The sequence below is a fragment of the Cinclus cinclus genome, chromosome 1, assembly GCF_963662255.1.
Source record: "Cinclus cinclus chromosome 1, bCinCin1.1, whole genome shotgun sequence".
NCBI lineage: Eukaryota > Metazoa > Chordata > Aves > Passeriformes > Cinclidae > Cinclus > Cinclus cinclus.
The window spans coordinates 106,654,435-106,776,024 of NC_085046.1; the positions used below are offsets into that span (position 1 = coordinate 106,654,435).

The 121,590-nt window shown below is 42.1% G+C and overlaps 1 protein-coding gene across 1 annotated transcript; it reads left to right on the forward strand.

Moving 5' to 3' along the window:
• The first annotated feature begins 19,422 nt into the window (after positions 1–19,422).
• On the forward strand, positions 19,423–91,524 carry TAF4B (TATA-box binding protein associated factor 4b). Its single transcript, XM_062501286.1, has 15 exons — positions 19,423–19,672; positions 37,343–37,491; positions 38,213–38,320; positions 42,470–42,637; positions 42,743–42,865; positions 44,949–45,038; positions 48,175–48,753; positions 53,611–53,746; positions 54,333–54,438; positions 59,438–59,607; positions 62,357–62,487; positions 66,900–67,025; positions 67,978–68,034; positions 80,313–80,429; positions 91,360–91,524. The coding sequence occupies exons 1-15, from the start codon at positions 19,423–19,425 to the stop codon at positions 91,522–91,524; spliced, it is 2,475 nt and encodes an 824-aa protein (XP_062357270.1).
• The last annotated feature ends 30,066 nt before the right edge of the window (positions 91,525–121,590 follow it).

Here is a 121,590-nt window from a genome sequence, read left to right on the forward strand (position 1 = left end):
CAGAACAACTGGACCGAGAGCCGACTCTGAGCCTCTTCGAAAGTGATCCTCCCCCACACAACCTTACCACACGCCTTTCTTGGCTACCCCCCTTCCCTCCGCTGCGTTGGTACGTTCCGGCTCGACGCGCCTCGTAGCAAGGAAGTGGTACGGCCGGCTGGGGGAGGTGTGGCAGCCCCGTGGCGTGAACGTTGCAGGGGACACGCTCGGGCTGTACCGAGCGGCAGTTTCTACTCCCCCCTCTGCCCAGCGCCGCAGTTGGTTGCACCCAGGCAGGCCGCTCTGGCGGCAGCGCGGGACGGGACGGGACGGGACGGGACGGGACGGGACGGGACGGGACGGGACGGGACGGGACGGGACGGGACGGGACGGGACGGGACGGGACGGGACGGGACGGGACGGGACGGGACGGGACGGGACGGGACATGCTGAAGGGAGGCGCTGGGGGTTCGAGGCCGTGTGGTTTGGGGTCTGGAGCATCCCCCACGAGGAGAGACTGGGGGAACTGACCCTGTTAGTCCAGAGAAGAGACGATTCATTAATGAATGTAAACATCTCAAAGGAGGGTGCCAAGAGAGTACTACCCAGCGACAGGACAAGGAGCAGTGGCCATAAACTAAAACACAAGAAGTTTCCATTTCAACATGAGGAAGGACTTTTTTTGTATGGAGGGTGGCAGAGCACTGGAACAGGGGCTGGGGGCAGCTTTCCCCCATGAGTTGGGCGGCTGCAGGTTCCCTGCCCTGAGAGTGAAACGGAGCAAGAAGCTCGGCTGCAACATGAAAGATAAACTGCAGACGCTGAAAGTGCTGAAACCAGCCTTGATTTCTTTCAGTGCAGAATCTCGGCGTTGCCGAACAGCCTCATGAACCAGTTTGCAAAGTCTTGAAGACAGTTTTTGGAAGAATGAAGAGTTGCAACGGGCTGTTGGTACAGGGACATTCCAAGTCCCCAGCCAAAACGTTTTAAACCTGCTTTTTCCGGGGCACATCCCTCGCTCAGCCTGTGGGCATTCCAGCGCCACGCTGCAGGCTGTGGGTACAGAATTCCTTGCCTTTAGCCGACTGGTGGCTGCTCTCGCAGCTGGCCGAGGTGTGTGTGCTTCGGGGGCTGGCAGGACACTGGCTACCCGGTGGCAGGATACCACAGCCCGCGACACGGGACGACAATCTCCATCCTTACTTGGCTTGCTGTGTTTCTCGGCTGTTGGCCCTGGCTCTTCCACTCCAGCCCTAAGCCGGCCCCTTTGGTCACAGCACACATTTGTCAGTGGCATCCAAGGCCACCCCGTGGCTGTGCAGCTGCTTCCCAACTGGCATGCTGTCTCCTCAGACGGGGTCTAAGCTGGCTCCTGTCCCTAGCCCCATGACGATTACTCGTGCTGGCTCCGCTGTCCGAGGATGTGCTGCGACTGCCCATCACCCCCTGCCTCTTTCCCTTGACAACCAATTCCCGGGCTGCTGGCTCCAAGCTGTTGCACCATTCCTGCAGCATCCCGCTCCCCAGGGGCTCGCCACCTGTGCCTGATGCTGCTCTCTGTTACCAGAATGACGCTTCTTCTGCCCTGTCTCTTCAGATTATACAGGACCCGAAATTGGTGTGATGCTAATCTGGCTTGCTTTTCTCCAGGAAATACCTGTGGCTCAATGCTTGCTCTGTAGGTTATGATAAGATGGAGCAATGCCAGCGTATCCATTACTTCGTGTTTCTAACCATTTCACTCATCACTGTGGTCCACTTTTTTTTTTACTATTTTGGACCATTTTTTTCTGTCTGCTGCACACTTTGTCATCATCATCATCAATCATCATCATAGTCACTACTACAATATTTGTAGGACACACAAAAAAAAATATTTGAAGAAACCACACTTTTCTAGCGTTGATATGCTTCATGGTGATCTGTGGTTGTTATTACATTGTCTTGGTACGAACTCGGAGAGTAACTGTTGTGGTACCTTGTGTGTTCAAATTGGTACATTTTTTAGTTACTACAAACAGAAACAAAGAACCCTGCAAATGAAGAATGCATGATGACCATGGCCAAATCAGTGTGTAATCAGAACCAACCATCTTCTACCCAGGTAGTAACAGAATTATGACGAGTTTTATTGTTTTTGGTTTTTTGGGTTTTTTTTTTTTTTGTTTGTTTGGTTGGTTGGTTTTTTTTTAGCATATACTTGTCTCTGGAGAACTGGTGAGGTATCAGAAAGTGTCCTAAGGCTGCAGGCATAGCAAATGTGTTCCCATGAAATACACCAAACGCTGGGAATGCCGCAAAATGTTTTTCCATAAGTGTTACTTCCAGATATCATGCTCTGGTTACCTGACCCCTGTATATAAAGTATTTTACACTGGGATGTCTTAGTGATCACAATGTTTGAGACAACGTGGGTTAGTTGCCAGCCACATAAACACTGCTCTTAGGATCTGAATGTTGCTTTTTGTTCTTCCACACATTCAGGTTGGCTTTTGAGGAAAAAAAAAAAAACAGGTTTGTGAGATGCCACAGGTGAAAAACCTTAAAATGATAAGAGTAATCTCCCATTTTATTTCCCCAAATGGTCCAAACTAAATATGTAGATTTTTTAGTACATTCCTATTTCCATGCAAGACACAGGAGAACAGTGTTTGAAATTCAACTCTGTCAGTTTCTAGAGGGAAGATATAAAATCATTCATTCATAGTCATTAAAAACTATCTCCTTTGCCTCATTTTGTCTGAGGATTTTTTTTTTCTTTGCCATTTGTGATGTGTTTTTTCATTCATGTGTTTAACATTTTGGACTTACACACTCATAAATCACAACAGATCTAAAGAAACACTGAAAAAAACGAGTCTGATTTTTTTACCATGCAAAGGAAAATTCACATTCAAAATCAACATTTAAATAATGGCACAGATGCATACAAGCAGGGAAATAGATAGCTACAATGGAAATGTGCCACATGTCTCAGAACACATAACCACAACAGGGTGTCTCTTTTATGACTTCCTTAATGCACTGCGATATGCCTAGATATCAAAGGACATATGGTATATTTTCCCTTTAATTGCACATTTCTTTGCTCTTGTGAGTTACTCACAACCTTAACATTATTTAATTTTAATTTAGATGCATAAATCTCAGTCATCGCCAAGCGTTTCAAAAGCAAATATGTTTCAATGAGATCTTGCTTCCACCTCTATTCCAGCTTTTGTCAGTGTAGTCTTTCTTTTTTGTTGATGAGCATTTGAGTATGTTATATTTTTTGGAGAGGGAAGAATTCAGACAGAGGAGGATCAGTCCTTTTCTGAAAGACTTTTTCTTACGTTTCTGACTCATATTTCTTGCTAACAAGTTGTTTTCTGCCACTGGTGTTATCTGAATTTCCACAGAGTCATGGACATTTCCATCCACAAGAAGGAAAAGACAGAATGCTGATTCATTAACATTTTCAAATGTACATTTAAAACTTTAACAATTTAAACGTAGTATTTATGAAGCTGTATATGCAAGAAAGGGATAGCAAAAAAATTCATGGTTGTACCACTTGCTTAAAAACCTTCATGACTACAAGTCTGGGTATGAAAGTTAAGAATCCTTCCTATGAGTCAGGTGTTTCTTAGACATAGCTTTTAGCATCTTTTTTGGTGAGAGCACCTAATTTTGTGTACTCATTCCAACTGACAGCAACCCACCCACTTTCTTTGCTATAGTAAGGATGATAGCTCAGGATCTACTGCTAATAGATAGGACAGTAGTGAATTTGAGCCTCTTTTTCAGGGTAGACTATGTTTTCAACTTGAAATTTTTTAAAAAAGTTATATTTATGTGTTTATGCTGGTGTTTTATAACATCATCAATACCATCAGGTAACAGAGCAGATCCCAAGGAAGAAGGGTCTTTTGGTAGATGAAAAAGGAAGGTGGCAAAAGGAAAAAATGCCATTTTTAGTGTAGTATTTCTTTACCAACTGAACGCTGTGATCTCATAACGTTTTTGGGATTTTCTGCATGCCCAGTCTCCATGTTAATTCATCTTGTGGCAAAATAAACCTTGCACCTGAAGGTCTGTCTATGTAAATGGTTGATGTTCAAATTCTGTTTATTTAAAACCCAGCAACTTGTTATCAAAATACACAAGAGTATCAGAATGGCTTTTAGGCTAAATGGTGTTTTTTCTTTCCCAAAAGGGATTATGCTAACAGAATAAATTTGTCTTTAATTTATTCTCCCAGCTTCTTGCCTGTTGTTTTCTGTTTGGTTGGGGTTTTCTTTGGTTTTTTGGGGGGGTTGTTTGTTTGTTTGTTTGTTTGTTTTTTCAGAATTTTGTAATTTCTATTCTGCCTTGGCTGTTGTATGGAATAGTAATAAAAAGTGGCACCTGAAATGCAAGCCTGTATATTCCAGTATAAAATGAAGTACTCAAACAGCAGTGCATGCTACAAGGATATTGGTGACTCTGCCACATTCCAGAGGGGTAATAGCAAACCCAGAAAAAATCATTGGTATGCTAAATTTTTATTCTACTACCTGTCATTTTAGTCTGCAAATATAAATATTTATAATAAAGAAGCTGACAGTAGGTTCAGCAGTTTGCACTAATGGGAGTAAGTGTAATATCTGCAGTGAGAAAATCTTTCCATGTCCCAATTTTATTCTTCAGAAGGGAATCTCCAGCTACTAGGAACAAATGCTATAAATAAAAAATAGCAGAACATATAGTCTTAAGCATCCCTAGAGTTGAAAATTCCTCAAGTATTCTTAGAGGTTAATATTTTATTTTAGGGCACAGAAGCAAAGTGCTACAGTTCACTAACTTCTTCACTTTTTGAATGCTGAAAGCAAGGCAGGAAAAACAAACATGAGAAGGGGCTGCCAAGCCATGCTGAAGAAAAGGCAGCAATGATCTTGATGATCATTGAACTTTCATATCTGGTAAAAGACAACACATTTGCAGTGGAGAGTCATAGTGTTCTGGGAACTCTCACTTCTGCATCTTTGGCATCATCTGCATCATCTCCAGCATCTGCCTTCTGAAAACTGGTGATCATGAAGGACGGAGGAGCTGACTGAACAACCAGAGGGCAGTACTTCCGCCTTGTCACAATTCCAATCAACTTCCTGAGGGGAAACAGAAAGTGCAAATTATGTAAAATGTGATTTCCTTTCAGAGAGTCTGATCCTATGAGGTAGAGAAGACCTCCCTCATTCTGCTGGCAGTGCTCTTTCCAGTGCCATCCAAGATGCTCTTGTCCTTTATGGTAAGGGCATGTTGTTGGCTTACAACCAACCACCTTGTCCACCAGGACTCTCAGGTACTTTCTGCAAGGTCATCCCTCAGCATGAGCTGGTGCATGGGGTTGGTTCTCCCCAGACAGAGGTCTTTGCTCTCCCCTTTGTTGAATTTCATATGGTTCATGTCTGACTATTTCTTCAATCCACTGAGGTCATCCAAGAGCGATGGTGTATCAACAGCTCTCACTCTTGGGACATCTGTGAACTTGCTGAGGGTCCAATTCCCTGCTATCATCCAGGTCAGTAATGAAGAAGTTCAACAGCATTGGCTCCAGCAGCGACTCTTGAGATGTATCACTGTTGACTGGTCCCCAGCTGGACTCCATGCTGGTGATCCCAACGCCGTGAGACTGATGGTTCAGCTAATGTTCAGTGCACCTCACAGTACACTTGTTTAGTCTGTACTTCATCAGCTTGTCTATGAGACTGTTGTGGGAGATAATGTCTAAAGACTTAACTAAAACTGAGACTATTAAAATACACCTCTCTGCTCAGATAGTATTTCTGTATTATTCCTCTAGATTGCCTGTCCTTGCTTCCACCTCTGGTATGCTGCATTTTTATGTTTGGGTTTTGTCAGGAGCTCCTTGCTCACGTTCATCCATGCAGACTCCTTGCATCTATGCAGTGTGTTTCTTTTCAAGAAGGAGCAAAAAAGGAGAAGAAGGAAGATGTTTTGTGTGAGTACAGTCTGTATGAAGAGGGTCCCAAGGCAGAGAAGACGCTTTTTCTGCTGTGAAAAACAGGAGAAAACATAAAAAATAGTAACTATGTTGATTTCTAGTGTTTATTTTAGGGATGTAGAAATGCTTTTTACCACTCTCTTTTTCTTTTATTCAGCATAAAATTTTAAAGCATGCCTCTCATACAAAAAGATACCTTTAAAAAGTGTTATCCCATAATTGCAATATATACTTTTCCAAGTAAAATAGCAATATATCTTACTAATAAGTCAGTCTGAAAATCAAGCTGAGTTTGCTCTTGGTATCAGTAAGAAAATTTTAAGTTAAAAGACTAACTAGAAGCCTTGCTGATGGGAATGTGGGCCATAATAATATTTATGCCTCTTTTATGTTGATTCTGTAGGAATTTTTTTCCCCTAGACTTCAACCTTATTATTAAATACTACTGGTTTTTGAGTAATGACAAAATGTGGTTTTGTGTAATACTCTAAATACACTCACAGTCTAGCTATTAGTGTATATATATATTTTTAGGGAATAAGGTATTATCACTCAAATAAATTCATTACACCATTTTCTAAATGCTCTGTTCCTTCTTAGTTATTCCAAGTGGGCCTTTGATTCTGCCATCCATGATGCATCATTTTACCCTGTTGATTTAGCTAGTGATAACAATTTAGTTTGGAATAATTATCTTTTGTAGGATTCAATGTTTATGTATTTTTTGAAAATACTAAGCATAGATTTTATGTGTCTTTATACTTGTCTTTCTCAGAATTCCTCATAGTACTTGGTCAGCATCAACTTGGAAAGTTGCTTAGATACTGTCAAGGAAAATAAATTATAACCCAAGAATAAAGAATTGAAGTAACTTTACTCTCTGGAGAAAGGAAACAAAAAAAATTGAATTAATCAGAAATTATGACAAAGAGAGACAAGTGGAAGAGAAAGTGGTCTGGTGAGGAGAAGCAGATTAAACTTTCTATGTTTATTGATACTTATTGGCTTAGACCTTATTTTTCTAAGCAATGTAAAGAATTGTAAGGCTAGAAAAAAGGACAAAGTTTTTAGTGGACTGACAATGTAACACAAAATTGTCTATGAAAACTTTTTGCTGCTCTATTTTTAAATTGAAGTTTTATGAGCTCTAAAACAAGTAGAATTGATGGCTAGATTGTATGTACCTATTGGTTTCGTCTTTTGAAATGACCAAAAGTTTTATATTAGAAGTATGAAATCATAGCCTGTTATTCTTCTTCAATGACCAAAATATCAGATTATGTCTTTTAAAATAATATACTGTTTTCTATGTTTATGCATGTAATATTTTACCCTGAGTGTACTTTATATAAAATAGTCACAGAAATTGTAAAGTTTGATGTTGGCTGTGATACACCAAAGCTCTTGTCTTAGGTGAACAATAAGAAAAATATTCATCATCAGAAAGTTGTGTGAAAAAGGGATGAGTTTTGTATATAGTGTACTAAAAGAGCTTTTCTTTCTTGAGTGCTGGATAAGAAGATACATTTCTGCAAGGAAAGGACTATGGTCCTATAAGCCCTCTTTTACATCAATTCATTAGTGTTTGTAGGACAGCACTTTTGAGAAAGACCGACTAAGCAAGGGAGGGGTTTCTTTGCTGTATTTCAATCATGCTTGAGATGTTCAGCTCAAAATCCTTGTTTATTTATCACTGATCGTATAATTCATTTAATTTCTTCAGTCCATCGTCATATCTGACACAGTGCTGGTCAGTTTTTTTTTTTTCATTTATTTGCATCTTCTAAGAAAAAGGTTTTATGAGGGGAAGTGCTGAGTTTCAAACAACTAAGAAAGCAACAAAGTTCTTATTTGCTCTTGGGATGTTGAATAACATTCATTCAGTTAGTATCTTTCAGAAATTTTAAAAGCAGCACTTGTCAGCTTGCTTGTTGTCTTTTTCTTTCTTTCTTTCTCTTTCTTTCTTTCTTTCTTTCTTTCTTTCTTTCTTTCTTTCTTTCTTTCTTTCTTTCTTTCTTTCTTTCTTTCTTTCTTTCTTTCTTTCTTTTCTTTCTTTCTTTCTTTCTTTCTTTCTTTCTTTCTTTCTTTCTTTCTTTCTTTCTTTCTTTTCTTTCTTTCTTTTTTCCTCTCCTCTCCTCGCCTCTCCTCGCCTCTCCTCTCCTCTCCTCTCCTCTCCTCTCCTCTCCTCTCCTCTCCTCTCCTCTCCTCTCCTCTCCTCTCCTCTCCTCTCCTCTCCTCTCCTCTCCTCTCCTCTCCTCTCCTCTCCTCTCCTCTCCTCTCAACTATAAAAGGAGCTTCTAATAAATCTCTGTAGTGCACCTGCCTTCAAAACATCCCCACCAAAATATTTATGAAAGCAGTGACATTGTTTAAGTTGCAGTCTAGTATTACCTTACAGCTAAATAAACCTCACAGCGAGCTGTTACCAAAATTCATGTTTTTCCTTCAGTCCCTTTTAGGATCACGTTCCCACTCTGTCTCCTGTGCCATCACTTTTACTTGTCTGATCATGTAGTGAGATGTTTAAGGAAGCTAAATTGGCAGAAAAACAATTACCTTTCTTTAAAAGTGGTTTTCTGCCTGATCAGTTTCATAGACTGGGAGCAGACAAGTTTCAATATCAAAGCAAGGGAAGATGATTCTCTGGGAAGAAGAGTGGAGCAGCTTTACCCTTCTTTGTCAGCAGTTAACTTTTAGAAGGTTGCAGCCATGACCGCACCTACAGAGAGTGAATATACTGAGAATCCTACACATTGATCTGTGCTGACTTGTTATCTGCCTGGGCTCTCATATTTGTAACCACTTTATTTCTTTTCTACTTGGTTATAAGCCCTTTGTCCAAGCCCTGCCTATTTGTACGGTATTTGTAAACCACAAGTTTTGAAACTTCAAAACCTTTTACTGTGATGTTTACCATGCCTTAGAATTTTTCCTTCCTAACAGGTGTCAGACATTATTATTATTTCTAATTTGAGGAGGATGACACAGCCTCCAGATAACTGTTTGCCAATGTCCTTCTGAGAAGACTTATTATTACAACATCTCCTCTGCATAACATAAATAAATATTTGGGATAAGAAAAATTTATCCTTACTTAACAGGATGGAATTTGAGGGCTGGATACAGCTGTGTTGGGTATATGAAAACAAAAATGCTACCAAGCTTCAAGAGGAAAGAACTGTGAGGAGGATGTATGCACTGGTTGATTGCACCTGTTTGGCTTTTGCAGGTATTGTTACCAGTTAATGCAATTGTAATTGCATATTACAATATGTTGCCTTGCACATATAAGGTACTTAGGAGACTTTATGAAGATTGAAGGTATGAAGATAATTGAATAACTATGAATTTATGAAAAATATCATGAAGATGGACACTATGGTTTGGGAGACTGGTACTATTACATGAAGGCTTCTACACAACCATTTTGAATATGGCCAAGGGATTCTTATGGAGCCAGTGGGAATAATTTTGATTTTGCAAAATTAGTAAATTAGTGGTACTTTTTTTTTTAATCATCTTTTAAGTGTCTGTTTGCATCTCATTATTAGGAACAAGCCACTTGGATAGTAGAAGTTGCTCATCACCAATTCAAATGGCACTAGGCACACTGAAAGGGACAATAAAAGCTAATCTACAGATAAAATTAATCAAAACAAATGAGGATGATATTGGAAATATTTCTGGAGAGTTGGAACACAACTTTGGGCTTAAATCTCTGCTGCTGTCCTCCTCTCCTGCCCTAGATGCTGCCTCTTGACAAGTCCATCTCATAAAGGAGATGCCTCTTCCAAACATACAAGCCAGCACTTTAGAACATTTGCCTCCACAACGAATATTTTTCTTCAGATGGGGACCGAATGAAGGCAAAACTGCAGGAACCTCAGCAGATGGTTAGCAGAACTGCCTACAACATACATATCATCCCCCTGTACAGTCCCATGGGATCCCAAAACCAACTGGTCATTGCTACCTGGCCCCCTTTGGAAACAGAATGTTTTCACTGGCCTTAATGAAAGCAGGTGAATTTGTGGAAGAATGGGAGAATAAAAAACTACACCAGAGACTGAATAATTTACTAGGAAATTGGGAAACAAGAAACTTACTCAACAGGCTTTACCATCAGGAAAGTTGTAATGTGGAGCTGTGCTTTGAATTTTCTGCACTATCTTGTAATGAAGAAGAAAAATGATATACCTCAGTAGCCCTCTCTTCTTACACACTATTATGCTGCTGGCAGCCCCCATTTCCTGGTACTGTGGTTGGTGGGAGTGGTACAGTACCAAAACCATGATATGTGGTAGGGAAGAAGGTGCTTTTCATATGTGTTTTTGGATTTAAATCCATATTTAATTATGCAAATTAAATTTCTGTAAACTTACAAACTGTTATGGCCTGAAACTTTTTTTACTTAAAATTGCTATTTCTCAGAATAAAGTTACTTCTGCATGCAGTCATGAATTTGTCTGTTTTCACCTACATTGTTTTCTCAGCAGTTTCTGACTTTTGAAAAAATTGCAATGGTTTCCTCCTTCTTGAATAATAATTTATTCTTAGTTAATGAAGGACTTCTTGTGATAACTTTATCATTGTGATTATGCAGACCTGACTGCTGGTGCCACAATAGTGATTTAAAGCACCACAGACCTCAAGAGTCATCTTGAGGTCTAGTCACAGTAGAATACATCACACACTGTGTTGCAGCTTTAATAGATAAGTGGTTTGACACTTCTAGGTTTCTGCTTAGAAGTGTCAGATGATAGCAAGTATCATGAAGAGGTGTGGAAGTTGGTTGAGGAAATCCTCTAGCTAAAGAAACAGTCACACCTGACAGCAGCTGGTGTTGTCCATACTTTGTACTCAGTCCATCAAGTATTTACCACTATAATCCAGTAGAGTAATTTAATTGCTGAATTTGTGCTTAGTGGATTCTGAAAATTCTTACAGTTGCCTGAGCTGATGGGTTGCCTCTTCACTAGTGAAGAAATCTGCTGAAGACCACATTTTGTCCTCGAGACCATGTTCAACCAGAGTCTCCTTATCTCCACAATGGACCAGCTGTGCCCTGGCTACAGGTTCCCAGTATGTGCCAGAGCATGCCCCTGATGACCTTTCTGTTCTGGCATAGGTATAGCTAAGGCATCTGGTAGCTGCTGCACTGGATTTGCTTCCCCAGTGCACAACTGGAGTGGTGTTCACCTTCACTGCTCAGCTTTGGTTAGTTTCTTTGGTAACACTTAGTAGGAGAAGAGGAGGGAGGAAAATAGAGTGCATCAGCACATTTTGCAATTGATTCCATGCTTTGGAAGCAATTATGAGTATGGTTATGAGTGAATTAGGGCAATTTTTCTGTAGAATTAAAACTCCCCCAGACCTGTAAGAGCATGTGTGTTGGTGAAGGCAAAATCAGGTATCACAATGGCTTTGAGGCAAAGGATTGAAGGACATTGGGATCCTTTAAAGTCTTAACACTAATTTTTTGTATGTTCTGTGTGTTTTATGAATTTCTCTGCTTTTTTCCGCCAATGACATAAAAAATTTCAAAGTTGAATTGGGATTATCACTTCTATATTGACTTATCTTTGTTTCTAAGTGGCTAGTTTTATTACATAAGTACTTCTCATTACTGTGTTGATACTGTAAATGCTAGTTTAATCAATTTGATATTTTTGCCAACTTTCTTTAACCTCTTAATGCTGTTGATGGTTTGATGTAGTTGCTAGGACTGGTAAGTAAGTACACACTTTGCGTTGTCTCTAAGAACATTGGTGGGGAAAGTTGCTTTTTGATAATTTGCTAGGTAATAGCCATTCTTGCTATCTCCGTCAAAATTCCTTTTGCTTTTGATTTAAATGCCAGTGAAACTGGAAAAAGTTTGGATTTCCATTTAAGAGAAACCTGTGCATGCCCTTTGTTTCTTCTCTGATGTAAAGATGTACCAAACGTTGGCAGTTCTTTCAAATAGAGTTTCTTGGCTGTTTTTGCAAAAAACCCTCCCTAATTCACCACGGCATTCCTAAAATGCTGAATATAGATCTACATGGGTTATTAAATCCCAGCTTACTCAGAATGCTTCTACTATGGCAGAATTTGAGTTCCTTCAACTATTGCTCTCAGGATTGTGTTAAAGGATTGAAGTTCTTGTGCTTTCCATAGTTGTTGATCAGAAGAGGTTTTGGCAAACAAGAGCTGCCAGAGAATAAAGAAAGAGATGTGGCATAAAAATAGTTGAGAACTGCTGCTCTCATGTATTTATGTCCCTAGATATCCTAAGATGAAGTACTGCAACACTAGCAGAGTCTAACTATAAGTTGCAAGGGGAAATGGTTGACCTGGTAGACAGCAAAGTTGTGCACTGCATGTGGTACAGTGACTGTGAGGGAATAGCTTTGCAAAATGTGTGTGAGTCTTTATAAATCAATTTAAGCAGGTAAGTTCATGTGTGTTGTGGTGAGATTTGCAACTTCCTTTCTGTCATCTGCTATTAGTAGCAATTTTAAAACTGGGCAAGAGTTTTTGGAACAGAAATACCCCAAAGTTGCTCCAGGAGCTCAAAGGACACCATCAAATTAGCTAGGAAGTCATCCAGTACTAAGTGCATGCTAAAAGCTTTAAGAAAAGCCTGGGCCTCTTCCCTTTATGAAAATTCAAAATACTTGGTAAATATACTTGTTTTAATTATTTCATTTCATACTACACTGTGAAATCTGGTGGAAAAAACATTGAACTTGCTATAATAAGGAGAAACCAGCCATCCCAGGTATGTATTAGTGACTCTATAGGAAAAAATTATATAAATGGTATGCAAAATCTTCTCATGAAAATTATTCCAGGTGACACCTGTGCATTCAATTTGATATATGAAATCTCCCCTAACATCTGGTGGTACAATGTTAGGTGACTTTTGTGGTGTCTCTGTAGATTGATAGTGCTGGGAGCTATAATAATTGCTGCTGATTTATAATAGTGTAAGACACTGTTGGGAACATTTCATGCAGGAAGCAATGTAGGAAGGTGTATGGCAACATGCTACTTGTGTGGGTTGTATAAGACATTACCATTGTCTTTGAAAATGATGAAAATAATAGCACTGTTTTATCCCGTAGTGATGCCGTGTTTCTGACATGTTTTGTGGTCCCTTCGTAGATTAATAGCTTCTATCACAAGTGGAAGAAACAGGCCTTATAGTACATATAAAAATTTGCATTAAAAATATTATCAGAATGCAGTATTCTCATTTTTCCTAACAGTCACTGTGATGCTACCTCTACAAAGGAAGGTTAAAGGAAGGGAATCTTTCCTCTCTGCTCAGCACTGGTGAGGCCACACCTGGAATGCTGTGTTCAGTTCTGGGCTCCCCAGTACAAGAGAGACTTGTATGTACTGGACAGTGTCCAGCAAAGGGCCCCAAGGATGATGAAAGGACTGGAGCATCTCATCTATGAGGAAAGGTTGAGAGCGTTGGGACTGCCCAGCCTGGAGAAGAGAAGGCTCAGGGAGATAAAGTCAATGTCTATAAATACCTGACAGGAGGGTGAAAAGAGCACAGCACCAGTGGTGTTCAGTGACAAGAACGAGGTAATGGGCTCAAACTGAAACACAGGAAGTTATGTTCAACATCAAGATTTTTTTGTTTTGTTTTTTACAATGAGGGTGATGGAGCACCAGAGGGTATTGCCTGTCTCTAGGTATTCAGCTTGAATAACAAATTTTAATGAGTGTGTACTTTGAAATTCAGTACGCATTTCCTCTCTCTCAGTATGATAGTACAGTAAGGGACTGTGACTTGGATGTTTTGGAAACAGCACAGAAAGAACAGGGGAGGGAACAATATGTAAATGCATTTTCCCAAATGTTTAAATCGGGCAAACAATTTGCTTTGCATTAATGCTTTTGAAATTAGATTAATTTTTCAGTTTTAATATTTGTTCAAAGTTTAAAATAACTCTCTTTCCCCTTTCATATATGAGAACAGTATGAAGGAAGAAAGAGGGAAAAAAATCTCAATCTTTTAACTAATGACCAATTGAAAAAAGAAGAAAATCCAGATATTCTTTCCAGGCAGTTTTTGATCAAGTAAACCAGTTTCTCTGAATTATCCATGGAATGAAAAAAAGGAGACAAGACTGCAATTCCAGGTTCAGAAATCATTAGTTTCCTATGCTTTTATCCTCTTTGTGTATTAAGGGCAGACAACCAGCAGTTCAGCTAAAAAACATGCACCTGCTTAATCTAAGACAATATGCAAGCATAAGGAGGTGGAAATTTAACACACCACTCCAGCACCAGTTCTATACAGTTGATACTTGTGAGGATAAAGGAAAAATAGATTGGAACATCACAGTTGGAAATCTGTGGCAATAATAATTTTGTTTTACTCAGATTTTTAATGCAAAAGATACTGACATGCAAGTTACAGAAGCAGAGAAGGGAAAAATATCTGTCACAGAACAATTATGACAGAATAATGTTTTTTAAGCTCTAAGAGGCAGTAATTGTCCACAGTGCACAGAGTTGCTGAATGAACTTGTTTCTATCTAAGCTGAGTTTTGTGGTTTTCCTGAAACATGATGGAGCTAGAGTTGTGCTACTTCCAATATTCTTGAGCTGTGTAAAAAGAGGCACTTTTTTCCCCCTCATACATATCTTTGCCACAAAAAATTACTGATATGTTTTCCAGAAGCTGATGATTGGCCTGGGTTACTGGCAGTACAGGATATGTAAAATCTGTCAGAACCTCTTTTTCTCTACTTTTTAATTATATTTTTTGCAAATAGGCTAATTACTACTCAGTGGTACTGAGAGTCCAGTAAAGATCTTGTTTGTGTTCTGTTTCATTTACTAAGTGTTGCAATACTGTACATTTTTCATGAGAAATATCAATAAATAAAATAGCAATGTCACTTTACATAATGCAATTTTATTATAGGCCACTGCAGCTTCAGTGACAAAACTCCTTTTAGTGAGTGGTATCCAGTATAACTTCACAGTACAGTTCTGTAATTCTTAACATATTAAGTCTGAGATCAATTGGTTTTATTTTGTGTTCTGTTGAGAATATATTTGTGCCCAATTGCTGAGCTTTAGCACTGTGGATCTCTTTTGTAGACACACTTTTACTGTACCTTTTTTCTGTTACTGTATATTTTCAGCTACTAATGGCTATTGCTCATGCCCATTCCTCCCTTCTTTCTTCCTTTGTTCACTTAGTTTTCTGATCTATCTTTCTCACTTAGAGCCAAGCTTGTGAGGTGTGTGTGCTTTCCAGACCTTCCCACCTCACCAGGTCACTTCCAGCTGAATCTAGAAGGTGGCCAAGAAGGCCAATGGCATCCTGGCCTGTATCAGCAACAGTGTGGCCAGCAGGACCAGGGCAGTGATTGCCCCCATGTACTCAGCACTGCAGAGGCTGCACCTCAAATCCTGTGTTCAGTGCTGGACCCCTCATGACAAGAAGGACATAGAGGTGCGGGAGCATGTCCAGGAAAGGGCAATAGAGCTGGGGAAGGGTCTGGAGCACAAGTTGTCTGGGAAAGGGCTATGGGAGTTTGGGGTGTATAGCTGGGAGGAGGCTGAGGGATGCCCTTATCACTCTCTACAACCACCTGAAAGGAGAATGTAGCAGGTGGGAGTTGGTCTCTTCTCCCAAGTAACAAGTGATGGGACAAGTGGAAATGGCCTCAGATTATACCAGGAGAAGTTTAGAACGGAAATTAAGAAAAATTTCTTCACTGAAAGGGCTGCTGAGCATTGGCACAGGCTGCCCAGGGAAGTGGTTGTCACAATCCCTGAGGTATTGAAACAATGTGTGTGTGGTACTGAGGGACAAGGTTTAGTGATGGATTTGGCAGTGCAGGGTAGTGGTTGGACTTGATGATCTTGGTGGTCTTCTCCAACATAAACGTTTCTATGATTCTGTGATGTAGCTTGGGGTTCCTCAAATCAGCTGGCACTGCAGTTGCACAGCCAGACAGGAATTCCTCTCCTGGGACTTCACATGACTCACTGTTAGCTCTCTTGCTATTAGTAGCTCAGTATAGTCAACCAAGCTTTATGTTACATAGCAGCATAAAAGTATATGTCCAGTTGTTTCATTACACCTTCCTGTTGTACTTTTAAATGTTTTATAAGGTTTTAAAGCTGCAGGGTATTGTACCTCATGGAAGAAAGACTTTGACTTATGCAAATACCTATATACATTGTGACCTGAATATCCATAAGAAAGAAGCATCTCCATAAAAAGATGATCAGTCAAGACAGAAAAAATAGGGTGGACTGTGTCTCTGACTATAAACAAACAAACAAAAAAATCTACTGAAATTGCAACCAAAATGCAGGTGTGTTTGCTGCTGATATTGAATAGCTATCTGTGATTTTGTGTTTTATTTGGTTGTTTTCATTACTAAATAGATACGCATTTACAACTTTGATTCCTATTACTTTAGTGTTTTTGCTCATGTATTCTATTCCTGTATTTCCAACTAAGAGAATATAAAATTTTGTTAAAAGGTTCATGGACAGATTAAAAACCCTTGAAGCATACTGGACAGATTTTATAGGATTATAGGAAGCTGAAACCACCATTGTATGTGAAACTGCCTTCAGACCTAAGGACTTAAAAGGGTTTGTCTTTGGAAGAGTTAAGGCCTGATGCGTGGACAGAAATTTTGGAGGGCAAGTGGTTTTATGGAGGGTGGTTTGTGATTTAAATATTGAAAGCCTCCAGAAAGCTTAGAACAGCACAGACTGATTCAATGCACACTGTGAAAGTCTCGGGTGTTGGAAACTTGTTATGCAAAGCAAACTACGGGCAGTATGTATCTAACCTAATAGCTCCTGAAAAGGAAATCTGAGCTGCTGCTTGCTGTAATGCTTTCCTGTGCCTGGAAGGTAAAGAAGGGACTTCTATATGAATGTCAGATGTGCCCATTCATGGGTTATTTGAAGCAGTAGAACAGGTCAGTTTGCCAAGGCCAGGTATTCATGGAAGGAAAAGTTACACAGTTAGATACATCTTCACCTGACTTTGAAAATCAATTACCATATTTAACAGTATCCCCCAAACAAAGTCTCAGGGTAAAAAAGAGTGGAGACAAGAATGGTGACTTAATGATGACTTGGGTTTTGGTTTATTTTGATGGTGGCATTTGCCCAAGAAACTAGAGATTTTTAAAAACCCCAAAACTCCAGGTAATGACAGAAGTAACTTCCTTACATGTGCTTGAACCTCTTCCATTATGAAAATAGCTTTCAAGTTCCAGATTCTTTGTTCCTTTTTATTCTGAATTATTTTTGTATTTCCCTTAACCTTGCTAATAAAGTGTGTACTGGGCCTCTATGTTAACACATTTCCCAGTGTGGGAAAAGGACTCTTCCTTTTATTTCCTGTGCAGTTTCATACAATGATGAGTGCCTCTGTTTTGTTTGGAGAAGACACTTATGGCACTTTAACTGTTTAATTTTTTTAAAGATATGCATATTTCTATATCTTCTGGGTATGTTTTTTTCCCTCTTTATTGTGCTATGCCTTTTCTTGTAATGCATTTCATATTGATTCCTTCACTTCTTCGTGTATTTCTTTCTCTCACTATGCTGTATTTTATGCTTCCCATTTTCATACACTGCTGTGCTTCACAACTTCTTCAAGACAACTTGTGTTGTCTTTAGCTGTTTCTTTTTACCTCTTTCAGATATGCTTTCACTCCTGAGCATTTGCATGGAGGCCTCAGAGATCCCCTCTAAAGTTCAGATAGCTGCAAGAAGATAAAAACTTGGCTCTAAGTAAGAAGCCAACTCCATTCTTCCTGAAGCCCAAGAATAAACATGATACCTTGCTTTGCATCCTCGTCCCTTCTGCCATCAGTCACTGCTGGTCTTTGCTGAAACTGGAGCATCCCTCTCTCCTGGTCTCTGTGCATCCTTTGGCATGTAGGAGGTAACTCACTGTACCCTGGTTGTTACTTTATATGTGTAACACAGACTTATATGCATAAGAAGCAATGTAATTTGGTCAGACTTGACAGAGCCGTAAAAGGTGCACAGGATGCTCCCTTCTGTGTTACCCCCTCTTCACTTTCACCATCTTCTTAGCTTGCTCTGACACTTGGAAACTGTCTGTAATCACTGCTGCTGCCACCTCTGAGTTTTTGGGCTGATTTGTTCTGGAACAGAATAGGCATGGCAAGAGGTAAGCAATTTCTCTTCTCTGTTTCTATTGCTGCTGACAGCAATAGAAAGCACTAACACTGTGGAATCAAGCGAAGTTGTTACTCTAAATGGCCAAAGAGAGGAGTGTTTCTCTGTCTTGTCTACATTTCTATCTGGAAAACATAGTTGCAAGGGAAGTTTAATACAAAAGTAGGTTTTTTTCTCCTAATATTTTTGGACTTTCAGCTTTTTGTACCACTTTAGTGAACCATGCAACACGCCTTGGATTTTGTAATTGCTTGCGTTGTGCTTTATATGGGTAGTTATAAGCAATACTCCTTAAATTATATTCATAAAATAAAGCACGTGCATCAGCATACTTCAGAACGTATTGAAATTTAAGCCGTACTTGGCTATGATACACAACGACCTCAAAGCAGAATTATTGAAGGTCATGCTGAATTCCCTATCAGACCTGCAAAAACCTTCCATTATATTCTGAAATTTGTTTTTAGAGCTGCGTTGTGTGTGTTCTGCCAGGATCACAGTTGCTTTACAAGGGGGACCGAGTTCCACGTCCTCCCTCAGCCTTTCTTCAAGTCGAGCTCGGGGCACGAAGGTCAAACGGGACAACTCTGTTCCCTTCATCCTTACAGGTCCGTGCTGCTCTCGCCGTCTCGGCCTGTCAGCAAGCTCCCACCAAGGCACGACGAACTCGCACTTGCCGGAGCTGCCGTGGTTTCGAGCGGAAGCCCCAAGGGCACCTGCAGCCCAGGTACAGCCGGGGCTGGTGTGGCGCAGGTAGGCGGGCCGGAGCTGGCACGGCGGGAGGAGCAGCTCCACGGCTCCGCTGTGGTCACCCACGCCTCACCCCCATCGCGGGGCTCCGGGCGCGTCCCTCTCCTCTCGCCCGCCCGTCCGCACTCTCTCCGCTGCCACCAACTTCAGCGCGGCACAGGCGCTGCCGCCCGCACGGCTCCGCAGACGCGGGCGGCCTCAAAGGGGCGGCGGGGCCCGGCCGGGCGCCGCCGCAGTAGGACGCGCTGCCGGCGTTGGACCGCCCTTCTTCCCTCCTCCCTTCCCTTCCCCTCCCCTCCTCTCCCTCCCTCCCGCCGCCGGCAGGGGAGGCCGGGCCGGCCGGGCCCACGTGCGCGGCGCCCGGGAGCCGGAGGAGCGGTGCTGCCATGTGTTTCCGCGGGCGAGCCGCCGGCCGGGGCACCGCCTGAGCGCCCCTCGCCAGCGATGCTGCGGGGCGCCGCGGGGCTCTGCGCGACGCGGCCGCCCCCTGTCCCCTCGCCGCCGCCTCCTCCTCCATGAGCACCTCGGCGGCCCCCGTCAGGCTGATGCCCGGCGGGCACCCGGAGCAGGCGGCCGCCTCCGCCCCAGCCGCGGGCTCGGCGCCCGAGCGGGGCGGCCCCGCCGCCGCCGCCGTGCCCGGCGGCCCCGCGCCCGCGGGGGCCCCGCTGGTGCGGGGGGCCGCTCCCGGGGTCCCGCGGCCGGTGGCGCCCAAGGGGCCGCCCACGGCCACCCTCCAGTTGCCGGCCAACTTGCAGCTTCCCCCAGGTGAGTGAGCCCTCCCGGGCTGCCCCAGCTGCGGGCACGTCCCGTGTCGCGGCTTACCCGGCGTGTCGCGGTCGTCGCTGCCAGGGGAGCGGCGGGCAGGACGGAGCCCCGCCGCGCTGCCCTTGCTGCTGGAGACGAGCCGTGGCGGTGGTGATGGTAGTGGCGGTGTGTGTTTCGGGCTGGTTGTCTGCCCCAAACTTCTGGGAACCGGCGTGTGCGTGTGCTTTGCAGGGCATTGGCAGTGTGACCGGGTTCAGTCGGGTAGCGCTGGGGTTGCTTACAGCCCGTCTGAAGGATGGATCTGGAAGTCTCTGGATAAACGCAACTTATTTTGCTGGATAGCACGAAGGGCAGGAGAAGTAACCAGAAACTCAGCAGCCAACTTACCCTTATATGTGACTTGAAAAAGAGTCCTCGTAGGCTTTAGTGGAACTTGAATGAAGGAGTATCTCGGGGAGGGGAGCGAGCGTGGGCTGGCGGCTGCAGAGCGACTCCGTGACTTGGGGAGCGGCTCCGGCTGCCCCCCCTCCCCTCCGACCGGGCGGTCCCGCGGGAATTCTTGTCGCTGGCACAACCAGGCCGATGCGACTGTTCATGGAGCAAAATACTGCCGTGCCTAAGGAGGGCAGAGTTGAAAGTTAGCTACGTGTTGCTTCTTGAAACGCTTTTTGGTTTCTTTTTTTTCTATAAACCCTCTGTGGAAAACGTAAGGGTTAGGAGAGATACCACCCTTACCGATGTGCTTCCTATAGCAGCAGCGAAAATACTAACGTGGGAGTTGCACAGTGCTGATACAGACATCTTAATGCTTTGGATAGCAGCAGAGGATTAACCAGGGCTTCCACCTGCACCTTCTCTTAAGCAGAGAAAGGTGCTGTTGGTTCTGAGCATCCCAGTTCTCTCTGTTGGGCTGTATTTAAATGTTTTTGTGGTTTTGGTTTTTTTTTTGAAGTGACTTTGCTTCCACTGGTTTTGGTCTTGCTCTGTTAAGACCTCAAGATTTGTAATGACTTTATTGCCATTTGATGCTATAATTATTTCCTGCCAGGACAGTTCTGTTGGTGGAGCATCTGTTGCAATTACTTTCAGGTTGGATGTTGCCGAAAAGGATGACTGGCTTTACAGTAATCCCTGTGCTGGTAGTGCATATTTGCTTTTTTTCCTTCTTTCCTCTTTTATTTTTTCGATCCCAATGTCTTTATCACAGACATGCACCTCCCAAGAAAATATATAATGCTAATTAAAAAAAGTCTTTAGTCAGTGAGTTTCACTGTGGATTTCCCAGCACTCATGATGCTGTAATGTCTGGGTAGTCAGCAGTCAAGGATGAGTATAAATCATTGCCAACTTTCCTCTGAAATGAACCATGATGGAAATATATTAACTTCTTGGAGCAGGGCTTCCCAGGTATTCAGGTTTTGTATCTAATACTTTTGCTGTCTGGAATGTATTGACATTCAATTAAACACCTTTCTGTGAAGGTGGATGTGCATGCAAGTTGTCTGTGATTTGGGAACTGCAAGTTAGCAAAACTTAAGGATTTTTTATAGTGGCTTAAGCTTGACTGCATCCAGGTATACTGTTGAATGTCATCTGACTTGTATTGTGGTAGGAGGCAGATGTCACAGAAGTAGTATTACCCCTCAGTTGCATCAGCTTGTTTTCCTTGTTCCTTGGACAATGCAGCCTTTGTATCAGAAGTTCAGAGGTGCTGGTACTCTGCAGCATTGTAAATTAAAATAACTGTATGGACTTCAGTGCTTCAAAAGAAACTCTGACATTGTCAGATTTCAAATGGATCAATGTTTCAGGGAAACTTGTCTATGTAATTGTTGAAAGGTTATAGAAGAATGCATTCCAGCTTGAAAAAGTGTTAGTGTTTTACCTCTGTCTTCTAGGTGGATTCAATTTTTAATTAATAATAAAAAATGCAAGATAAATAGCATTATTGCTTCAAGTGTTAGCAGCATTAAAAAAAGAAAGTGGGAAAAACCACCAAATTCCTAGGCTTGAAAAGTTTTTATTTCAAAGAAACTGCCAAATCTACCCATACAGGATAAAATACAGAAGGGAGAATGCACTTAGGTATACAGTCATGGCATTCAGCTTTTGTGGCACCTGTCAAGAAAAATGCATGCAGAAAAGCATCCCTCCCTTGAGTTTCAAAGGAAAATATTTGAGGTGGCTTTTTCTGAGGATGGCTACGCAGCGCTGCCCTTCCTGGTCTCGCTGAGTTACTCATGAACTGCTTTGTGGCCCGGGGTGGGCACTGCTTCCAAAGCGCTGCAGTCTGTGGAAGGAAGCGCCAGTGGAGCCGTGTTTGCCTCTGTGACTTGGAGGGCAATGGGGGCCCATGGAAATCTGGGATTTGGGCACTTCTTTCTCTTCCATCTCCCCATTTCCTCTTGCTCAGAATAAAGCCAGGAGTTGGGAACAGCAGTTGACTAGACAGTGACTGACTCCTCATGTCTCTTGAGCACAGATTGCCCATTTGCCAAGTTCCTCTTTTTTTTTTATCTGGTTGCCCAGGAAAGATCACTGAGCTTTACAAGTTCTCTTGGTCTTGAAGGACTCAGACTTGCTCATGAGTAACAAGGGTTTTTCATCACCTTCCTGTGATTTCCTCTGCAAAGTGCTGGTTTTCAGTGGAGCAGCTCACTGTCAGAGCAGTGCTGCTGGTACCCAAAACCATCCTCCTGCACCAGTCCATCCCTGGCTGACCACCACTGACAGCTTTAGCATGCAGCAGGACTCCAGCTGGTCTGACTTCAGGGTTTGGGTTTGGTCATCTTGTGCATACCATCAGCTCTTAGACTGAATGGTTGGGCTGTGTCTTCCCAAATGAAGGGAATTTTTTCTAGCAAAGGGACCTTTCCTCAGCTGCCCTCTTTGTTGACAAGAACAAGGCTAGCAACATTTCAGAAAGCTTTGCACGTAGCAGTCTGGGTCTGCAGAGAGTGGCGTGGTGAGTGCTGTGCTGCCTCAGTCCTGAGCTTCGTGTGGCCTGTGCTGATGCGTACAAACCTGCAAAAGTCTCATGTCATGGACCATCTGCTTAACAAGAAATTGTGTCCTTGGTTAACCTGAGCTTAATGGGGGGGAGAAATGGATGGACTGTGCTATTAAACAGGAGGAAATAATTGGGAAGGGGAAGGAGGAACAAGGGCCGTGACAAATGTCTGTAGTTCACCTTAGTGTCTTTGGGCCCCACACTGCTTTGGAGAAGTGGAGGGTAAAAAGAGAGCATAAAAACAACAAAAAGAATGTTGTTTCTTGGTTTTGTTTACTTTTCTTGAACTGAGATTTTTGTCGCTTCTGTCTCTCCTTGGCCCTGGAATGCTCGTTACAAGCAGGTATTGAAAGGACAATTAGTAGATAACTCTGCTTCTCTGCTGATGGGATGAAAAATGACAGAACTGAATCAGATGCCAGGGATCCTCCATTGTTACCTTCAATCTGCTTAGAGCAGGAAAACTTGAAAACCTCACCTCATGCCACTGCTGCTGGCTACAGGGCTGTGGCAGCAGCTGCCATCACACTCCACTGTAGCATTGGCTGCCTCTGGTGTGTGTATTTCTGTTTCATGTTTTCCATTACTGCTAACACCAGTGGGCCTGAGCCCAAGAGAAGTTGCCCTGCATGTGCTGTAATTTCACTAGTAGTGTGGTGCAAGGCATGGTCTTCGTGTAAGGTTTCCTTTGCACCTGACTTAAGAGGGGAACAGCAGCAAGTACAGCTTCTTGGTTTCTGTTTGCAGCTCAGTTGTCTTTGCTTGGATGTTTTGCCTTGGCTGTGGCAGGTTTTCCACTGCCTGCCTGCAGCTTATCTAGGCTGACAGTCGGTAACTTCAGAAAGCACAGCCACTGTTTGTGTCAGGTGGCTGGGCTGTGTGGCATAAAGCAGGCAGGCAGCATGGGTGGGTGGGAAGGAGAGAACCAGCGTGGGGATTCCAAAACTGCAGTGGGGTGGTATGGAGCCTGGTCTTGTCAAGTTTCTCTTTAATTATCAGCAAAACCTAAGGTAGGTAACCTGAAGAGGTAAGGGCTGATAAACATCTGGATGCTGCTGCCTTCTGCTTTCGAAGTTGACCTAATACATCCTGTGCAGAGTGCTGTGAATTGCCCTCGTCATGTTATAGTTGGTGTTTTTCAGTGGTAAAGCCATATGAGGAATTCAGTATTTTCATATTTGTATCTGGTCCCTTGCTTTAGAATAGGAGAAAACGCTGATTTTAAAATACTTCCTAATTTATATTATGTTTGAGTAGGAGTAGGCTATCTAAACATTTCTTGTTTCAACAGGCAGAAAACCATAGAAATTCCTTTAAAGTATGCAGTTTCTGGATGTTGATAATCACATGAAGTCTGAGCGCAGTACTTGTGCTTAGACCAGTAGGGGCTCAATAATCACTGCCTGTAGCTTTTTGTATCCCAATAACATTCTCTCTGCAGAGAATCCATTCCCAGAAACCTGCTAAAAAGTTCTCTCTTCACATTAGGCGACATTGATCAACTTTTTTTTTTCCCTGAGGAAGGATGAATAAAGCTTTAGTGGGCTTGAAAAACTAAGTCAAATTTAGATAATAGTGAGGAAATAGCTTGTGTTGTAACTAGTTGAAATTTCAGCTGCCATGTAGGACTTGATTTTGCTTTCAGGACTGACTGTATCTAGCAAAATAATGCCTTCATATGGTTAAATGCACAGCCATGTGGGAATTAAGATTTAAATCTTGGCAGAAGATGTGAAGCTAATGTCTAGATTTATGGTTTTCCAACACATAGAAAAAAAAATGCATTCTGAATACTGAAGCACAGAAATATGATGTTCAGTAAAATTAATGTTAAATGCTGTTCAGATTTTACTGTCAGTTGGAGTGGATTGCAAAGAATTACAGCTACACTGTGGTGAATAGTAAACTTTTTTTAATCCTTAGAAGAAAGAGAATATGAGCCCGACTTGTGTTGCTTTTGCAATATTTAAAGCACCTTTCAGCTTGTAGCAGTAAAAATAGCATGGTCCACACACAGGTGACAGCTGGAAGAAACAATAATTATGTTTCAGTATTCTTTTTCCCAAAGATGCTGATAAAATCTAGGTAAGCTCATGTGTTGTTATTTTGAGTAGTTACCATAGCAGCCTTTTAAATCATTTTAGAGACCCAAGTATATGTTATGCTACATGATTGGAATCTATGCTGTGCCTGGTGGGTAGGATTGTATTTACAGATATATGTGTATATGAGTTTTGATGCAAATTGCCATCAGAAACTTTGATAGTTTCTGATAACTATCAAAGATGAATAATTAGTACTGCCCTAACCATTTAGACAAAAACAAAAGGCAAATACTTTTTTCAGAGTTCTCTTTTATGAAGTGACTTCTCTGCAAACTAATGATGTCAGGATAAAAGCACGTATGATTTGCAAAATGGAAAAGATCAGCATAGATGTTTTTAAGTGCCTCACTATTCAAATTGTCGGGATTAAGGTCTGTTCAGCCATCTGGATCACCTCTAGAACAAAGTTCACTAACAGATCTTTTCCACCAGTGTCTTGAGGAAATAGTCTCTGATTGCAACTGAAGTGGGGCAAAAATGGCAATAGATGGAAGATCCTTGTTTGCTAATGTTGCAAATCTAGGGTCTGTTAAAGCTGGAGAACTGGTGAAGCTCCGTGATCTTACTGTGCTGTAAGATCAGTCCGATGATATGGTAGCACTTAATTTTCATAGCTTGTGTTTGCAGACCTCTTCCAGTGCACACTTTCAGTTTGGTGGAGGCAAAGGAGATTCTTTCGTTAGTACTGGCTGTTCCTAGGAGCCTGGGAAATCAGAGTTCCTTGGGTGGATGTCCAGGCTGGATTAACAGCTGGGTGGAACAGCATGCCCTGGTTGGCACAGCACCTGAAGACTTTCCCTGGCACCTTGCCCAGTGTCAGTTGCCTCCAAGCCCCAGTGAAGCCAAGTCCAGCTGACTGATGGGTGGTGCATTAACAGGCAGTCTCAGTGGGCCACACAGTGCTCTGTGTTCAAGGGGGTTAGAGCCGTCAGAACACCTTTATACATGGCTCACATACTAAGCACTTGACAAATATCACACAGTTCTGGTGACAATTTCCACAATATCTGTGTATACAGAAGTTGATGATTCCCGTGAAAGTTTTGCTGTCCTCTGGAATAATTTTTGTTTGTTCCATTACACTTAGAGCAAGGTGGTGATCAGTGTTAAAATTCAGTGTTGATCCCTTGTTTGCAAGTGAAAAGCCATCCAGCTGAGGAGTGAATTTGCACTTTTAGAAGAAATTAAGTGGAATTCAACTTTCTTCTGGTCCGCAAGTGAGCAATGAAGAAACGAGTCCCATTGTCAAATTAATCTGAATTAACTGACTTGATTCTTGTCATATTTAAGGGAGACAGAGATTTAAAGAGGACTGATCTTGTCCTTTCTTAGAACACCAAGACATCAATGATGTTTTCAGCAACTCCTGTTTTAAAGTTAAGATTTGTGGTGCACATTTCAGCTTTGGATTTCTCTGTAGCATCTTACAGAATGGCTGTTCCAGAGATGGCAATTGCAGGGTGTTGGCATACTTTCTGGTCCTTAGAAAGCCGTGTGCTGTATATATATGGCTGCAGTGTGCCAAGAATATAACATACTATTTGAAGAATTTCACTCCAGTGAATACTACGAGTATACAAGAGGATGTGGTTTAGAGACTCAGTACTTCTTTCAGTGCAGTAGGAATTGTCTTGAGAGTAAGGAAGTGTCACTTTGCTCCTTTGAGGTACTATTTCACTGCCATCAGCTGAGAGCCCAGCAAATATTTGAAGTTCTTGGATGAGGAAATTTGTGTCCCGGAGAATGCTCAAGTCAGATCATCTTAGTTCTAGACAATCTTAGAACTGTCTGATGACTCAGACAGAAAGCACCCAAGCCTCAGGGTGCAGAGTTGCAAACCGCAAAGATGCGATGGGGAAATGCTGATGGGAAATGATCCCAGTTGCTGAAAGGCGTGGCCCAAGGACAGGAGCTGGATGTTAACACAGTATCAAATAAGGCTCTGCCTTGTGGTACACAGCATTGCCTGGGCATCCCCAGTGCACAATAAAAACCTCTTGGGATTCAAGTGTAATAAATAACTCTGAATCTAGATAGAAAGGGTAATGCCATCTTGTAACTATGCCCAGATGACCTATTGGTTGTTTACGTTCCCTCCCAGTACCAATGCAACATCCTGATTTTCTTTAGATATGGACATATAGTCCATAGACATATATTTAGATACAGTGGCATGGACATCTGTTGCTTGTTATTAAAAAAAAAAAAAAAGGTTGACTGCCCTTGTAACTGGTACAATTGCTTAAGAGTTCCACTATAACTGTAAAATTATGTGAATATAAATGTATTCTCAAGGAAAGAAGCTCAACCGTATGTGCAGTTTAGACCTCTTAACTCTGAAATGTGAGCCTATATTCTGTGAAAAGGCATCAGAAAATGTGAAAACTGTGGGGGCCCAGTTGCTAGACTGTTAAACAGATACCCATCTGAGCACCAAAATATATTGATGAGCAGCTAGTCTCCAAAAGCTTGGCTAAGACTTGCTGGTTGAGCAGTGTGTGAAACTTGGCTTCAGATTTTTGCAGTTTAACACCTTGTATCTAGTTCCTGGAGAAAGGGAGGGAGAGGGGACTTTGAGAAAGATGTGTGGTGTCCATTATTCCAATAGGATATCAGAGTCTGCTCCATGCCGCCTAGAAGAGGGATCATCCCTTTCCTGGCTCCATGTGCTTGGAAAGCCTGTGTCTGTACTGAGTGTCTCAGGAGCTGGTGCCTGCTGTTAGCACAGAAAGGTGCTTAGCCAGAGAAAGGTTGGAGTTATTGGAGGCAGCAGCCTTTGCTGGGACTGTAAACCCCTTGAGCTGTTAGTGTGTACATGGTGGTGGTTTAAAACACTGCTCACAGCAACCCACACAGTCTGGGAAACAATGCTGGTGGGACTGTGCTGTCAGCTGCACAGTGATGCCTGTGAGGAAAGCTGGTCACTGGCTTAGAGAAGGTGAGATGTCAGACATCAGCCTTGGAAGTTGTAGGCCAGAGTCTACATGGATCTGCAGTGCAGTTTGTGCAGTTGGCAAAGATGTCATCAACATTTCTTTAAAGAGCTTACAGGTAGAACGTTGTGTTGTATTTTATACAGACTGTGTTCTGTTGCAGCATGAAAGAATATGGGGATGATGCCCTTTGAATTTTTCTCCTGACATGAAAATTAATGATTTCCGTATCCATGGGCAAAACAAGGTGTCTTTCATTGGAATTCAAAATCTGTCATTTCATTGTGATTCTGCAATATCTACATGCTAGTCACTGGTCCTGAGCCATTGCTATAAAGACCCATTAGTTTAGAAGCTTCCCTGGAACAAAGGGAAAGAGCACAGAGGGTGATTTCTGAGATACATAATTATTTAGTTTGTGAAACAAAACGTGAATGGAATTAATTGGTTGAGGGCCTGGATGTGTGGTGAGTGATTCTGGTTGCTGCAATAGCAGTGCTTGATTGCAGCAATTGGGCATTGCTGAATTCTTACATCAGCTAGAATCGACTTCTAAAGGTTGGCATGATTTGTTGTATGGAGTAAAATGTTTTATGGGGGTAGTGTAGATGCTGAACCACTTTTCTTGACCCCATACAGTGTAGATGAGCCCTCTGCCCTGCTTATCTGGGAAATATGAGAACAATCACAAGAAAATGAAAAGCGTAGAACAGGCAATATGTATGACTTCACAAAAGTTCTGTTGTCTGGAGTCAGTTTAATTTTAAAATAGAAGGTAAAGATTGTTATTGGGAGCCTGTGGTGAGGTAACCTGCTGTAGACTCTAGATCATTGTTGTAGCTTCATTCTTAGAATAGTGAAAAGCACTGCTAGATGTTGCCTCCAAATTGGACTGTTGTCTTTGTTTCTTCACTACAGAAATTTGCAGTAGACATCTAGGAAAACTCAAGTAGCAAGTGAGGTTCATAGGGAGTAAGAAGTTCTCCTGCATGTACTACAGACCATACTTCATATGAGAACATTACAGCCCCATCATATTAAAAGGATTGTATAAATCACGTAGAAGTTAAGCTACTGCCTTTCACAGTATTTCATAAACACTTTGTGCCTCTTTAGCACTATTCTTCAGCTAACCTACGGCATAATGCGCCTTGATACAATCACTGCTGGAACAGTCTGGTCTCTAATAATGTCCTTTTTTGGTCTGTCTTACTCAGTCCTGTAATGTATTTTTTAAAACTTTTAAGTGACCTGTTCTGTGGGGCTCTATAAATGGAATTGAAGAGGAAAAAAACAGGCTTTTTTTCCTTAAGGATGGATTCTGAGGGAAAAACTGTATTCAAAACTGTTGTATGGATCAGTAGTGTTTGGTGTTTTATTTTTCAAATTTTGAATGATCCTAAATAGTTCTAAATAGTCAAAGACACTTGAAGCCAGTATCCATTTTTAATTGCCACTTAGTTTCCTATTAAAACATCCCCTTTAAAGCTTGGTCTTAGCTTGAAATAACTGCCTTAAAAACTATCACTTTGTTTTGAGTAGCTCAGTGAAAGAATGGGATTTGTTTAGGAGCAGAGAGTTCTGACACATTACTGTTGTTTTAAAACATTTTTGTTGTTCAGTTACTGATTTGAGATTTGGAAGTCCCCATTTAGCCTTGTTTTTATAGTTGGGTTAAAGCATACTTTACTAAGATTGGCAACATATCTGATGCAGGTACTCCTTGTTTTGAAATAAGCTAAATTTACCCTTCTTTGAATGCAGCTTTTGTGACTTGTTTTCTCTTAAATGAGTTTGGTCTCACTGTGGTTGGTCTTTGCTTGTATTTTATTTTAGGAGCAAAAGTTTTCATTTCCTCATGTTATTCCCTAGCCAGCATTTCCCAAGAGCTGTTTGGTTGAGCAGTTGGGTTAGAAGCTTGTAATCACAGTGGTGGCTTAACTTGACAACCTCAGCATAAGGTGTATTTCCACTGGAGCAAAAATGCCAACTGGTTCATCTCAGGAAATTCCTGGGTGAAGTTCTCCTTCAGAAATGGTCTCAGCCTTGCCTTACGTGGTGGAAGTTACCCTTATGGTAGGATGCTTTTAGCATACATTGGTGTTCAGTGCTGTTGGATGAAGCCCAGAGCTTCAGTTGGCAGTGCACATTTTACGTTTACAACATTGTGGTTTCCTTAACACTATTCCCTGAAATACAGTGAAGCCCATGCAGGTGGCATAACATACAGTGGCATAAACAGATCTCTGCCGTTATCCCACAGCTTGTTGCTCATGTCTCCAGTGAGGGTTTTGGTGCTTTCTAGTTAAAATACAGAGGTACCTGGAAGCTGCTCCTCCTGCTAACCTGTGCTTCTTGGTTCCTGGGTTGGGTGCTAAACCAAGTTCAGAATAAGCTGGGTTTCCTTCACTGATGGTGTTGGGACAGTGAAAATTTGTAGCAGAGGGATCTCAAATTTGCAAAATGAAATGAAATTTCATTGTAAAGCCTCTGATTTTGCATTGCTCACAGTGCTGGCATGTCAAGGTAGTGGCTGATCTGGGTGGTGGCTGCTGGAACTTTGCAGGACTGTTGTCAGGAGAAAGCAGGGCACTGGGTGTAGATCTCAATGAGACCTCTTCAAGGTAAGAAGGTATAGAGTCGCTCCTTCTGTGTAGCTTTGGAGGAAACCAGGTTGGGTTTTAGTTGTCAGATGCTTCCCTCCAGCCCTTTTCACAGGGTTGCAGCTGAAGAAAGGTGAGCAGAGAACAAATAGCAGAAGTAGCTGATTGTGTTTGAACTGCCTTCTCTGCCAGTGTAGGAAAACCAAATAACTTTCCAGAGTATGTTTTGGCAGGACAGGCAGAATTTCTAAAGACAGAAGTCTCAATTCATTGCAAAAAATGTTTTTTTTTTTTTGATCTGCATGAGACGTCTGAGTCCTCCAGTGAAGCATGTAAGAAATAATCCCTGATGGTAACTGGTCACTATGGTTTGGAAATAGGAGCAGCTTTGTAGCTAGCCCCGAAGAGATTGCACCTTGCTCTTACTATCAAAGCACATGAATAGTGAGAAAGTCGTTCCTGTTCTCTGAAACAGCTCCAGTAAAACTATCAGAGTGTTCTTGGAAGTGCAGCCCAGAAGAGGGCTATCTCTGGTGTTGTGAGGATGGTTAATTGCTTTTCATTTACTACCATTGGTGCTGATATTTTGTTCAGATTGCCAATACCTTTTCTGCTTTTAATTGCAGTGCTGAGAGATGTTAGCTGAAACTTCGTGCTTCAGCTGTTCAGAGGTCCTGTGTTGTTTCCAGCGTTGTCCGTCCTTCGCCCCATTTTCTTGTTGGAGTTGCAGTGACTACAAGACATGATCTGCTTTCACATTTATTTTGTTAGTATTTGCCTTCTAGTGAATATCAGAACAGCTCTTGATAAGAAGTACTATCTTCCCTCCTCCAGCAAGAGAAGAATGTGAATTCTTGCACTTACCATTATTTCTCATGGCAGCATCTTGGAAGCTGCACTAGTCTGTTTACCTGACCTGTCTATTGAGACCCTCAAGATTACCATCACCTGCTGTTCCCTCATTTCACACTTGTGCAGCTGTAGAAAGTATGTGAGATGTCAGGCACTGGTTTTGAGACCCGTGGAACCTCTTCTTCTGGCATAAGGGACCTCCTGTGCTGCCTCTTGGAGTCTGTGCTAACACCAGAAAAAATTTTGTCCCAACCCCTTACACAGTTTTTTAGGTCTGCTCCACCAGTTTTTGAAAGGTTCAAATCTCTTCTAAGTGGTAATAATATCATACAGTAGCTGACATTGCTAATAAGCCTTGTAAACCTGTTCTATTTAACATTCAGAGATGAGGGGAGATTGACTTGAATGACAACCCTGATACGTCCCCCAAGAAATAAGAATTCTGCCCCAAAGCCTGACCCTGCCCCAAAAACTAAAAATACTGCCCCTAAGCCTGACCGTGCCCCAAAAGTTAAGGACACTGCCCCTGAGCCTGACCCTGCCCCGAAGGTTAAGGATGTTGCCCCTAAGCCTGACTCTGCCCCAAAGCCCACCTCAAAGAGGAACCACCCAGAGTTGGTGGGGTTTCTAGTGAAGGAAATGGGCCAGATGCTGAAAGAGTACCTTTCCCCAGCTCTTAAAAAACTCTCCCCCTGCCTTAAAAAGAAAGACCCTGATGGTGCAGCAGTGGAACCCAAAAATGTTACATCTCTCCAGGTTCCAGTTGAACTGCAAAGGCACTCACAGCCAACAGCAGTTGCCCCCGTGAAAACTAAAAAGTGTAAAGTGAAAATTTTGGTCTTGCCAATGAAAAGGAGCAAAAACAAGTGACCCAGGTTGATGAAGCTCCACCATACAACCAACTGCCAGCAGATGAAACTCGCTACGCTCTTTTCACTGACGGTTCCTGTCGCATCGTAAGAATGAACCCGAAGTAGAAAGCAGCCGTATGAAGCCCCACACAAGTTGCACAAGCTACCAAAGAAGCAGGTGGATCAAGTCAACTTGCTGAACTCAAAGCCGTTCAGCTGGCCCTAGACATTACTGAAAAAGAAAAGTGGCCAAAGCTTTAACTTTACACTAATTCATGAATGGTAGCCAATGCTCTGTGGGGTTGGCTGGAAAACTGAAAAAAAGTTAACTGGCAATGTAGAAGAAAACCAGTCTGGGCTGCTGATGAGTGGAAAGACACTGCCACTCAGGTAGAGAAGCTACCCGTAAAAGTCAGTCATGTAAATTCCCATGTCCCCAAAAGTCGGGCTAATGAGAAGCACCAACACAATGAGCAAGTAGATCAGACTGCAAGGATAGAAGTGACAGATAGACTTAGACTGGGAACACAAGGGAGAGTTGTTCCTGGCTCGATAGGCCCATAATGCCTCAAGTCATCAAGGCAAAGATGCTACCTATAAGTGGGCACGAGACTGAAGAGTAGATCTAACCATGGACAGTATTTCCCAGGTTATCCATGACTGTGAGACGTGTGCTGCTATCAAGCAAGACAAGCAAGTAAATCCCCTCTGGTATGGAGGGAGGTGGTCCAAATATAAGTATGGGGAGGCCTGGCAGATTGACTACATCACACTGCCTCAGACGTGCCAAGGCAAGCGCTATGTGCTGACCATGGTGGAAGCCACCACTGGATGGTTGGAGACCTACCCTGTGCCTCACGCCACTGCCTGCAACACCATCCTGGGCCTGGAAGAACAAGTCCTTTGGAGACATGGTACCCCTGAGAGAATTGAGTCAGACCATGGGACTCATTTCAAGAACAGCCTCATAAGCACCTGGGCCAGAGAACACGGCATCGAGTGGGTGTACCACATTCCTTATCACGCACCAGCGGCTGGGAAAGTGGAACGGTGCAATGGGCTGCTTAAAACCACCTTGAAGGCACTGGGTGGGGGGACTTTCAAAAACTGGGAGATTAATCTACCAAAGGCCACATGGTTAGTGAACACCCGAGGTTCCACTAATCGAGCAGGCCCTGACCAGTCTGAGCCCTTGAGAACACCAGATGGGGACAAGATTCCAGTGGTGCATATGAGAGGTATGCTAGGAAAAACTGTTTGGGTGAACCCTGCCTCCAGCAAAGACAATCCCAATTCGCGGGGTGGTTTTTGCTCAAGGACCAGATGTACCTGGTGGATCATGCAAAGGGATGGAAAGACCCGATGCATACCCCAAGGAGACCTTGTTTTAGGGTGAACTACCTATGATACTGTGCCTGTATCTCTAACTACATGTATGTCTATAATTTGAAGATTTTAATTTGATGTAGCATGATGGTAGGGGAAAATTCAGGGTGGATAATGTTGAGGGTTGGTTCTTTCCCTTTTCTCTCTGTGGAATTTTCCCCATTGTCATTCTAAGATACCTGTTGACTGGGCCCTGGTGACAAGGGGGAGGAGAGAGAAGAGGGAAACCCCGCGAGATTCCAAACATCTAGAAGAGGAAACGGAAGGCTGGGCCTCGCCCCATTTTCCCCTGCGGAGTTGGGACGAGAAGGACGATCGCCCCCTCTGTCCCATCCCTGCCATCCCAGCGCCGGGATCCATCCTCACTGCTGTCAGACCCTGCCCTGCTGCCTTCTCACTGTAACCTGCCACCATCCAGCACTCTGCTGAGCACCAGGACCCACACCGTGAGTGGAGAGCTCTCTCTCCATCTTTCTCTCCCCCTGGGACAGCTCTGCCATCACCCCCAGCCCTCCTGCGGCTCTGCGGGACCCGCCCGCCCCCAGCACCGGGAACTGCAGCTCAGGGAAAAGGTGCCTGCAGCCAAAAAACACTGGGACTGAGTTACTGTTCTGTTTGTGGGTAATTTCATAGCTGTTGTTGTTCTTGTTTGTCTTGTTAGATATACTAGTAAAGAACTGTTATTCCTACCCCTGTATCTTTGCCTAAAAGCTCCCTTAATTTCAAAATCATAATAATTTGTAAGAAGGAAGGATCACATTTTTCAGTTCAAAAGGAAGCGTCTGCTTTTCTTAGCAAACACCTGTCTTTCAAACTAGGACAGTGTTATTGGCTGCAGTATGGGGTTATTGCTTTTGTTTCCAGGCAGAAAGGGAGTATCAAAGTTGTGAAAAACTGTAATTAAATAGTGGCAAGCAGAGGTAAAAAAAATAAGTGCTGTTCTCAACAGCTTTCAAAGTATTTCAGGCAATTTATGTGTCAGTTTACTGTCCCTCTGTGACATTAGTTTCTAACTGCCCAGAACTGCCTCTTGTGCTTGGACAAGATGTGGCTCTTCAGTGTGTGGAAGTGTAGCTCTAACAGCTGTTTGCCCTCAGCTGTATCTGTGCTAGCATCAGGAATCAGTAGCATTAAGCCTACAGAAGCAGGAGTTAGTAGATTACCATAATACTGGTTTGGAGTTAGAATTTTGCCGGTATCGCAAAGAGCTGTTGCCATGAGAAGGTTACCATGCTTTATTAAAAATTCTCCCAAATGGAACAAAGATAGGGAAATTGTTTGTTTCAAGGGGAGCAATGTCTTACTCTAACTGATATTCAAGTAGCAGGCATTATCATAATTGAATGTTGCAATCAAGGCTATGACCCCTGGAGTGGCCTTAGGTAACAACTTCTGTGGATGCTCTCACCAAGTTATTTTACAGTGTTCTGATCCAGTATGGATATCCTTGTGTTGCCTAATCCTGTTGCCTGGGGGAAAGTTGCTTTATATTTTGGGTTGCATCCTTTTTGGGGTCATCGCTATCCTGCTCAAATGTAAAGGGGCTACTTTGACTTGTTAGTACTCGTGGTAGTTGTGTTTTGTTTACCTTTTCTTTTTTGGAGATGTAAATGAATTTACATATGAACTGTATTGTATTTGCGTAAACTTTCTAGCTCTGTCACTCTTGAGGTAATTTCCTGTCAAGCAAGTAGATTGTATTGGCAGCTCACACTTTTCAGGTGACTGGAGGATGGGGTGCTTTTCCAGCAGAGTCTCCATCTCTGGTGAATGCCAACTGAAAATGCAGAATGCAGTTCAAAACCAGTGCCAGCCCTGTAATCAGGTTGACTGGTATCAGTGTGGTTTCCCAAATGCAGAAGTAGAAAATGCAGTTCTGGTAATTTGACTTAACAGACAAATGTAATGAGTAGTGACAAAATATCCAAGCACATGAAAACTAATTCTTAATGCATTCCAAAACTCTAAAGGAATGAAATTAAAAGTTTAAATGTGCCTTCTCAAAGAGTAGAGCTGGCAGTGACATTTTAACCAGGCTTATAAAAGAAAAGCCTAAAATCTCCTGTAGTAACACTTCTGCCATTCTGAATGGAGATCTAGAGAAGAGAGAAATGCTATTGCTAGCAAAATGTGGTCAGCTTTCTCTCTTTCAGTGAAATCTGCAAGAGTATGTGGTGTGAACAAGGAAAAAAATGCCCTTTTTCTGGCTGATGATAAATTGTTTGCCATGAATCACTGTCTAAATAAGATGGCATGAGAAGAAAATGAGAAATCTAATATGTTTTCTATAATTCCGGTTATTCATTGATTAAATTAAATGATCCATCTGTACCTAAATATGATTACAGTCAAGTCATCAGTGGAGGAGGAGAAAGCTGAGTTGTCAGATGGAGTTAACAGTGTTTTTCTGAATATGCAACTGCCTTGTGCATCTGCCCCATGTAGTAAAAGCTGCTTGAGAAAGGAGGGGATCATGTAGATGCTGCTCTTGCAGTTCTCAGTTTGTGCCTGCAATGTAAGTGGCAATATGTCGATGTTACAGAATTTTATACCAGGTTTTGTGTTGTCTTGCAATATCCTCTTATGCTTTTAGATGTGGAGGATGAAAAGCTGTTTCTAAGCATGTGGTTATAGCTTGATTGTTTTTTAAAAAAACCCAAAACATACCCAACAAAACCCAGCTCCTGGAGCTTGTGGCTTTTTCTGTTGTATGCGTTTTAACTCAGACAGAAGCAGTGTTTTAGGCTGTATTGTATGGTGGTATTTTGACAGCTTTCTGACTAACCAAGTAGTAAAAAGATTTTCATTGCAGTCTTGTTTTACACTAGGAAAGGTCATAAGTGTGCAAGAAGATCTTGATTTCAGATATTGAATAACTTGCAAGAAAGTTTAATGCAGTCCTCAGCTAGTATTATTTACCTAGGTGGATTTTCCTGTACCTCCTCCTTCCTTCCATTTGAAAGGTCTGTGTTAAGTGAGGGTGTTTGAGGATGGTGTTTTCAGTGGTGGGCTTTGCAGCAGCTGTTGTTGGAGGCAAAGGACGTGAGACACCACAAATGTAGGGTCCTCTGCAGCTCCCTTGAAGGATCTGAGTGGTACAGACCAGGTATCCTGCTGGTATTTTGTATTTGTGATTGTTTTTAATCCTCTGAATTTTTCAGAGATTAGCACTTACTGGGAGGAGGGAGGAGGCTTTGGTAGCTGAATGGTTTTACCCCCCACCTTTCTTTTTTGCTTTTAATTCTTTCCCACTGGAATCCCCTTATTTGGCTTCAGACTGCTTCAATAAAACCATGGGGTTTAATGCTTTTGGACACACCCTTGACAGAGGAACAACTTCAAATATCTCAGTGACCTTGATTTTCATGGCCCTCTTGATTGGGGGGATGGTCCTGACACAGGTAGGTGAGCTCATACTAATCAAGCTTCCGTTCCCACTGCAGTTTTTCTCTAATCTGTGTTTTTACCTCTAAGCATGTGCCTAAATGTTTAGATGCTGAAGAGGCAGCCAAGTGTTTATGGCGGTGATGAATTTTGCAGGTTGGAGAAGGTTGAAGATCTGCTTAAAATTAGTGTTAAAGCAGTCTCAGAGTGTGTGTATATTTTGTGTGTCTGTCCTTTTGATGTTCAGAATATCTTTTTTACTCAAATGGTGAACTGCTTTGCAATTTGCATCTTGTATGAACACAATGTTTCAATGTGGCCAGTGATTAAGTTTTTCTCTTGAATTTAGGAATTCTTTTCTGTCATAGGATGCATAGTAAAGCAAATGTGCACTTAATTCTTATTTCTTGGCATCTGTTCCTAGGAGTAAAAACCTCAATATTACATTATCAGTATGGTCTAGTTATTTCTTCCACAGAAATATAGGAAAGCCATAATATAACTTAATTTCTGACAGTCAGAATGTGTTTTTTTTTTTTCCAACAGGAGCTGTTCTTATCAGAAGCAGTAATGGCCACCTAATGCTGGTATCTCAACAAGCAGTAGCACCAGCACAGAACCAGACACGAAATAACACAAGTGTGAGACCATCTGTGCCAACCAGCACACCTGCAGTCAGAATATGTACTGTGCAGGTAATTTCTCTCGTAACTTTAGTTGGACATAGTTGTATGTTACATAGTTATAACAGGGTTTGCAAATAAGTTGTGGAGGGTTAGATAAGCATTTGAACCCTTTCTGAACATCACTATAAACATGACTGTGTGCTTTGCTCTCTTGCTTGGGAAAAATCCTGTGAGCTGTTACATATGGTAAAAGTTAAATTAGTGAACTCCTCTCCGATAGTGGTGATGTAAACCATTTTAAGAAAAAAAAATGCCAACCAAAACTGCTTAAATGGTTACTGCTACTATCTAAAACCTTGTGATCCTCTGTTGGCATATTTCCCTGAAGCCGAGTAAAACTGAGGACCTTTCCCACGTTCCTAGGATGTTCCTCCTCCCCTGAACTCTGCTGGCTTTTTGCTTCCATCTCTTGTAGTGTGGTCAGTGCGCAAGAGTAAGGAGGTACATAAAAGTAACAATTTACATATTTCTTCAACCATTTTATTCTGATTATGCATTTTCTCTAAATGTCTCTCTATCTGTTGTTGAATATTAAACTGGTAGACAAAGAGCTTTGTTGAGCAGTGTTTAAACTATATGGACTGTGTGAATGATTCCTGTATTGCTGCTGTAAGAGGATATGTCTTGGTTTGTATCTGACCCCAACTTCAGTGTTTGTTTTGTCATTGACTTGTCTGACAACTGTTCTCTGCCCATGTGTAATTATTTTTTATTTTCATTTTTTTCAAAGAATTCTGGCACACAGTTAGTAAAGAAAATAGCAGCTGCTCCTGTGAAAACGTTATGTCAAACAACAAGTGCTGTGGTTTCTACTGTTCAGACACCTGCTGTAATACAGGTACTTTGCAAGCTTTATAGTGTGGTTGAATAAGTGACAGAAAGAACTGGAGAAAATAAGGATTTATTCTTGTTATTTCTAACTGTAATCTGGTTTTCAGTAAGCTTGGTAATCTTTGTCCTCATAACAAATTATTTCCCACATCTGTTATTTTTTTAATGTATAATTTAATTAGGCTTCTGTCAGTGTGTGTCAGATAATCTTATCTCACTACAGTAGAAAGCACATGAACAATGAATAAAATAAATAGTTCAGAGAGCCATTTCCAGTTCTCTTGTATGCTGTGATAGAGCTCCTTCAGTCTCTTGCAAAATTTTTTCTGGGAGATGTGCTCCTGTTGAGGTACCTGATTCCTTAGTGGGGAAAAAGGTATAACTGAGATGATGTTGAGGGGAAAGTCAGCTGTCTGCACCAATCAAGCTGTTTTTCATGTGTATGATTTTCTCCCTCTCATTATAAACTGAAGGAAGGTCATAGCTGAAGACCTGCTCTCTAATTGAGTGTGGCAGATGGGTTCCACAGGTACAGCTGTAAATAGGCAGTGGTTAAAAATGCCTCATTATTTTTAGGTAGCATTTTTAGGTCTTATTTCCTACGTCTTATTTTGCTTTTTCTAGAGAAAAATGTTGTAGTCCTCTTCTGAAGAGACTTTTATCACCTGCAGAGTATGAGATTTTTCCTCTGTATTGTTCATCCTCTGTTCTTTGGGACCAGGCTTCTAGGTAGCATATGGAGTGAAAAGAAATCTACATTTTTCTGCAGATAATATGTTCTGTTCTCATAATCTGGGGGGAAAATTGTGAAGAAGTCAGGCTTGTATGTATATTTTGTCACAAGAGTTTGAAGGAGACTGAGCTGTAGCAGTTGACAAAACACTCAGTAAATGAGCAGGATCAGTCCTTCGAAAAAACATGCTTGGATGTATGTTCTTGACCCTGAAGGATTGAGGGATGTGTTTGCTGGCAGTGATAACAGTCTGACTAACAAGTTCATCCTTCTGCTGTTCTTCTGTATCAGCAACTGAACACTACTCACACTCTGTGCTCTTTTTTCACTTCTCTCTTACTACAGATGGATAATATTGGGGCTAAAGTGGAAAACCTAGAGGCCTCTCTTAATATGTTTCCTATTTTCCTTAGAATGGAAACAGTGTGTGCTTTATGTGTAAATACAGTAAAGGATATTCCTTACTTTTATTTCGGAATACTGGCTTGCAAACCCTGTATTTGTGATCTCTACAGAGATCCACAGTCATCTACTATACTACCCTTGCACTGGGGAAAAGAGATGAAGGTCATCCATCATCTGATGGGTGAAGTTGTATGCATCCTCACACTCTCATGTGGATAAACATAGAGATTCATCATGCTATTAACTTCTCTTTATTTTACTTACATCTGCCCCTGGCTTGGTTTTTCTGTACTTTAATTCTGTTTTGATGTAGTCTATTGAGCTTTTGTTCCTCTGAGATATTTAAAGACATAGACATGGAGTATTTTTTGTAAGTTGTTTTTTTCCCCCAGTGTAGAAAGTGGAACACTTGTAATGAACTGTAGGGCTGGGTTTAAACAGCAGGAATTATGACTCTAGGAAAAATGAAAATATTTTAATTTTTTAATCTTCTAAAAGATTTTAATGTTTTGTGGCTTCCTTGAAGCCCCTCTGTTTTGCAGAGGATTGCAAAGCCCTATGTACGAGCTCCTTGGACAATGTAAGTAGATGCAGGGTGGATACATCTTCCATCACATGGTCATGTTTCTCCTCACCCTGGGGTGGACAAGAGGAGTGTTGAAAAGAGTCAGTGCAAAAAGTTGATGGAACCATCTGGGAAGATGGCAGAGCCCTTGAGTCTGATTTTCTTGGCAGCAATTCATCCATCAGTCTTAAAATAACTTCCTGATCTTATTCTCGACAATTTCTTGAGGTGACAGGAGAGGACTGTTGGTGTGGAAGTATGATGTCATCACAGAAAGTGGTGGAGAGTGGAGAGCAAATAATTGTTGGCATGGTTGTGCACCTTAAATCTTGTGTGAAATACAGCTTGGAACACTCTCTGCAAAACTCTGTAGGTACTGACTGCAGGATAATTCTCATCAACAAAAATATTTCCCTTTTTTGACCTTCCTGAATGTTTAAGATCTGAGGTTAGACAAAATTACCTGCACATTGTTATTTTTTACCTGTTTCCCAGATGGGGTAACGAAGCTGCAAAGTGTCTAATTAGCATCATGCTGGGGCACTTTCATTTAGATGCAGAGCACTTCTTCTCTGGAAATGACTTCAAAATATGCAGGACAAATGCCATTTTTTTATGGTGGCTGTTTCTCTGTTGTTCAAAGTGAGAATGAGAATTGTCAGTAGCGAAGAAGGTTGACAGCAGATGACAGAAGTTAATTCCCATATATTCATTTTCCTGGGAAAAGGGTCCAGCAGACTTCCTGTTGTTTCCTCCCTCAGCTGATAAAATGCTGTTCTAGTCTTGATGTGTAAGCATGCTGGAATTTGCAAGAGATCAGCTCCTGTTTTCGACTTTTAAAAGCCCAGGGCATTGCAACTTGGCAGATCTGCACTGTGTCCCCTTCCTTCTTCCTCCTGCCCATCTGTTTCTGGGATTCTTGTGCCCAGTTTGCCTCCCTGTGGTCTTAGAGCTGTTGAGCCTCATCCTTGGAAAAGGCAGTGGTGGTGGCAAAGATCCTGCAGAGAGCTATTAAAGTGTTACCAACAGCGGGAGCCTAAGCTAGAAAGCTTTTTGGTAGCTGCCTGCTGATTTCATGTCAAGCCGGCAGCAACTTGGGGAGGGGAGGACACCCACCCAGAAAAAAAGAATTTAAATATATGACAAAAGCATTATGGTTTTGCTTTAGCTTTAAGTGTTTTTTTATTAGTTTTCCCTATCCTGAAAGACTGCTGTTCTACATGATGTCTGTCCCACTTTTGATGAGTTTTTTTTTTTATCCATGGTAGGGTAAGTTAGACTCCTGTCTAACTGTCTTATGATTGATAAAATTAGCAAGTATTAGTGCCTGTTCAACTAAGATGGGATGCTTAAATACGTTAGGAGTCAGTGGTAGCCATTATGTTGTACAGATCTGAACCTAGAATTTAGACTACAAAAGCAGACTTTCCCTTCCTCTTCACAGGCTTGGAGAAAGATGACTCCTAACTTGAGGTTTCAGATGTTAACCTGGAACTCTACCTGTGGGTTCCCTCTGGCTTTTCAGTTTTTAAATTGAGAAATCAGAAGTAGTGTTTTTTTGCATGGGCAGAGTCTTTTGTTCATATTGTATTCTGTTGTAGCAAATGAACTGTGTTGGTTTTCTGTGTATGGTTTGTTTGTTTGTTCTCTTTAGAATCCAAAGTAGAAATACTTCAGTTTACTGGGTTTTAGATTTAGCCTAGTTTGCAAAGAAGGGAGGTATTTTTTCCTAAACCTTAATTACTCTCCTGTTGCTGGAGCTTCTGAATGTGTTGGTAAATTATAATGAGCTTTTAAAAAGAGGTCTCAAAATAACTGAGTTTTGTAAGGGTTTCTGTCAGGGCCAAGGAGAAGGAGATCCAAATTGCTGCCCACAGGGAAAAGGCAGGAAGAACTTGTCCATTTGCTGAGCTGGCTGCTTCTGCTGGCACTTGAATCCTTTCAAAGTGGACCTGATATCTTTTGCCTACTCTGTGTGTGATAGGAAAAGCAGGGGGTATTGCAATTGGGAGAGGAGTTTCAGGGCAAGACTGGAAGATAAATAATCCCTTATGGTTCTGCTTGTCTTCAGACCAATGTCACCTGGCTTAGCATTGTCCAAAATCTATTAGACTGTAGGAGCCTGGCAAAGTTAATATATTGGTTTCTTCAAGACAACTTTACCTTTCTCTCTTCCTTCAAAGTCGTTGTCGTGATTTGGTCTGGATGTGCCTTTGTAATTTCTTTCCCACACCCCTGATTTGTAAATTAGAATTGTGGCTGTGGCTGTCACTTACTGTATTAAATAGAGCCTCACAAAACAAATTAATCTAAACTCTGAAAACCAAGAGAAAAATTGTTTCTTTGTGTTTCAAATAGCAGTGTGGAGGGAGGTTGCTACCTTATATGCTAGCAGAATCCAGTATGTTTGTCACGTTGCTCCTTGGTTAAAAAGTGTTAATTTTTCTCTTCAGCCAGCAGCTGCAACAGCTAGTGTTACTACAGTTACTGCTGTAAAGCCTTTGAGTACTGGAACACCTGTAAAACTTCCAGTTACAGGACCACCTGCACAAGCTATCTCCCAAAAGGCAGTCTCTGTGAAAGCAGAGGGCACAACAGTAGCACAGACCAGCGCTTCTACAGTAAGGAAAAAAAAGTTTTTAATTAAAAATTAACATTCTGTATGTTCATCAGAGGTTGAAGAGACAGTGCAACATCTAACAGTCTTCTCTTTACTTCTGCACTAGGAGATGCTAGAGAATGTGAAGAAATGCAAGAATTTTCTTGCTACGCTAATAAAATTGGCGTCTAATGGACCTCAAGCCCCTGAGATGGGGCAGAATGTGAAGAATCTGGTGCAAAATCTACTGGTGAGACTTTTTTTTTCAAAACAAAGTCTGCATCATTTGTGTATATTTTTGACATTTACTTTATCATAGTTTTGTTCCTGTTATTTTGTAGTTTGTTTTTTTCTTAACAACTCAAGAGTTGGATTTTTGGCTGAGTACATCTGACCCTCATTAAGTCTTACATTATAAATCTTATTTTAACTGAATCCCATGCTGTGTTATTTCCCCCCCCCCCCCCCCCCCCTTACATTTCTGTTTCATTTTATGCACACAGGTAACTGATAGCAGGAGGAGCTGGCAGTGTTAACACAACTTCTGGGTCTTTTTATTTCATGTTGTGGTACTTTTGAGTCCTCAGTAGCAAGAATCTGATGTGGAGCTTGCAGTGCAGTGCTGAGTCCATACTACTGCTTTACTCCAAGACAGAACTGAGCAGTGGAACAAGAATGACATTATCAATAGCTTAAAACAGTAGGATGGAGCAGACAACGTGGTGGCTGCCAACCTCTCTTTCTTTGCAGGTGGCTTCCGTATGGTGCTACATGCTGTATCCCAGCACAGCTGGGTTTTCCTGGTAACGATTTCTCCTGCCACTTCTTGTCATGGCATTTGACCGCTGCTGCTGTGTTGTTGTTCCACCATAGCAGAAGGCTGTGTGCTGGTGGAGGGAGGTGGCTTTGCTAGGGGTACCAAAGGGCTTTTCAGTCTAGGAAGGTGTGATGTGGACAGGTGTAATTTCAGAGAACAGATTGTTTCAGGATGCAGCCTTGCAGAAATTTGATTCCTTAGCCTCTGTCCCTGCTGGACTGTACACCTTCCTTCTGTGGGAAAAATAGAGTTGTTCCTTCTTGTGCTTACACTACCTTTTTTTTTTTTTTCTTTTTTTTAAGGGCAGTTAAGAGACATTAAAACATTGTTAACTGCACACTTGGTTGCTTTTTGTAGTAGTTTAGAAATCTGCCATTCAATATATGCATTATTTAAATGCAAAATAAAGTGACTCTTTTGTGTGTATGAGAGAAATGAGTAAATTGCAGCTGAGCAGCAAGATGGTCATTAAGGCAGAGTTTCATGAAGTGGGTGTCAAGCACCCTGTATGCAGTGAGCCTCTGTATGCCAAACTACTTGCATTTGTATCAGTGAGACCTAGGTGACCCATGTCTGCATCTCAGTGAGATCTAACAGGCAACAAATCAAGTGGCTAAATGGGAGAGCTGCTGGATGCTCTACTTGTCTGCAAATACACAGTCTTTAAAATCCCTGTTCTGGTTATATAGCAACTTGGAACAGTTGCTCTAGAGGTGAATGTGTGTGAGAGGAGTAATTTCTCAGCATTGAGCAGAAATGGAGATTGGTGCTGCTCTTTGTGTATCTATATCTTCTTGGAGGAGGTAATGTTCTTGATGACTCTGGGAGGGTGAGGAAGGGCAGCAGTGTCTGCTGCTTAGCCCTGTGTGCAAGTAAGGGATCTCAGAAGTTTGCTGCAGTTTTCTAACCCTCCCAACCTCTTGAGTCAGGTGTTTGTGTTGCGACAGGGTGGAAAGTATTAAGAAAGGAAACAGTACTCTGCAATTCAGAGAACTGTTACCATGGAGGTATGCAGAAATGTTTTGATTGCTTTTGAAAGACTCTGCTAAGTGTTCTATTATGCTGTGTATGCGTTAGTCTAGAATTGTCTTACAAAAACTGCTAACTTGTCATTAGTCTTAGTGCCTCTAAGTTTATTTTTGTGCAGACAAACTGGAAGAAGTACTAGTAGTTGATTTAAAATACATCCACATAACAATAAGATACACAAAAGGATCAGTGCTGTTTATAAACTTTTTTCTATCCATTCATTTCAGTGACTGGGTATGAAAATCTATTCCTAAGTGCCTGTAACTGAAGAAAGCATAAACAACTTGAGTAATACTATATGAACAGTATTCTATTCTAACTCCCCTGTTTTTTCTTTTTTAAATAAGGCAGAAAAAAAGCATTTGAGTACTGAAATTGAACAATGCTATGATAATACAAGTTTCTGTGACCTTTTGATACATCTTGGGGGAAAAAAGTGGGGTGGATTAAATTATAACTTACTAATGAAATTATATTTTCCTCTTAGGAAGCAAAAATTGAACCAGAAGAATTTACAAAAAAGCTATACATAGAGCTTAAGTCATCTCCACAACCGTATTTAGTTCCTTTTCTCAAGGTAAGTGTCTGATTATGGATATGTAGTATTTAAAGAGGGAAGGGAGGAGGACCAGAAAAGAAAAGAGTTGGGGCATTCAAATATGTATTTGTTCATGTCAGTTGAAGAATGGTGCTTAGCATACCTCTGTGTGACTGTTGTGCTTGGAAAGACAGTTCTTGAGAGGAAAAGGACGTTTTGAGGAGTAATTTGTGCTGTGTTCCTGATGTTGTAAAGTAATTGCCCTGTAAGTGTTAGTGGAGAGTAGTGTTTTGGAAGCTGTGCATCTGTCTACAGTAGAGCAGCTATGTTAAGATGACTGACCTCTTACTTTCTCATCAAAATTGTAGCAATTCTGAGCTCTAACTCAGAAACTGACAACAGTGGCAATGCACATCTTATGCCATATTAAAGATCAAAGAATCTGCATAAAGCTATTCACCTTCTGCTGGTTTATGTTTAGCTGGAGGCAGAAAAAAATCTCTACCCCTTTCTCCAAAAAGGGTATGACAAAACTACTTCACCTTAGGAAAAGAATCCCAGGAACTCTACTTCCATTCAAGCAAATAATCATATAAAGGAAAAAATGCTTCCTTGAGACTTTTAATTATATGATAGAATGGTATTAACAAAATAAAAACTGATTATACAGCAAGCATTAAATGTCAGTGAAAACATGGAAAGCTATGTGAAATTAGTAAATTTGAATGTACACCATACTCCTAGGCTTGTTAGATCTATATATTCGTTATAGGCATGATGGAGAATAAAGGAAGAATAATTAAGTGGTAAAGCTGGGACAGAGTTCTTCTGGAGTTTGCCCTTTTCCTTGTACTTAACAGGCCATATAATAATGCATGTGGTAATGTTGATATTGCTCTAGATGGCTGGTGTTAATATGTTCAAATGTGAGATAAATTTTTTTCTTACAGTGGCAACTTTTAAATGCTTTTCCAGCAGGTTTGCCATGAGTCTGAAAGACTGCAATCATCTCTGCAGGACCTTAAGCTGAGATGGGAGATTCAGATTTGATATTAGAAAAAAAATTCACTGTTAGGATGGTCAGGCATTGGAATATGTTGCCCAGGGAGGTGGAGCAGTCACCATCCCTGGTGGTGTTTAATAGGATCTGGATCTGGTGCTGGATGATGAGATTTAGTGGTTTAGGGGATACAGTGGTAGAGCTGGGCTGATGGTTGGACTTGATGATACTAAAGGTATTAGGTCTCCTCCAACCTTGATGATTCTGTGATACATAAAATTTTCCAATTGGTGATTTATTACCTGTTTAATTTCCTGGAGGCTTCTTAAATGCCCATGCAAAAGCCAGAAGAATAAACAGCTCTGAGAATGGGTTTTCTGCATCCAGTGTGGCTGAAGGAGGACCAGGCTGTGAGTACAGGGTCAGTATGACTGGCACTCACAGAAGTGCTCGGCTGTTACAAGAAGCCATCCAAGGATGTGAAGAGCTGCTACAGTTGATGCAGAGAACGCAGGGCAGTTCTGCAGGGGTTAAGTTGGGTTGGTTCATCAGTGTGGATCAGACCCTGACCTGTTGCAGCAGAGCCCTTGTGTGTTTCTTCTGCAGTGCACTGCCAGGTACTGGCACCATCTAGGCTTCTCTGATTTGGGCAGTGTTCATACCACATAATCCTTGGCATGATGCTCTCTCCCTGTTGCATGCTATATTAACAAAGATATACTGTGACTTCAGAAGTGTTGTTCAGAGTTAGCTGACTTTGCGATGTTGCCAATCCTTTAAAACATCTTGCACCCAGCTTGCCTTTTCCTGAAACCCTGTAAGGATGTGTGGTTGATACACACAATTAGGTTGATCTGTAACTCTTGCAGCTGTGACAGGACTGAGTGCCAAATGGAGGATGACTTCAGGAGCACTTCTCTAAGGTGCTAAGAGGATCAGTGCTGGCCTTGCTTGTGGGGAAAATGTTTGCAACTTGAGTCTGGAAAGAAATGTGATACGGCTTTTTGCCAATCCACTTTTAGCTAGTGAAGTGGAATTTTAGGGAGGACTCTCTGGAGTCAGCTCTTATCTTTGAGCTGCAGGTTTTTGATGAAGTTGTGCATGTGTTTTGTTTTGTCTGTTCCAAGAGGTGGAAAAAGTACAGTGGCTTTGGCTGTGAAGCCTGCTTGATTTTCAAGTCTGCCGAGTGCTTTTGGTACATAAAATGCATCAGGAGCTAAGTAGCTTTTTAAAAGACAAAGAAGTGAATGTTAAAAAGCAGATGGGCTGCAGAAGGTCCAGTTGTACAAACAATATGATTACTTGGCACACTAGCACATGAGACATGCACCTTTTGCATGCAATCCAAAGCAGCAGCACTGCGTTAGGAGCTCTTACAAACTTTAGCAACTGTTAAGAGAGGAGGAAAAAATACAAGGGTTTTCAAGAATATACAGGTAGCTACAGAACTGTTTTCCCCTGGTTCAGAGCCATAGCAGGTTATAAACAGTGAAGGAGAAAAATCTATAGAGAGTTTGAAGATTATTCTGTCCATTAACCTTCTCAAACACAGCTGTAGTAAAAATGACATGTTGCCAGATTCCTTTACTTTTGTTCTCCTGTTGCAGAGAAGTAGCTGGCTGAAGTTGTGTTGCTGCAGCTTTACAGTCATTATTAAGGTGGTATCCCCCCCTAGTGTAGATACAGCTGTATTGGTATAGAAGTGTTCTTGTCTTCAGAGCTTGTTTCTGACTTTATTGGATAATTTGTAGCTCCCTGTCAAGCTCCATGAAATAAACACAGCTGTTCCAATATAGCAGGGTGTTTTGGAAAAACAAAATTCTTTGAGGTAATAAAGCAGTTAAAATCATCTTGCTCTGAAACATAAATTCCAAATTGAAAAATCTAAACAGAAGAACAAAGTTATATGCAAGTTTCCCCATAGATGGCATTTACTGTGTGTAGTGCAGCTGTGATGACCTTTGCTCAGCTGGTGTTGGTGTTTCTTGTCATCTTCACTAAACAGGATTGTCATCAATTTAAGTGTGCCTGAAGTTTAGCAAAACTTGCTTGCCATTTATTGTCTCGTGAAAAATTTAATTGGAAAATGAGGAAGAGGATTAAGTTACAAATGTATTATTATTGTGGAAAGCTCTGCTGCTACTACATCCAGTGTTTTTTTCATTTTTCTTTTAGAAAAGCATGCTTGCCTTGCGGCAGCTAATGCCTAATCCTCAGAGCTTTATCCAGCAGTGTTTGGAGCAGCCAGCTTCAACCCAAGAAGTGTTTTCAACTTGTACCTCTGCAGTACCAGCTCCTTTGACAGGAGCGGCAACCTCGGCTGTATCAACAACTGTTCTTCCAGTAGTAAAACCCGTGCCTGCCTCTGTAGCACCCTCAGCCCCTCTAGTTGTCACGCCACTCCTTGCCAGCACGTCGGCAGCAGGTTCTCTGCAGGCTGTGAAGGCCATTCCTGCCCCTGCAGCGGTGACAGCATCGCTGGCGCCCGCAGCTCCCGTCCTCACGGCGAGCGCGCTGTCGTCCGGGCTGACCGCTGTCCAACCCAGCAAGCCAGCGCTCGCCTCTGCAGTGCCACTGCCCTCTCTGCAGTCTGCCAAGACGGTGCTGGTCTCTACAGTGGCATCTTCAGCAACAACCCCTCTCCAGCCTCTGAAGCCAGTCGTTGGAACCCCAGTTGGTGTTAAAATCTCGCAGCCCAGCTCTGTCGTGGCACAGTCAGCGGGTGCTCAGCAGGTGGTTAAAGTGAAACAGCTGGTAAGATGGATTCTCTGCTTCTCTGCAACTAACCAGGCTCCTCTATTTTGACTCTTGCCGTTTAGTAAAGAGGATACCAATTTGGACCTCTGGTTTTTTTTCTGTTTTTTTCTTTTAATGTATGAAGCTAGTCTGTCTTGGGTTCATCAGTTATGTCTGTCATAGTTCAGAAAGACTGTGCCTTTGCTGGAAAGGCGAATGTAAAGTCAAGCTGTCAGCTTGGTCTCTTGCAAGATATGTTGACCATTTCACCAAACTGAACATCTATCCTAAGAAACAAGGGGATATGAGCTCTAACCCCCACTACACACAGCCAGGCTAGGTTGGCACCTCGAAGAAAAGGTAGGAAATGCAAATGTCAGAAACAGAAACTGCTGATGGGATACTTACATTAATTGTTCTTGGATGCCCTGTTAGGTCTGTGCCTCAGCCAACCACCAGGGATGCTGATCTGTCTACCCTGGTAGTTCCTGCCCTAGGTACTTTGCAGGCACAGGTGGTTTGATGATGTTCAATGATGTGTTACCTGAAATGTACACACTACCTCAAGGAGCTTTTTTGAGCTGAGTTCTGACCTCCACATTTACTAAGACATGTTAATTATGAAGTCGTCCAAAAGTGAGGGTTTTTTCTATCAGGCCTCATTAGCTAACAAATTCCAGGAGGAATAACTGTCTTATTAAAACAATACCCTCAAAAGTGATGTGTTAACATTTTTCATTCTTGGCACAGGTTAACTTCTTCCTAATGTTAATATTAAATACCAAGAAACGGTGCATCACAGGTATACCCGAAGGAGCAACTTCGTGAAATAAATTATTTTTGGCTTATAGGTGTTTAAGCTACCAAGTAGCATGGTGTCTAGCTGGTCTACCTGTAAGTAATGCTCTCAAGTATTTTGAGAGAATTAGTCTCCCTTTGGCAGATAAAAACTCAATTCTTGCAAAGGAATTCCTTGTAAAGATTATTTTTCTTCAGAAAGTGGGAAAACCATTAAACTTCTTGTGAAACTAGATTTACTATCCACAGGTATAGTAGGATATCTTCTGTGTGAGTTTTCTTTTTACCTTGTATGTTGTGTATACTTGATTTAGTGGTGTTCAGACCCCTAGAATGTTTTGCTTTTTTAGTTTTGTTCCTTTCAAAAGTAGGGTAATGCAAGAATATATAAGGTAGATGTAATGCAAGAATCCTGCATTCTACATAAGAAGTTCATGCTGTGGTAGCTTAAGCAACCATTAGCATGAGCTTTTCACCTTTCCAGGCTTGATTAAAAAGAACAAATCAACTGTATGTGGTGGATGGGGAGTCCTTTTTCTGTCTGGATTTATTTGAAAAAAAAAAGCAAAATACCCTCAACCCCAAGTCTCCAAAGAAGAATTATTAAGCATATGCACTGACAATCTTGGCTAATAATAGCTGAAGTCGAATTGGAAAAGGAGTTGGTACTCATATTGTCTTTGAGGACCAAGTCTGAAATTTCAGCCAGAAGAAAAGGCGAATTTCTTAGGTAGTACAAGGGCAGGAGAACAGTTTGTTGGCTGCACAGCAAGTCTTGTAGTCCAGGGGAAAGGTTGACCATCTGTACAAATAGGCAAGGAAGCTTAGCTCCACACAGGGGAGTCAAAACACTTCTTGAATTTGATATTGGTGAACTCAAGATATGGCTTCTGCCTCTACTCTGCTGCAGTGTAGCAATTTGCTGCATTTGCTTTTCTTTGCTGTGCCTCACATATATTGAATTGTATACAAAACATGTTTTTATCCTCATTTGGGTAGATCCCAGGCACAGTGATTAAAATACTTGCTCTTCTCAGATACAGTTGAAGGACTGAGTTGACTGCTTCACAGCTCAGCCATATCAGGAGCTTGGTGTTTGTTCAGACAACTTATTAGCACAAAGGGCAAGTTAGTAGAAGTGGCTGTATCTCCTACAGTTTTCCTGATGCCTTTTCTTGAAAGAGCAGAGGGTCTATTTTCTCCCATAAGAAAACAAATCTGTACCTGCCCTCTCTAAACAGAAGGGTCCTACTGCCAGCTGAAAAAGGAAGCACAGTGCCAGCTGTGCAAATCTGTCTATACAATGCTGCCAGCAATTTTTTCCCTTTTCAGCCCACAGGGATGTCTGATGCCATACACTCCCTCTGCATGCCCCTTTCTAATTTTGGCCTCTTCTGCTTGAGAGAATTTGAACTTCCATGTGCCAGCTCCATTATAATGTTGGTGGTGCTCAAGAATGCAGCACTGCTGTAGTTTAATATCGAATTTATGACTGGAGTGATGCAACATGAAATGTTTCATTTCTGTAGCATTATTATCAAAATCAGAACTCTGTGTGGACACTGAGGGACCTGTTCTTCAGGGGTGCTGTTGGGATTGATTGCACCCCTGTGCTGTGAGTGTTGCACATTTTGACGGATTTTCTCCTGTGACTTTCTTAACACCACCTAATTTAAGAGTATTGGGTTACAAAGAAGTTTCATCTTGGAAATAAAATTTGTCTTGCTCTAGTATTGCTTTGTCTCTTGTTAAAGCACAATAAATGAAAAATTACATTGCCAGATGATGGCATCCATTGGTGAGAAAGCTACTGTGAGATTACAACTTCATGTAAGGCATAACTAGCTAGGGGTTTATGGTGTAGTCCCCACAGTTACCAGTGAGACACACTGCCTAGAGATTATTCGTGATTGAACCAAGGAGTGAAGTGTTTATGCTGTTGGAACTGCTTGTTCTTAATGACATTTTAGTGTCAAGTTCCTTCAGAGCTGAGCTTTCATGAACATCTTCTCCATTATTTTTTTGGTCCTGGTTATTGGTTTTGCATTCACTTAGTGAGGCTTCCTTCATGAAGCAGCAATACTGCTTGTGTGTGATGATACTGATATTACCTGTGTTGGTAATGCTTCGTTCTGGCATTGGATCCTTGTTGAAATTTCCAGTATTGTTGTTTTCTCCCATTGCAACTCCCAAGGACTTCCAGCTCTTGTTAGTCTAGAGCAAGAATGGAAAACAGAAAATGAGCTCTGCTGCCAACACATCCTTTCTGTTTCTTGGCAATGTAGCCTCCTTGGTTACTGGACTTTCATCCCAGTCTCCTCTTAGACCATTGCTGTAACATTACTGTCTTTGTTCCTTTGTCTGCTGTACCTCAGTCTGGAATGCTTGGTTCCTCCTGTGCTGTTCCAGTGCTTGGCATGCTGAAGATGAATCATCGTTCTTCCTGGTGGTAAGGAGGATCTCTAGGTGTGTGTTAGTGCTAGTGGAGCCTGTGAGTTCAAACTGGTTGGCTCCTCATTGATTACCTGAACTCACAAAAGATGCTGCTAACGTTACTCACAACTTGCAGTTTTTAGAAGCCAGATCTTTCTGAGAGGTCAGACTGAGCTTTGGGGAAAACACATGGAAGTAAACATTAGCATCTGTTCTACTCTATCATGAGAGTGCTACATATGTGAGCCTCATCTCAGTCTGTCCCTCTACTCCTGTAGTTCTTTCTTCCTCTGGATCTTAATGTTAACTGTCTGTCAGATTTTCAGATCCCACTTTAAGATCAGTTACTGTATTACTGCTGCTATTGCCAAGCCTTAGTGTTACTGATACAGAGATAGTTGAGAAGATATCTTGACTCTTTGATACACAAAGTACCTCTTTTTGTGAATGTGTGATGCTTAATGTTGATGGTATTTATTAATAGAGGAGAAGTTAGATGACAGGAGAGAGCCTAACTTCTGAAGTATTGTAAATGTCAATTCTTTACACTTGTGCCGTCTTGCTGTACAAGCACTCTTTAGACTTTTTGAAGTAAGAATAAAAGATAGAGGGGAGAAAAATGGCTTCTTGACCCTGACATTTTCTTTATGTTAGTTTTTTGCTGCTAAAAAAATAGGATTCTGTCTGAAGATGTTGATTTTATCCCTTGGTGAAGCAACATCTTCCTACTGCCTGTAATCAAGAACTTTTTAAAAGATGTATCAAAGCTGAAGCCCACATTCTGCTAGCTAGGAGGCTTAGAAGTGAGATGTTTTTAGGGATGCTGCAATTTTATTACCTTCTTGCATTTTAATAGCTGCTCCTGAAGAGGAAGGATTAGTATTATGGGCTGTGTCTGTAGGTCAGTGTTGTGATGACATCCTGCTGTCTGGTTTTGTTTCTTTGAAGAGCTTCTTTAAACAAAACTATGAACTGCCTTCCTTTTTACCCTTCAGCTGTGTACTGATGTCTTTGTGTAGAGGCTCTGCTTGCTATAGGTGTTGCTATTTAGTACACTTCATGTTCCTGGTAACCTGTGTGTTCAAGTGTACTTTAGCTTAACACCTTGAAACTCAGCGTCACAATTTACAATTGATACTGCAATTCCAAAAACACATCAGTAATTTTATAGTATTCTCTCTAATTCTTAGCAAGTAAGGTATTTCAAGCAAGACTACAGTTGTTTTGCTGCTCTCCCTTTTTAACTAGGTGTTTGTGATATTTATATTTTTGAAATTATTGGCAAGCAGACTCACTCTATAATAGTTTGCCTGCTGAGCAAGACTTACGTAGAGGAAAGCCTTTCAGTGTAGTGGCTTGTGTGATAATTAGTAAAACTTGTCTAATAGAAATATCCGTATAGAATAGGGGTGAGGTGTCTGTTGGAGCTCACTGAATGAGCTTAAAGCTCACTACCACTTGTTGAGATTTCTTGACATGAAGTTAAAATAAAAAAAAGTCTTTCCTGAGCATGCTGTTTGCTTTAAACTGGAAACTAGACAAGTGTACCGGCCCAGTGGCACTTCTAGCTAAATGGAAATGGATACTGTTTACTTCTGCGGTTTTAGCTCTTCTCACTCTTGATATTGGATATTCCACTTGCAGGTAGTCCAGCAACCATCAAGAACCATTGTCAAGCAAGTATCCATGCTCCCACAGCCCCCAGTGCTCACCATACAGACACCTGCTGAGAAGAAGATGCCGCTGCATACACTTGTTCAAACCAACCAGTTTCCTCCAGGTAAGTGCAGGAACCTCTTTCATGGAGAAGGGGGAGGACTGCTGAGGTACAGAAGCAAGTGCACACTTTTGGAATGCAAGAAGGTGGCTGGCTGTCAGGAGCAGCCAGCTCTGTGCATTAAATTGAACATCTTTACTGTCTGGAGCTCTGATGAGAAAATCAGTATCACATCTACTTCTGGCACTTGTTAAGAGCATGTCAGTCAAATATTTGTACTTGTTAAAGTACTATGACTGAGCTCCTTGCAGTGAATTTTCTCTAAGCTGATTTTGAGAGTTGTTTCATGACACCGTTTTTTTTTCTTTCAACAGGTTCAGGTTGATGCACAATAAGAGTTTGTCTCAGCCAGTCAGTTTTCATTAAAACGTTTCCCTGGTCAGCACAGAAGGGAGGGTGTTTGCTGAGAGTATGTGAGACTTTGGGCCATACAGAACTTGTAGAATGTAAGATTCTAGAGTGTCTAGTTTTTGGATGGACCCTAAAACCAGACTGAGTCTGCAGTAACCTGCCCTAGAAGAATGAACTGACTAAAACAGCTGTATTAGCATTTTGCTTCTACTACAGTATGTTCTTTGTTTTGTTTTAGGTTCCATTCTGAAGCAAACTATCTTGCCAAGAAATAAAATTCTGTCATTTCAAGCATCTCCTGTTCAGAAGGTGAAAATGAAAGAGAATGGAGCAGCATCCTTCAGGTAACAATGAACAATATCAAACGTATAGAAAGGAACAAAAAGAAGAGACAAGTATAGAGGTGGGAGCCCACGTAAAAGCAACTTTCTTCAGGAACTTTTTTCTGATGCATGTTTATCACATTATAATACTCATTGGCAATGAGTACCTTAAAACTTCTATGCAGATGTTAATTAGTGTAAGAAAAGTGGCCTGGTGAGGTTGGGTTTTGTGTTTTTCACTGACATGTTCTCCATCCTATTAACACAATTACTAATCTAGTTATCTTGTATTAAAAGTCACTAAACAGGATTAAAGCAGATAGAACCTCTGTTTTTTACATATAGTCTGATAGCATTGAACTGTTACTTGGACTGGCTTGTAACCTGTCTAAAGCTCTGTCTGTGCTGCATTTCAGAATCTTTTATTAGCTCGTCTTACAAGCTTGTTTCTGTGTATACGGGTGAAAGTCTTCGACTGCATCTCTAATCATGGTTTCTAACATATTCCCTAAGCCTTTAGATGGCAAGAGTGCTTAAAGCCTTTAGTTCTGGCAGCTGATTAATTTTTCAAAAGCAGAAATTATTTTTACAGCTATGGAGTGTAATGATGGAACAAACATACAGACTGCCATAAGCATTATTAGTGTTACCACTTCAGGGCAAGTTGACATTGCTCTTCCAAGGTTAAAAAGCAGACATGATGACACCTCTATCTTGTTGACCAGTTGACTTATCATTTCTTGAAAACTGCAGCTTTGAATGCATGGTATAGACAGAGAGCTGCTGCTGTTTGCAGTGACATACAGTATACAGTGAACACTTTAAAACAGTAGTTTCCAGAAGTTGAAATGAAAAGCTCATGTTAAAGCAATACCTCTGATCATCTGCCCCAAGTTCTTATGAAATATACTTTAGAATATAATGTGGGATGTAATTCTGGGTAGTGATGTTCAAAAACAACCCCTTCATCAATATCATAATAAAAAAAACCAAAAAACAAAACAACAAACTCATACACAAAAAAAGGGAAAAATTTTTTCTTCCAAATGGAATATATTAGCTGTCTTAAATCTGAAATCTTGGAAGTCGTTCCTGGAACTGTTAAATTCATAGTGTAGAGAGAAAACTGCTTTTACAGTGTGATTCAGTAGAGATTTCTCTTCTTGCTTTTGGATTGTGATCTTCAAAGCAGCATAAGTCTATGAGAATTTAGATTGGAAATTTCTGTAATCTCTTTTCTTTGAAGAATTTGTGTTTGGATATACCCTTGGTATTTCTTCTATTCGCTGCTGTAATTAAACTTTCTGACCTATGATCCATCAACTGCTGATCAGATGTGAGGCAGAGAGAGGCACCATGGACTGCTTTCAGGTTATGTGATGAAATTTGTTACAAGCAGAGAGTGTGTCTTTCGTGTGTCTTGTAACTGAAGTGATTGTACATGTGCACTAATGTGAGTGTTCTTACTGTGCACTCCCATTGCAGTGTGTCATGGAACCTGTCTCCCTCTGCCATTGTGCGACTAGGCTAGGTTAGGATTTGAGGACATTCTGCTTACTAAGCTGTACTTAATTTGCTGCAATTGGACCTTGTCTGCTCTTTTACAGGCTGGTCTAGGTTGCCTGAGATAAGCAGTAGAAAGAGTGGTAATTTCCTGCCCCCCAAACCAAAAAAAAACAAAACCCACAAAGCATTCCAACCTTCTAGATGTTGTTGCAGCTGTTTCCTGGACATTGCACCATGGCATGTCAAGAGATAGTCTGCTTTCAAAAAATTAAGATTTTTGTAAGCTGATCTACAGGTTTCTGTAAAGTATATGCTAGAGCACTCTGGAAAAAAATAAATTGCGTATTTCCTCTTCAGATACTTGTTTTTAATTTATTCTGTTTAATAGAGTTGTTCTCCAAAGCACATGCAACTTTCTGGCTTGGCTGGAATTGTTCTGGCCTGGGTAGTTGTCAGGGATGATGCACAGAGTTTTGGGTTCTGTGTCTAGTTTTCTCTTTGGCTCCTGGATAAAATGGAGTAAAAATAGGGGGATTCAGAAGACAAGTGCGGTGGTCAGACACCAGAGGGTGCCACAGACTCACTTTTCAGGCAGCAGGCAAAGCCACGGGTGTGAGGAGCATCTGCATTGCTTGGGCTTCTTTGGCAGTGAATATCCAGCATAAATGTCAAACCTGACTTCATGCAGTGTGTAGCTCAGAACTCTTGAGTTCTGTTTTCCACCTTGTCATGGTAAGCCTAAATCTCTGGAGACTTCTAGCAGCTGGGTGAGTTTTTCCTGTTAATTTGAGTCTGACATGATCAAATGCAAAGAGCATTAAAGGAAGTGATGCAGAAAAGGGGCTTTATAGAGAGATTGCTGAAAGTGAAAGCAAGTCAATATTCATCAGAAACACCTTCATGTACACTCTGTAATATTTTAAGTTTATCACCTTATTAGAATGATTTCTACAGCTTACTCAAAGTACATGATACCTTACTTTAAATGATTGAAGTTTGTTTGAACAAAGAAAAAAGAGTAGTAAAAAGTATGAACTTACCATGGCTTCTGAAACTTCTACTAATCTTTAGTGAGCACTTTTCTAAGGAAATACAGTGGTAATTTCTTTGGGTTAAGTAAAATAAGTGCCAACAGTGTTTCCATATATTTTGTCAAAGCTAATGACTTGTTGACTTAATATAAACTTAGTCTCACAGTGAAAAAGTTAGAACTGATCCTGAAGAACAGTACAGGTAGAGATGTCTGCTTGCATATAAAGTCTTTTATGCTTGTACACACTAGAGAGACTATGTGCATGGAAATAATCAGGAAAATGGTAACCTGGTAATGGCAGGTTATAGAGTAATGAAACTTGTCTATGTAGAAAAATGGACAGATGTACATTATAGAAGTTTTTCTGTTCTTTGCTTGAGCATTTTGAGTATATGGCCAGATTAAAAGGAAAAATTATTTCCTGAAACTGTATGCTATGCAGTTGTACCTGGGATGCAAGCATCCTTCCTGGGGATTACATAAACAATTCCACTGGAGTGGAACTCCATCATAAGCATGAGTAGCTTGTGATGTGTGTTCCTGGTGCTGGTTGTGCTGATTTTGTCAGCAGGTCTGTGGCAGTTACTGTGCTTCAGCAGGATTCTTGTCTCTGCCATCAGCAAAGACTTCTCTGTAGTGGTCACTTAGAAGAGGATACTGGAATGTATTTGTGAAGATCAGTTAGCACTCAATTATCATCCTGTGAAGCTTCATTGACACTGCTTGTTCAAAGTTCAAGGTCTCTGTTAGGCTGATAGAGCCTGAGCATACACTTGGAGCTGCTCAGTTGCTGGGTGAGAAGGAGTAGGAGGAGGGAAGCTATTCTGGCACTGTTGGCTTCAGCTTTAAGTTGTAACTGTGGACAGCTAAGTGTTCTGACAATCCTGGGATTTAACACATTTCTCAGCATGATGGATTTGGGGCACAAGCCTGGTTGGGAAACTGTTGTGTCTAGTTAGACATAAAGAACTGGAGCTGGTTTGAGAATCTATTGGTCTCTTTTTTCCTGAACACAGACACTGAACCTGCTAGCAATGAGGGCACACAAATGGAAGGAGGGGTAGCAAAAGGCTGGACTCAAGTCTGGATTCTTTTTCTGGCTGGGTATCTCACTGGAAGTTTGCAGAAGTATCGTGGCATAGAAACATTCTGGAACCCAAAGCAGAAAATACATCTGTAATTGAAGGAAAACACCCTAGCATTTTCTTGTGTCTTTTCAGTACTGTTTAACCTCAACCTCAACTCATGTTCTAATAACTTTAGCTTCTACCTCTAGTCAGTCAGAGGATAGCCTCCAAGAAATACCATTTTGCCTTAGAACGGTAAATTTCTGGCTAACCCCTTGTTCAAAAGTTATTGAGGCCACACAGTGTTTTCTGAAGGTGAACTTTATCAAACCTTGCCAGAGAACACTTTTCAAGAGGATTGTGAATGTTGGTTTTGTTTCCTGTGCTTTCCAAATAAAAAGATGTTCAGATTGAGTGATTTTACTTAACTGTCCTAATACTGCAGATGTCTATTTTGGATTGGTCCTAAATATCTGAAGCCACTATTAGGGCCTTTGTCACACTGTGAAGTAAAATTGCTCTCTCTTGATGATCTGAACTTATTTGATAATAACTTGGATTGTTTCACTGCCAAAGTAGCACAAAAACTTTTTCCATATAAGATTCATTCAGTATTTTAGCTTAAATGATCTCTAAAAAAAAATTAGGCTGAAGCACACAGGCTATTACAGCTAGTCTGAGTGATGTTCACCCTAAATATGCCAGATTTGAGTTTTTATTTTGAACATAGAGTCCAAAGCTGCCACATGAGAATTCAGCTAATGGTGTTAGCAGCTAGAGCTCTGGCATGGTGCTTCAGAAGCAGTGGTATCTTCCCCACTATGTACATAATTATGGTAGGACTGATCCAGAGTATAAGGTCTGGATTGGTTCTAGTATGTAATCAAGGAGTGTTTGTATCCTGTGTTTTAAGGGAACTCGCTACTAAAGAAAACTGAAGATCAGGGCTGTGCTAATGAGCCTGTGCTCTAAACCTCAGTTTGCAAGATATACATCTTGGTTAGAAAATGGGCTTGTTTATAGTCCAATGAATCAACATTCAGCTTTATTCCACACTTGGTTCTACCTGGTGAATTAGTTTTAGGACAAATTTAAGGCTGCGAGAGTGGTGGTGCAGGGTTAGGGGTTGTGGGAACTTTTAATCTGGGTTTAACTCAGTCCTAGGTTTCCAAGCTGGTTCAAATTTTGGTTTCATATAAAGGATTTGCATGCCTAGCAGCTGAGGCATTAGCCAAATTAATGTTTCAGAGGCACTTTGCAGAAGTGTGAGAGCTTTTAGGAGCTCCCTGTCCACACCCACACTAAACATCTGTTGTATATAGGATATGTGAATGTGGCTACTTGTTGATAGTTGAGACCTTTTCTTTGTGTCTGTTCTGAACAAAGCATAAAATCTTGGTCTCCTCTTTTGTAGAGATGAAGATGACCTAAATGATGTGACTTCTATGGCTGGGGTTAATCTCAATGAGGAGAATGCCTGCATTTTGGCAGCAAACTCTGAGCTCATTGGTGCAGTGATTCACTCTTGCACAGATGAACCATTTCTGTCTTCGGAAGCTCTTCAGAATAAGATCTTGAACATAGGTGAGAACAAAGCACACATAGCAGATATGTATGGCTGTAGTGTTTCCTTGCCTGTTTCATCAGCCAGTCTCCAATCTTTGAAGAAGACCTGGAGCTATTGCCATCTCAATTCATGTGTTTCTACCAAACAATATTGAGTTTTCACTTCCCGTTCTAGAAAACACCTGCATTTTAAAGGTGTTTTTACACAGAAACAGTCTGAAGAACAACCAGAAAAAAGAAACTGATGCCACTTCAGCTTGTGAGAAGTGAGCAACTTCCTTACTCTTAAACCTAATGCAACACTTAACAACCATTAAGGTGCCAGTGTCAAAACCCTTAAATGTGCTTTTCTGTCTCAGCAGCTTCTGACTTGATGCATTACACTGACTTCCCTAACAGTTTTTGCATTCTTCAGCTTGTTCAGGTATATGTACTCTATTGATTAACATTAGGAAGAAATTTTAAACTTCCAGTGCACACAGCACATTTGTATATGACTCCCTCCATGGAAAAAAAGTTTTGTTAATTTTATACAAAAGAGATGTTGAAGCTGTTTGTCTGTATAGTGAATACTACTGTGGAATGTGTATTGAATGCCTGTGTTACAGGAAGTTTCTAGTGTAGATATCATTTCAGCTGTTAGCTTTTGAGCAAAAAATATTGTGTTGCTTAGCAATGCTGTATTATGCCAGAGCAGGGAGTATGCATTCATGTAGCAGCACACTGGCTGGTCCCACTGCTGTCGACAGCAAACTCTATGCACGTTGCTCAGTTTCTTGCTTGTGCCCTCTGCCCAGTACTTGCTGTACTGGAACACTGAGTTTTACAACTGAGCATCCAGGAAAAAGCCTGAATGTGCAGTCACAATTCTGTCACAGTGGTTTAACCACATGTTCACTAAGTCTTTCTGTTTCCACACACAACTGGTTCTTAGTCCAGAGTGAGCAGCTAGCCTGTGACAAGCACATAAACTGCAAGTGCTACCTGTGACCTTGGTGCTCCTGCCCAGGTCAGCCAGATGTCATCTCAAGCTGTATGGGGCATAGTAAATGCTGTGTTATTAGTGGCAAAGGGAAAATACACATCAGACCTGGTGCCTAGAAGATGTTCTCAAAATTCAGTAGAAGATTAATCAATCATTTGTGGGAAGTGCAAAATAAGGGAAAATAAAAATTTTATGAATTTTATAAGGGAAAATAAAGAGCTCTGCAAAACCAGAGAGTATTTCTAGAATAATTTGCTGGTTGTGGGTGTAAAGACAGTGTGTTGAAAGATGGAAAGCAGAAGCCTGGCTGTTTCATAGCTAGAATGGTAGTTGTTCCGAATTAATAATAATAATAACAACAACAGTAATAATAATAGCAATAAAAATAATTAATAAATTATAAGTGCTTCCTGTTCGCGAGGAAAGGGATGCTGCCAGGGAGTAGAGGAATTCAGAAAGTTAACAGTCTGCTTTTGAACCACCACCTTTGGATTAAGAAATGTGTGTGTGTGAGTAAGGAGATCTTGAGGTTTGGGGGGATTTTATTTTGTCTTTAAGTTGGTGTTTCTGATAGTCTAGTGAGAAGCTGCAGGGGAAGTATTGGAAGGTGCTTGAGCAAAATGAGCTTTGCACTCAGTTAAGTTACAGGTCAGTGCTTACTGATCAAACAGGGGAATGCTTTGATTGTATCTGGGAAAACATTCTAGGTCGTCCCTGCCTTGTGAGATTGTCATTCATTTTCAGTTACAGCAGCGAAAGCAAATGAAATAGGTGATTAGTTTTTTTACAGTGTGCTGTTTATCCATTCTTAACACTTCGCTTGGCAGTAAATTCTGAAATGGGTTTTGAAGGCGCGCTGTATATTGCATCATAAAGTGTTACAGCTGCTGTAAATGCAGTGTAGGGCAAGGAAAAGTGCTACTGACAGGTACAACGTATGAGGCATGTGGAACTGCTGCCTGCTGTGCCTACCAGGGAAAAGCTGCTGCCGCCCAGGTGTCTCGATGGAGCCGCGCTGAGTGATGGATGGTGTCAGCCCCGGGAAGGCTTCTCCGTCGGCAGCCTGCAGCCGTGGGAAGGTCACAGAGGTGATGCCCAGCTCTGGGTGCAGGGCCAGCACAGCCTTGCCTGGAGCTGTCACCAGCCTCGGTCTCAGCTGCTGAGACGCAGAGAATCGGCGGCAGCCCAAGAGGAAAGGTTGGAGGTGGTGGCAGGATGGCCCCGGCCGGACTGGAATCTGCGCTGTCCGAGCGGCTGCCGTGGGTTGGCTGGGTCCGTCTGCCCCGTGTCGGTCAGTCAAGGCAGTTTGGAGGGTCTCGTGTGCCTGGAGCGTGCTGCAAAACCCATTCCTGCTCGTCAAATAAATGTCATGAGTTGTTAACAAGCACGGTGTCAAGCAGGGCAAAATGTAATTCTGTATTTTTTTAATTACTGGAATTAACAGAATATGGCACTAATTTCTACAGCTAACGCTTCTCCCCCTCCCTGAACATGAAGCTTGATTTGTGTTCTTATTAACTTTGTCCTATAAATGACCTTGCAAGGAGAGTGGTTCTGGAGGCTAAGTGAAACAATGTCTATATTTTCTGAAGCTCCAGGCTAAGTTTTATTAATGTAATGTCTAAGATCTTTGAAGTTGTGGCTTTACCAGGAAAATCATAATCTCCAAACCTTTATTCATAATGGGTATGACTTCCAGGGGGAACAGAATACCTGCTGTGCTAATTATTTCAATTATCAGCTACTACTAAAACATGTAATGGATTTTCTCTGCTTCCACAGGTAAAAGGCATGACATTATGGAACTTAACTCTGATGTTGTGAACTTGATCTCCCACGCTACACAGGAGAGATTACGAGGGCTCCTGGAAAAACTAACTGTAATTGCTCAGCACAGAGTATCAACCCACAAGGTAAAGGAAATCATTAGCAAGTTTTGCACAAAGTTTCCTGCTTCACAGCCTTGAAGGTAAACCTCTTCTAAGTGTGGGCACATCACAGGCAACATTTGCGTTCTCAGTATCTACCAAAGGCTGGTTTTAGATGTGTCTAGCCCAGCGTATAACTGTTCCATTTGACTTGTTGGACAGGTGCTCTTAAAACCCAACATAAGAATTAATGCATGTGCTTCTCTTCCATTGCAGTGGTGGCTGTTACACAAAGTCTCTTACATCGTAAATGGAAAGCTAACTTGGAATGCTCTTGATGGTGGGTTGACTTAGGGGCTTGTGTTTTCCTTATGCATTTACTGTTGGTGGAATTGCAGTCAGTATTGGCTCAGTAAAAAGCCTTTAGAAACTGAATTGATTATTTTACTTTTAGAAAGTGCTTCATGAAGGCAGAAGCCCTTTTCATCTTAAGATTTCTTTTTTCATCTTAAGTTTTTATAGCTTCATTCAGTATAAAGTATATTGTGTACAAGTGAGCTAGTATCCCTTAAGATACTTGTATGAGGCAAATGAGAAGTGATAATTTACAAGCCAAATCAGCTCTTTCTTTTTTCTTTTGTCATTGAATAGCAAGATGCTAATCCTTCTTTCAGTGTGAAGCTGGTTTAGAAAAAAAGAGAGGAACAAATGTATCTGTCAACTCTGTGTCCTAGTTGTTCAGGTTTGAGTTTTTTTACAAGAACTTTATACTTAATGAAATTTAACAAGAGCAACCAACTGATGGAATAGGAGTTGTTTTTGTACTGAACACTTTTTATGGGATTTTCAGCACTAGAGCACCAATAGTAAAGAGGCACAACTATTTGGAAACTTCTGACAATTTACAGTGTTATCTGGAGCAGTTGAAATATTCTGTTCCTTGCTGGAAGAAGATGTAATAGAAAAGAAAATCAATACAGAACAAGTGCAGAGTTTTGTATGAAAAAGCTTCAGAAATCTGCACATGTTGTATGTTGTTTTCTCCAAACTGGGAGATACAACTGAGCTTGTCAACAAAAGTGAGGAGGAAGCTGAAGTTCTGAGTAACCAGTGGAACTTGCAGACACCAAGAACAGAAGGAAATTGTTTTGGACAGTAGGCTGGATAGGGCTAGTTTCTTTCTCATTGAACTAAAGCAATAGAAAAACACATAGGTTTTTGTCTGATTGAATTGCCAGAAGCAATGATAAGATTATAAGATTGCAATAAGATGGCTTTCTTTTCCTCTTTTCTCAAAAGCAAAACAAACAAACAAAAAAAATCAAAAGTAATGGGCACGGTAATCTTAGAGGCACAGATACTCTCTTTTGTTAGGAAGATGTTATTACGCTACAGAGGAGTGTCCTACAGGATTACCTTTGTGAGTAATGTTATTGTGAGAGATGCTGACAGGCTTTTAGAAATCTTGAGTTCAAGAAGAGAACACTGCAGGGTGCTGGAGTTCCATTATGTATAATATGGGTACTTACACAGCTCTGTATTCCATCTGGTTACCCCTTATTCTCTCTTCCCTCATGGCTTTTGACTGTGTAGGTACCCCTGTCCAATGTGGGCTACATCTAGGTCAGATAAATTCTCAGAGCCTTCTCAGGAGGTTTGGGTGGTTGCTCCATAAGGCTTTGTACTGGCCTATCTTCCTTACAAAGAGACCATAGTAGGGGTAGGTGTGGTGAAACCAAAGTAACTGTCCTTAGGGTAGGAGTTGGTGTAAAAAGGCCAGTAATTCATGGGATCATGCTCAGGAAACTCTTCTTCCCAGTTTGCTCAGCTCATGACTAGCAGCTTTGATCTGATAGATAGCCTGGCAGAGAGAGTGAATTGGCAGGGTAAAAGCTTCGTGCTGTGCCATCATCTAGACTTGTCAACTTTTATCCTTTTTTTGCTAAATTTAAGTTATAATTAGAAGTCACTGACTTAATGGGGATAAAACTATGATGGTGGTCTCTTTATGTGAAGTAGGAATAGGCTTTCAGATGGTTGGGAGCTGCTCTCTGTGACGCAGCTCTTGTTGTAGTGCTCGTATAGAGTCTTTGGAAGACCATAAAGGGAAAGGATTTTTATGTGGATTCATCCCAGCATGCAACAGCTGCCGTGCTCCTGTGGTTGGAGCCTCTGAGCTCATGGCTCTGAGAAGCATGGTGTGGTGCTGAGCTGTAAATGATGCTCCATGAAAACATTTTCCCTTCATGCAGTAACACTGAAACACCACAACACTAAACTGCATTTTCTGTAGGACCATAGAATGTGGGTGTTGATGCTTCATCATAACAGCACGGGCTAGAAGTCATGAACAGGGGTACAATGTAATGTTTTCTGTCTCAGCAGTTCCCTTCTAAATGGCCACAGAGAAGTTTATTGAGTGGGACAAAATATAACTGCAGGTGTTCCTCTTTTAAAAATTCCTGAAATAAGCTGTCTTAAAACAGGTGATGAGCTGAAATACTGTTATGGATGCACCTATTTCTTGTCCCATATAAGCTCGTGGTAGTGCATTGGGGAGTTTCTGTTTGAGAGACTTACATTGCTGGTTGATATAGGGTCATGGATTTGTCTTAAAGTGTGTAAATATATGGCTATTCCAAACCAAAACACTTCTAAACTTTGGAAAAAATAATCTTCTAGTACTACAGCTTTCTTCTTTGTCCTTTTAAAAGGATTGTGGCATGGTGGTGGATTATTATAAACTGCTGCTTCAAAACAAGTTGTACTGATGTACTGAGAGTGACTCAGAAATAGTGCATGCTTTGTGGGGAGTGGTTGAAAAAAACTTGAGCAGTGACAGAAGAGTGGGGGGAAAGGTTTGTTGGACTTCTTTGCAGAGACACAGGCGCTGCTGGGGAATGTCTCTGGTTGCAGCATATGGTGTGTTTTGAGCCCACAGTTGGTAAGATGTGACAATGAAGTGGCTTATTGAAAAGGACCAAACATAGTACCAGAAAAGGGATTGATTTCATGCTCTGACTCAGTCATGAAAATTCACATTAGGAGACAACAGTGCTCCAAAAGAGAACTTTTTCCTTCTTTCTTTTCATAGTGCACAACAGGGTGTGAGAAGAAGAGTCTGAGTGTAGTATCCTTGAAAACTAAAAATTGAGTAACTGAAGTCACTGATAGTCCATATCACTGCCTTCATAACCTTGCCTAATATACAGCTGTAAAATATCCTGTGCTTCTTTTAGAATAGTTGTATATCAGAGTTGTTTCATTACAATGTGAGATTGGGGTAAGATAGAACAAAGAGTTGCTGAAAGTACACAGTGTGTTTGGCTGATAAAAGCCCCAGGATAAATTTCTCTGGGGGGGAAAGAAAAAGTTCACAAAGTAACAGAGAAAGAAGACAACTGTAGGATGTGCAGTTAAAAGTGGTACAAAGAGGGGGCACAGGCATGCCTCATCTAGAACGGGCTCCATGTCTTGCGTTGCCTAAATGCCCTCTGGCCAACACATGGCTCAAGAAGCCTGTAATTGGAAGAGCAGAATAGTAAAACCAAGCTTTTCCTTGCCAGTTGACCATGTTTTGGATCTTTCCTTTCTCTGCCTTTCTGAGCTAAAGTAAATGTCAATTCAGGCTTTCCAGTGGGGGCAAAATAGAATGTAAAATAAACTACTGATTGCTATTCTTTAGACCAAAAGGAGCTCAGTCATATTTCAATGCCTGTGTGTGTCCAGTGATTGTTGGAGTAATACTAATCACCAGTATTCACTGGCCCAGCTTTGTACAGGTGTCCGGACCAGATGACTTCCCTAGGTTATCTTTCAACATAAACTATCCTGGGACTTGGAAAGCTTTCACTCTGGCAAAAATGTGTATTCTTAAAGCTATACTAAACCATATATAATATATTTCACCTTCTTAACCCCTGAGATTCATTATAACTGGTTCTAAACCACCCTCCAATACAAAAACCATCTTTTTGGATATACCAGGTGATGCTTGTTTCAACTGCTGCATTAAACAGCTGAAACTAGAACACAGAGCACTGGAAAGTTAAAATGTCCAATTCTATTTTTTTTCTCTTCAAAGGAGAAAAGATATTATGCCCTGCTGCTTTACAATTACTTTTTTTTTCCTAACATGTTTACATGTTTACTGGATAAAAAGTTGGTGGTTTAAAACAAAATTTCAGTCCTTAGTCTAAGATTAGGGAAAACTTCTGTTGCTATAGTTGGTATAGACTAGATGTTGTTAAAGTCTCTTGTTCAAAAACCTCTTACTAGTCACACATACCTGGAAACATGCTTCAGTGGAGAGGAGGTGTGTAAATGACTACCTACCACCTTAAGTCTTTCTAAAACAGCCCACACATTTCAGCTTTGAAAAACAGTGTTGTTATTTTCAGATTGTTCCCATTAGGTTTACTAAATCCTAGTTGTCTATAACAAACTTCTGTTTTTAGGGAAGTGATAAATACATTGTGTGTAGTGACACCAGAGCACAACTGAGATTTCTGGAGAAGCTCGATCACCTAGAAAAACAGAGAAAAGATGAAGAGGAACGTGAAATGTTACTTCGAGCAGCCAAGGTAAGACTCTAGGTTTCCAAGGAAATAGTCATGTCCTCTAGGTTGTTGACCATCTTCAGGTTTCTCCTACTTCTGCTTTAAATATAGTGACCATTAACCCCGTCACTGAAAATCTATAATGTTTAGGATGATTGAGGCTATACAGAAAATGTTCTAACCTATTCACATTTTCTAAATCAAGTTCACTAGATTTCTTTGAAATGTGTCATGGGGTAAACTCCTCTTTTGAGATTATTCCTACTGGTCAAAATGAAGTAAAAATCTGTCTTTCCTGTATCTCTTTTTGCCTCCGAAACAGAAGCCTGATGAGATCTACCACTCTTGCAAGTGTATTTGTTTTCTGTAGTCAAGTTCCGAGGGCTAGCCTTGGAGCTGGTTACTCCAGCATCCATGAGCCCCTGATGGAGCGGTTGCTAGTACAGAGTTTCTTCTCTCTTCCTTACCCTTAAGAAGAGGAGGAAAAAAAACAACTACAGCAGTAGATGTTGCCTCATCAGCTGTGACTTTACCATCTTCTGTTGATTCTTTTATTTTGGTTTTGTTTCAAGCCGAATTATGGTGTCACTTGGGTGGAAGCCTAATCCAGAGTTGAACAAACTGTTGTCTTTGTATGAATACAACTCCTTTTCTTTCCTCTACTTCCTGTCCTTTTTAAGTGTCTGCTGCTGACATGAACAACATCATGCCTAGACTGGACCTGACTGACAGTGTTAGCATCATTTTCAGCTTAATCTTGCCTCTGGCTAGAGCAGAGGCAGCCGGCCCAGATGAGGAGGGGTGCGCACGTATGTGCATGGAGGGGGATGGAAGCCAGTCTGGATTGAGGCATTCACCCCTGGAGCTAAATCTTTCAGTCACCAGAGAAAACTGTCATGTATTAAATATTTAACAGATAGGATGGTGTTTGGACGCCAGTAATTTCTGTTCAATCTTTTTCCTCTTCCTTTGGTAGAGCCGTTCCAATAAAGAAGATCCAGAGCAACTGCGGTTAAAGCAGAAAGCAAAAGAGGTAGGACTTTCCAGTTACCATGCTTGCCTTTGTGTGTTGAGAGAAGGTTGGCAGCCCTGTCCTGGCAATTAGGTCAGGGTTTATTTTGCTGCTGCATACCATTTGCAGAGGCCTTGGGGAAGGACAGGAACTGCCACAGGCAAGGGCAGTGCTTCAAATGAGGTCAATGAATTATGAGCTCTCTTTTTTTAACATTTTATTTTTGCAGTTTCAGTCCTGTCTCGAAGCAGTCCTTTGTAAACTGCAGCAGTGCACTTGGTAGGAATATAATGTGGAATTAAAAAAAAAAAAAAAAAAAAAAAAAAGAAACTTTGAGATTTAGCATCTGGGACCGTACAATAGGCTACATTTTTCCAGGGTAATTGTTCGTTTTGTAAATCTGATACTGCTTATAATTCTTTGGCTGGGAGGCGGTACTGGGATTTAGTTTTAAATGGAAAACGCCTCTGGCTTTTAATTTTCTGGGCCCAGCAGTTTTCTGTTCTGGAATGGAGCCCTTGTTTCACACAGTTCATGTTTAGCTGCAGGGGTTTTAGTTTATAGCTTAGACTGGTTAAGCTTTTACTCCCAGAGGCCTCTGCATAGCAACTGTAGAAATCAACAAATAAGTTCATTTATGTCTGCAGCCTCCTCTCAGTAGCTGACTTTTTACATTTCCCAATATCCATTTCCTGACTTTTCTAGCCTGAGAGAAAAAAGCTCCACTAATTGGAGCTTATTTTAATTGAGCCTTAATATTGGATCTCACTGGAGTTGCCCCCAGAGCTACTGGGAACAGAATGAAATGAAAGTACCTAAGGTTGAAGATGTGTGTGCGTGTGTATGTGTGTGTGAAATTTTTCACTTGACCTACAGATTCTTGTCCCTGCTGAATAAATCATCAAGCCTGTTCACATTTCTGATTAAGGATCTGACAGCAGACGATAATAAAGACAATTGAGGTGTGAGACGTGTGATACAGAGCTGAAGAAATTGGTTTCTATAGTTACTTGACTGATTTCATGCAATTTTTAAGGATCTTTGTACTAAATGAGAGTGATTTTCTGAGCAACCTTTTTCTTTAACTGTGCCTCTTGAACTATGAAATTTGTTGTTGCTTAACATTGCTGCACTTGGCTCCTAGGTGCCAGCAGCAGCAGCAGCAGGTTATTTATGAATGCTTTAAAGGCCCTTATTGTTTGGATTAATGTAGGGGCCCAGGCAAAACAAATGAAAATCCAGTAAAATAGTATTTGAATCAATGCTCTGGATTTGCACCATAGTAGACAAAATTTGTAAAATGAGAGAGAAGAAACTTGCTTTACTATCTATCTTTTAATTCTTTGTTTTTGCCTACAACTCTTTAGTCATTCCTGCAATCTCTGAGTACAAAGTTGCCCTAAAGCCCTTCCCAGTTTGCCCTCTAGTGCCACCAAGATCAACAATCAGTGAATGATGCTAATCTGTCTTGTTTTGTAGGTGACTTTACCTCTGCATCATCTGATTGTTTCTAGATGTACTTTCTTTTAATAAAGACTGCAAAGTAATTCATTTATGCAGCTTCTTTTCTCCTGTTTTCTGAACAAAATGTGTAAGATCATGAAAAATATTCTGTGGTTTGCATATTTAGAACACAAAGAAGATTAAGTTAGATTAATTGGTATTTTTCATGAGATCTCTTTTAAAAAGTGGCATCGTGATATACAAAAAAAAAGGAGCCAACAGAGCAAGAGAAGGCATCTAAGTTTAGTGCTTGGTGTTCTAATATGTCTTGAATTCCCCTCCTTCAGTGCATCTCATCTTGTGCCAGACTAACACAACCTGCATCACTCTTTGTCCTGCGTGTTTCTCCATGCTGTACTGCTCCCAGTCTCCAACTGCTCCACCAAAAGAAGACAAGGCAGATGTGCCTCTTGGGGCAACATGGATCTTTGTGTTGGTATTCACTTGCCCTCTGTCCTGCTGCTTTGTTCTCCGGAGAATGAAGCAGCCAGAAGCCTCTCCAAGCTTCACATGGAGAATGGGAATGCCCACCTTCTGTGCTTTTTCATCTGAGACCATCTCAGGATTGAGTGGAAATGAGAGCAAATGCAGCTGGAAAAAATTAGCACTTCATTCACAGTTTGGAGAAAACTGCACACATTTGCATTGAAAAAATGTGAGCATGAATAGGACTGGAGTAAAAGCAAAATAAAAATCAACAAATATCTCAAGACTAAAACCAGTAACACAGAAGCATGGTGTACAGTGGGATGAAGGCTTGAAATGGCTTACCCTTCTCTGTCTGTATTGTCATGTTGTGGTTATAGTCTGCTGCTGAGGAGCCAAATGTGGAAACTTTGATACCCCTCTCAGCTGAAATCAGATCCTTTCCAGGTCACTCCAGTTGAGCATCTGCTGGAAAGCCTGATCTGATTGTCTGCTTTTAGTTCTTTAAGAATTAATATGGACCTGCCTTCTTCAAAGCTGTCTTTTATATGTTGATGGTGACCCCCTGGGAGAAGGGAGAGAGTGTGGAGTGATGTCACTGTAGCATGTTCTTAAGCAAAGTTTCCCAAAATACAGGGTGTACATCCTGACAAGGAATACTTATAAATCCAGGATGTGCTGTCATCCAGTAGCTGGAAGCAACATCTTAACATTGCTGGAAGTACATCCAGAGAGTCTGCAGTGGATTCTTTTATCCAAAAGGCTATACATAATTGCTGTGACCTTTTCATCCTTTTTGCATGACCTATTGCCTCAAACTTCCCCTATGCCAAGTCATTTACTTTCCTTATTCTTAGACTATGTAGCTTGCCATGAGTTAAGTCTGTATTTATTTCCCTCTTTCACCTGTTTCAGCAGATTTTAATACCTATGGAAAGTGCACATTCCTTCTGAGACAGCTGCAAGGCTTGCCCCAGGCTGCTGCTTTGTGCACTCAAGAATTTTGTCCTTGTTCTCCTCATGGACCAGCTCTTTGTGCAGTGGCGTTCCTGCAGTCTGGGTAAATCACCCCTGTTTTTCATTCTGCCTTACCTGCCTCTTCAGACTGAGAGGATGCAGTCCTGTCATTGTCCCTGATGTTTGCACTATTAAACCATAACTTTTTTTTAGGTGGTTTCTGCTATTTCCTGTTCTGCTTTGTACAGTGCTTCCAGTTACAAAGAAAATGTTCAGTCAATGTGATTCTTGTTGCTGTATTTATAGTTTATCTGTGGCGTCATCCCCTTTCCTGAAATGAGCTTTCCTAAATTGAGTAGTTGTAGGATACTGTGCAAGCCAGCCATATGAACCGTGCATCCCAGAAGACCTGTAAAAATGTCAGTATTAAACAGTGTGTACTATAATTCTAAATAGAATCGTTCAGCTTGGAAAAGACTTCTATGATCATTGAGCCCAAGTGTTAACCCAGCACTGCCAAGTCTTGGACCATCACTAGACCATGTCCCTAAGTGCCATATCTAAGTGTTTTTTAAATCCCTCCAAGAATGGTGACTCAATTACTTCTTAGGACAGCCTGTTCAAACGCTTGACAACCCTTTTGGTGAAGGAATTTTTCCCAGTTTCTTTGTACTTCTGTCCAGCCTCTTAGAAAGTGAGTATGTTTTTGTAGTATGGCTTCAGAAAGTGTAAGGAGCCTGGGCAAACCTTTCAGAATGTAGCTGGCCAAGATGCTTGCTTGGGGTTGAGCAGGTGAAAAGGTATTTTACTGAGACCATCTTTGCTTATTTCCATGGTAGCCACCTGTATCCCTGCTCTTACCTTGTGTCACCTTGTGGTGCATAAAGGGAAGCAGCTGCATCCTGTGCAAGCGCCCCAGGGACAGCAGCTTTGCCTGCCCCATTGCTTGTTCTCTCAGCTGCTCTCTTTATCTGTGTCTTGGCTTGCAAAGCAGGATGTAACTAGCAGTGTGTGTTCTATCGCCATCTGTTGAAGCCAGGTGGGGCAGTGTTCTTTATCTTATCCACCAAGGAGGTATCTTCTGTTAATGGGCCATTGAGTCCCACTGCATGGCTGATAAAATTTCATCATTCCATTGTGAGATGCTCCACCCAGGGGGAGGAGCCAAGCATTTCTACCTAGATAAAATTGTGAGATTAGGAACATCAGAGCAACCTTTTTCCACTGGATTCCAGAAGAAAACCAGACCCTTCTGCATCATCACTGGACTTTTAGAGGAAAACTGCACCTTCTGCAGGAGCAAGCAGTGCTTCAACTGAACCACATCTGTCACTCCGGGAGGATGGCAGCCACCGTTTAATCAGACTGCTACCAACACCCTGACTGATGGGGTGTCAGGTTGTATTCTGATTCTGTCACTATTCCCTTGTTTTGTTTTTTTTATTTTTTCCTAGTAAAAGTTACTCCCATTCCTGTATCTTTGCATGAGAGCCCCTTAATTTGAAAATTGTAATAGTTTGGAGGGAGCGGGTTTACATTGTTCGTTTCAAGAGAGGTTCTTGCCTTTCATAAGAAACACGTATCTTTCAAACCAAGACAACTTGTGACTGCACAGATCTTCCCACTCCCTTGTTCCTTGCCTGCTTGATGCAGTCATGCAATTTTTGACACAGATACAAGTTGGCAGTAGATGAGATGCTGAGAAAATTGAATACCTTTAGTATCAACTGACTGGGAGCAAAATGGCAAACCCTAGGGTTTCTGTAGAGATAGGACAACCCCTATAGAAAACATCAAACAAAGAGCCAGCATGATTCAAGTGTGTTCTGTCTTAGGTAGTAATGACTGAATTTTAGTTGTTCTGTAGTATCTTTTCAACAGTTACCATCTTTCTTTCCTGTCTCACATGACCTTCTAACTCCCTTGTTTCCTCTCACATTCTCAGGAAACAAGTTACTATAACTTGATTCTTTGCTGCTTGCCCTACCGCCTCCTACTCACATTTTCAAGCTGTTTTTTTTCTTTTTCCTTTTGTGCTGCTTCTCTGTCTAGTCTTCTGGATCCGATGGTTCAAATTGTTTAAGACTACTCTTGTGGCAGGGCAGAAGTCAACCATAACCTCTCAAAAAAGCATACAGCAAAACAAGGCTTCATTGTGATCAGTTGGCTTTTCTTATGAGCCTTCACTGTCATCCTAAGAACCTCTGCTTACCTGATTTATGTTATCTTTGTTGTTCTGTAGTGTTTCTTACCCGCTTCTGCATGTTTTGAAAAACAAAAAAAAACAAACCACGATAATCAAAGAGACATAAATTTTATTAGCTGCAATGTAGTCATACAAATTACAACGGGCAAGCATCAGAGATTTGGTGTGTTAAAAGTCTTGTAGAAAGTCAGGAATAGAAATTCCACGATGTGTTAGATTATTGGGCAAGCTACAAAATGAGCCAAATGTGTGTTTATGACACTCACATTGGTGTTTTGAAGGAATGTAAGAAAAGAGCAGATGAGACACTGCATCAAATACCCTAAAACCATCTGCCTGAAAGATCATAACAACTACCTTTAGTGAAAAATAGCCCCCCACAAAACTCCATTAAGCATGTTCTTGGATTTGCAAATAGCCTTTTCTCAGTTTGTCTGAGAGAGAGAGAATGGACATATAACCAGTTGTAACTATGGCCTTAGATCAGAAATTTGCTAATAGAGGAAACTTTGGGGCTGAAAGTACAAAAAGAAAATGATAATTAAGATCCAGAGAGTTGTCTGCCAAGAAGTGTTGGGTGGACTGCATGATGAGGTGGACAAACCTGCCTGCTGATGGTCATTGCATGGTCTCCTAAATGATAGCATCTGAAACAAAATCTGTGGGATAGTTGCATTGGTGTGGGGTGCTGTAGCCTGTTTCTTGTCCTTGCAGCAAAATTAGCCTAGGCAGTGTCTGAAAGCACACAGAGAGCTTGATGCCAGACACCCAAGAACTTCCCTAGGCCTCCAAGTAAGGCAAGCTGATGGGACTGCACAGGGGAAATCATGTTCCAAGTGTCCTAGAAGACACAGAAATGTATCAATAATGGTTAAGCAAACAAAAAAAAAAAATGGAAAAGGCAATTCACACTCCAACACATAGGAACTTCTTAACAAGAAAGGGCAAAATATGAAGTCAGGAAGTCACTATGTCCAGGATTTTTTGCTTGTGTGGAGTTATGTTAGGAAATGTGAAATACCAACTCAAAATATCAGTTTTTTCCCCTCCTCCTTTTGGTAGATTACCTCATGACTATTCTGGAAAAATGTTCTATTGTTCTCCAAAACATTTTATTGCATTCTCTTAGACAGACAAAGCAGCTGGTCTTGGGGGGCACAGCCACAGTAGGGCCTGTTGTGCCACTGAAGCAGATAGGTGGGATATTAACCTGAAAGAAATTTACAGTATTAGATACAGCTCTATTATAAGTCAGGACTGCATTTCAAACAGTGCATGCTATTCTGCCTTTCTGCTGTTAAATCTAAATTACAACAGAGGGAAAAGTCAGTGGAAACTAATTGTATGGCTAATTAAAACAGTTTGAAAGGAAGCAATTGCAAGAAGAGAAATTGCATTATAGGCAAGAGGAGAAGATGGTAAATGTTTAAATATGCAGCCTCCAAGTGTCAGTTTTCCTCAGAGAATGTCCCCCATATGAGAAGCCTGCTATTCAGCCACGTTCAACCTGTAGGGCAGAAAATTTTGTATAGGAAAGGTAGAGACTGGAGGCAGTAATGCTCATTGAGCTTTATGACAACCAGTGTGAGAGGCTTGGGATTGAAAGCAGATTTTAAGGTTTATTTTTCATTTTCTTCTCAAGTTCCTTAAAATGCTTAAAGGGAATGTGAAAAAAAATTGCAGTTCTTTCTTCCAAAGACAATGAAAAGAGAAGTGACTGAGAGCAGCAGACAACTTTCAAAGCACTAAACAGAGGACATAATGAAACCCAGTGAAACCTTGCTTGAAAAAGCTGGTCAGAAAGAGACAATGGATAGAAAAAAGAGAGAAGTCATTTTAGTGGGATAAGTGGACCCACTAAAAAGGTACCTCAGTATTTATTTCTTTAAAAATACACAAGTAAAGGGCAGTAAGTGGCTCAGATAGGTCCTGAGGTTTCTTTTTCCCAGACAGGAGCTAGAAAAAAGTAGACCTTGAAATTTGGTCACAGTTTCTTTGACTTACTTTGAATTTTACTATTTGCTAATTTACTGTTTAGTTTCTTTATTGTGGAAGCTGATAGGATTGGGAGTTTCTGTCTCTTTTGTATGCCTATATTCCTTTCTTTTTTTTCCCCTGCAAGTCTTATACAAATTCTTGTTCATCTACTTTAGTGCTTTTATTACTCCTGATGTACTTATTGCTGGATAGCACACATAACCCTTAGGCATACATTAAGTTGTCTTCAGACTTTCCTGGTTTCCTTTCCTGCCAGTTCTTCTGTTAGTTTAAATATTTATTTAATCTGTCCTGTACTCCGTCTGCCTGTAATGTCATATGTGGAGACATCCCCACTTTTTACTTAATATTAAAACCAGTATCTTGTACATACATTTTTAAGTCTTTCTCTTATATTAATTATAACCAAGTCCAGAATTGTGGTGTTCAGCCACATTTATCTTGCCAGCATTTCTTCTGAGCTCATTTACATGCATGGGGCTGTATTTATTTGTAATTGCATTGCCAAGACAGTTCTTTTACTTTTTTTTTTTTTTTTCCCCAGGCATGAGTTCCTAGCATTCAAATGAAGAGAGGTTTCTTTTCTCTGCTCCTCAGATTTGTTTCCTAGTACTTTGTATATGGAAGTACCTGCAGGAGCAGACAGTGGTATGAATTTATCATGCCAGCATGATACTGGTGTGTCATCTGCTGGGCAAGGGCTGCCTGCCTTTTCTTTAACCTCAGTCCTGTTACTGCTCTGTGAGACCTGGCTAGGACAGGTGATCTCATCTCTACCTGTAGGAAAGCCTTCCCTGGTAAAACTGTTTTTTGAGGATCTAGAGAGCAAATGTTTCATGTACTTAGTCTTCTGTGAAAACTTATATCAAATACCTGAATCCTGTCGTGGGTGCTTTGTGACCAGACACAAAGGCTTTCATTTGCTCCTTTTCCAAGGTGAACTTGAATTCTGCCAGGTAATACTCTTTCTTCCCCCCTCACCTTTGATAATACAGCCACCCTCTACTGTACACATAATGGATTAGCTGCTGTGAATTAGTTGACTTTATCTGTAGCAGTGTATACTTTTCATCAGTTGCGTTTAAGGGATTCTTCCTCTTTAGGGAAAGCCTTGGGATTTACATAACTTGCATTATTGAGGCTCTGATAAGGCAGGCAACCACATTATCATGTACTTCGTAACCAAAAGGGTTTAAAACAAATCTGCAGTATTGCTTTAAGTAAAAGTTTCAGCATCTCATAGCTGAAGTACTTCTTGTCTTCTTATACAACTTGAAATTTATTTTTTAATATTAAAGTGCCTCAAAAATGTCATTGGTGTAATAGTAAAAATAGATTTTGCATATTTTCTGAAATGCGGGGTATGAGACATAAGTGAAAGAATTTCTGTGAGCAGGAAAGGAAATACTTTTCTCAGAAGATTGAGTGAAGAACAGAGAGGTCAATTTTAAAACCTTTCATTTTGTGTGATTACAGCCATGCTGCAAATGCCATTTCACTATAAGGAAGAACTTTAAAACATACCTTATCTCCTGATTTCTGCTGCAGGTCAGATTAACTAAAATGGTTATTGTGTCACCCTAGAGATTCCTGCTTGCTGCAAGACTAGACTTTAAACCCTATTTTTATTATTAAAAAGGCCAGCAGCAACAAAGACTATTTTACAAGTTCTGAGACGTTTTCATAGCAATTTGATCTTTATACACAGGTTTTTAGAACTCTTGGTACTGCAATTCTTTGCATATGTGAGATCAGAAAGGGGGGGAAAAGAAGCATGAACATTTATTTGCCATGTGCCTGGAATCCATCCCCTCTTCATGCCCTTCTTGGGGAGCAAATTTTGAATAGACCATGTGTTGGGTTCTTGTGTTATGATGGAAGAGCAACATCTTTTAGTATCTTCTTATCCTGAAGCCGGTCAGGTTGAGGGGCAGCCTGCTAGTTTGGGGGTCTGATGTGTGGTGCAGCTCCCCTCGGCTCCTCTGGAATTGCCATCACACACTTTCAAGGAAGCAGATACATCTTTTTTTCATGGGTATGATGGTACGATTTCACCTGGGTGTGACAGTTCTCTACTATGCTGCTTCTCTTTGTTGTATTGTAATAAAATGTATATACTACTTTTACTGTCCCTTACTGCAGTGATCTTCCTTCCCTAACTTATGTGCTACAAAACTAACCACATTGACTCCACATAGTCACCTTTTGCTCTTTCCTAATCTTGTTTAGGAAAATCTGGCAATAGTTAGCCAGCCAGTGTCCTGGTATCCTGGTATTCCTTGACATTATCTGCCTGTCTTCTCCTTATCCTGTGCTTTTTACTACTCACACAATGTTTAGACATTTAATCTGCAATTTTTAATGGAACAAAACTTGATGAAAATATGATTTTCCTGGCTTCAGCAGGGCAATTTGGATGCCTGCCCATATTGCTTAATGGGGATCTGTTGAGTCCATTATAGAAATTGAGTGTTTAAATTCATTTGTCTTAATTATGTTCTCAGAAAAATCCCTGAGATGTGTAGAATGCAACAAGACTGTGATTTTCTTTTTTTATTTTGCTCCAAACCCCTGGTGAGATTCTGTATGATTTGAAAAATCCTTTGACCAGCTAGGAGGTGGAAAATGTATTGGAGAGAGCAGATGTTGGTAATGATGTGTGGTTCCAGCATTGTCTTGGGAACTGCCTAGTTGACCATGCATCAGTTCTGTTTCTAGAAAGCACATCTTTTTTTATACAGTCCCCCAGGTGTCATCCTCTCCTTTGTTACCTCTGCCAGCACTGTCCTCCAGCAGCATTGCTCCCTCCTTCTGTGCCAGAAGCAAGCTTGGTCTGCTTGAATTCCACCGGGGGAATGGTGCTGGTGCCAGGACACTGCCCAGTCCTCAACCAGAACTGCATCCTGATGCTCCACCATGAGAGCCTCAACCCACCCAGTCCCCTCCACCCCATGCTGATGCCAGCCTAAAGCCCTCTTGGTATTTAATACATAGCTCTGCCTTCTGTCTTTTGACTATGGCTGCCCATCAACAGCAGCTGTAAAAAAGGAGAGAGGGGCTTATTTCAATGCTGCCTCAAGCCAGAGATGTTCAGTAGCCACACATTTTTGACAAGTCTCACTGCAGTATAGCTGTTTGGTGTGTGTTTTGTAGGGTTGAGAAAGAAGTGGGATATATTTTTTTAATCTGTTTTCACTTTCCCCCATCTCTGATTGGCTGAAGTGTGTTACTGAAAATAAAGATACAAGATTCAATCTATATATGAGATTAAAGGAAAGTTTATCTTAAACATTTTATGCTAGTAGGCTGGCTGGAGTTAACATCAGACAAATGCAAAATACTAATAGTTTGAAAGTTTATAGTCTGTAAAGTATTCTTGAAGGCAATCCTGTATATTTGGATAAAAACAAGCTGACTGGAATTGAGTAAATCTTGATAAATAAGGTTTTAATTGTGTACACTGCACACAAAAGCAAGAATAGTGTGTATGGTAAGTGAATGATGGTACCTAGCATTTAAGAAGTACTACTGTGTGAAGAAGTACTACTAGAGTAAAAGCCTACATAGGGTGATCAAAGATGACTTGCAAATAGTGCTGTTTTCAAAACTGAAACATACAACCCCCTCAAACTCTATTCTCAATATATTTGTTAAAATCTTGCTTTCTCTGATTTCTCCTGAAAAACCTTGAGCTGTTTTGAGTTTTCCAGGGAACATTATCCTTTTAGGAATCTTGCCCCGAAATATTGTTTTTATTTAAGTAGCCTAGTTGCTGCAGTACTTGACGTGAAGCTTCCACCATCACTAAAGTTTACTTATGTGAAGTAAGATAAGGATTGTAACAATGCCCACCCAGAAACCACCCAGCCAAAAGCTCCCTTTCCCAAAGCATTCCCCCAGAGCCCCAAAATATTTCTCTGTTGTGGATTCATCTTTATTTAAGTGGTAGCAAATAGGAAACTTATACCATGTAGGTGCTGCAAGCTCAGTTGTTATCAGCTGCTCTTCTCCTCTCCAAGGGGGATCTCTGAGAGCTGAAAAGCAAGCAATATCATATCATGGAGTATTGCAAGCTTGGTAAGCAGAATAGCTGTATTGACTGTGTGAGGAAGTTCAGGTAATTCATTTGCTTTATGATGGAGGAGGGGAGATTTGGATGCTCTCCTACCCACGGTATGGTTGTACTTAAATTTTTTAAGACATGAGCACACATCCATGCAGAGAACCCCCATCTGAACAATCTTCTAAGTCCTGGGAATGGGGAGGATGTGGGCTACAGAGTTGCAAGTCAGAACATCCTAGGGTTGACATCAAACCAGAGGTTTGTGTTTGGAAAGCCTTCCTTCTGCAGCCATGCTCCAAGTTGGACAGCTGGTGGATCTGGAAGCAGTGTGGTCGTATTAGCAAGGTGGCTGATATAAAACCATAAGTCTGTCAGCAGACTTGACTGGGTTCAGTTCCAGAGCAACTGGCATTGATAATTACTGAATGGAATGTATCTCAAAATATAAGAATAAACCGTATTTTTTTAATTTTAATCCTCTTTTACTGTGGGTTTCTATCTCATCTCAAGTTTACCTAAGCCAGGTGAAGGTTGTTTTTAATGATTTCTTAGTGTTCAGCTGTTTTGGAGGTGAGTTGAAAATAAACATTCAGTGTATCTCTACCTTGCTTCACATGTTCCTTAATATGTTCACATGTCAAATACATACTGGGAAAAGAAAGACTAGCAGTCAGCTGGCAGCATCATGCTAAATTGGGTAGTACAATGTTTCACAACAGGGGACAGAGGAAACTTGATATCTTGCTTGTGCTGTCAGGAATTAAGATTTTGAAATAAGAATAAACCCAGATCCCCTAACCTGGTAACTTCCCTTTTTAATACTAATCCAGCTCCATAAACCAAGATTTTCTGTTAACCAGAAACAACAAACCTTACGAGGTAAGGAAGCAGCTGCAAGGCTCGAGTTAAGGCTGCACTGATACTACAGTGTAGTCTCCATAAAAGGTGTTACTAACACAGTGCTGTCCATAGGACTCCAAGCATGACTGAGTACTGGCATTTGTCAAAAGTGAGCAGAAAGAGGGGAGGGATGCTGTGAAACACATAATTTCTGTAGGAGCCACAGAGCTGTCTGAAACTGTTATAAAAAGAACCTTTAACATAATGTGTATCATAATTAATGTAGATGTTTTTTCTTTAAACTAGAGGCAACAGTTGGAATTAGCACAGATGCAACAAAGAGAAGCCAACATCACAGCTTTGGCAGCCATTGGACCAAGGAAGAAAAGACCATTGGATTCATCAAACGGCTCCGGGCTCGAGGTACAGACCTGGCTTGCAATGACTTGCATGGTGTTACATCTTCCTACTGAACTGCATTTATCTTTCCCTGTAGGAAGAAGTGAGAATTCTCTCACACAAAATGATTCGTTGCATTCTGTAAGAAGGGTAGTTTGTGTGTTAGGTGCTTGAAAGGATTGTTTCTGGTAAATTTGATGTGTGTAATTGTGTGTTAAAGGAAAGACTGTGCATAAGAGCGTTGTGTGTAAAGGACTGAATGAAATGATGACTCAGAGAAATTCCCATCTGTAGCAGAGGGGGTAACCAAGCTGTGGTGGCCTTCCACAGTGGATAGTTGTCATGGCCCCTTAGTTGAACTCACAGTGCCTGGTTTAGGTGGCTTTTGAAATGGCTCTTGATTTGGCATTTGACTGTGGACATTTATCCATGCACAATGCATATGCACTCTTCTCAAATATTCTCTGAGTTCACCTTGGCTAGGCTCTCCCAAAAAAGCAATGAATAAGTCAATAAAGCTAGACTGTTCACTTCCTGCAGTGAGCCAGATGGTCTTCTATGGCTCAGGTTGGATATTGAAAGTGCTTTTGACAAATCTTTTCTGGGCAAATCTCTTAATGTGCTGAAGAGTAACTGCTCCCAGTACCTGGGAAGCTTTTGTGGCTGCAGAAGTCCTTTCTGAGGAGACTGACAGCCTACTTCTGTTAGAGGTCATCATCTTTGCTGGAGATGGGAGAAATTAAGTGTTACTGGCAGTTTAGCCCCTCTATCACAAAGCCTCGATATTGCTCAAGTGAAAGGCTGGTTCGGATGACATAATCACAATGAGCAGGAGCCTGGAAAGTAACTCCTGTGTGGAGGCAGTGATGGTAAAGTTGTCCTGTCTGATGAATCTTAAGTCTTTTTCATTCTTGTTGTGTGGGAAGCTCAAATAGATGGTAGGATTGAAAATACTCTGTCTTTTTTGAATTAGTGGAGTCATGTCCTCCGTTATTTACTGAGACAGTGGTGTGATCTGTCCTGTAGTTTTTTCCTTCATTTGGATTGTGACAAGAAGCCTCACTAAGCAGGTGAAATAGACTTGTTTCAGTGAATTTTTAACTTATTTTTTCCCTGACATGAATACAGAATTAGGTCTTTGAATACTCCCTGATAACCACAAGTGAAGGGTAACAATCTGTCTCTAAACAAGCTGCAGAAAGCAGCATTCACAGCTTTTGAGCAGCTTTTCTTCTCTTCTTTGAAGTTTCTTAATGCACTTTGTAGCTAAATGTATGGTTATTTTTTATATATATATATATATATATATATATATATATATATACACATACATATAATGCCACTGGAAAAACTTGAAAATATCAGTCTGGCACAAGAACAGTTTTCCCCATCCTTTTCTCATCTTCCCCCAAGCTTCTATCAGGTAACTATTCCTGTTCTTCATAGTGGTTTTCTGTAATTATTGCCGGATTTGTTTCTGAATATTTAACAAGTCTGCCTCTTAAGTACTTTTCAGTTATTTCTCATCATCTGTGGAATGTCTGCTTTATTAAAAGCTTTGTGAGATTATGCAAAAGCGAGACAGATAACAGTGTCGCTGTTGAGAGCTGGTGATCCATTATTTACTTTAAAAGAATGTGGACATGACATGCCTAAAACTGACCATAACCTTGATAATATTCCATTGTCACAAATTTACCTGCTATATTTTAAGCTGCTTCTCATATAGATTGCCATACTAGATTGATTTGTAAGGGCAGTAGGTGAAACTAATTCTGGCAGTGAAACTATTTTTGTTTCTTGCATGCAAGCTCACATTCCAGTGCCTCGTTCTTAGGCTTTGTGCTACCAGAAAGCATTTCTCTCAGACCTTTTTTTCTATTTTGTGAAATTACTCAGGACAGCAATCCTTGAGAAGGATGTTTATATTTAAATGTTTTTAAGTGTCCCAATATATCTGAGCAGGATTTATAAAAGGCTTAAGACTTCTCATGTAGAATTAAGAATGGTTTTGACAAACACTCTCTAGTTCAAGAAGCAGAACATTTGTAATACATTCATGATAATATGGCAAAACATCCTGAGCAGTAAACAACATTCCATTCTTCAGAGATGAAAGGAGGTCTTTGAAACTGAAAGCAAGTACAATATGGCCTTAGGCTGATACACATTTGGGCATCTTTAAAATCATCTTTTTGGGCAACCTGTCTGAGAATAATTTAAACAGGCAGGATATGCTTTCTCATTCCAAATTGCAAATGCAGACAAAATACAGACAACTTTACTCTCAAATAATATTAAATGTCAGAACCTCTAGACTGTGCAATGGCAAGTAAATCTGTGCATGATACTCCTGTGAGCTTTTATTATTTTTTTTAAAGCCTAATAACTTGGTAGACAGGTATGATGGAAGAAATTATTCCTAAATATGAATGATATTTAACATGACTGAGTGAAATCACTGATGCTAACTGGATTAGGATTTTTAACGACGACTTCAACTTTCTTTGGATAATGTTCTTTGTGCAGTGTTTGTGTCTCCTATGGCCATGTCAACTCTGTACAATTTCTTTTTATGGTTGCCTACTGTAATAATTAAAGGAAAGGAATTGTTTCAAGCAATTATTGACACAAACGGAAGCCCTAAGGTATTTGGGCAGACAGGGAAGAAACAGTCAGTTACAGTATGTATTAAAAAAGTGAAACTCTGTAAGCAAATTTGTCGTATTATTTGCCTTTCTTTATTCAGTACCAAAATGTAATGGATATTGGGAAGGTTCAGTTCAGTAGACTGGGTTGGTTGGATCTGCTGCCTACTGTTGCAGTAAATGTGAAGGACACACGCCAGCATTTTAGGGAGCACGGTATGCCAACTTACCCATAAATTACTACCTGTGTTTAACTGGGATGATTCTTCAGACCAAGGTTTTCTATTTCTCCACACTCCAGCACCGATTTTGCTCCTCTTTTGAAAAGTCTTTTTCCCAAGATAGTCGAGCACTATAGTTCCTGCACGTTCATGTTATTTTGATGTCGGAAATTGTGCTTTACTTGGTCTTTCCAGAAGACCTATTATGGGTCATTTTAATGTGGTAAGTGTAAGAATGTGTGGTGACACAAGCATGTGCTTTCCAGCTAGAAGTCTGCTTGCCAGCAGCCTATCACCTCATAGTGTAACAAGTATGTAAAGAGGCTCTTGTCCAGAGGAGTGCCTGTCAACTAATTAGGACCTAAAAGCAATATATAAAGAATAATCTATATATTGCCATTATAGCTTATGTATCTCTAAAGTTGAAATAGCTGTAGGGACAAATGCATGATGATCATGGAATGAAAAAATAAGGCTAATACTCTAGGCCTAATTTAAAAAAAAAAAAAAAAAAACAACAAGAGAAAGAAAAAGCATCAGTATAATGAGAATTCTTTTTTCCTTTCTTGTTGGAAACACTAGTTTGGGTAGTTTTGCATGTTCTCTTCACTGCAACTTAACATTTGAATGGTATTGTTCAGAAAGTAATTTGAGAAAGCCCTGGTAAGAAAATCCCTCTATTGTGAAAATGTGTTAATTGGTGCTACTTGTAATCCAGAGGTGGCAATATCTTCATCTCTCTCATTCTTATCCCTCTGGAGCTTTTGGATACAATGAAGGGGAGAGGCTTTTGGATTTGATTTATGTGTGACTTGGTGTTTGTGCATTTGCTACCCACCTCTCCTCCTCCCCCAGTTTGAAAGCATGTGGTAAACAGTAATGAATTAAAGGGTAGGAGAATTGAAAACTAACTCATCTTGGGAAGGGAGGACACTTCTAAAACAAATCAGAAAAAAGTAAACTTGAAACCACAGACTCATTTTCCCAGTTCTTTATTCTGTTTCATAGCTTTTACTGGTCGATAACACTTCCCATAATGTTTTCAATGCTGATAAATAGTCAAGGATTTTTATATATTTTTTATTGAGTTTTACTGCTTTTCTGTTGACAGAGCCATTTTGAAAACAGCTTTGTCTCATTCCCACTGTACTGGAATCTTAGAAATTTGAAGATTACAGTTCCAAGTCCTTAAACTTTCCTTCTATTCAGAGGTGTCTTGGGTGCAAGGTCATCTTTGGCCTTGAACCAAGAGCTGTGTATTTGTGCAGAATCATGCACCAGGGAGGAAAAAAGTCTACAGATGTTTCTGAAAGTAGACTCAAAAGACTGGCTGTTACACTTAGGTTTGTCATGTGAATACTGTGGTTGGGCACGTCTTCTACTTTGTATAGGAAAACTTAGTTGGATACTTGCATATCTGTGTAATTTTTTGGAGTAGACAACTTACTTTGCATTACTTTTCTGGCTCCATAACACATTAAGTACTTAGAAGTGATGCAGTCTCTCCCACCCCAAAGTGCTATTGGTGCTGAGTTCTTCACTTGCTTTCATCCAGGTTGGTTCCACTGACTGACTCAGGGGTGTACATCTCATGTATTTTCTTTATTTTTGCCAGATCCAATGGCAAAGGAGATTCCTCCTTCCAGATACTGCTTGTGTCTGTTCTGTCCCCTGCCAAGACTGGCTGGTCTGTTAGTAAGTGTGGGTCTTGCCTTGTCACGGGTAGCCTGCCTTTGCTGTGGAAACTTAAGCTACTGCAACTAGTTGCTACATAAGTACATCATGCAGCTGACATGCTCTGGTCAGTGCAGAGCCATTCAAGTGCTTCCTTTCTGTCTGTCAGACTCCTAGCCCTGGCCAACATACTTAAAATAATGTGGTACTTCCAGGGTTGTGTACATCTAATAGGGCAGTCCACACTTGCCCTCTCCTTCTGCAGAGAAGTTTGGCAAGCAAAAATGGGAGAAATGCCTTGTTTACCACAGTGGTCATTGTTCCCTTTTTAGTACTGACTGTGGGTGGAGGAAATGAGCTTGTCATCTTCTCTTGTGTCTGCCACATCTGATCATTGCTAGCACAACTTAAACTTACCCTTCTTGATTTACAACTTCGGGATGCTGGTATGCATATTGATTAAACATATTCTGTACACGGTGCTTGTTGAAACTTTGGAAATGGTCTTTAGGTTGACCAAGGAGGAACTAAGCCTTTGAGCAACAAGTTCTTTCTGCAGAATGGGAGTAAACCCAACTCTTTGAAGTGACTGGGGAAGAGACATGATTTGTTTTTTTCTGGTGTGTGACAATCCCATGGCTTTTTTTTTTTTTTTATTTCCAGAAGGGGTTTATGCTCTTGGAAGTGGTAAGTGTAGAAGCTACTGCCACTTTTTGGCCATAAGCTCTTCTGATGAGGGAGCACCTTAATGCAATACATCAACTTCAGTATTGGTGTTAAAGACATGACTGTGTCCAAATGTGAATTTAAAGGCATGAATTGGCTCTGTAGCAAATGATAGCTCCCTGTGCAATGAGGCCACTGCCTGGCCATTGGCATGGATACATGATAGTCTGTTGAAGTATTTTCTTAGAAGCTGCATAAAATGAATTTAAAAGTAATCACTTCAAATTGTGCTACTTATATAGAAGTAGATGTTCATAACCAGGCTACAAAATCTGTTTCTACACTTCAGTGGTTTCCCTCACTTTTTCTGTGTCTCTTTCTGTCTCTGTCACCCCTTCCCCCAGTCCACAGGTATTAAGTGATACTGGAGGGTGAAATTTTTCCTACTTTGCATATGCTTAATGTATGCAGACTCTTGATTTCAATTTCTGGTTCTTGAGCTCTTGGACAACTGAAGTGTATATGATATGGTCATACCTTTGGGGAAGAAGGGACCTAAAGTTACTGCAGTTATGAAATGTCTTCAGCAACTTAGTTATCTGTTTCAAGACCTAACAAAGCACAGCTCTGTCAGCTAAAGAGTTTCAGTTTCTGTGCTGAATTTCCTGGTGCCTGTCAGTCTAGGCCATACACTTGATCTGAATTTTTTCCCCATGTAAATAGGCAAAAATATTCTCAACTGCCATTCACACACTTCAGAAATACAGTTCATTGGCCCATATCATGCCTTCTCTGTGCTAGAGATGAACTTAATTCTTCTTATATTTGAAAGATATCTGCAATTTAAATGACTAATTGCATTGTAGCTTTAGGCTGAACATATTGGTAATGCACAAATGTTGATGACATGTGAAGGGTCAAGAGATTTATAATTTAGTTGACAATACATTGCTTAAAATGATGTGGCAAAGAGCCAGAAAATTTCAGCTTAATAATTGTCTGTTAACTAACATGACATATTTGTATAGGATTCATTACCTCCAGGTACATATTAAGCATCTGATGTACCCATACGAAGTGACATGCGTACATGAATCTTGGGCATAATAGTGAATAAACTGACATTGCATTCACAGTAATTTGTTTCAATATGTAAAACATGTTGTTGCCTACATTTGAAAGGACTTGTAGGAATGTTGCGATGAAATCTGAAGAAAAATGTGTAATTGAATGGAGTCTTCTATTATATAGATCTGACAGCTCTGAGAGGCTTTTTCGTAGGCTGCAGATAACATCATAAATGCATGTTTGTTTTCAGCTCCACAAGAAGCAGTCTGGATATAGAGATCTGAGTCTTTCAGCCATTGGCTTGAGGTACCCTAATGGTCTGTAAGGTTAAAAAAGAATAAAATCCCTAGACCCCAACCTAACACAACCAACTTTATTTAAAAAAAAAAAATCATATAAATATTGAGTGATGTAATATTTTAGTGTTGTGGATGTGGGACTATTTCTGTCAGACTGAAGTTTGTTAGAATAGGCAACATCAGTAGACTGGCTTGCCACCAAACTGCTATCAACTTCTTTCACTTTGTTTTCTCTGGCCTAGATTAGACACTTGTGTGTACGAGCAAAAATTTCACAGTTTTGACAGGGTCTGTTCCTTTCCCCCGGCTGCTGGAGGAGACTCAGGTAAGTGCCTGAACATGGTGTGTTAATAGTTTTTTTAACCCTTGTTTCCTCCTATGAGACAGGAATGTGTTCTGTGTTTTACAGCTGAGAAACCAAGTACAGCATACACTAGATATCACTGATCTCAGTGTAACCACACATGACAGAGATGGGGGATGAACCTGGATGCTTCAATTCACTAGCTCTTACCACCTTTCAGCACCATCTCTGCTGCACACAGCTGTCATTTTTCAGTGTTTGGAGATGTCATTGAAGTGTCCCATGACTTTGTTTCCTTCTGCTGGTGGTATTTTTATAATGTGCAGCAGAGCTGCAATAACAGTTTGCTCTCTTGGGATCTTGGCTCTGGGACTGTGATATGTTTATGCCATGCCAAAACTGGAAATGAGAACTCTTGGATTGACTTTTAACATTTGACTGAACAGTTTTCTCCCTTAAAGAGTCTCCCTCCCAGGAGTTCAAAATTTTGAATTTTAGTTGTTGTGGAGTCATTGAATTTGGGAAGGGAGCATGTACTCTACCAGGAACAGCTCGCTGAACCTGACTGGAACTTGGTGGAGAGGAAGGTGTCTGCAGATCTCTCTGAGCTTTGCATCAAGGCCTGTAGAATAGCTCTGAGCAGTTTTGAAATCTTTGTCGGTATCCACGATCCAGACTTGCAGATGCCAAGCTCCAGATACCTTGCAGATTAGAAGTAAGATGGTAATGGTGGCTCTGTATTAACTTCACTCTTGCCTTTTCAGAGAATTGGTATTTAATTCTCCATCCAGCCACTGGAGAGAGCTCTAGAGATCTTTAAACAGGTTTCCAGAGCAACCTCTGAACGATATGGATGTTCCACAGCTTCCCACTACAGCAGGAGCACCACAATGTGCTCTGCCAAGGCCAGTGAGTGTAATTGATCTCTGTCAGGTGTGTATAAAAGGCTCTAAGGGTGACTGACAGTGTGGTGCTGTGGAGAAGCTGTGGATGGGGTTCAATTCTGAGGATAGTTCAAAAGCAGGACTGCTGCTATTGTGACCTCCTGGGGCTGATTTTAAGCTAGTTGTGGTCTCAGGACTGGGAAGGGTGGTTTACAGTGGTGCAGTTACACTGCTGTAGTGCCTTACCTGGCTTACAAACAGGGTCTGCCAGCTGTGGTACCCAGGCTGACTGGTAGAATCTACACTGGGCTGCATGTCTCTGTGTCATTTCCCTTTTGGAAGGAAGGCAGGGTGGTAAGGGTTTACTGAAAGGCAGTAAGGAAAAAAAAAAAAAAAGGAAGTTGCTAGTTAAAGCACTAATATTTAGATGTTGCAGAAAGGGGATGCAGGCTGACTGCAGTACCCTTTGCTAGAATTGATTCTACAGGGATGCATTTTCTATTTGCTTATCTTTGTACTTGTCTGTGACCTGGTTGAAATATGCAGCACTTTTTCCCTAGAAATAGACAAAGCTACCTTGGGATATGATGAAAACTAGCAGTGAAGAATCCCCCAAAACAGCAAGACATGAGTGGTTGCTGTCTGAATGGGAGGAGCATATTAGAGATGTCTGGGAGCAAGGAGTGGGTTGGTGTTTTTCAGGTCTCAAAAGCTTTGTGCTTTTGAGGGAGAGGTATGTGAGATCTAAAGGAGAGGATTATTGACTGTTGCCTAGGGCCAGACAAGGTTGACCTTCTGCCCAGTAGAAATCGGCTTAAGTGGAGCAGCAGAGGATCCTCCCCTAAAGTGTCCCTTGTGTCAGCTTGAGAGCTCAGAGTTGGGCATTTCTTAAGTAAAGTCTTGGACTTTAACAGTGCATCTGTGATGGTTCTTTGGGATGTGCAGATCTTGGACCATGCTTGGTCCAAGTTCCAAAGCAAAACCAGGAAATCCAGTGTTTCAATACAACTGTGGAAGACAGTACCTAACAAGAGACAGCTCAGCACTGTAGAAAGTCACTTATAAGTGGGTTCCCCAGCATGTCCCTATCTGGACTGGAATGACCTAGGTTGTCTTTTGGCTTCTTTAATTTTAAACCTTCATGTACTTTGAGAGAAGAACACTTTCTTTTAACTTGCAGGAGCTGTTGGTTGTCAAAGAGCTCCCTGGCCCTTGAAATGTTATGCTCAGTAGCTTTGATAAGCCAGAGTGATGCTATGGGAAATTCAGAACTGTGAATGGCTCTCTTAGTAAACAGGGGCCCAGGATAAGCTTTGACTTTGGCTGCGGTATTACAGCATAATGTTGCTTTATGTCTCTGCACTGGGCATGATGGGTAAGTATTTAAGAATAAACAAATCCATAACTCTGTCTCAAACTCAGGCAGCTTGGTGCTTCTGCCCTGCTGTAGCATCTTGTAGCTACAACAGCTTCCAAACCAGGCTGGGGGACTTGTGCCGTCTGTCTTCTTTTTGTAAGAGTGAACAGGATTGAGGTGGCTTTGTTTGGTGTCTTTTTAAAGGTAAGACTTCTCGTCTAATGACTTATTTAGAGAGAAAATACTTTCACCTCAATAAAGTTCTTTGAATTATAAAGGACATTATTGTTGGGTTACTGAAAACCCTTGGGGTTTGTTTCATTTATAACATTGCCTCAGGCCTTCTGCTGCATCCTGTTGGACTGACCTCCTTTTCAACCCGTGCTGGCAGCTGCATTGCGGAGCTATCTTTTCCCTGGATCCTTCAGGGTTGTCATATGACAAACTTGAACTGTGACCCTTTTGTGTCTTACCAGGACAGCAGTGCCCTCTGTGCAATGTGGCCAGCAGTCTTCCCCATGCACGCATTTGTTCCAAGCCATTTAACAAACTGAAAGTTTCAAATGATGGCATTTCATAGTGTTTAATAGTATTGACTGTAAAGCAAATGAAATGGTGCTGAATACCCTGCGTGCTGCTTGCAAAAAATACAGCTTCCATTTCTGCAATGTGCCCTGGGTTTTCTGTGGCTAGCATGTGCTCTCACATGAATCTTTTTCTATTTTTAATAAATTTCAATGCTTCCACCCTAACAACAGTAGCATTTGCTGCTGCGTGTAGTCCAGGTCTAGTAGTCATTTCTAATAAATGGGGGGTTTAAACAGATTTCTCTAAGCAAAGTGGGCAAAGTCATTTTGCAGAAGTCTTGCAGAGAGTGTTAGGGTAAGAATTGATATAGTTAACACTGCATCCAAGCAACACCATCTCCAAGTGGTGTTGATGCTGGCAGGCATTGCCTTGCTGAAGTTACAGAGACTGAGCACTCGTATTTGTACAAATTACATTCATTACCAAGAACCCTCCAGTAGTGATAAGAGACTGGCTGTGCAGCACAGATTGGCTCCAAGATAAGTAGCCAGTCTATTGTGCAGCTCATGGTAATGTTCGTCTTCCCCACCCCTAATAATAAATCTTGGGGCATTTTGGAAAGCATAGGGGCTGTTCATTCCAGTAGCTTGAATGTAAAACTATTAAATATTATCATATCCTACCATTTGTATTTTCATAACCAAGGAAGGCAGCTGACTGAGATGGATAGGCTCAGATACAGTGTTCTGAATATCTGGATGCTTTCACTGAGCATTTGTTACCCCCTTAAAGGACAGAGCACAGATGATGGCAGGGTTGAGAGTTTCTCCTGGCCATGTTCCAAAGCTAGGGTGCACTCACAGTTACAGTATTCCTCACAAAGAGATGGGAACCTGTGGAGCAAGCGGTAGTAAGAGCTGTGCACAACCTGGGGCTCTGCATAGGTACTGTGTTAGCACCTTCTTCATAGCTGGCTGATCTTTCTCAGTGCAAGTCTGTTTAGCAGACTTTAGTTAAATGGCAGTTACTTATCCGACCATATTAGTATAATTTTAAAGGAAGAAAGACCTTTGTGGTTACTTTGACTGAAACAAGCTGTCAGCTGGCAAGCAGTTGCTTTGTCTTTTTCAGTATCTAATGTGCAAGGATTTTTTGGATAGCTGGTTTTCAGCGTGGAAAGCTGAATATTAATGGGCTAGTTTTATACAAGCAGACAGTATAATCCAACCAGTTTAGTTAAAACTTCTATTTGCATTAAATTCTAATGTTTCTGATGGGTTTTTTCTTCCTTTCTCCCCCATTTAGGGTTTGAACGGCAATGGAATTGCTGGATCATCAGGTTTTAGCCTTACAAAGCCGATGCTCTGTCCAAGAGTAACCCGTGTCTGTCTCAGGGACTTGATATTCTGCATGGAACAAGAGAGGGAGATGAAGCATTCTCTACACTTGTACCGTGCCCTTCTGAAGTGATTTGAATCTTGCATTTCACCGTGCTGTCTACTGCCAAAGAAAACACTGAAGCATTGTTGCACTGTCTCGAAGTTCCAGTTTCTGGAAAATGATCCGTTGTAAGGATAACTCTTGTTTACAGATAAACATTTTTATTAAATACCTAACTTAGCACCTGTAAGGTTTTTAATAATAGTTGGCTTAAATCAGTCTGTAAACCAGTGAAAACACTGAACTGCACACATAAGCACCTATCTGCTTGCATTTAACCGTCGTACAAGCTCCAAGGGCTTGATAAGTGTCCCTAGTTCATGTATGTCACTTGCTTCAGTACTCCAGAGTCTGCAACATCTGTTCTACGTGTAGTGCCACCTTCCAACCCAATCTTACTTAGGGAAACAAATATCGCTATAATGGCACAGCATAGCATGGCAATTGTATTTAATCATGACCCAGCAGTCAGTAAACATGCTAATGTATTGCCTGACTCAAACAACTTCCGAAATTTTCTTGGTTTAGAATTACCACTGGATGATCATTTGTGGAGATTAAAGTAGCAAGCAAAAGGAATGAGGGGTGCTTTCTACCACACACTTTTCCTCAATTGTCCTCAGCCTTTCCTCTGAGAAAGTGACTGAGGGGAGGAAAAAAAATCAGTCATTCTTTTGATTGAAGTACGTCACACAATGTAGTTAGGGCATACTTGGATGGTCATGGAAAATTTGGAGTCACCAAAAATGCAAGGAGTAAAAGATCCTAAAAATGGAGGATAAACAGAAAAAATAGTTTATCTTTCTGTGGATACAAAAAATAGCATTGAACTTGAGCACAGATGTGGAAAGATATCGACAAAACCTGTTCTGACTATAAAAAAGGGAAAGGTTGAGATGCATTGAAACTCTGGAGCTGAAGACTCTCCTTGGAGAGGAGCAGGGTTTGCAAAGAACAGGATTCACTGCTTTAGAATATTGTTTCAGTATTTTAATTTGGTGTAACAGGGAAGCTTCTCAAATAGAAAATATTTAGACAGTTGCTTTGTTTCCATTCAGGGAGGAGGACTCTGGATTATAAAGACTGTTAGAACAGATTCAGAGATTGTCTACTTGCTGTTAAAGACTGCCTTGTGGTAGAAGGAAAGCCCTCTGGGTCACATTTCTCCTCAGTCTCCAAACATGTTGCCTTCCATGACACAGTGCTGTATAGCATGGCTGTTTCCCAGGACTGGTGGGAAAGGCACTGACTGCATTCACGAAATCACAGAATATCCTGAGTTGGAAGGGACCCCCCCACAAGGATCATCAAGTCCCAACTCTTAAGTGAACAGCCTGCACAGGGATTGAACACAAAACATTATTAGCACCATGCTCTAACCAACTATTGAATGGCTTCCTGCTGATTTCTTTTTCTTTGAAAGAACAAGCTTCCTATGGTTACTTAGCATGCTGCTTCAGAACTTGAAGCAACTATTCACACAACTATTCTGCACTCTCAGAACCACTGCAGAGGGTTACCAAAGTCACAAAGTTGTGAATTGGTTATGTTGGTTTTTGTTGGAACAGTAGTAAACAATTCTAGTAAATGAATGCTGTAAATTATTTATATATGTATATACATATATATATATATATATATATAAGAAAAGCAGTACTTTGACTAAACTATAGTTTGCAAAATATTGATGGCATTGGGCAAAATTGTTTTGTATAATTAAATGCTTAGCTTTACTTTTTACGTAAAGTGCAGCATTTTCCATATTTGTTTACTGTTACCTTATTGATCAGATGTATAAAACTATTTTAAATAATGCATTAAAGCAATTATTTTATTAAAAATAATTAATTGGTAACTTTGTTTCCTGATGTGAGAAGTTCAGCATCTGGAGCTGTCATCAACTAATGGTGTGACTCAGAGAGCAAGCCTCAGCTGTCTGCCCATCGCAGGAGCTGACACAGTTTCCTCATGTGACATATTAACTATGAACATCTCTGTTTGAAGGGGTTTTAAACAGAAGTAGGTGACAAGAGAAAAGGATTGCTGGAAAGGGGAGAGGTGGGCAGGGAGAAAAAGCAGTGTCTCATGTCTGATTTCCTCCTCTGAGTCAGCACAGAAACTGGGTTGTGGGGGTTTTGTTAACAGCTGGGCAGAGGTGAGAGCTTTGTACATGTTCTGGGAAGCAAAAGCATGAACTGTGTCAGACTTCAGCAATGTGCTGTGGAAGCACTGTCCTAAATTATTTTTAAAGCAGCTCACAATTAATTAAGTGCAGGCTGGAGAACCACAAAGAGCATCTGCATATTGGCTTGCCTCTTTCTCTTGAAACCAGTGCAATACTGAAGTGAAATAGGTTGGGGAAAATAATTGATAAATATATATATATATATATATATATATATATAAAGGATTATGGATGATTCAGGTGTTTTTATGGCCTGCATATGATATAGATCACATGCTTTTATTGCTGCCAGAGCAAGTTGTCTCTTACCAGTCAATTCTCCCTGTGTGCTCCCTCTTCCCCCATGTGTCATGTCCAGACCCACCCCAGTCCCAAAAGACCTCTCAAATTCAAAAATTTTACACTCTTAAGAAATAGCAGATGTTTCAAAAAGGTTTTTCAGCAAGTCTTTAGGCCTAATTTCAGACAGGGACAGCTTTGTCCTTGGTGCAAAAACTGAAAATACTTGTCTCCTTGCCAAGGGCCTCCCATTTGAACTCAGCTTTACTTGAGAGAAAAGTGTCCTCTAAGGTGGCATTTAGAAGGTAGCCTGGGCTTTGCTCAGCCACATGAGGAATTAAAGGAGAGACCACCAGGGGTTCACTCCCATGCTTTCCCCCACTCTTCCTGCTCTTTATGGGAATACTGAAATCCCAGTCATAATGTGATGAGGACAAAACCTGTTGTCATGCTCCCTTTACCTTTTAGTTCTCTGTGTGCTCATGTTCAAGCCTGGGAACCTAGGGGAACTGTCTGTGCCACCGGTGCTGGGAGGGCTTTAAAGCTTGCTCCAGGCACTTCCTGCTTTCCAGCTGGCCTGCTAGCCTAGTGGCTGTTTCTGATGCACTGAGCTGGCTGGGCAGCTATCCCTGCCACTGAAGTGCTCAACCTTCAGAGAAAAGGGTATACAGCTGGGGGTGGGGGCGGAAGTTGTTGTTGCTTGCTCTTTACTATTATCTCAGTAGCATTCTATGCCAAATTTTGTGTGACAAAAAGGGGTTTGTACTGTTTCTCCTCCAACTGCTGCTTTTTCCTTTTATTGCCATTTTCAAGTCTTAGCACTGAATTCAGCCCTTTGCACTGTCTCTGACTCCAGCTTTTCCCTTCTCCCCATGGGAAAGCCTAGCTGGAGTGCACTAACACACCCTGCAGCTTTGTTCAAGGTTTAATGAGGAAGGTAGCAGGGGATCGTGAGACATTGCTGGATGATTCCTCAAAGCCATTGCACTCTCTTGGACACTTTGACACAAGTAGCTTAAGGCTACTGTTTGCATCAAGTTGTTCTAGGCCCCCTCTCTTTGTAGGCACCTGTGTCCTGCCATGTGAGTACACTGTACTGAGCAAAAGTGCTGTCAGCTGTTCTCCAGGTTCATCTCTTTGCTCTGTTCTTTGCTTTCCTCTTCATTTGTAATCACTGGGGTGCAGAGAGAAAGACTAAAGCAAGTGAGGATGTCCTGAAGGGGCAGACAGTCCAAGTGATTGGACTTGGTGAAACAGTCTTGTTCCCAGCAGCTTTTCAAATGAGGGCTGCTGGGTTTCTGAGGCCAAGCTCTGTGGACTTCCCTGTGCACATAGCACACTATGTCTGCGCTTGCTCTGAAAGCTGGATGCAGCCATTGTTATCACAGGTCCCACAGCTGTAGCTCTCGAAATAACTACACTCTGTAGTGAAGGCTTTACTCCTTTGAGGGGTGCAAAGCTGAGTACCAAGACTGAAGAGCACAGCACGCCAGGCCTTCTGTAACCTAGAAAAGCACCCCATCTGGCTTTGTAATACTGAAGGAATAAGCAATAAACTTCGTCTTTTCCTTTCAGATATATCTGTCCTTGCTCCTACGGCCTCTTCTTTCTTCTGTTACAGGCATGAGCTGGTCACTCATTGCCTGCTCTCTGTAGCTATTCAGGCATGTTAGCTGGTAACTTTGCTGGCCAGTCTCTCCTCATGAGCCCCTGCTTCACAGTTCCCCTTTGGGGAGCCTGGTTTTGAAAGGGTTTTTTGCTGTGAAGAAGCAGGAAAAGGAGGGTTTTCATCCAGGACTTTAATGGTTATTCTGGAATGGAAGGAGATGGTGGCACAGGTCAGCCCACAGCCCTGAGGCTACTACTTTCTGCACCTCGAAGATCCTTGCAGGAAGTGGGTATTTCATGGTGGTCAAGACTTCCACCATTAAGTCCTACTGCAGCCAAACGTTTTCTACAAGGTCCTTATAGCAGTAGGTACCTCCCATCTTCCAAGGGATGTTTTCCTGGCAGAGCCATTCAAAGTTCCTGCTGGACATCCTGTCAGAGATGGTCATCCATTCTTTTCCTCCAACCCCATCTCACAGTCCAACAGCTCTTCCATGTGTCTCATTGTCTGCCTGTGTTTGTCTCAGAACCAGCAAAGGGTACAGAGCCTGTTTTGTGTGATTCAGGGGGATACTGAGGGGTGTCAGGACCTACACTGAGACCCCAGAGTGTGACCAGTATGTGTTTCACCAGAGTTCTGCCTGTTCACAGTGTCACTGAAAGACTACCTCCCCTGGGGCTGCGCTCTGGTGGGAGGGAGCAAAGGTGGGGATCTTCTGCATAGGTACTGCTAAGGCATAAAGTCCATCTTCGCAGCTTGGCATGCCACACTCCCACTCCACAGGCTTTGTTTGATAACTGCTGTGCAGTTATCAGTAAGCAGTTACTGTCTCTATGAGATCACAGGGAATATATTTTTAATCTATTTGAAATGAAAAATTATCTGACAGATGATCTGTATCTGTTTTTGAGAGCTAATTCATAATTACATGTAGTTCCCCAAGCTTCTTGAGATATTTGCTCTTCCACTTTGAAGTGTTTAGCGTGACGGGGTTTTGTATTTACAGTTATTTTAAGGTGTTTCTTATTTCTGTTCTTAGAAGCTGAAAGGGAGGATGGAAGTATTTTTTTCAAGTAATTATGTGTAAATATGCATGTACTGTGTGTGTATAAGGATGGCTGAGTAACGTCTAAAAAGAAATACTCTACTTTACGTAAAGACTGAGTTATAACAGCTCCCAGGTGTGAAACTCCAGCAACAAGGAGAGAGGGAGGAAGGAGATAAATTATCTTCCTTCTTTAAGAGGTTTCAAGTTTTAATGTGTTAAAATCCTTTGATACCTTTGTGCAAAATTGGGCAGAGAATAAAGACTCCCTTGAAGAGCTGATCAGCAGGAAGTCTCAAGAAGGAAAGGTAGGAAAAGGAGAATGCATACAGAGGATCGAAAACAGAGCTTGCTCCTCTCTTCAGGAGCTTCAGTGATGCATTTACATGTGTTCTGGCAGAGGCTTTCTTTTAGAGAAAAGAGAGAATAGGACCTTCCTAGAAACAAAATAGGTGAGTATGTGTAGGCAGGCTGTGTATTTAATGAAGCAGACTTACTGAGGAAGAAATCCTTGTGTTGTTGCTTCCTGCTCAATGCAATTCTCATTTTTAACTTCATGTCTCTTAAAATTTGGAAAACCCCTCTGTTATCAGCTCATCTCTCTTTGAAGGAGTAGCAAGTACTATCACCGGAACAGAACTGAGCTACTGTGGGCTGTGGGCCACATGCTGTCCCTGGGAGTCAGTGGCCCGATGCTGCAAGAAGAGGCTGGAGTAAGCAGAAGATGTGTAGCTACACATAGACATACCAGGAGATGTGTGAATACAGCGAGGGCTACTCAACGTCTCCTAGCTGAAGCAGTTTTCCTCTACTGATGTGAATAAACCACAGTTGGAGGCTTATAGCCCATGTGAACATCTGCCTTGTGTCAAGCTGAGGTGGTAATCAGGCTTGTGCTACCTCTTGTCAGGGCTAGGTCTGTAATTTTCTGGACCCTGCCCTTCACCAACCCATTCCTTAGCCCTTTGCAGACCGGCTGGAGGGTGCTGCGAACTCAGACACCTCATCTCACACAGCTCTCAGTCTTTGCTTCTAATTTGAAAGCTTTAGCCTTCTTTATTACAGGGGAAAAAATTGAAAGTGACCCAAACTTCAGGTACAGAGGGCAAATATTAAAAATAAGCTTGTTTTTGCCTTTGAAATTCCACACTTCTTAGAAGCTGTTGGTAAGTGATGCCCCAGAGCTGGGGAGGATGGCTCCAAAAAAAGATCCCCTTAAGTGTGCAATCAGCCCTTCACAGCAGTCTGCTGGGGATGCTGAAACAGAAATCAGCATTTCAAGTTGTTTTTTGTTTTTTTTTTTCCCATGCGGTAAAGAACCTGTGGGAAGGTCCTGCCTATGTCCTTACACAAAACCAGGATATCCAGTAATTAGTGAGAGATACCTCCAGGGCAAGCTCAAATTTTGCAACACTTCCCAAGGCAGGGAAAATGCCCTGGGCTAGGGCAGTCTTGGGAAGAGAATGAGTCAGGAGCCTATTTTTTTTTTTCTTCTTCTCTGTATTCCTGATCAAGTAAAAACTTTGTAGGCATGAAAACTTTGCAGAGACCCGACTCTTCCAGACCTCCCTGTACCTGGGTGAGGCTCCTCCACCTCCTGAGCTAGACGTCTGCCTTTGCAGGCTTTTACTCCCTAACAGGCTCAACTTTCTGCAGCCCTGAGCCACGTCTGGGCGCGGGGAAGCCGAGCTGACCCCAGGGGCAGCATCCCCCAAGACAGAAAGCCAGGGAGGTGCCACCCAGCCCCCGCTAAGTGGAAGGGGTAGGGTGCTTCCTCTTTTGGGGATTCTTTCCCCTCCCCCAGAAACACACGGATGATTTAAAGACGGGATAAAGAAGAGATTTAAAATTCTGTCACCCGCTTCGGGCGGCGCCTGACACATGGGAGAAGCCGACTCAGCCCAGGGTTGGGGCAGGGTGGGTGGCACAGGGGCGATGGAAGGCGGGCCATGGCGCTGACCCGCCGGCAGCTCCTGCGCGGGGACCGAGCCCCGGGGAGGGCGGAGAGGCTTGTCCTGGCGGAGGTAGCCTTGAGAAAGCTCCTGCTTGGCTCCGGGCCCAGAGGCGCCAGCACCGCCCCGCCCCGCCCCGCCCGGCACGGCCCCTGGGGAAGGCCCTGCCCGGCCCGGCTCGGCTCGGCCCCGCCCGGCCCCTGCGGAGGGCCCTGCTCCTCTGTACCCACGGCTCTCGGCCGGAGGGCGGGTGGGAGGTCTGGCTAGGGGGATTTGAGCCCTCGCTGAACCATGATTGCCTGGGTGCTCCTTGATGTGACATGGCATCAGCCTCCCCGGGCACGTCTCTCACTGAGGAAGGTCTCCTTGAGAATCCAGTCTGCATGGCGGGCAGTATGCCGTGCGTAAGGGGCTCGAGTTCCTCACATCGGGATGCAGCACAGACACTCCCTGGCACTTGGAAGAAGCGTCCCAGGCATGTCTGACCAAGATGCAGTGGTCCTGCTCCTCTTTCCCACTCTTGTTCCCTCCATCTGTTTTCTGTGGTGTTGGATCTCCTTCCCACCAGTTCTTTACCCCCACAGCTGCCTTAGTTTTACGTCTTTCCCCCCTGTTCTTGCCTTGCACAAACCTGCTGTAGCACTGGCTGCCTTCCCTTATTGTTCTCCCCAGCCACTGCCCTTGCTCAGTGTTTTAAGCCCTGGGAATGATGTTTTGAAAGTATGAGGTGCAGCCTACTAATAAACAATGCTGGGATAGTGGTGACAGCAGATGAGGACAAACAATTATTTGGCTTCTGTCTTCAGTGGCAGCCCCTCTTCCAGATCTCTCACGTGGATGGACAGCAGGATGGGGTCTTGGGGAGCAAGGTGTTTTCCACTGTGTAAGCATGACCACCTGAGGAATTTGAATGTATATAAGTCTCTGGGACCCAATGGGATGCCTCCTAGAGTCCTGAGGGAATTAGCTGATGCAGTTGTCAAGCTACTCTCCATGGTATTTGGAAAGTCATGCCACTCAACTGAAGACCCAGGTGACTGGAAAAAGGGAAACATTGTACCCATCTTTAGAAAGAGTAGAATGGTGGACCGTGGGAACTGCTGACCTGTCAGTGTCAGCTTCATGCCTGGGAAGATCGTGGAACAGATCCTCCTAGAAGCTGTGCTAAGGCACATGAAGGACAGGGCCATGATTCGGGACAGCTAGCACAGCTTCCTGAAGGGCAAGTCCTGCCTGACCAACCCAGTGGCCTTCTGTGGTGGACTGACTACATCAGTGGACAAGGGAAAGACTACACATGTCATCTAACTGAATATCTGTATAACCCTTTGACACAATATCCTACAACATCCTTCTCTTTTCATTAGAGAGAGAACAGTCCATCCAATTTGATGAATGAACTGTTAGATGGATAAGAAATTGGTTGGATGATCATATCTGAAGGGTAGTGGTCAATGGCTCAGAGCCCTGAAGGACATCAGTGACAAGCAATGTCCTCAGGGGTCTGTACTGGAACTGGTGGTGGTATCTTAATTAATGGCATAGACAGAAATATTGAGTGCACCTTCAGCAAGTTTGCAGGTGACACCAAGCTGATTGGTGCAGTTGACATACCTGAAGGATGCTACCCAGAGGGACCTGGACAAGCTCAAGAAGTAGACCCATGGAAACTTCATGAGGTTTAACAAGACTAAGTGAAAGTACTGCATCTGGATCCGGGCAACCCCAGACAGATGGGGGAAGAAGTCACTGAGACCAGCACTGCTGAGAAGGACTTGGGTCTGCTGGGGTATGAGAGGCTGAACATGAGCAGGCAACATGTACTTGCAGCCTGGAAAACCAGTTGTGTCCAGCGCTGCATCAAAAGCAGCATGGTTAGAAGATCAAGGAAAGTGATTCAGCCCCTCTACTCCACTATGATGATTCTGTGAATTCTGAACTGGGAGGGAACTGTCTGTTTCATCCAGGCACCCTCCAGCCTGACTTGAACTTCTGTGCTTAGGCAAAACCCAAGTGAAATCCTCATGGACCAGCAACACCCAGACCAGGTGCTTCCACCTTCATCTTTCACAGCTGTTGGGCACTTCTACTCTGCCAGAAAGCCTGCCTTCCTCTTCAGATTTCATGGCTGCTCTGATTCTCCTCCACATCCCTCAAATAATTTGTTCCCCTTGGATGACTTTGATTGCTTTCCATAGGAGGCATCTCCTGCACAAGCAACTCCTCAGCTGCCCCATGTCTGAGCTGAGAGCACACAAAGCTTTATTGCAAACCTGTTGTCCAGGCAGGAATTGTGAGCACCTGGGGGTCCCTGTGGGCATGTTGAGACATTAAATAAATTTGAACAGGGCTAAAAGAAGGCTCAGTTACTTTCTCTCCCATTACCTTTGTTAATGAGTAGGCAGTGTCAGTCCTGTGGTATTTGTGATCTTGAGAGCTTCCAAACCTTGAATGTAACTTCTCAAGAGCCTTGAGGAGTGCTGGCTGCAAAAGTCTCTGCTGTCATTTCTGTCTTTCCAAGGTGTCAGAGAAGCAGGTTCCCTTTTCCCCAGGGGAGGACAGTTGGGGTGGAGCAGTTTTGCTTCCCTAAATTCCTGTGTGCACCTCCTGCAGAAAGAAGGCACTCTGTTCCAGGCAGCTGCAGTGCTTTTAGGCTATTAAGCTGTTTCAGATGTCTTGTTCAAGTTGGGCTTTGCTGTGATGCCAATAAAAACTTGCTGGTGTTAGGCTTCTGCGGCATCAGGAGAATGCCATGAGAAGGAAGCACTCGCTTCTCAGCAGCTGAAACCCAGCATTGGGGATTTCCCTCCATCTGTTTTCTGGTAGTTCCTTTTCCAGTGTGCTGTCCTCTGTGGATGTCCATGGCCCATTGCTTGAGGCAATGTAGACCAAGGACATCACTATATTATACCTTCCTGAGATTCACCACAACAAAGCCTTTTCCTGAAATTAGCTGTGAATCCTAAACTGACTGAAAGTTCACATATTGTTACAGCTCTGAGTGTGTGGGGCCACTTTGGGGTGGCAGTTTGCAAACCCTCTCCCTCATCCTTTTTGCTTCCTGATTCTGCTCTGTCTTCAAATGGGCAGAGAGCTCTCAGAGAAAATGGAAAATATTCTCCACTCCCATGGGTTCAGGGTTTTGCCTTCCACTGTGCCAGCAGCAGGCTGTCTGAGGGAATACAAATGGTGCTCAGCACAGGGCTTGGATAATTAATACTGTTTCTTTGAGCTATGCTATTACTTATGCCTCTGGTTGATATCTACAGTGATAAAGATACAGTCCTTTCTATGGCTGCACAAAAGAAATATATGGGAGGAAAAAAATTCAATTTTTGCTAGTCCAAATTAATGTGGACCCAAAACTCTCACATTAAATCTCCCAGAACAAAACCATCTTATTTTCATCACCCCAAGAAAGGCCCTTAGATGCTCTCCTAGGGGCTTATGTGCCTGCGTGTACCCAGACCTCTCTCCCCAGAGAAGTTGGGGAACAGATAGGTCACATCCCTCATGACAGTACAGGGCTTGTCTGCCACCCCCAGGATGACTGCAGTGGGGGGACAGCATTTTCCTGCTGCTCCTTGGGCAGAAAAACCCTTGCCCAGTATATCCTGCCCCAAGACAAAGCAAAACCAATAAGGAGTCGCTCCAACCTGCTGTGGTTGGTTTAGACTATAAAATTGTGGGGGATTTTTTTTGGTGTTATTTAGTGAGCAACTCACTGTGAATTTTACAGATCAGTTTTGCTATCAGTAACAACCCCCCTAACCCCCAAGGAGTTTATTTCATGTGTACAAGAGTAAAAAAAAAAGGAAAAGTAAGAATACCTCTGGGGAAAATAAGGGGTTGGGAAATGGCTCTGAGTGTAAGCACAGGATTGCCAAACCCACACGTTCAAAAAGCATGAATCAGATCTCCAGAAATCACAAGATTGGTGGTCTGAATTCCAAGTATGAACTCTGGGCAGTTCCTGAAGGGTATTTCCCTCCATGCTTCTCAGGGAAGCTGTATGCCCTCCCTTGGGGAGAGAATGTTGGTGGGCTGGAGTTGAGGCTTACACATGCTTATAAATCCATCCTCCCTGTGCTGGAGCCTGAGATGGTCGTCATGCCCTCCAAATCCCTAAGCCTGCCTTATTGCAGTGCTCTCCCCCCTGTGGGGTATTGCTACTGCTCCCTCATATCCCTAATGAGCTGTCTGGAAGGACTGCCAAGCCCCAGTGCCCACCTTGCCACAGTGGGGAACAACAGCTGCTTGCACCAGGGTTATTCTCTTCCTTGTGGACAGGTGGTGAGGAAGAGGTGCCTTTATTTAGTCCTCCGACTTTACTAAGAGAGAGATGCAGCTTTGAATAGTCCAAAGATTTACCTAGTCAGGGCCATAAAACCAGCTCAGCACTGCCCAAGGCAGGGAGAGTTGCCTGCAACACCTGCTCTGGAGGGATGTGAATTGTTTTTCCGTACTATGCAGGAGCTTGTTTTAAGACAAAGGTGAAACTTTTTTATCTAGGGGTACAAATTAATACCTCCTCCCCCAAAGTTACCCAAAACCCCCAAAAACCTGAGAAGAAAAAAGAGAGGTGTGCCAAACTTCCTCTGTACTAGATCAAGTGGCCCAATTTGTTGGCGTCTGAGCCCCCAGGCAGGGAGCAGCCTTAACCCACACCTCCAAATATGGATGTGCTGGCAGGAGAGGGAAGCTTCCTCTGTCTCCTGCCTCACTTGAGGGCCTCTAGATCTATAACTGATCTAAACTGCAGTTGCCCAACTCAGCCTTGCAGAGTCAGCTTTGCTGCAAGTCCTTTCTTGTTTCCCTCTGGAGTCCCTCAGTTACTGTCAGCGCCACAATGTTGGTCCTTGCAAGCTCTTTGGTCATGCTACAACCGCTCAGCTACAACTGTCCCCACCAAAGGAGCAGCATGACCTCCATAGGAGAGGACTCCCTAGGTGACTGGCTACACAGCACAGCCTGATGAGATGGTCTATCCAAGCCGAGCATGTGTTGCTTCCCTGTGCTGGACCAACATCTCTTCTGTTTCAGCAGAAGCCACTTTCATCCTTGTGTGTTGTCTCCTTGTTGCTCTTACATCTCAGTTCATGCCAGTCAGGACTCATTGGTGTGAAATGTGGGGAAATCCCAGGCTGCATGGCTCTTCCTGAGCTCCTGTTGGCTGGGCAAATTACCTGTCACAAGTTAATTTGATCAGGATCAGGAGTTAGAGGAAATTGCATGCAAATTGGAAGAGCAACCAAAGAGCCCCAGTTCTCCCAGATCTGCCGAGGCTAAAGACTGCAGTTGGCAGCGCACCTGCTTCAGTGGGGGGTGGAGCTGCGGCTGTGTGATGTGTAAACCTCACAGCCTTTCTCCTTCAAAGCCAAGCATCATATTTTGCTCCAAAGCACTTGTACCACCCACTTGTGGAAGAGGAGTACTGGTGACTTCCAACTGGATGGACAGCAACCAGCTGGCAATGAAACCACTCACATTTAACAGGAGCTGCAGCTCTTCCAGTGATAGCTGATGAGCAGAAGCTGGTCGGTTTCCAGGGCAGGAATGACTCACAGCCTATCAGTGATTACCTGTGAGTCGTCGGCTCTGGGCTCCCCAGGGCCTGGTGCAGCAACGTCTACTTTTGAGTTCAGTGAAAGGGAAAAGGTGCCTTGCTCCCTGTTGATGATGATTGTGGATTAATTCATGCTTGCCCTAGGTAGGAGGTAATACCAATAGCACCAAGCACTCCCTCCTGCTGCATATCAAGTGTGGGAGTATCTTGGCCTGAAGAACTAGATGTATTAGCCTGACCCATAAGTGAAACATCTGCATCAAAGAGGGAATGAGATTAACATGTACATGGACAGCTCGTGGCAGCTACCCTTCGTAACTATGCCTGCTTTCCTCATTAGAGGCCCTTTGTTTGGTAGATGGACTCATTTGCCAATATAAATACACACTTGCCAGCAGGGGTCAAACACAGTGCATGAAGTGCTGGAGAAGCTGGAAGAGCAAAATGCATCCAGCGTACATGACAATGCCAGGAGAAGAGCACCGTTGGAGCCCAGGAGAACAAACTCAGCCATAACACAGCACAGTTCTTTGATTCCTCTTCCCCCAGTCTCTCTATAGCCATGGCTACCTGAAGGAGAAAGAAAAAAATAACAGAAGTCCCTCTCAGTGCTCACTACAATTACATAGAGTACATCAGCCCACACTGTTGGTGTGGACCTTTTGGTGTTGTTGGACCTTTGACTATTCCCAGGCCAGCTCTCTGCATTGTGGTGTCTCCAGAGCAGGAAAGTTTGCTCTCTCACTCTCAATGTACAGCTGGCCCTCACAACCTTCTCTTGTTTGCAACAGCAGAGTAACTTACGTGGGCCATGCTTCCTAGGACATCTGCCAACACAAGACTTGAGCCTCCTCCTGCTCTCCCACAGCCCTGGCTCCAGGGATAAAGCATGTGGACATGACAAAGATGTCTCTGCCTGCTCCCTCTCAGCAAGAGCTCCGCTACAGTTGAATCTCCACCTGAATGCTGCTCTAGGTCCACACAGTGAGCACCCTCCAGATATCTGTGGAGTCCCCAGTCTTCCTTGAGACCAGGAGTGCACAATGCAAGTTAGCATACCAAGCTCTTTTCCACATTGCAAGCCTGGTGAGTGATTCCTACTTGCTAGGTTTCTTGATGTGTTTTTCCATGTCCAGATGCTGTCCACAACCTGTCTGGAGAGCCATTCCCCACCTTGTACACTTCTCCCAGCTGTCTCTCTTTTGGGAGTCACATGCAGAGTGGATATTTTGAGATACGGAATGTCAATCCACAAGCAGCAAGTGAGCACTTTTACCTGTTCCAAGCTCCCTGTAAAGTCCTTCAGTGTGTGCAGGCTCTGAAGAGCTATCAGGTTGTTTCGATCATGAAGTACCTGTTTGTAGCTCCATGTACCATCACTCTGCTGAGTTCTCCTCTCCTTTGAAAGGGAAGGGACTTGCCATTCTTGCTGTGAACTTTCACTCATGAAAGAGCACTTCAGTGTAGACAAGATGGCCTCGCAAGTGATGGCTCCATTCTAGAGTTCTGAATACCGCTGACTCTTCAAAAGACTGGATTTGCTGCTCACCCTTTCCCTCACAGTAGCAACCCTTATCCAGCTAAATTCAGCTGGGGGAATTCCACCTGTAAGATGTGCAAGTAAAGGCAAAGACATCCTTTGCCTTGTCCCTGTAAAGTTTCTGCTCCCCAAGGCCTTGCTTTCTCTGTTGGTAGTTCCTGCATGCAGCAGCAAGTCTGCTCCCCCTGTGTTTCGCTAAAGCCAAGATGCCCACACATTTTTTCCATTGTGAACCTGGCTTCATCCCTGCCAGCTCACGAAAGCACCTATTGTTAAGTAATTGTTTGAGTCATCCACTGAGCCCACACCCAAGCAGACTTTTCAGATTTAGCACATGGGAGATCCACTGCTATTGGCATGGCTTTGGGGTACCCTACCTCATGCCTCTGACCAGAAGGATGGCAGCAATCAGCACACTCCAGATGGGCCATTTCATGCCCATCCTTGCTTTCCCAGCCTCCAGCCACCAGTATAAGAAACTTAATGCAATACAGAAGAGCTACGACCTTGCACCCAAACTGGAGCAAAGGGTTTTCTCCTGATGCTGCTGGAGATCAGAGGTATCCCTTTCTTCCCTTTTTCTCCCTCTCCCCACTGTCATTACCAGAGCAAATGTCAGAGCTGCTTCCCTCACCGGTGATGATGCCTCCTTCTCACCCCTACTTGATGAGTGGGGTTTACAGCTGAATTTTAGTTTGGCACAGTTTCTACTCCCCAAGTCTGGCAATTAGAGGATTTGAGAAGTTCATTACGGAGCCCTAAGTTTTCATATGGTCATTTTGGCCGACACCACATTTTTTGCCACCTTTTTACATACACAGCCAAAATACTTGGCACATTTTCAGAAGAGGGAAGATTAAAAACCCAACCAAAAAAACCACAAAAAACCCGAAACAACAACAACAACAAAAACCAAACCAAAAAACCCAAGGAAAAAACCTGAAGTGAATTACTAAAGTTTATAAGGCTAATACTTTATAGGGCTAGTATGCACAGGCCTGGGGCCTTCAAGATAATATAATCTAATACTTGGAGATCCCCTGATGAAAGGCACTATATATGCAAAGTGCTTTATAAACATTAATTAGTTAATGTTGAAAATTATGCCCAGGGCAAAAAAAAAAAATCCTACCAAAAATCCCCCTTCCCTCCCTCTTTCTAGTCCCTAACTATACAAAGTTAATGATTCTGTGTGTGCAAACTTAGAGTTTAATTTTAATTTCTGTTTACTTCTGGGGAGATGGAAGCAGTGGAAGTACTTTCATATATATTATGCTTCTGCAAGCATTAGTAACATGGTGGCTTCTCCTATCATGTGCTTTAATCTCCATGAATGAGGACACCCCAACATCTACAGTATAGCTTTGGACCACAATATTTGCAGCAAAACTGCCCAGGCTCGACTCACTCATTCCTTCATAGTCTGTAATTACCAACCAAGCAAGCAAGCAACCCATGTGTGAAAGTCTTTATGACAATAGTTTCCATTCCAGGCTACCTTTTCAAACCTTGGGCAATTAGCAGGTGCCATCACCATATCATATGTCACCATACAATATATGCACAGGGAGCAACGGACAAAGTAATACACGTGTTGCTTATCACAAAAGGAGGGGGTCTGAAGGACAGAGGGGGCCTTGCAGGATGAGGTTGTGTTTCAAAGCAGATGATGTAAAAGACAACAAGCTCTGCATTCAGTGAGATTTCCAGCAATGATATTCCAGGTATATTTGATTTCTCCTTCATGATCTTTCCCAGGGAAACATTCAGTTTTTAGGTAACACTAGGGGTTGTTTTCCCTGAAAATCAACATCTGCGCTGGCAGAGTAGATCACCACAGTCCATCCCACTTCTTTCAGAGCACTGTGCTCACTTCCATGCTTTGCAAAACTTGGGGACTCTCATAGGCAATGCTTTTCTCCTGAAAAAACCCTTTGCATCCCTGACAAGGCCCTTACAGACTCCACTCAGTTCAAGGAAGTCTGCACCGTGCATGCTCCTAGTATGCCACAAACCACCAAATCAGCTGCCTGATGTGGATTTGTCTTTACCACATCCACCAGCAAGGGACCACAAGGCCCCTTGCCCTATGGCCAGGATGGGTGAGCTTTTCCCACCACTCTTCTCCCACGTGCAAGGGCAACAAAGACCCCAAGGGAAGAAGATGTGCAGGCAAACCCCTTCCCTGAAAAGCTGGTGGTATCTTCTGGAGTCCTTTCTCCCCATCTCTCCTGTTGGAGCCTCAAACTCATGTCTGTCAGCCCAGACACTGGGATAAAAGTGCTTGATGGAGCAGGAGAAACTTTATTGACAGAGTGGCAGAATACAACCTGCTTGGAGGAGCAGGAGAGTTTTTCAGGGCTGGGTCAACCAGGTCCCCATGGCAGTGCCTGAATGCAGAGAGACCTTTTATAATGCATCTGGTGCCTTCCCTGCCTGCTGGGTTTTTGGAGGCACCTGATCTTTTCCCAGCACCCACAGCAACTATTGCTGCCTCCCTGACAATGGACCTTTGGTGGGGGATGCTTTTCCTTTCCCTGTCCTGGTTCCTGGGGGTTTCAAGTACTGTGTTTTGGCTCCTCACAATGCCCCCCTGTGAGGTGTTGCTGTGCACTGGCAGCAAGACACTAAGCCAGACATTTTCTGTCTGCCTGGGCTGTCTCTGGGAGAGGCAGAATCAAGGGATGAGACTGCTGCAAGGCACCATTTCCCCTAGCCTCAAACTTGGTAGCTGGTATGAGCAAAGTCTTAAAGTGGAGCCAGCCCAAGTGACCACAGGCCATGCTGATGGTGGCTATCTTGTGACTCCAGCCCTTAGCAGCCAGGCAACTGAATGACTTGGGAATACATCTCCTCTCCAGCAGCATGTGAAGTGGTGACTTATTGAGCTTCACTGCATGTGGGTGCAGCACTGTGCTTGGCAGGTGAAATGATGGGGCTGAGGAATCGATGCATTCCCAAGGATCTCAGCCCTAATGACAGTCCCCCTTAATATCAATGGCAGCTATTGATGGAGTCTTTGGAGAATCAAAGGCTGTGAAGGTTTGCTCTGGTATGTTCCAATCACTACCACCTCTGGGCACAGTCAGGGTTCAGCTGAACATCCAAGTGATTCAGGTGAACCGTCTTGGGGGAATTTTGCCTGTACACGAAAGCAAGATCAAGCTAGCAGAGAGCAATCATTTACACATATATCTAATGCGGACGTACCTGAATGAGCTAAGCTATACTTTCATCTTGTGCAGTTAGGGATGTTTAATTTTAATCCTGTGTCAATGGGGAAAAAAAATTGTATGAAGTCCTAATAAATAAATTATACTGCCGAGTGTTCAGATCAGCACATCCTAGCTAGAAGCAGTACAGAAAAAGCCACCTTCCAGCACTGCAGACTGCTTTAAAACATCCCTTCAAATAGCTGTTGCAAGCCAGTGATACACAGTGCTGTTGTGCTGGCTTCAGATCACAAAGCATTTGCCATTCTGAGGGTGTGCAACTTTGAGGAAGAAGAAAAATGTGAAATATTTAGTAGTTTTTGACGATCAACTTGAGAACTCTTGAAGAACCCTGATTTTTCAAAATCTTTGCACATGTGCTCTCAGACAGCCTGGCTGCTTTCAGATGTATCATGCTGGGCACCTGCCAAGGCAGCCACTGAAATTGCAAGTCTGCTTGGAAAATCTAGATGGGAGATTGTGATGGAGGAAACTTTCTGTGCTGCTTTTGCTGAAGTTACTGATTTTTACCTCCTCTGTTTTTAAATTACTTTGTGGCATTATTTGCTTTTGAAGAGCCAGCTAGGAATGCAAGGAGAAACTGGAGATTAGAAGCATGTTTTATATTGCTATGCAATATACATTGCTATGCAAAAGACTTGATTTTCCTAGGTTTTCTTGGATACTCAGACCCTGTTTAAGTTCCAGGGACAACAATTAGCACAGGGAACTGTTGTGTTTAGGTCAGATGCCACCAGTTTCACCAAAGCTGTTGGTCTGTGCCACAGCAGAGTGTTTGCAATATGTATTAGGACAGAAGCTGTTTACCACCCACTGATTAACTTTTATGTGTAAAATGTCCCTTTCAATTTGGGCTGAAGCAGACACTTGCTTTGATGGTTATATGAAAAAACCCTTAACTTTGCTTTGGGATATTTATAAACAAAACACGCAGAATTATTGCAACGTAAAATCTGCTTCACTGGGTTTTGGTGATATAAAAAAAAGGCAAAAAAAAAAAGGAAGAAAAAGAAGGTTAATATAATAAAGAAAAAAAGACGGATGAGTACATAGAACACACTTCAGAACTACAGCACTATATTGTCCCAGCAATGCCACCAATTCAATTTAAATCCTAAGGAAAAAGCTAATGCTATTGAAGCACTGCAAATTAACAACAGCCCTGGCCTTGTACATCACCCCTTCACAACAACCAACCCATCAAACACCTTTGTGGCTCCACACGAAGACAGACTAGAGGAAAAGTGAAATGGTTTCTCATCCTCTACCCTGCCAGAGGCAAGTGCCAGCTCTCACTGTTGTAAACTGTAAGGCAAGGCAATCTGCAGTGCTATGGAAAGAAAACAAATACCACAGTAGAAGGCAGGCAGGCAGACAGAATGAGACAGAGATATTTTTAATTGATGGTAGAGGAACATAAATAGATGAAGTTGGCATTAAGCAGCATAGCCCTTTTTCTCTCTCTGCCAGGTACCCATTTACCCGGGCTCATAACCAAAGGCCAACATGACATCAGAAGCCCTGTGGTATTTTGCCTTTGGGCAACAGCCGGTAAAACTGGTTTCTTCTGGCATATGAGCATGTGAGCTGAAGTAATTGGTGTGTTCTTTTCTGCTTCAGATTCCTTATCTTATCCTGAATATTCCCATAACCTCCCTTTCTCCAGCCCTTTTGTTTCTCAACAAAAAAAAATATTTACATTGAAATAAACAGAGGGAGCCTCTAGATCGAATCGGGAGACACAGGTGCCAGTAACTTCACCAACAAAGAGCAGCACAGTGACAGCTGCAGAAAGGATAAGCTGGAGAGGGGAGTATAGTGAGACTGTTCCTGAACAGAAGGGGATGGAACAAACACCCTTCAATAAAGGATTCTCACTCAAAACCTGCCCTTCCATTTTCCTTTCACTTCTGACATCAGTTTGTATTCTTTTACTGAGGTGCTTTGCAACTGCAGAATAAAACCCACCTGAATGTGATCAGAGCACAATGTGGGAATCTTTCTACATGCCAAGGCTGAAAAAAAACACGGCTGCCTATTCCTTGGGCTGCATTAGCAGTGCTTTTTCAGTGCAGCCATCCCAGGCTATGCAGAGGTTGGGCAGGCTTCCTGCAGGCATCCCTCACATCTCTGCTTGCTTTGCTCACTGAAGAGAGCAGGGTCATGGAATAAATCCTGCCAGCAAAACTGTATTTTCTAGCATATCACTGAATGTACATTACTGGCAGTTTTGTTGGATTGTCTATGTGGATGAGTGACTTCATATCTGCAGGATACATGTGCTCAGAGCACTACTGTGGGACAGCACCACAGCCAGGCAATGTGTGACTGGGTAATTTGGGGGACTGGACAGAGATTTCTGGCTTGTTTGGAACATACAAACTTCTATAAGATTCCCCTGGAAAGAATTTGGAAGGCAAAAAAATGTTTTCTCCTTCCCTCCTTGCAAATACACTATTGATATGTATAAATGTGGTAGGAGGACTGGGCACCATGCCTAGCAGGAACATGCTGGGAATAAGGTTTCTGCTCTCACACATTGGCTCAAACCAGGTAGGATGCTGCCTCCATCTCTATAACTTAAGGAAATGTGGACTGCTTTTCAGAACTATTGTTCTTTTTACTTATAGATTACTTTGGAGCTGGGAGATGCTGGAAGCATGGAGAAGCTTGGGAAATCTGGCAATAGACAAACCCAGACACTTGGGTTTAGCCTCACATTTTGAATGATCTCCCTCTTCTCCTATGGAAATCACTGGTGAAACTTCCTACTGGAGTGAAGCTGGATCCCAGTCTGTTAATTCTGACATATTGAGAGGGAGAAGAAAATGCAGAACATAAGATAGAAAAAAGAGCCGCCAACCTGCTAAACAAGGCTAAAACACAAATCTGGTGGTTATGTTAAACAGTCCAAATGAAAGTTATCCAAATGTACAGGATTATAGGAGAAGAAAGAAAAAGACAACTGGAAAGAGATGATGAAAATTGGTCTGAGGGAGGAGGAAGATATAAAAGGTGGGAAATTAATTGGAAAACCTACTTGGGGATGAGAAGGAGATGTAGAAGAAGGACACAAGTATAGGAAGGTTGATGTGAAACACAGGCAGTTGTGGGTGCAGGCACTGACCTGGGGGCTTTGACTGGGTCTGAGCCTCACAGAAGACAGGAAGAAACAACTGGAGGAGTATGGACACCTTCAGAGAGGCTGGAAAATGTCTTGAATTCTTTGTGGTCTTTATGGAAAAAGGGGAATATGGAGCAGGGAAGGAATGGAGGGGGTCCCTTGTCTGTCTGGCCCACCTTACTGGATGTGCCCCAGACACCAAGCCTGGACAGGTGCTGCAGGTGCTCCTGCTTTTACCTGAAGGGCTTCTGGCTTTCTGGCAGGACTGAGAAGCCCAGGTCAGGGATGTGGTCCAAGTGGTGAGTAAGGCAAACCCAGGTAGTTCCTCCAGAACATCCCCTTGCCCAAACACACACAGACACACACACACAGACACACACATCCATCCCTCTTTGCACCACCCTGCTGCTCCCAGCCCATGATCCAGCACTGTGGGCTACCCAAGATCTGAGCAGGAAGCCAAAGGGCTGCAGGCTGTGCTGCTCTACACCCCTACATGGCACATAGATATTTGGGGGCCAGAGGACTCTGTCTTCTCAGGAGGCTTCTGAGCTTGTCCAGGAAGGTGGCTCTTCCCACAGACCCAGCCCCACAGTGACTGCAAGTGATGCTCCCTGTCTACCAGGATTTAAACCAAGTCCACCCAGACAAAACTAGGAGTACTGTTTTGACCTCTCCTCCTGTCCCTGTCTGCTCTCCTGCACTGAGAATGTTTTGGCCAGGGTCTTAGAAGCAGAAGGATGTTCTACTGCTGCTTCTCCCTTCGGTGAAATACTAACCGGCACACCACTTCGGCAAGAAGACAAATGCTTCAGGGTCAGAAAACACATTTTGGACTTTTAAGGAGATTGAAATGAGGCACCTGCCCATTGTGGGCAATTTAGCTTAATGTGATATTGAATTCAGCTGTTTAATACACCCAGATGCTCCAGCAGTGAGTATATGAAAAACCCCCAACTTCAATAAATGATGAAGATGTCAAGAATTTTTTTCTGTTTGTTTCCTTTTTTAATGAAAATGGCAAAACCACTAATTTGCTACTGTACATCTGCATCAGTTATTTAACATGACATCTTGCTGTAGTAATAATCCATCAACATCCAGTATTACATATGGATTCATAAAAGGGTTTATGCTTGTGTTGGTACTTTTGCTGTCTGCCAAACTAATTATATACATTTTACAATAAATTATACATATTGAACTGAGAACCTGCTGTGCTAATTGCTCACATTTTTGTAGGGGAAAAATGTGGTCATGGAGTGCTTTTTTCATTTTAAGCATATTGAGAACATGGCAGAAGAAGATGCTATGTCTTCAGTTTTTCAGAGATGAAAAATCAATATTTAGACCTACAATAAGTAAAACAAAAAAAAAAAAATCAGGAAGAGAGAACTTGGGGGAAGCTTTCTCCGATGTGCTCTCGCCCCTCTAGGCCTTCACTTGGTGAGGTATGGAAATACAAATGCAATTTCAATATGTCCCATGAAATGAAGACCAAACTTCTACTGTACCAAAAGCTAAGGGCCCCCTGAAATGCCTCCCCAAATCAGGACCCCACAAGGAAGATATGAAGGAGCTCTGCATCTGCTTTTCTTGAAGTTCTTTGTTTGTTCTTTGACAACAGTGACATGTAATTATGAGTTAAAGCTGCACTGTTCACAGAATTTCTGTGAGTAATACTTTAAATACAGTTTATTACATTAAGCCCAGCACTTGCACCCAATGGCTTTCAAGTCCCATTAGGACAGAATCCCCATTCATCTCCCTACTGAAAAAAAATGTAAAAGATCTCTCTTGACTGAAAAGAAAGAGAGGACAGAATTAAAACTCCAGATAATATGACAATGGCAACAAGTAAAGAGGTAGGGCCACATTTCACACTCCCTGAGGAATCTTTCACTTCTCAGTCAGTTCAGTCTTCTTGGCAATGACAGAAGACATAGAATGGTTGAGGTTGGAAGTGTGGAAGTGACCTCTAGAGATCATCTTGTTCACTGCCACCTGGCACAAGCAGGGCCACCTTGAGCCTGTTGCCCAGGACTGTGTCCAGATGCCTTTTGATCTCCAGGGGACCCAGAGGATTTGTCTGATGGTGGAACAGGTAGCTGGGCACCCAGAACCCCTCACTGCCAGCAGCACCTCTCCCAGCCCCAACAATGAGTACAGGCACTGCCCTGGACTGCACCCCCTCTTGTTGCTGCACAGTTACAGCTGTAACTTTTTTTGTGTGGTTTCTCATCTCTGGTGCTGGGGAGGACACCACCATGAAGGCTCCATGGTCACCACATCTGCTGCGTGGAGCACTTGCTAAGGCTGGACCAGAGTAGGCTGCTGAGACAAAAATAAAGCAAATCCAAATGCTGAGGACAAATAAATGCCCTAAGTTTAAAAGGCATGCATTGAAAGGGGTGGTAACATCTTGTATTGCAGCTGTTATCATGACAATAAGAAAAGCAAGGAACAAAAGCAACAACCAAAGATGTGGCTAAATCTCTCAAGTTGAAAAATGAGATGTACTTTTTAAATGAAGGCATATTAGCTAGGAAAACATCCTCCAAAGATAGAGTAACATTTACTACAAGTGTGTAGGAACATCCTGGTCCTCATCATGCTACAGCCCCATATGACGTCTTTAATGGAAGAGATTAGGAAAAGACCCATAGCATATGCAACAGGGAACAGGAAAGAAGCATTTCCACATTAAAAATGTGCACTTTTTAACCCTAGCAAAACAAACTATGTGCTGTTCTTATTGATTTACTATTTCAGCATTGCCCTTTGGGCTCAGTGGATATATTAACATTTAGCAGGTAAAGACTTAGGAATAATTTAAAATAGAGTTTACAGCAGCTGCAGATCTGACTGAATTCTGCTGTGGGATGGTGAAAAAGATAGAAATGCTCTATTAAATGTAGAGGAAAAGGCAGTTGTGTTTAAATGTGTTAGTGAGAAGAGGCTGAGACTCACTGTGGCTGTGAATTCTCTGCCAAGCTGGAACATGAGCATCATGGTTTGGTCTCACAGAGAAGATCTTTCCTCAGAGGACATTCCATCCCTCTCCAAAGAGCAATGGAGTACTTGTCACTTTCATCAAGGAGCAGATCAATCAGGAATGAAGTTAAATGCATGAAATATGTTAAACCCACCAAGTTACATGCACTGTATTTGGTTTTCCTTAAACATTGTTTCTTTGTACTTCTCTTCTAGCCTTCAAAGTATGCCAAGTACTCTGCTCATGCAGGATCTGGTTTCAGGCAAACCAGCATGGCAGTTTGCCTGAGCTGAGAAAATATGCTTGAAGTCGGCATTCACAGGCAGCTTTAACATCCTAAGGAAAATGCTTTGTTTTTGTAGCCTGAAAGTATGTCACAAACATGAATAGAATTATACACTTGCTCTCCCTCACCCTCAATCCTCTTTACCTGAGGAAAAAATTATACACTTCCAATTACAGGGCCAGTTAAAATCAATACAAAGGTGGGAGAAAACAGATCATTTTTCTTATGGAAGTAACTGTTTTCATTAATTTTTCATTAGTCCTGCTTTTGTTGTGCTATCCATCACTGAAGAAGCTGGTATGCAGTAGATTACATTTAGGTTATCTTACATGCTTCCAGGATTTAGTAGATATTGCCCGATAAAGCTGCAAGCTTTATGGCTTTAACTTACATCTATCAATAATGCATCAGAAGAGAATTTTTCTGCAGAACAGCTGTCCCTGAGCCAAGCAGCTTTCTTCTGGAATAGCTGCACTGGTTACAGCAGAGATGATAGCACAGCTTTTAAACTACTCATCTAAAGGCTACAACTGTGAGAAAGATGAGCAGATGCTTAAGGAGGAAGATAATCTGTGAGGGTTTGAGCCCTGGTTTCCCACTGTTGTCATTTTTATTGTGGAGCATTTGAAGCTGCGAGCCAGCCATGCCTTGCCCCATCTCAACAACCACACCTGAAAAACATTCCTGCCATCCTGGCATGCAGCAGAATTTTGTTGTGACCACTATACAAACAAACAAAGCTCTTTCACCAGCTGCACTGGAGCTTTCCCCTTCTCCCATTTTAATGCCTGAGTTCTGTGTTAAGGAACATAAACATAAAATTATAGTCCCTACTGAAGAACTGAGCCAGAGAAATGAAATTAAGTAAGCCATCAGTAGACTTCACTTAAAACATATAAGGTAAAGGAAATTCTATTTCATTTAATCAATTTCTCTCTCACTTTGGAAGGAATTGGAAAAAGAAATCAGAAAGTGTGCCAAGCCCAACATGGTTGTAATGCTAACATTTTAAGCTCATTCAGACATCCTAACAATGCCTTCTATGTGCTTGAATAGTGTCACAATTCTTCCTTGTTTTCCACCTCTTTCTGTACTGCAAAAGGACTTGTAGAAAAGGACAGCTAAGTGGGACTCCAGACATGCTGTTTGACACCCAAGTGGGTGACAGTTGAGGTTCTTCAGCGTCCCCAGCTGCAAGGCGACTTTATGGCTGTATTCTTCTGTGAGAAGTAGAGAGATAGTTAATTGAAGGTCTGTACAATGCTTTGAAGAGACCAAGCACTGCATCAGGGCCAAAGTTATTACTCTTGAGCTGCCCAGGCATGGCCCCCAGCAGAAGAAAAACAAACCTCCTGAAATGGAGAAAGCAAGGGAAAGAAATGCACAACTGCTTTTGGTTTTAATGTAAGCCACCCAGAACTGCAGTATTTATTCAGAAGCATCAGGAATTAGTGAAATCATGGCTCCAGATCTTCAGAACAAGCATCCATGCTCTGCTTGCTTTGCCTTTTGTTTTTGCAATTTCTTGGCTGCTAATCAAATGAAGTGTCATCCACTGGTGAGCCTCACTGAGCCTCTGGTTTGACCTGAAGTCAAAAGGAATGTAGTACACGATTTTAGGGGACTTCACCACATGCAGTTTTTGTTTTAAGTCAATGTCACCCTGTTTTTTAGACTGCATCCTCATGGTAAAGAAGCAAGGCCAGCCATTCCACGCTTTGCGTTTTCACATTTTCCTCAGGAAAATTAATAACAACACTGACAAGCTACATAACAGAAGCCACAAGACTATTTAGGGTTGTAGATGAGATCATTTATCAGTTCAAACTCCAGAGCACAGAGACAAATCTCCCTCTCTCCATCTCTCTTCAGACCAGCGAGCCAGAGCTGTGCTCTGAGGACCACAGGACAAGCATCAATGGGCTGGGCTAGGGCACCAGCACTCCATGCTCCCCAGGAAGCACTAATCCAGCCTGCTCATACTAGCAACAGCCTCTCCAGAGAGGAGAACTCATGTCTATAGGGCTTTAATGAGGCTGAGAAAGAAGAGTCTCATAAACCCATGCTTCCTGTGACCTGCAGTAGGAAATACTGTATTTTTAGAAGCAACAGATATAACATACTATTACTGTAGATGCAATGACACTGGCAGCCCATGATCACACTGTACCCCTTCAGCTTCTGACTGGGGTGTGAGGCAAGTTCAACATGAGTATGGAGGGCATATGGGATCTGGCCCATAATCTCCCACATCACCTAAAAAATATTACACTCTTATTATTTTAGGGGCACAGGACTCCTATTAGGTCCCTAGTCAAAAAAAAAAAAAGCGGGGAAAAAAATCCAAAGCAAAACAACAAAACCAAAACAACAACAACAAAAAACAAACAAACAAACAAAAAATAAATAAACCAGATTCAAGGAGAAATGGGCTTTTCTCCATTTGTCAGAGGACATTTCCATTTCTGGAACTCCTACTTCTGCAAATAGAAGATGCTTCAGCAGACTAGTACTAGGGCTTCCCCACAGTATCGATATCAACATCCTGGTTACCAGCTAGCAGAGCTAGTTCAGCTTACAGGAGGATGAACTTGTGTACTACATACCTGCATTTTTTCTTTTTAAGAGGAGTTAGGGCTATGATTTTAGCAGTTTCAGTCTCAAATAGAGGATCCCATATGATAAATCAGTTTTGGGGTCTTAAAAAAACAGTTCAATGAGGGAGCAGCCAAAGCCAACACTGGGACCTGGTGCAACATATTGATTTTTGGTGGTGGTGATCCCTCCAGACCCTCAAGAAATAATAAACCATTCAAACTGAAGTCTGAGAAAAAGCAACTGGTCTACAGACCCTAAGGATGTCTTGGTTTCATTTCCACTGTAAATAAACCTCAGGCAGCTTGAATGCCAACATACAAATACCAGTTGTCCGTAGAAATAATTCATAATATAGAATTCCACAGTGAAAAAATGACAGATGGAAATAAATGTTATTATTTATCTGAAAAACTGACCATCCATCAATAGAAATGCTTTTCTCACCCCCCAAAATCCAACCCTTCCCCCCCAACTCATGCAATGGAAACATTAAAGAAAAATTCACTTGACAAGTCATTTGGGTGGCAGTAAAAACCCTGTAATTAGTATAGAAATCAATTTTTAAAGCTTGCTGCAAAAAAATTATGCTTATGAACAAAATGTTTGACTTCAAATTGAATTCAGTGCCTGTTCAGCATAAAGGAAAATAATTGAATGGGTGGCTCAGCTTTCATGTTTTCAGAGTTTACTAAGTTTTCCCCATTGGTTTTTGTTACGCACTTTAACAGGCATCATAAAACAATGCGTCAACTCCACTTGCTTGTGCCAGTCAAGTGCTGAGATGATCAGCTTCCTTCTATAGATATGTGGCAATGGAGAGGAAAAACATTCATTGGGCCAGACTTCCTGGCTAGTATGTACCTGAAGACAGAATAAATTAGCAGCATCTATTTACCAGTACTGCTTCTGGAAAAAGATGTTAACCCAGTGACAAAGCAGGACTTCACTGTCTCAGTCTTCAATGGGACACTCAGTTTTAAGGTTCATGCAAGCATGCCAGGATCCACACTTATATTCCACAGCTGTTTGGTACATTAAGGAGGCTACGGGAAGTACTAAACCCTGGGTTGATAATTATTGCAGAAATCCAGCATTTGCATTACTCAAAGAAAAGATGAGCACCAAATTCCACTGCCTGTGTCTCACTGTGGGGAGTTGGTGCCATCTGCAATCTCTGCACGCCTGCAGGAGTTCTCCTTGCTGAAGTACAACATTGGCAGCTACTGCTCACTGCAGCTCTGCCTCTTGTTATTAAATGCAGCACCACTGATGGCACAACATGGAGTCAACACTTTCTAATAAAAGATTAGATAAATTTAGATGTCAAAATTACTAACCTCCAGAGACAAGAAGACAGTAATCTGGTCCTTCTTGGTTCCCCCCACTCCCCCCACTTTCCTGGAGAAATTGCTCATTTGTTCATTGATCAATTTTTCTAAAGAGCATTTCAAAAACACATGGTTATAAACCTCAATTGCAAACAACACTAATCTCATTTTCTCTCTAAAAATCCACAACCAGTTTATTCCTGCATACATTTTTCATCAGCCATTACTTTGAATATTCATGACTTCTTACTCATGACCACACGGTAACTGCAGAGACATTTACATTCAGGGTTTCTGAGTGATTTTTGACTCCATCAACAACAAAAGCAGGCTTGGAGAGAGGGTGATCAGCCAGTTGAGGATTTGGGAGGAGCACAGTGGTATCTTCAGGGTCATTGACTTCAACAGGTACATGCTGAGCAAGCAAAACCACCAGCAGAGCATAACCCGCTGGCTTTGGTTGGGAAGTATCAGAGGCAACTTCCACACCCTGCCTGTGCAGAGGCTGTAATGGGGGGACACTTTTGGGGCTGCTGATGCTCCTGGCCAGGCAGGCTTATGGTGCCTGCTCACCAAGGAGCAGGGAAAGGAGCTGCACTCCCCCCAGCTCCAGTCTGCACTGGAGAATAAGCCCATATGCACAGATGAGGACCAGCAGGGCAGGTCTGGATGTGGAAATACCTTTGGGCTGAACAGAGAGGGTAAACACATCCCTAGGCACACTGTGGAGGCCCCAGAAGGTGCAGCTCCACCCGGATGCACGGGAGGATTTGTGCAGCAGTCTCAGAAGAATCACATCACCTTGCACTGGCACCCATGTACTCTCAAACCCGTGGGGTCTGGCATCTTTTTGGACACCACAAATTTCATCACTTCCAACGTTTTGAAGATCTGTTAAAAATATTTATTTCCCTGGGTTTTAGCTTTCCAACTTCTATGCAGACTAACAACCAAATTGTGGGCAGTAAGAGCAAGCATTTGTTTATTTTGTTAAGAGGGCTGCTTGCTGCTAATCGAAAACGCTGTTTCAGTACTGTGAATAGACAGATCAGCATCACATTGAAGATCTAATAACCCACTAATGAACCTTAATTTTAGGGCCCCCTCCCTCACCCATTTTCACATTTCACCAATTCCAAACCATTGATATGTGCTGCCAATTAGTTAAAGATGTCCTCTGACATCTTTTAATAAAAACCACAAAAAAATGTTATTTGTCCTTTTTAGTTATCAGACTATATTAAAAACCTTGTTAAATGTATCTAACAGTTCCTTTTTTTCTTTCCTTAAATAGCCAAGTGTCACCAAATGACCAATGGAACGCCAGCACCATTGTGTTGATAGAAATTTCCACACTAGGATGAACATACAGTCATATTCTGTGACAGTGCATAAAAGGAGACTTTGGAGGAAAGGTGGTGGCTGCTGGTGCACCAACCCACGAGCAGTCCGTGCAGTGGCATTGGGATGTGGTGCCTCTGGAAATCTGGCAGGCCTGGAGCCAGTGCCTGCAGAGGAGGGCCCAGTGAGACTCTGCAAGGGAGCAGCTCGCAGCACATCTAACGCAGGACATGGATTTCCTGCCTGCTGCCCTGGACATGCAGCCCATAGGTAACACAAGGGCTGGCCATGTCACTCTCAAGGCAGAAGAACAATGGCTTGAAACGAGGGAAATGAGCAACCTGAAAACCAAGCAGGCTGACTAACACTCAGCAAGGCAGGGGCTTGGAGAGTCAAAGCTGCCAATCCCTTAATCAAGAGGGAATGATGCAAGGATTCACTGTTACAATGAAGGTTACCGAACCAGGTGTCATTTTTTGATGGGTTTCCCTGGGCTGAGGTGGTGTTATTTTCATGTCTGACCAACAGCTTCTCTTCCAACTGGGACAAAGCTTAAAAGGCACAGCACTGAAGGAACAGCAACCACACCAGAAGACCCCTCAAAAGCCTCTGCTACCTCTAACTCACTCCACCCTGTGCAGCCAGCACTGCCTGCCCACTGCCTTGCCCCTCTGGATGCTGGAGTGCAGTGCAATCCCACCTCTCTGCTTCTGTTGGCTTAAACCAGACCCTTGTTATTTTAAACAGGAGTTTATTGTATTTAATACATTATAAAATTTGAAAAAATTGTAGGAAAGCAGCAGATTCAAACCAGAGCATCTCTACCAAATATTAATTATTCTGGCCCCCTTTGAAAAACACAAAACAAAACAACAACAAAAAAAAACCTCATTCAAAAGAAAAGTTAACCTTTCACATCTGTGAGGGCAGACAAAAAGTGTGCGACTTCTGTACAAACTACATTTAAAATTTCAGCTTTCCAATGCAATGGATGGTCATCTCCTGAACACCTGCC

What these genes read in the sequence shown, in the direction of transcription:
- TAF4B (XM_062501286.1), top strand. Translation starts at nt 19,423, where the DNA reads ATGAGCACCTCGGCGGCCCCCGTCAGGCTGATGCCCGGCGGGCACCCG. An exon ending in AATGGAGCAGCATCCTTCAG is followed by an intron (nt 54,439 to 59,437) that starts GTAACAATGAAC and finishes CCTCTTTTGTAG; the next exon opens with AGATGAAGATGACCTAAATG. An exon ending in CAAACGGCTCCGGGCTCGAG is followed by an intron (nt 80,430 to 91,359) that starts GTACAGACCTGG and finishes TCCCCCATTTAG; the next exon opens with GGTTTGAACGGCAATGGAAT.